Raw genomic sequence first — 144,179 nt, 5'->3', positions numbered from 1 at the left:
CTATGATGACCTTATTTCTTTGAAAAAGAAGAAAACTCACAACCTGAGGTACTGGGACCCAGGATTTCATGTCTTTGTTGGGGGATGGAGGGGCAGAGAAGGGAGACAATGCAACCCATAACCAAGTCTATTTTTGATCTTGCCTATTTGAAAATTCCAGATCCCAAAAGATAGCTGATTTTTTTAAAAGCCTTTCATTGCATTTGTTAAAATATTGCTTTGTTTTTTCTGTTTTGGTTTTTTGGCCACGAGGCATTTGTGATCTTAGCTTCTCCACAGGGATTGAACCTCCACATTGGAAGAAGTCTTACCCACTGGATTGCCAGAAGAGTTCTTGATTTTTAATTTATTGATTAAAGGATAGTTTTTTGAGTTTTTTTATGTAACAGAACTAAAATCTCAGTCCTTGTTCTCAATGAGCTGTTAGTCTAATGACAAGGCAAACATATTAACAAGTAAATACTGTGAAGCTGCTGAGCTAATGGAAGCATGTGCCTCATTATGGTGAAGCATAAAATTTGAGAGATGAAAATAATTATAACAGACTGTGTTACTATTTTATTGAAAATTAAAGATAAAAAAATTCCACACATTGCCCTGAATTCTAAAATGCTCTAAGCTCTCATTAAGAACTTTTATTTCTCCTGAAGAGAAAGCAAAGCTTTTTAATGTCTTATCTCAGAGAAAGTAAGACTAATAGCAGAGTAAGATGATTCAGCAATTTTGAAAGTAATTTTGGAAGCAAAAAAAAAAAAAAAGCTAACATCCATTTTTTTTTTTCCAGCTCCCACATATCTTGTGTTCTAGGAAGCAATCAGTATTGTCAGCCTCACAGAAGAACATATGAGAATAGCATTCTCATTTTCACTAACAGATCAAATCATATCCCAAGCCCATCACCAAGAAAGCATTTTCCTTTGAAATATAATTTCTAATACATTTAATGCTTGTGTAACTCTTTTTTCCTATGCACTTAACATCAAAAAGGGCAGCACATACATTTCCTATAAAGAAAAACAAGAAACAAGAGCAATAATAAATAATAATATAATAATTATATTATATTTATAAATATATTGTATTATATATAATAAATAATAATAAATAATAAAATTTAATATTGCTCCTAAGAGCACAGATGAGCAAGGTCCAGAAAGGTTCTCAGAAAAGCTCTAAAATTCAGGCTGGGCCCTTGGGTTTGCAATGTACAGAGCCCTTCACAGACAGAATCTTTCCAAGTCACTCACTTGCCCTCAATTAGTGAACTTCCCAGTTTTCATCTTTTAGGGAATCTAGACTCTCTCCCATACCCTCCGTGCTAATCTCTGAGACTCTTAGATCATTTATCTCTGCTTCCCATTGCCCCCTCCCCCACCTAAAGTTCCCTTCTGCTCAGCTTCCAACAGGGATTGGACGTCAGGGGCCCCATTGCTTCTTTCCAGCAATCTTAACTTCACTATGCTGAAGACTTCAAAACCATGCACCTAGAAGCATTTATTTTGTGCATTAAGCTAAAAATACCCATCTCTTTCTTTGTCTTACATTGCATTGAGGTGGGAAAGCAATGTGCAGGGGGAAATCCTCTCATTCTGTAACCTGGGGAGTATCTGGTTCCAAAATTGAAATTGGCCAAGGGTGTGCTCCAGCTACAGGGGAAATTAAAAGATGCTTGCTCCTTGGAAGGAAAGTTATGATAAACCTAGACAGCGTATTCAAAAGTAGAGATATCACTTTGCTGACAAGGTCTGTACAGTCAAAGCTATGGTTTTTCCAGTAGTCATGTACGGATGTGAAAGTTTGACCATGAAGAAGGCTGAGCGCCAAAGAATTGATGCTTTCAAATTGTAGTGCTAGAGAAGACTCTTGAGAGTCCCCTGGACTGCAAGGAGTTTAAGCCAATCAATCCTAAAGAATATCAATCCTGAATATTCATTGAAAGGGCTAACCTTTGAAGCTGTTCCAATACCACCTGATGTGAAGAGCCACCTCATTGGAAAAGATCCTGATGTTGGGAAAGATTGAGGTCGGGAGTAGAAGCAAGTGGCAGAGGAGGCCATGGTAAGCTAACATCACCAACTCAATGGACATGAGTTTGAGCAAACTCCCAGAGATAGTGGAGGACAGGGAAGCCTGGCACACTGCAGTCCATGGGGTCAGAGAGTCGGCCGTGACTCAGTGACCGAACGACAAGGACAGGCTCCAGCTACAGGGAGAGAGGGAGGAAAAAAATTCAGATATTTCATCTTGAGGAAAAATTTAATCTTAAATAAAACTTGGGCCAGAAGACATGAAGTTCTAACCAAGTCCTTTTATGATATAATCATCTCTTATATGTGTCACAGGAAGAATTACTGTGAAAGAAGGAAAGGAAGTAAACAAGAGAGGAGAAAAGAGAGTGAGAAAGAAAGAAAGAGAAAGAAAGGCAGGAGGGAGAGAGAAGAAAGTACAGAAAACAAGAGCTATTCTCTCAGAATGTAACAAAAGAGTGTTCCTTATATGTGTTGACATTTTGAAGGCTGAAATGAAGGACAGAAATTTCTACCATGACATTAAGAGTTGTAACTAACACAGATAATTTTTCTTCTCTGAGTCATTCATGGAAAAGTTTATATGTTTCACTTTCAACACTAATATAGGATATATTAGAATTATTTTTAGGTAAGAAAAAACCCTTAAATTAACAATTTTTTCAATCCCATAAAATCTTCTAATACCCTAAATGGCTTCATAATATCATAAATTGTTGTCACTAAGTAGTTCCAACTCTTTGTGACCCCATGAACTGCAACACGCCAGGCTTCCCTGTGCTTCACTATCTCATAAATAGTTTCTAATTATAAGAAATGCTTTTTAAAAATAGATATTGTCTAAATTCTCTCTTACCCTGTTATCTTAAATATATTTTTTCTAATTCACTATAATTCAGTATAGAAGTAAATGATCTCTACAACAGGAATATTTTATGTAGAAATTTGTAAATAACATGATATAATTATCACATATGATTACAAAACAAATTCTCCAAGCTGGTTAATATGAATACTAACTGATAAAGAGATGCCCTCTGCAGATGGTGCTTACATTAAAGAATTTATCTCCTAGCAGGAGCCTTGCATAGTAATTTTTGACATTCCCACTGACCAAAATTTGCAACCTATAGATGCAAAATGAATCTGGTTGATCAACTTTATTGAATTGTATCACTCTATTAATAAGATGCTCTATGGCAATACATAGAGTTTACAGCCATTTTCCAAGACATGTTCTAAAAAGTATTTTTTATTTCAATATGAATGTGGCAGGTAAGACAATGATCTCCTGATCCTCACAACCTGTGAACATGGTACTTTACATGGTAAAAGGGATTTTGCAGGTGAGATAAAATTAATGGTCTCGAGATGGAGAGATTTACTAGATTATCCAGGAGAGTCCACTGTACCCTTGGGATCCTTATAAGATGGAGGCAGGAGGGTTAGAGAAGGAGAAAGGACACGAAAGCAAGAAGCCTCTAGAAGCTGGAAAAGCCAAGAACTGAGCTCTCTCCTCCAGCCCCGAGCAGGAACTCAGCCTTTGATTTTAATCCTGTAGACCCATTTCAGACTTAGGACTTTCAGACTATAAAATAATGAGTTTGTATTGCTTTAACCTACTAAATTTGCAACAGCTTGCTGTTGTAGCAATAGGAGACTAATACAATGTGTTATATTATTTGATGTAAGAGAGTAAATCAAATATAATACTGAGAGCTCAGGCTCTGAATTCAGACAGATGGAGTTAGAATTTGTTTCTCTGCCTTTTGTCATGTAAAGAATCTTTCAACAATGCAGGAGACCAGGTTCCTTCTCTGGGTTGGGAAGATCCCCTGGAGAAGGGAATGGCTACCCACTACAGTGTTCTTGGGCTTCCCAACTGGCTCAGCAATAAAGAATCCACTGAGGAGGATTGCAAGAGCCACAGGAGACATGAGTTCAATCCCTGGACTGGGAAGATCCCCTGGAGAAGGGCGTGGCAACCCACTCCAGTATTTTGGCAGGGAGAATCCCATGGACAGAGGAGCCTGGAGGGCTACAGTCCATAAAGTCACAAAGAGCTGGACACAACTGAAGCAACTTAGCACACACACTCACACACCCTGGGCTAGGCAATTAACATCGTCCAGCCTAAATGTTCCTTGTTTATAAAATGGATATTAAAGCAGGGCTTTTGTAAAGATTACAGGAGGTATTTATAAAGCACTTAAAATAGTGTCTAAGTCTTTAGCAAGGCCTTGCTTCTAGCATTAGCCACTGTGATCATGTATTATAAATATATTAGCACAAAATTTTTACCAGGCATTCAAGAGAGGTTTTGGTTTTTTTGTTTTTTGTTTTTTTTTTACTATTTTCAAGTGAGTATTGGAACCACCTTGTCCGGGTAACTACTATTATCCCTTCATTGCTGTGAAGGAAATGAGACTTCAGAAGTTGAATTGAACCAAGTTATACTGAGTCGTTCTCACAATTTTATGGTTAAATATGAAACAGAAGATAGAAGAGCTGATTCTGAGAAATATGATCCATCTATAACATCGCAAAATGGAGGGAAGAACAGATTAAATTGTGACTTGGATCACATTTTTTTAAAATATTCCTTTCCAGAAACAAAAGCATAATCAGGCAATTTGTAGTCAGCTTTCTATTATAGATACCAAATCATAGTCTTGGAAAGCTTGAAGGTAATTGACTTTTTATTCATTTTTAAATACCTGAAGTCATAACTTTAACCTACCTTATAAAACAAATGTGGCTTTTTATTTTCACATCAGGATATTTTTAAAAGGTTAGTGTGAAGTGCCTATAAATATGCAAAGATTTCAACAGCTAAGACAAACATCTCAGTAAATAACTTAATTGAGCTGTGAATATTTAGTGATTGAAATCCGATTACTTTGTGGCTTAATTTGTGTACTGCTTGACTGCTCTGCAGTTTCAGGCAATTTAACAATGTAGACAGTATATGAAGATGGAATGTTAAATAGTGAGTGAAACATTCAAGGCAAAAATGTCTGAGTGAGTTGTGTTCATTTTTTAAAGCATCTCGCTGAGTGAGATGCAGGCTCGATTTAAAGGATCCAAGTAGGCAGAATATATAAAAGTCATGGAAGGCACAGTTTCTTTTCCCCCACATCTCTGGATAATTACTTTTACCTCTTGTTGAATTTTGGTAGCTATTAGGCTCATAAAGATTAATAACATAGTTCACAAAATCACCTTCCCTCCTGTAAACTGCATTTCTCTCTATGACTGCAAATAAGAAGAATCAGTGAGGCTTTGTGATGATCTAATGCTATCAGAAGACACATAGAGTACAGGCCCTTCTGAGAGATCCTTTGTTATCCCAAAACCCAACTAAATGGGATTCTGATATTTTATAGAGCTCTATTTCCAGAGACACGGAATTTTAAGAGATTGATAAGTTAGGTTAATAAAGAGAACAAATTTAGACATTGTGTGCCAAACACTGGAGTTTCTCTTCCATATGTCTTTTTACAAGCACATTCCAGAATACTGCTTCTGTTATCTGTTTACTTAATTCTACCTTCAAAATAAGGCCATCAGTCTGTCCCTCTCCACCCTCTGCACTCAGACCTAAACCACTTGGATTAATACAAGAATCCCAATATTTCTACATCAATCTCATTCCCCCACCCCAATTCCATTCTTCACACAGAAGTCAAATGAGCTCTTCAAAAGCTAGTTGTGTTACTGTCATCTCAAAACCTGTTGATGTCTTCTTGGGCAGTTACTGCTCACATCTTTATTTACATCAACATATCCACACATAATGATTTCAATATGTAGCCAATATGACCATAAGCTATTTCATACATCTTTGGTCATATTAAATTATCAAAACCTGAATCAGCACTTCTCCATTCACATCGGTCACATGTCTAGCCATCAACAACACATGTAATGCTTATGCGGAAGTCATAATTCTAGAAAATTAATCCATTAATATCGATGAAAGTATCAAATGATGAGAAACATAGGTCACTAAATAAATAGTTTCCTTCACAAACTAGAAAATATTTTTCTAGAATCAGAAAAAAAAATCAAGTAAAATCTTTCCTCCAAATTGTTACATATTCATTTCTAAGTTAAATATTTTATGTTAATATAAATTATTCTTAGCATATTAATAAATTCTAGTATCTTAGATTTAATAGCTGTTCCTTTGATGAGTATTGTCTTTTTGCTTTATAATGATTACATAATAATGTAACAAATTATGAAGTTTCAATACAAGTATCACATACTGAATGTGTCTTTACCAAGAAATATTTCATGAAAACCATTTTTGGCATTTATAATCAAATTAATGCAACAGTAAACACAGCAGCAAGTTCATAATTACTGTGATAAATGTGGAATAATTGTAGGCGCTAACAACATCTATTCTTTAAATAGTATAACTTAGCTATTAAAGGGATTTTAAATGGATTTAAACATTTTCTAATTTTTATTGTCAATAATTTAAAAAGACAGAAAGCTACAAAAATTGATTGCAATGTGAGCAAAACTACACACAATTAATTCTGCCCTAAATTATCTTGTTGTTTGGTTGATTATACCTTTTAGGCTTTTATATTACTGAGAACCAGGCCATTGTTCAGTCATGGAAGACCATTTAAATTCAATGCTTTTAAATAGTCATTTGGACTTACTAAATAAAATCCTGAATGCCAAGGTCTAAATTGCCATAATCATGTAGCAACTGACTGATGGGTTATCTATTCTCATAGCAGAAACATCTCTTCAAATTAATCAGTGGTCACAGGCACAGCCAGAAAGAGGACTTTAAGTATAACTCCACTTACACTATATCTCAAATGCAGAATTAACACAAATCATTGTTTTCTGAAATAAGGAGCTGTTGTTGGCAAGTTACTAAAAAAAAAAGCCAGGTTTTAAAAGTTTGGTAAACCTTGCTTTCTCATCGCTTAACATGTTTTAGCTCCAGCCTGGTTCAGCTGTGTCTTGAGTTCTCGATTAAACAAGGTTATCTTTGTCTGTAATTCAGATGTAACTTCACATTTCAAGTAGAGACTGTTTTCCTAAAAGCCACCTGACACTCCAGGCTGCTAGTGCTCTTTCCCTTCATTATAAATACACAATCTGATGAAGTTATCTTTCCCTTGTGGTCTTGTCCTAGATACAGTTTCATTGTCACTCTTCTAGGTATTTCTGGTTTGATTCTAATATCTTGTCAAGCTTTTGTTCACCCTTTTAGATCTTCAAATTATATTTCTAGATCCTTCTCCATTTCTGTCTCCTATCTTAATTCCTACTTCCTTCAATCCTAAATTTCTGCCTATGATCATTCTTTCTCCTTTCAATAGGTTTTTGTGACATTATAAAATAACATTCCCAAGATCAATATGTTCATCCAGATACACATGAATACACTTGTTAACTTGTTAAAACAGGTATCTTGGTTTTCTTCACATTGTGAGGAAGAAATAAAAATTCCAGTGTCTACAAAGCAGTACTTCTCAACCCCATTTGCACAGAAGAATCACATGGAGGGACTCGGGTCAGACCTCAGAGATTCTGATTTAAATGGTCTCAGAGGAGACCCAAGCATCTGTATTTCTAAAAGTAATTCTAATGTACATTCAAGCATAAAAATCCACCCTCAAGTGTCCGAGAAGACTTGCGTAAGGAAATTACTACCAGCTCAGGCACCATGGATAGGAAGTGCTGAGAAGAGATGTTGTGAAGTGGTCTTGCCCAGGAGGAAGGACCTGAGAATTGTCAGGCAGGCTGGGAACCAGAGAATGGGGAAGGCTGTCTATGTTAGAGCTCAAAGGCCCTTTGCTAGCAATTTATACTAAGGATTTAAAAGAGAATTAGAAACATAAAGACACAAAGTGGGTATTTAGTGACAAGCCAGCAGTGGGACTTCCCTGGTGGTGCAGTGGATAAGAATCTGCCTGCCAATGCAGGGGATGAGGTTTCCATCCCTGGTCCAGGAAGATTCCACGTACCGAAGAGCGACCCGTGTGCCACAACTACTGAACCCGTACTCCGGAGCCCATGAGCCACAACGACTGAAGCCTGTGGGCCTAGAGCGCGTGCTCTGCAACAAGAAAAGCCACTGCAATGAGAAACCTGAGCAAACAAAGAGCAGCCCCCCGCTCACCGCAGCTAGGGAACGGCCTCACGCAGTAACAGAGGCCCAGCACGGCCAAAATAAATAAGGCCCAGCACGGCCAAAATAAATTTTTTTTTTTTAAGAAACTAGCAGCAAAGTATAAATCAAAATACTGGATCAGGCCAAAATCAGTCAAAATGCACTTTTTATACATTAAACAGAGGTAATAAACCAACTCTTAAAAAGACACATGGTCAGAATTAACATGCAAACAAGTTAATGTTTTAAAAGCTCTTCTCTGAACTCAAAGAAGAAGGGATATATGTATATGTATGGCTAACTCACTGTGCTATGCAGCAGAAACTAGAACGGTATTGTAGAGCAACTGTACTCTAATAAAAATTAATAAAATAAATAACCCCTTCTCTGGACCCTGTAACTACATCTATCTGAATAGGTAGGTGTAGTCTCTTCCGCTCACTGGCACTCTGAAGCCACCTTCAACCCAATCAATAGTGACTCTTTATTGGTAAATCCCATGGGCTGCCTTCAGTCATCTTGTAGGGACTCAAGCAGGTTTTGACAGAGTTAACCATTCTCTGAATATTCACTGGAAGGACTGATGCTGAAGCTGAAGCTCCAATACTCTGACCACCTAATGCAAAGAGGCGACTCACTGGAAGAGGCCATGAGGGTGGGAAAGACTGAAGGCAAGAGGAGAAGGGGACTACAGAGGATGAGATGGTTGGATGGCATCACTGACTTGATGGACATGAATTTGAGCAAGCTCCAGGACATGGTGAAGGACAGGGAAACCTGGCATGCTGCAGTCCATGGGGTCGCAAAGAGTCAGACACGACTGAGCAACTGAACAACAACGACAAACCATTCTCTCAAAGTCCTCTTTCCTTGGTTTTTGTGACACTGTTTTACATGGACTAGCCTCCCATATCTTAGAACATCTTACTATTATTTTCCTTTAGTGGTTAACCTGTCCCTCACCATCCCATTCTTACAGCACTCAGACTCCATCTTTGGCTACAACCACAAATCACACTTTACCCAGGTATTTCTGTCAACTTATGGTTTCAGCTACTCTCAAGAGGCTAATGATGTAAACATCTTTGTCTCCTGCCCAGATAGCTAGTTCAAGCTCTAAAACCTGCGTGTTCTTTCATAGTTTTCCCAGGTACATTATATGCAATATGCTCAAAACTGAATTCATGATCTTTATCTCAACTTTCAAACTTCTATTACCAGATTCCTTTAGATACTGTAGTCAGAAATAAGAACCCATCCTTCACTTTTTTCCTCTTGTGCCCATAAAACACACCATTTTATTCCACAAAATATGGTCTGCAGACATCTGAGAGCTTGTTAGAGGTGCAGAATTTCAGTCCTCACCCTAGACCTACCAAAACAGAATCTGAAGTTTTTGCCAGATCCTCTGTTTATTCTTATGTAAAGTTTTAGTAGCACTGCTCTGCAATTCACACCTTAAAAACTCTAACCCAGCTCCTGCTCTTCACCTCTACCCCCACAGTCATACTCCAGGACCTAAATAAAAGTAGCTGCATATCACAACACTTTGGAAATTTGTTTTTAAATACCCATACCAATTTCTACTCCTGGAGATTCTGATATAATTCACTAGAGTGAAATCCAGGAATCAGTAATTTTGAAAAACTCCCCAAGTTGTTTTACTAAATGGTCAATACTGACAGCTACTTATTTAAACTATCATCTCCCTTCAAACAGACTTTTTAAAGCGAAAGCATTAGTGTGTTAGTCACTCAGTTTTGTCTGACTCTTTGGGACCCCATGGGCTATAACCCACCAGGCTCCTCTGTCCATGGAATTCTCCAGGCCAGAATACTGGAGTGGATTGCCACTCCCTTCTCCAGGGGCTCTTCCCAACCCAGAGATCAAACCCAGGTCTCCTGCACTGCAAGCAGATTCTTTACCTTCTGGGTGACCAGGGAAGCCCTTTAAACAGATTATTAGAACATGATAATCTCCTGATTCGTCTCTCAGTCTTCTGTTTTTCCAATTCTCCTTATTCACAATAAAGTCATCTTTCTTAGAAGCTGTGTTTCAATGGTTAATGTTGACTCCAGCGCTAAGCCCATACCCTGAAGCATGACAGATACACCCTGCAGGATCTGTTCCCAACTCATTCAGCCAAAGTCAGTCTCACTAGGGCCTCCCTGGTGGCTAAGCTGGTAAAGAATCCACCTATAATGCGGGAGACCTGGGTTTGATCCCTGGATTGGGAAGATCCTCTGGAGAAGGGAAAGGCTACCCAACTCCAGTATTCTGGCCTGGAGAATTTCATGGGCTATATAGTCCCTGGGGTTACAAAGAGTTGGACACAACTGAGTGACTTTCACTTCCACCTTTCATGTCTCACTATAACCTCTCTTCCCCTTGGGCTCTTCTGCCTCACAGTCAGGCTGAATTGTCTGCAGTTCACCAAACGAACCATGGTGTTTGTAATTGTTTCTGCTCTTTTAATAGCTATATTGAGATATAGTTGATATACAAAGGACTGTAAGTATTTAATCTGCACAATTTGATGATTTTGGACATATCAAACACTCATGACAGGCTTCCCAGGTGGTGCAGAGGAAAAGAATCTGCCCGCTGGTGCAAGAGACACGAGAGATGTGGGTTCGATCCCTGAGTCGGGAAGATCCCCTGGAGAAAGAAATGGCAACCCATTCCAGTATTCTTGCCTGGAAAATCTCATAATTATAATGTTAATAATTCTTCACAATCAAAGGTTTGATCTTCTTGCTTTCTCACGATCCAACAAATGTTGGCAATTTGATCTCCGGTTCCTCTGACTTTTCTAGACCTAACTTGTACATCTGGAAGTTCTCAGTTCGTGTACTGCTGAAGCTTAGCTTGAAGGATTTTGAACATAACCTTACTTGCATGTGAAATGAGTGTAACTGAATGGTAGTATGAACATTCTTTGGCATCGCCCTTCTTTAGGACTGGAATGAAAACCGACCTTTTCCAGCCTGTGGCCACAGGCTGTTTTTCAAATTTCCTGACATATTGAATACAGCACTTTAACAGCATCCTGTTTTAGGATTTTCAATAGCTCAGCAGGAATTCCATTACCTCCACAAGCTTTGCTCACTGTAATATTTCCTAAGGCCCACTTGATTTCACACTCCAGGATGTCTGGCTGTAGGTGAATGATCACACCATCAGGGTTATCTGGGTCATTAAGACTTTTTCTGCATAGTTCTGTGTATTCTTGCCACCTCTTCTTAATCTCTGCTGCCTCTGTTAGGTCCTTACTATTTCTGTCCTTTATCATGCCCATCCTTGCATGAAATGTTCCCTTGATATCTCCAATTTTCTTCAAGAGATCTCTAGTCTTTCCCATTCTATTGTTTTACTCTATTTCTTTGCATTGTTTACTGAAAAAGGTCTTCTTGTCTGTCCGTGCTATTCTCTGAAACTCTGAATTCAGTTGAATATATGTTTCCCTTTCTCCCTTGCTTTTTGCTTCTCTTTTTTCCTCAGCTATTTGTAAAATCTCTTCAGACAAGAACTTTGCCTTCTTGCATTTCTTTTTCTTCAGGCCAGTTTTGGTCACTACGTCCTATACAATATTACAAACCTCTGTCCATAGTTCTGCAGGCACTCTGTCTACTGGATTTAATCCCATGAATCTCTTCATCACCTCCACCATATAATCATAAAGGATTTGATTTAGGTCATACCTGAATGGCCTAGGGATTTTCTCTACTTTCTTCAATTTCAGCCTGAATTTTGCAGTAAGGAGTTGAGGATCTGAGTTGTAGTCAGCTCCAGGTCTTGTTTTTGTGACTGTATAGAGCTTCTCTATTTTCAGCTGCAAAGAATATAATCAATCTAATTTTGATATTGACCATTTGGTGATGTCCACGTGTAGAGTCATCTCTTGTGTTGGAAAAGAGTGTTTGCTATGACCAGTGCATTTCCTTGGCAAAATTCTGTGAGCTAGCCTATCCTCAAGGAAATCAACCCTGAATGTTCATTGGAAGGACTGATGCTAAAGCTGAAGCTCTAATACTTTAGCCACCTGATTCGAAGAGCCAACTCATTGGGAAAGCCCCTAATGCTGGGAAAGACTGAAGGCAAAAGGAGAAAAGGGCAGCAGAGAATGAGATGGTTAGATAGCATCACTGACTCAATGGACATGAACTTGAGCAAACTTCAGGAGATAGAGGAGGACAGGGAAGCCTGGCATGTTGAAGTTTGTGGGATCACAAAGAGTCAGACATGACTTAGAGACTAAACAACAACAACAACAATAGAGGGATACTGGCCAAACGGCATCTGATTGATGCTCTCCACCAGTGGCATTGATAATCTTCCATCTTGCAGACAAGCAAGAAAGCTAATTATTGTAAGATTAAAAATTCACTCAGTCTTTTGATGCTGAAAATTTAGGTACTTGGACACATCTGGTTAATTCACAGAACTTTTTCTTTTCATCCAGATGGCTTGTCATTATGAATGTTACAACATAAACACAGCAAAACTTGAACGACTCGAGCTTGTCTAAATGGACCTCGAAGCACTCATCACTCTTTCAGAAGTGTAACGGTGACTTTGATACACTACCATCTTTTGTGTGATGTCCTATAATTAAATGAAAATGGTCTCATTACAAAGATATGAAATGAGGAAATAGAAAGTTGAGATGAGATGTCTAAAGTTTATTGCTTTCTGAAGAATCTAGAAAATGGAGAAATACTACTGGTGTTGCAGTTCCCACTGGGGACTGAGGAACTGATGGACAATACAAGCACCTGAATGTTTTAATGTTTTAATGCTTTAGTGTCTTAGTGTTTCTATTCAGATATTCCCCCAATTATACAAGGGTTTAGGGTCCAGCTCTCTCCCAGCAGTGAGACCATAGGTTACGATGTCATTATCAGATAGTAGCCAATAATTTTTTTTGTTTTCATATGCTGCTGCTGCTGCTAAGTCGCTTCAGTCGTGTCCGACTCTGTGCGACCCCATAGACAACAGCCCACCAGGCTCCGCCATCCCTGGGATTCTCCAGGCAAGAACACTGGAGTGGGCTTGTTTTCATATAAACAGCATGAAATGTAAACGAGATGAACTTTATTGCTCTTCAGACACATTTAGTATTTATGGGCCACATCTCACATGAAAATGGAATAATAATACCTGCCCATGTCGACACCCTTAAAGAGCTACCATCAGCAGAAAAAAATCTATTCTCTTACTTCTTTGGAGTAGGAACTTTCATTTTAGCTAATAAGCATTCATTTTATACTGATTAAGATTTTAGTCACATGCATCATCATTGTGCTGCGCTTACTCACTCAGTCGGGTCTGACTTTTTGTGACCCCATGGACTGTAGCCCGCCAGGCCCCTCTGTCCGTGGGATTCTCCAGGCAAGAATACTGGAGCGGGTCGCCATACCCTCCTCCAGGGGATCTTCCCAACCCAGGATCAAACCGGCATCTCTTACATCTCCTGCATAGGCAGCCAGGTTCTTTATCACTAATGCACCTGGGAAACCCTCATCAATAGGATGAGATAATAGAGTTCTTTGTGAAGCACCAATAGGTCCTTTAGAAAATCAAACAGATTGTAATTAGGAATTGTTGAGATATTTGGCAGAACCATGGAACCTTCTGGGTCACCTTCTGCTTGTTCTTTGGAATGAGCCTTTCACATGAAGCAGCTGGAACTTCAAAAGGATATTTGACTGGTAAATTGACTTGATTGATTCAAATTTGATTACATACTGGAAACACATTTAGTTCAAGTTAAGCACATTAATATATATCAGTGAGAATAAAGACCCAATTGCTCCTTTGTTATTCATTAATGAAACTTAATGACTTCAACAAAACATTAATGAAGAAAATATATTGGCTTGCATAATTCACTTGGAAAAATTAATTAATTGTTGTATTAAGGGCAGCCTGTTCCAAAAAGTAATTACTGAGGCTTTGATGGAGAATTGTTTTATGTTATTTATTTAGCAAGCTGTTGTTTACCTTTTTCATTTTACATTGATTTGTTATGCACATAGTTTTTTTCTCCTACAGAAGGAAATTAATTTGAATGGATGACTGTAAGTATGTACTTATAATTGATAAGGTAGCTACATTTTAATATGATGTTTACTAAATTCAACATGCAATACAAAGATAAAAGGATTATTTGGTGGTAATATCCTACACAATTAGATTTTTAGCACAATATGTGACAGATAATGTTCTTATTTAGTAGGTAACTAGAAGGCAGAAATGGGATAAAATAAACTTCAGCAAGTTAGCATCTTGGCTTTCTTTTTCACTAGGCAAAGTCATGATTTCTAACTGTTTTAACACAGAGGTGCCAGATATAAATATTTAATAAGAAAATTTAATATTTTCTAAAATGCAGTATCAATGGCTATATGAATGAATAATTCAACATAAACCTGAATCAATAGTTTAGAATTCTCATTTTCTTTCAACTTCTGTTTTCTCCTGTGACTTTGATCTACATACTAAACCTCATCATATCTATTTATGTAAAACAGAAACATTAACAGAAAAATTCTTGATTAGGGTTTACTGGCTAATGACTTTAATTGGTTTGACAATTAATACAGTGGTAAGATGATTATTAAGATGATCCTTAATAGAATGTTCATTAAATTATCTTTTCATTAGCTGCAACTCTGAAAGAGCAAGTAATTTGTTTTAAATTTATAAACAAGTGATCAAAAGCTACCCTTCTTTTAGAAGATAACTCATTATCCGCTGTGAATAAATGAAAGTGTTTCTACATTGAATTGCTTCAGACAGACTTTCATTCCATTACAGGGTAGATTATTTTGCAGGTAATGGCCAGGCCACTTGCATAATAGCACCATGTTTCATTAAGATAAAAAAAGATAAAACCTGCAGGATTCACGTTCCAAAATAAATCAGCCCAGCTCTCAGCTGATGGGCTTCAGCTTTTTCATTACCATATGGATATGATGGATATTTTTCAAAACCTAGTTTAGACAAACTGCTCAAAAAGAAATGAGTTCTCCTGATCAAACCAAAATTAAGGTGAAAATTGATGTCCCTTTTCCCTCCCCCTCCCCTTGGAAATATTTAAGAAGAAGAGACAATTATTTCTCAGAACTGTTAAGTCCTCTCAGGATTTGTCTCCTTCATACATTATGCAGTGACTATTTTAAACTCAGCCTATCTCTGAGGGGTGAAAGATAGAGAAAATAAATGAAGGAATGCCACCAATATCATTCTTCCTGGAGACAGAAAGCACATGCGTGCTTGCAGCTCTTATTTCTCTTATTTCACAGAAGCAGATAACTCAAATCATTTATTTAAACATTAGATTTCTCCACTTTATTCATTTCTCAAGTAACCACCGGATGGCAGCATAGGACGATAAATCAAAACTGATTCCTAATTCAGAAGCACCCACCAGAGGTTATTAATCAGGCGTGACTTCTTTCGTGCCTAACACATGGAACTGGTAACAAATTTATTCGAGGTGAAAATGTGTGTGATATTTAGTCCCACCGTGTGTGGTTGCAGTCACACTTTACCAAGTAATTTCTCAATTTAGTCCAGCAGAAACCATAGCTGAATCTGTCTTTCATACCGTAGTCTCGTAGGGTGTTACCAACTGGAACATGAATTTGTAGTGAGAAATAGGAGAGATTCGCAGTAAAATGTGAAAAGTCTATAACGGCCTGAGAATTTGCCTTTTAAAAACCCATTCCAGGTTTCCTGTTTGCAGCTCCATGTCTCTCGCTCATGAAGAGGGAAGTAAAAAGTTCAAAAATCCTTTTGAAGTATATCAAGTGATTTGGGCTCGTTAACACAGGCTTTTTAATAGTCCCATTATCTTCTGCAGAACTGGATATAATTTATCTTCAGACCGGATGAACCAGCCAGTGAGTTTTAGGGACTGGTTTTTTTTCCCCCTAAGTCTCAGGATGCCTCAGAGGGTGAGTTCCTCATTCCTCGCTAATTCTATTTCTCTTCTGTTTGGGAGCCATTTTCCTCATTATCTAGGCTCTTCTCCCTCCATTTGGATGCCTTTGTTTATCAAAGATGCTTTGGGTCAGCTCTCCCAGGGTCCTACCTCTGAGTGCGCGCCGCTCCACCCCCACCCCCAGGAGTTGGACCACTTGAGACGGTCTTGACTGGCCATATTTTTCTTGCTGCCAAGCTGTTCTTTGTGAGTTTACACCTTATTTTTTTTTTAATGGAGATATAACTGACATATAGCATTATAACAGCTTCAGATAGACAACAAAATGATTCAAAATTTGTGTATATAGCAAAATGCTCTCCACAGAAAGTCAACATCCATCAACACACAGAGTTTCTTTTTTTTTTTTTTTTTTTTTTTCTGGTGATGAGAACTTTTAAGGTACTCTTAGGTAATTCTTTAAAGCTTAAAAATTGCAATATTTTAAAAAATTAAATTTAGAATCCCCACATTCTATATTTCCTTGCTTTACAAGTTATTTCCTATTTTCTCACATGCCTACATAAGAGCATTTTCATTGGAATATTGTGGAGTACTACTTCCTAAGGAAATGTTTCTCAAAAGGAAGTCTATTTGAGGCATAATGTATAAGATTTCTTTTGAAAAGAAAGAATACATTTTAACACATGAAGTATCTGAAAAGCCACGCAAAAAATAATTATTTCACCATTTATAAATCCAGCTTTTTAAACCCTGCTATTAACCTGCATTAAGAAAAGCTGACTTAGAGCATATGAACAAAAACATTAAGATTACATTTCAAGATCCATAATATCTTTTAGATGCAAAACTGGCATTTGACCCCACAAATACTGAGATTCCAATTCAATTAGTTATCAATACAGAATATTTGTTAACATTGAAAATACCATCAAATTCCTGAAACAACAGTTTTGGCTTATTTTATAAGTTTCTCGTGTATCTTAAATGATGTAAATCACTCAGTTAGCTTAAAATAAACTTTCTGTATGAAAATTGTGCCCTGTGGAACTCTGACGTGACCTGTGAAAATCATCTAATTTAGCGATATATATTGCCATCTAGTGGCCATGTGTTAAATCACAGTTTGAACTCAGAAAGAAGTGGCCATTTGGCTGGAAGCTGTCATACACAGTAATTATATTCAGAAATAGATTATCACTAAACTTCCCTGGTGACTCAGACTGTGAAGAATCCGCCTGCAGTGAGGGAGACCTGGGTTCGATCCCTGGGTTTGGAAGATCCCCTGGAGGAGGGCATGGCAACCCACTCCAGTATTCTTGCCTGGAGAATCCCCTCGGACAGAGGAGCCTGGAAAAAGGCTACATTCCATGGGGTTGCAAAGAGTCCAACACGACTCCAAATAGAAGAAAAAAGTATATTTAAAAGCCTCAGTGCAGAAAGGAACTTAACCTCTTAAGAATCACTAATATCTGTATGTCATCATTCCTTCACAGTCTTTTATAACTTCTTGGACCCAAATGTTTTTAGGGTATGTATTTCTTCCAGTGAATGCTGTTAACATGTTATATCTCTTTATGTTAATGAAACTCAGGCTTGGTTATATTCCAGTGATATCTGCGCCTCATTTTCCCCAGACTGAGCACACTAAACTAGCCAGTTCAACCCCAAACGTACAGAAATGTAAGTCCACTCCCAGCCACATGCCCACTACAATATGCGTGCAGGAGTCGGCTTGGAGACTCAGGTGTTGGGGAATTATGGAACAGAGATTTTCATGAGACAATGATTGTGGTATGGCCTTAAGACATGGATTGGTTGTTGATCCCACTCTCATTTGAATGTGGAATGCAAGTTGTTTGGGGCATTTTCATGGGGACAAAATAGTTTTCAGTTTGAGTAAGCGAGTGTTAGTCACTCACTCATGTCTGTCTCTTTGCAACCCCATGGACTGTAGCCCACCAGGCTCCTCTGTCCATGGGATTTTCCCAGGCAAGAATATTGGAGTGGGTTGCCATTTCCTTCTCCAGGGGGTCTTCCCAACCCAGAGGTCGAACCCCGGATCTCCCTCATTGCAGGCAGATTCTTTACCTTCTGAGCTACCAGGAAAGCCCTGTATTTTATTTTTTCAGTTGAGGGCTCTGGATATAATTGTGTGATCTTCTGCTCAAACTACTCACAACTAGCCCCTGGGAGCCTCCCCACACAAATAGCAAAGGGCTGAGGTCCGCTCTTGAGTGACAGTGGTAACACTCCAAATGATGCCGACCAAGTACAGATAACTTTATTTACTGTATCCAAGGGTATTACCCTCCCCTCAAAGACAGACTGAAGATCTTCCTTCATTGCAGCCAGAGTAGTAGGCAGTGGAGAGAGAAAGAGATTTCTGTAGAGTTTTACCGCTGGTTCACTTGGAAAGAAGTTCAGAAGTACCTTGGGAAATAGACGCATCGAACATCAAATGAGAGGGAGGAAAATTGCGTGTGGGCTAAGTCCCTTCAGTCGGGTCCAGCTATTTGTGACCCTGTGGACTGCAGCCTGCCAGGCTCCTCTGTCCACGGGATTCTCCATGCAAGATCGCTGGAGTGGGTTGCCGTCTCCTTCTCCCGGGGATCTTCCTGACCCAGGGATTGAACCCACATCTCTTGTGTCTCCTGAACTGCAGGCACATTCTTTACCTGCCGAGCTGTTGGGGAAGCCCGAATATTCCTACTAAAAGCCTTCAATTCTGATATATAGGGGCTGATAATTTGAGTGAGCAGACCTGGAAATTAGAAATGAAAAGCCACTGTGAGTAGAAGTTCTTGGGGTTCACCTTGAGACCTCAGCTTTGATAGAAAGATCAAACGCAGCTTTTATCTTTTGGGACACGAAGCTGAGTGGATGATGAAATTTTGTTATCATAAGAACAGGAGCAACATCTAACTGTGATAGTTCAGAATGATATAATTTGGGGATGATATGTATTTTGTTATTTGTACTTTCGTGTCAATGTTTATATTCTTGAATAATGAGTTTGCATCATTTTTATTATTCAATACTTATTTTTTTAAGAAGCCATAAATATAAAATGTATAATGGAATAATCAAAAATATTCACAAAACACAAGCACTAGAAGATTTATCATGATATTAGCAGTTATCATCTCATGTGGTTGTTACTATTTTGGCAAGATTTTTTCATTTTTATTTTATATTGGAGTATAGTTGATTAACAATGGTGTGTTAGTCACAGGTATATAGCAGAGGGCTACTGTTATCACCATACTAGTATCCATTCTTTTCCAAATTATTTTCTTATTTAGGTTATTGCAGAATATTAAGCCAAGTTCCCTGTGCTATACTGTATGTCCTTGTTGATTATCTATTTTAAATATAGCTATTGGCATGTTCTTATAGGTTGTCAGAAACTTAAAGCACCTTATCTCTTGAATGTTTACTCTTTCTTCCTTAAAAGTGCTTGGCTGGTCATTCTCTCAAAATGACCTCTTTATTCTCAAAGGTCTTATTTGAACAAATTTTCAGCCGTGAAGCACTTCTTAGTTAATTGAAAAGGTAATTGAAGGTAAAAACCAACTTTGAAACCTACTTGGGAGGATATCTCATAATTACAATGTTAATTGGGTTGATTAAATCAACACGGTTTTGAAAATTACCTTCACAAAGACAATTCCTGTGCCCACATATTACGTTTTATCAGAAGAGGAAGATCATTCTTTGATGATGAAAACCATAAGAAATTTCCAAAAAAGGATTTTAAACATGAAAGCAATGATACTAGATATTTTAAATTGTACTTTAAAAAGCAGAAACCACTATTCCTTGTTTTAAATTGATAGCAAACAATTTTATGACTTGAAATCAAATGTGATACTTGAAGTATATAAAAATATAAAGATATTTACCCACTGTACAGGAAAATCAAACATAGCACCATAAGATATTCTATATAAGCATTACCCAAGTCAGAAAAATTTTATAAATATTTTTATGTGCAAGCTCTCTCACTGAGCCTGAACTATTAGGATTGAGTATGTTACTTATAACACAATGGGGAATAAAGCTCAACTTTCACACAATAAACAATGCATCGTTTAATTTTTTCTCATTCCTTAGCCTGTCTGGCAAATGAAATGCCAGAAAGTGGGGAGAAACATGGGGAAAATTGGCATCATTTGGGTAGTTACAAACTCTATAGAATCTAACATCAGAGACAGACTAAGAAGATCCCAACTCTCCTTCCTACCTAAAAACATCGAGAAAACAACCAGAAGCTATCTGCACCAGCTTTGTAAGTTCTGGAAACATAGGTTTGTGATATGGCAAACACCCAACCATGAAAACGCCATCTCCAAAGTGGCAGGAAAGTTTCTGGGGTTTTTTTGCGGGGGTGGGGGGGAGTGGGCAGGGGCTGGTCATTTAAAATTTTCCATTTTATTTCAAGTGTATTTATAATTATTCAAATAATATACACAGATGGTGTTCTAGTAAAAAAAAAAAGTCAAACCTTCTAAATAAAGTGAAAGTTCTGTTGAATCCTCATATAGTCATATTCTTCTTCTCAGAAATAACCACTAATACAGCCTACTTTCTGCATGTCTTGACTTTAGCATATTAATTTACAAGCATACACATATCCCCCTTTTTTTTTAGAGTAGCTTTATAGTAACTATGGAAATCAAGCTGTGTACATCCTCCGAACTTGTTTTCCTTTTTCAAAGTTGCTTGAACTATTCAATTTTCTTTTCACTTCCACACGAATTTTAAAATCAGATATAATTTTTCAAGTGTCCATTGGGATGTGGATTATGATTACATTTAGTTTATAGATCCGTTTGGGGATAATTGACATCTAAACAATATTTAGCCTTCTGACCCATTAACACAATAGATCTGTCCTTTCATTTTTCTTTAAAATTTTTGTGCAGTGTTTTTCAGTTATCCGTGTACAGGACATTCATGTACTTAGTCAACTTTATCCTTAATTTTTTTTTTTTTTTTTTTTTAGTGCTATTGTCAATGACTTTGGATTTCTACCACTAACAATTGTGGTAGCAAAGATCTATTGGTAGCAAATTCTTTCAGCTTTTGTATATCTGGGAAAGTTTTTATTTTGCCTTGAACTTCAAAATGTATTTTTACTGAGCATAGGATGAGAATTGACCTATTTTTTTTTTTCTTCATCACGGTAATCTTCTCTGTATCATTCCAATGTTTTAGTACACGTGCTGCTGAAGCGAGCAGTGTGGTGTTTTCCATCTACCCTCACCTCCTGCCTGGCTCAGGGGCAGACTTGGTCTTAAGCAGCAGCAGTCCGGTTCCCACATCTTTGGACTGGAGGGAGCAAAACAGACTTTATTTGTAAGTTACTATGTAAATGCTGCTCAGTCGCTCAAGTCGTGTCTGACTCTTTGCAACCCCATGGACTGCAGCCAGCCAGGCTTCTCTGTCCATGGGATTTTCCTGGTGAGAATACTGGAGTGAACTATCACTTCTTCCTCCATGGCATCTTCCTGGCCCAGGGATCAAACCGTGTCTCCTGCAGCCCCTGCATTGGTAGATGGATTCTTTACTGCTGGGAAGTCCCAAGTTATTGTATATGTCTGTTCTGAGCTGGTCAGAGGATATTTGAACGGCAGAATCACTAGCCTCTGTCTCACAGAACTTGGAATTCAGGCAGGGTCAAGTACCAGACTCCTCAAAAGAGCTACAAGGGGGCTTTAGCAGCTGAGATACCAGGGAAGCCCCACAAGGCGCTGCAAGCTTGCAGACACCTGGAGTTCAGAGGTTACAGACAGACATGCAATAGACCCTCGAAGGCCTAGAGGAGAATCTGGAGTGAGGCTCTGGGAAGTCAGGACGCTCAGAAGCAGCTGCTTATAGGGGAGATTCCAGCACATCATGTACATGCCAGATGGCAAGGAGCAGGCTCAGAAGAGCCATGAGGAGAGCTTATGCTTTCACTTTGTGCTGATCCATGAAGGACTATCTCAACAAAAAAGCTAGTCTGAAAAAAAGGAGAGATAGTTGTTGGGTTTTCTTCATTTTTTCTTTTTGGTGTATTTTTGTTTGTCATTGAGATATGACTACATCTGCTGAAATGGCTACAGTCAAAAAGCATAAGATAATAAGTATTGGCAAAGATGTGATGAAAGCAGAACCTTCATACACCATTTGTGGTCATGTAAAATGGTACAGCTGCTTTGAAAAACACTTTAACCATTCCTCAAACACTTAGACATAGAATTACCACGTGATCTGGCAATTTCACTCCTAGCTATATAACCAAACAAAATGAAAGCATATGTCCACTCGAAAATGTGTACATGAATGTTCATAGAAGCATTGTTCATAATAGCTAAAAAGTGAAAGCAACGCAAATGTTCATCAGTGATAAAATGTGTATAGCCATACAATGGAGTATTTTTCAGCTGTAAAATGAATGAAATAATACACATGCTACAATATTGCTAAACCTTGAAAATATGATCTTAGGTGAAAGAAACCAGTTTCACAAAAGACCACATATTATATGGTTCTATTGAAATAAAACATCCAGAACACACAAATCTGTAGAAACATAAAGTAGTGGTTACATATGGTTGAGGGTACAAGGGGATTGTAACTAATGAGTATAGGATTTCCTCTGGGGAGTGATGAAAATGTACTTAAATTGATTGTGGTGGTGGTTGCACAACTTTGACTATAATGAAAACCATTCAATTAATTATACATTTAAAGTAGATGAATTGTATGGTATGGGAATTACATCTCAATAAAACTGTTAAAATAAGTAAGCTAATTGATTAGCAGATCAATAAATAAGTAAATGCAGAAAACTGGTTCAGTTCAGTTCAGTCACTCAGTCATGTCCAACTCTTTGCGACCCCATGGACTGCAGCACGCCAGGCCTCCCTGTCCATCACCAACTCCTAGAGCTTGCCCAAACTCATGTCCATTGAGTCGGTGATGCCATCCAACCATCTCATCCTCTGTCGTCTCCTTCTCCTCCCGCCTTCAATCTTTCCCAGCATCAGGGTCTTTTCCAATGAGTCAGTTCTTCGCATCAGCCGGCCAAAGTATTGGAATTTCAGCTTCATCATTAGTCCTTCCAATGAATATTCAGGACTGATTTCCTTTAGAATGGACTGGTTTGTTCTCCTTGCAGTCCAAAGGACTCTCAAGAGTCTTCTCCAAAATCACAGTTCAAAAGCATCAATTCTTCCGTGCTCAGCTTTCTTTACAGTAGATCTCTCACATTCATAGTAGAGATATAATTAATTTTTTTTAACTGAATTGATGCAAATATAGCACAAAAGAGGAATAAAGTAACAAAAACCAGATGATACCAAAAGAAAACCAGGCTCCTCTGTCTATGGGATTCTCCAGGTAAGAACAGTAGAGTGGGTTGCCATTTCCTTCTCCAGGGAATTTCCCCACCCAGGGACTGAACCAAGGTCTTCTTCATTGCAGGCAGATCCTTCACCATCTGAACCACCAGGGAAGCCCATGATATACTCTTGGCAAACTATCTAGCAAAAGAAAGCTTGTATAGCTGTATCACTATTAAACAAATCAGAATTTAAGGCTAAAAATATTGTAAGTGATACAAAGAAACACTTCATAATGATAAATCAATTAAACAGAAAGATATGAAAATTCCAAATATATATAAAATTGTCAAAAAATTTAAAAGGCAAATAATCATAGTTGAAAGTTTTAACATACCTCTCTCAGTAAAGATGTGTGATAGCATGAGCAAACCAAATTTATAGTAAAAATAATAATAATAATAATAATAATATTTGAAGAGCCTAATCAACCAAATTGACCTAGTTCAGTTCAGTCACTCAGTCATGTCTGACTCTTTGCGACCCCATGGACTGCAGTATGCCAGGCTTTCCTGTGCATCACCAACTCCCAGAGCCTGCTCAAACTCATGTCCATCAAATCGGTGATGCCATCCAACTATCTCATTCTCTGTCAACTCCTTCTCTTCCTGCCTTCAGTCTTTCCCAGAATCAGGATCTTTTCCAATTTTTTCCCCCATTGGAAAAATGGAAAATGATTGACCTAACCAACATATATAAAACATTACCTGCAGCAACTTCAAAAAACATATTCTTTTACATTTTGAAAAGCAGTGAAGTAGAATACCCCATTTTTTAGACCAATTTCAAGTAACAAAATGTATTGTGCGTTGACTTAAGAAGTTTTCTATGTGATTTTAAGCTTTATAACTACTTAGGAACAAAAAAATAGTAGAAACTGAATAAGCATTCTAAAGGAAACAAATTGATATATGAATTTAAGCTTCTCCATCTCTTTGCTCCCTCATATCTCTACAGCTCTGTGCCAGTTCCTGAATTTCTGACCTTGGGCTACTGAATCTACAAAATAAAAATAATAACATGTCAGAAGAGAATTCTAAACCATCCAACATGTATTCAATAATGTTGGTTTTCTTTCTTCCTTTCTTCTTCCCAATCATCTAAAACAATACAGATTCCAGTTATAATCTTTAATTTCATCTAGGTAGTTACAGCAGGAAATGTGATGTGTTTCCCATACAGATGTAAGATGTTACATATGAAAAAGTACATATAGATGAAAAAAGAAAGAGATGTTGTTGTTTAGTCGCTGAGTCACGTCTGACTCTTTTGCAACCCTTATGGACTATAGCCCACAAGCCTCCTCTGTCCGTGGGATTCTCCAGGCAAGAAAACTGGAGTGAGTTGCCATCTTCTTCTTCAGGGGATCTTCCTGACCCAGGGATCGAACCTACGTCTCCTGCATTGGCAGGTGGATTCTTTACCATTGAGCCATTAGGGAAGCCCTGAAAGAAATGGATCCCTCAGTAAATCATGATGTAATGAAGTCTGCCAACAACACAAAAGAGCGTGGAGGTGATGCTTCCCGATCAAGCTTCCAGAAGAGAGCACAGCCCAGCTGACATCCTGAAGCGCAAACTTGTGAGACCCCAAGCAGATAACCTCTCTAAGCTGTGCACACACTCCTGCCCCATGCAACTGAGATGACAGAGGTGGGTTGTTTTAAGCCTCTAAGTTTGTAGTAACTTGTTATACAGTGATAGAAAGTGAATCCACAGATCTAATTCTCAGGCAACAAAATACATGCCACAGTTACTAAAGAGCAGCAGAAGTCAAGCAGAAACATCCCAAGGAAGAAAGAAGCAGCGAATTGAAAGTGTCAGTAAGGGAAAATCTAAGAATATACCAGCAACAGCACATTCCTTGAAAGTTCATCCTAAAGTACAAAAGCTTTAGAACTTGTTTAAAAATTTGTATAGGCTCTGGGGTCAACAGTTACCTTCAAGGAACCAGGTTAGTTCACAGATGCAAGGAAGACAGGATTATCTAAGGCCCAGCATGGCTGCACTGTAGGAAGAAGCTGAAGGGCATCTTCAGTTGTGAAGGTGATTGTTTTCTCCCTCCCATCCTCAGGGACCTCCGCATCTAGCTGACTTAATACATTCCCTTTTGTTTAATGCTAATGGAATGTATTCTTCTCAAAGAACAGAAACATCATTAGCTGCATGGAAAGAGTCAGGGATATTTTAGCCTAATAAAAGAAAACTAATCATCTGTCACTTTAGGGCATAAACTATACATGACATTCCTTAAAACAGAGCATCTTCACCCAGGTGCTGTGCCACTCAAGTGATTAATCATGAAATAGTTTTTTTGTTTGTTTAGATCCTGGGACAGCTAGGGATAAGATGCCAAATTGTCAGGTAAAGATTCTTCCTGACAATGCAGGAGATACAAGAGACATGGGTTCAACCCCTGGATCAGGAAGATCCCCTGGAGTAGGAAAAGGCAAACTTCTCCACTGTTCTTGCCTGAAAAATTCCATGGTCCAAAGAACCTGGCAGGCTACAATCTATGGGATTGCAAAAGAGCCAGATACAACCAAGCCACTGAGCACACACACACAGTGATAAAAGTTAGGGATCCAAAGGGAACGTGCTAATCGATGCCCCTTGATGTACTGGTCAGAGTCCGGATACTAAGGTCACTCAATTCACTGTCAGGGCCTCTCCAGTATCATAAGTTGAGGGATTCTAGAAAGTGATGAAGCTGGGAATTCAAACAGAAATCTCACTCCAGATGTGGTCATATTAAATAATCAGACAAATACTGACATTCACTGAACACTCTCTCGGTTCAAGCTCAGAGCAGTCCAGTGAGGTAGGCATGTCTCAAATGTCTCCCCTGATTAAAAGCCACCAATGGGTTCTCACTTCCTTCAGAGTAAAATCTCGCACAAGAAATTTACAAGAACTTCGGAAAGAACACTTTGCAAAATTCATCTGAAAAATTTCCAGATCAAGAAATTATACCAACTTGCCATGTAATGTTATTGTTAAGGAATAGAAAAGAAAGCTTCCCATTAAAATTGCCTCAAAAAATGTAACATATTTGGTATCACTAATAACTGTCCATTATTTCTGCCTCAAATGTCATTGTGAAATACACCACTTTACTTGGAAAAAAATTCCCACTGTCCAAAATGCAGGGATGCTGAAACTGCCTAAATTTGAAGGGGAAGGGAAAAAGTCACCTCATCAACAGAGGTATGAAATGAATGTGGTCAATATCTACATGTTTAGCTAATCTTATTTTAGAAAGAAGGGCTTCCCCAGTGACTCAGCAGTAGAGAGTCCACCTGCAAGACAGGAGCCGCAGAAAGATGTGGATTTGATCCTTGGGTCGTGAAGATCCCCTGGAGGAGGGCATGGCAGCTCACTCCAGCATTCTTGCCTGGAGAATCCCACAGAGGAGCCTGGCAGGCTACAGTCCAGAGGGTCACAAAGAGTCAGACACGACTGAAGCGACTTAGCACTCATGCATGCAAAGTTTAAGTAGAAAATAAAGGAACAGGGCAAAGCACCGCTTATGTTGGTCTCTATTCTGAAATCTTAACCTTGTTAATTTTAAAATAGAATTTTATAAATATAGACCAGAGCCCAGAACTGGTATTTTCACCTAATGTTGACAAGGTATGAAAAATAAATTAATTTTCTCATAGAAATCATCTCCAGTACATTTATTTGATTCATGTTTGTTATAAGCAGCAGCAGCAGTAGGAAGAAGGCACTTATAAATAGCTATCTACCACACATGAACTGCTCTGAGTTTTTATGGTGTGTGAAATAAAGCATTTGGTTTTAAACAGAGAAGAGGAAAGGGAGGGAAAAAAGAAAACAGTAAGTTAACTGCGAGTTCAGGTAGAGCTGACGTAATTAAGAATAAAGTGGATTAATAATCACTCTATTATACACTAGTCATGTTGGATGCCTTTCTAAAATTATCTAAACACTATTTGGGCACATAATAAATTCAAAGATAAAATTAGCTCTGTAGTAAAGCAACTGGATGAATGCCTGATCTCTTTTTATAGTGAGTATCAGTAAACACAATTAAGGTGATTTTTAATTTGTAATAAAAGTTAGATAAATTGCCAAATCTAATCTCTTTGAGATCCTGGCTTTAACCTGCTGAATCATCAAGAAGATGGTTCTGTATGTTTGTTTATCTGATAGGCTCCTTGGATCATACAGATATACATCCTTTACCTTTCTTACTAGCGTGGAAACTTGTAGGACTGTTGATGTATAGATAAATAGAAAACCTACTGTGGAATATGGAGAGCCCAAATCATGACATCAGATTAGGAAGGACACATGGGCTCTGTTTAAGAGGAATATTTTTCAAGCATTGTAGCAAAAATGGATCCACTTGGGGAGGAGACAAAACATTCAAAGGTGAAGTAAACAGGCTGGAGGGCAAACATCAAACTTGAAATCAAACCAGGCTCATGGCTGTAAAGACATGTTAGAAGACAAGATTTAGATTTCCATTGTTAGAAGAGAAGCAAGATGCCAAATGCTGACACTGGCAACTTCAGCTCCCCAAACCACTTGCCAGGTCACGCCTTTTTGTATATTCCTTGTGATATTCCAAAGTCACTCACGTGGGTGCCTCCATGGTGACATGTGAAGGAGGGTGTCTGGCAAAGCTAGGAGGCCACTCAAGTCTAACTTGGGAAGACTTTAAAGACAAGAAGGAGAAAGAGGAGCTGGCAGGAGAGGAGGGGGCAGGGAGGAGAGGAAGAAATGAGAAAGAGGGAAGAGCTGAGAAGAGAACTTTAAAAAAGAGAAGGAAGAGGAAGAGGAGAAGGAAGAAAAGAGGAAGAAGAAAACCCTTTCTATGAGTTCATCTCACCGGCGGAGTAGGAACTGTTGTTCTAATTCACATCTCCCCTCTTCTGGGAGCCCCACAATGGACTCTTCCCTTCTTCAAAGGAAGACCCCAAACCATCCTCAGAGCCCAAAGTGACACCCGCTCTTCAACCTTCCCACCCTTCCTCTCTTGCACTCAATCTCAGCAGCACCAGCTGTATGGAGCACATCATCAAGCAAAATCCTGCCTCAGAGCATCTGTGCTAGCTGTCTCCTTTCTCCAAAACATTCTCTGCCCTCCCCTGCCCTCTCAACAGGGCTTTCCTCATTCACTTCCTCCAGGTTGTTGCTCTAATATCACCTAACCATAAAGGCCATATCTTACCACTGTTTAATGAAATAAAAATCTCCCATATTTCTGTATGCCTTTTTCCCGCTTTTCTTTTTTCTTTACATCATTTATTGCTGTGTGGCATATATTTCTACACATATTCTTTATCTATCTCCACTCTCTTCTTGGGATTTGTCATAAGAGCACAGACTGGCCATGTTATTCACTGCTGTATCTTTTAGTGCCTAGAATTGTGCTTGGCATGCAGTAGTTGATCAGGAAATCATTGTGAGTGATTTAGTGATTGACAAGGAAGGAAGGGAGGGAGGGAAGTGGGGAAAGAAGGAAGGGACTTACTTTAGACAATAAACTGAAGCACAGTGAAATTAAATAGTTTATTTGGGTTACATGGCAAGTTAAATAATTTTCCTATAATGAGCCAATAAATCTTTGTAGAAATTTAGAACATACATTGCATCAAATTTAAAGTTGATGTTTTCCTTGTGTATACACGTGTGTTCCTGTTTTATTTTCTTGTGCTTCCCTTTGGCTTATCTATCAAGACAGTAATCTTATTCCATCACTACATCTTTGGTGTTAGTGTTGGTATGTAGATGGGAGATAGAAAATTAGTCTAATCAAAGGCCTGAAATAATTTGCTTTATTAAATTACCTATAAATCTGGGCTTCCCAGGTGGCTCAGACTAATAAAGTGTAGGCCTGCAATGTGGGAGACCCTGGTTCAATCCATGGGTCGGAAAGATCCCCTGGAGAAAGGAAAGGCAACACACTCCAGTATTCTTGCCTGCAGAATCCCATGGACAGAGGAGCCTGCACTCCATGGGACTGCAAAGAATTGGGCACGACTGAACAAGTAACACTTTCATTTTTTCACTTTCACAAATCTGGTCAGAAAACAGGCTAGAGGCACTTACAACTTTTTCCAGGATGAGCGAAATAGCTTGTAAAAATTAGGGTGTATCCTAGGTCTGATGATCTCAGGAAGAGAAACCCTTCCTTCTGATCCTTAACTGCTGGAAACAGCATAAACTCTCTGAAACTCGAACACAATCCATGAACAGATAAGTGAAAGAGAATCCTCACTTTAGTCTGAAAAAAAAGTACATTTTAATTTTAATAGAGTCAACCAGCTAACTAAACTATGTGGAAAGTGTCAAGATAAAGACAAATTATTAATTAGTTATGAAAGAAGTTGACATTCTCTACATCTGGATTTGTGATCATGCATATTAGTTGTATCCTAGGTTTATACATATACAACATTGAATTCCTTCAAAATCATGTAGGATTTTTCTGAATCAAGGGGGTGAGGGGAATAACGCTTTCTTTTGAAGAGTACAGTGTTTTGAGAATTGGATGAGGAAAGTATTCATGTTTAATTCTGAAGACTATTCCCATAGCGATAAAGATACTTCCAGTATCATCAAGTTAAAAGTACAGACCAACAAATGTGACTAAACCAATGTGCTTCTTTTTTTTTTTTTTTTTTTTAAATATTATTTTATTAGTTGGAGGCCAATCACTTTACAACATTTCAGTGGGTTTTGTCATACATTGACATGAATCAGCCATATAGTTACACGTATTCCCCATCCCGATCTCCCCTCCCACCTCCCTCCCCACCCGACTCCTCAGGGTCCTCCCAGTGCACCAGGCCCGAGCACCTGACTCATGTATCCCACCTGGGCTGGTGGTCCGTTTCACCATAGATAGTATACATGCTGTTCTTTCAAAACATCCCACCCTCACGTTCTCCCCCAGAGTTCAAAAGTCTGTTCTGTACTTCTGTGTCTCTTTTTCTGTTTTGCATATAGGGTTATCGCCACCATCTATCTAAATTCCGTATATATGTGTTAGTATACTGTACTGTTCTTTATCTTTCTGGCTTACTTCACTCTGTATAATGGGCTCCAGTTTCATCCATCTCATTAGAACTGGTTCAAATGAATTCTTTTTAACGGCTGAGTAATATTCCATGGTGTATATGTACCACAGCTTCCTTATCCATTCATCTGTTGATGGGCATCTGGGTTGCTTCCATGTCCTGGCTATTATAAACAGTGCTGCGATGAACATTGGGGTGCACGTGTCTCTTTCAGATCTGGATTCCTCAGTGTGTATGCCCAGAAGTGGTATTGCTGGGTCATATGGCAGTTCTATTTCCAGGTTTTTAAGAAATCTCCACACTGTTTTCCATAGTGGCTGTACTAGTTTGCATTCCCACCAACAGTGTAAGAGGGTTCCCTTTTCTCCACACCCTCTCCAGCATTTATTGCTTGTAGACTTTTGGATAGCAGCCATCCTGACTGGCGTGTAATGGTACCTCATTGTGGTTTTGATTTGCATTTCTCTGATGATGAGTGATGTTAAGCATCTTTTGATGTGTTTGTTAGCCATCTGTATGTCTTCTTTGGAGAAATGTCTGTTTAGTTCTTTGGCCCATTTTTTGATTGGGTCATTTATTTTTCTGGAATTGAGCTTCAGGAGTTGCTTGTATATTTTTGAGATTAATCCTTTGTCTGTTTCCTCATTTGTTATTATTTTCTCCCAATCTGAGGGCTGTCTTTTCACCTTACTTATAGTTTCCTTTGTTGTGCAAAAGCTTTTAATTTTCATTAGGTCCCATTTGTTTATTTTTGCTTTTATTTCCAATATTCTGGGAGGTGGGTCATAGAAGATCTTGCTGTGATTTATGTCGGAGAGTGTTTTGCCTATGTTCTCCTCTAGGAGTTTTATAGTTTCTGGTCTTACATTTAGATCTTTAATCCATTTTGAGTTTATTTTTGTGTATGGTGTTAGAAAGTGTTCTAGTTTCATTCTTTTACAAGTGGTTGACCAGTTTTCCCAGCACCACTTGTTAAAGAGATTGTCTTTTTTCCATTGTATATCCTTGCCTCCTTTGTCAAAGATGAGGTGTCCATAGGTTCGTGGATTTATCTCTGGGCTTTCTAGTCTGTTCCATTGATCTATATTTCTGTCTTTGTGCCAGTACCATACTGTCTTGATGACTGTGGCTTTGTAGTAGAGTCTGAAGTCAGGCAGGTTGATTCCTCCAGTTCCATTCTTCTTTCTCAAGATTACTTTGGCTATTCGAGGTTTTTTGTATTTCCATACAAATTGTGAAATTATTTGTTCTAGTTCTGTGAAAATTACCGTTGGTAGCTTGATAGGGATTGCATTGAATCTATAGATTGCTTTGGGTAGAATAGCCATTTTGACAATATTGATTCTTCCAATCCATGAACACGGTATGTTTCTCCATCTGTTTGTGTCCTCTTTGATTTCTTTCATCAGTGTTTTATAGTTTTCTATGTATAGGTCTTTTGTTTCTTTAGGTAGATATACTCCTAAGTATTTTATTCTTTTTGTTGCAATGGTGAATGGTATTGTTTCCTTAATTTCTCTTTCTGTTTTTTCATTGTTAGTGTATAGGAATGCAAGGGATTTCTGTGTGTTAATTTTATATCCTGCAACTTTACTATATTCATTGATTAGCTCTAGTAATTTTCTGGAAGAGTCTTTAGGGTTTTCTATGTAGAGGATCATGTCATCTGCAAACAGCGAGAGTTTCACTTCTTCTTTTCCTATCTGGATTCCTTTTATGTCTTTTTCTGCTCTGATTGCTGTGGCCAAAACTTCCAACACTATGTTGAATAGTAGTGGTGAGAGTGGGCATCCTTGTCTTGTTCCTGATTTCAGAGGAAATGCTTTCAATTTTTCACCATTGAGGGTGATGCTTGCTGTGGGTTTGTCATATATAGCTTTTATTATGTTGAGGTATGTTCCTTCTATTCCTGCTTTCTGGTATGTATAGAAATAAATGAAAATGAAAACACAACAACCCAAAACCTATGGGACACTGTAAAAGCAGTGCTAAGGGGAAGGTTCATAGCATTACAGGCACACATCAAGAAACAAGAAAAAAGCCAAATAAATAACCTAACTCTACACCTAAAGCAATTAGAGAAGGAAGAAATGAAGAACCCCAGGGTTAGCAGAAGGAAAGAAATCTTAAAAATTAGGGCAGAAATAAATGCAAAAGAAACTAAAGAGACCATAGCAAAAATCAACAAAGCTAAAAGCTGGTTTTTTGAAAAAATAAACAAAATTGACAAACCATTAGCAAGACTCATTAAGAAACAAAGAGAGAAGAACCAAATTAACAAAATAAGAAATGAAAAGGGTGAGATCACAACAGACAACATTGAAATACAAAGGATCATAAGAGACTACTACCAGCAGCTCTATGCCAATAAAATGGACAACTTGGATGAAATGGACAAATTCTTAGAAAAGTATAACTTTCCAAAACTGAACCAGGAAGAAATAGAAGATCTTAACAGAGTCATCACAAGCAAGGAAATCGAAACTGTAATCAGAAATCTTCCAGCAAACAAAAGCCCAGGACCGGATGGCTTCACAGCTGAATTCTACCAAAAATTTAGAGAAGAGCTAACACCTATCTTACTCAAACTCTTCCAGAAAATTGCAGAAGAAGGTAAACTTCCAAACTCATTCTATGAGGCCACCATCACCCTAATTCCAAAACCAGACAAAGATGCCACAAAAAAAGAAAACTACAGGCCAATATCACTGATGAACATAGATGCAAAAATCCTTAACAAAATTCTAGCAAACAGAATCCAACAACATATTAAAAAAATTATACACCATGACCAAGTGGGCTTTATCCCAGGAATGCAAGGATTCTTTAATATCCGCAAATCAATCAACGTAATACACCACATTAACAAATTGAAAGATAAAAACCATATGATTATCTCAATAGATGCAGAGAAAGCCTTTGACAAAAAACCAATGTGCTTCTAATAAAATTCAGATCACCTTTTTTTTCCTATCTGTTTTGTTTTTTTCTGTCTATGCCTAATATATTTAAGCAGTTTTCTTGCATTTCCCCCAAATAAGCTACTATTATTCTCTATCCACTTTAATTTACTATGATGATTAAGAAAAAAAATTTCAATGTATCAGGAATCTTTGTGAAATTGCACTTTTGCTTGAAACCTGTCACATCACATCAGAGAAAGTCGCATAGTGTATAAGCCAGAATGCTGGGCTGCAACCGGTTATACAATTCACCATCACAGGCAATTTATCTCTATACAGGAAGTGAATCTAGTAAGGTAACATGAAAATCTGTCTTTTATTAATAATTTTAAAAATGTGTGGACACTACTTGTGGTAGACATATTCTAGATAGCTTTTTCAGATGAGGTTTTTTAAAAAGCAATCTTGAAAAGGAATGCATTAACTAAATGGGCCAAAAGGTTCTTTTTCTTTGATGAGAGCTAAGCCCTTCCTAAAAAAGTTTGTTATGCTCTAATAAATTAAATGTAGAATATTCTCATCACTCTTGCTGCTAATCAAGACATTAGCCATATAATACAGAATTATGCAGTTCCTTCATAACTAAAACTTTTATACTACACTTTTTAACAGCATTTATTTTGAGGAAACAAAAGGGACATTTGTCTGAATATGGATTCAAAATTGTGTATATTTCCTGTCATTCTACAAAGTGACTTTGTGAAGCAAAATTTTGCTAAATGTTAAACTTGAAAGTTTAGTATACCAGATTTAAATACTGTCCACTAGCTAGTTCATAGATTTTAAAAATAAAATATGTACAACTATTAAAACAACATGAAGAAAATTTCATTTTTGTCTAATTGCAGTTAAAAGAAAATGTTAAAATATTAAAATGAAAATAAAACTAATACTTTCCAACCCCAAAAAAATTTGTGTAGACACATGTCACACAGCTTGTATTTACTTTATGTGTTTTAAAAAGATAACAATAAAATCAATTTTAAAATATGTGGGAACTTAGTAACAAATATTCAGGTTTCTTCTCAAATATTACATCTATTATCTTTCCGTTACATAAAATACTAGCTTATAATATTGCACATGTATATGTTTCCCTCCTATTATGGTTCTGTTGTGCACAGGAGAGAGACGATTATATAAGACATAGGTTGCAGGTATTTCTGCCAATGTTTATCTTGTTTCTAATGGGCTCCAAAGAGCCTTCTGCTTTTGAAGTTACATGTTAGAACAACAGTGCGTTTCTCTGGCACAGCACATGTGTTTGTGCAGCCCCAGGTGTCTTCAGGTTTTGCTCAAACACAGCAGATGTCTGAGTAACTGAAGGGTGTGCCCTCCATTTTATAGACACTTGAAAGAGGCCCTGGATTCTGGGAAGCAAAGGCAAGGGCAGAACATCAAGCCTCTCCTACCTTGAAGACTCATGGAAATTATACCTGAAACCAGTTTTTCTTGAAGAGAAGTATGCGGGGTGTTTTTTCCAATGTGGTGGGAAACAGATGACTTGAGATGTACCGTCTACCTGTGTTTGGGTGTGCAGTGTGGTATGGTTAAGTGTGAGCAGTGTTGTTCAGCAGACCTCTAGAACATTCTTCCTCCATGATGGAAACTCTACATCCATCGAACAGCAAGGGCCCCTTTCCCCCTCTGCCCCAGCCCCCAGCAAATACCATTCTACTTCCTGCTTTCATAATTGTGGCTACTTTTCATACATTGACTTCCCTGTGACTCAGACACTAAAAGCATCTGCCTACAATGCGGGAGACCTGGGTTCAATCCCTGGGTGGGGAAGATCCCCTGGAGAAGGAAAAGGCAACCCACTCCAGTGTTCTTGCCTGGAAAATCCCATGGACAGAGGAGCCTGGTGGGCTACAGTCGGTGGGGTCACAAAGAGTCGGACGTGACTGAGTGACTTCAGTTTCACTTTCATACATTACATACGTATGATTGTGCAGTACTTGTCCTGCTGTGTCTGGCTTATTTCACTTAGCGTGATGTTTTCAAGGTTCATCCATGTTGTAGCACATGGCACGGTTTCCTTCTTTTTTAAGGCTGAATGGTGTAGCTGCTGTGAGAAACATATGGTGGTTCCTCAGAAATTAAAAACAGAACTACTATATGAGCCCAAAAAATACCTAAAATCATGATCTTGAAGAGATACCTCAATTGTCATGTTCACTGCAGCACTATTCACAAGAGCCAAGAGGTGGAAGCACCTGAAGTCCATGGATGGAATGGATAAAGAGAATATGGTGTATACTTAACTTCCCTGTCTTTCAACAATGACCAGCTCCTTGTTCAAATAGTACCCCAAAACCTCACAATGTCTCCAGAAGTTCCAGAAAAACATCTGCTACTTTTCTATTTTCAATTTCTTTTTCGAGTCATTATTGAGTCAAGGTGGCAGAAAATAAGCCTCAGTCATTTGGGACTTTACCTTCAGCTCTCTTTTCTGGGGTTAAGTCTCATCACTCCTGTAGAGTATTAAGTGGCGCTGAGAAGGAAGAGTGTCTGGTGGTTGGTCATCAACTCACTCCAGTGGTCACTAAGATAACGCCTACTCTGATCATGGTCACCTGGGTGCCTTAGACTGGAATCTTTAGGTGTTAGTGTTCTGATAACGTTCTGTTAATGTTAGATAATGAGTATCTAATAAACACAGAAGGACTTAGTTCCTTACATGGGACGGTGGTTGGGGAATAAAAAATACTATCAGAAACAAAAGCATTCTGTAGAATTGTTTGTGTATTATGAGCACAAATTACAGAGCGGAAATAAGTGTCTTTTCCCCCATTCTCCTTTTCTCCTATATAACCATGAACTTTTGTATTGTATTAAATTCAACTGCATAATTTTACTTCCTGTATACCTAACATTCACAAATTTTTTACTAGGTACAGTGTTCTGGAGAAGGGCATGGAAACCCATCACGTAGTATTCTTGCCTGGAGAATCCCATGGACAGAAGAGCCTGGTGGGCGATATAGTCCGTGCGGTCACAAAGAGTCGGACACGACTGAACTGATGTAGCATACACATTGTTCTACATGCTTTAAATATATTAACTCATTTAATCATCCCCATGACTCCATAAAGTTGGTATTGCTTTTATTCTATTTTAGAGATAAGAAAAGTAAGGCTTCGAGAGGAGATAAGTAGCTTTCCTAAAGTCACACAGCTAGCAAGTGGCAGAGCCAGGATTCAGATTCAAACAATCTACCTTCTGACTCTAGATTCCATGCTTCTCAGCCACTGTGACCCAAAATCTAACCAAACCAAGTCTGCCGAACACTTGGAATTTATCCAATATTTTGCTATCACAAATAAAATTCAAGGAACCTTGTTAAAGTTAAATATTTACGCACAAAAATAATGATCACAATAAAAGTTCTTAAAATTGAAATCACTCAAATTAGATTAAAATTGAAAGATTTTGCTACAATCCACACATTTTTTAAATGGGCAGTCTTATATTTGTGGGGAAGCATAAGTGTGTGCGCATGCATACACACACACACACACACACACACACACACACACACACTCACCAGGGGAAAGATTTGCCATGAAGTGCACATAACCACATAATCCAGTTGTGGTTAAAGCTGGGAGGGTATGCACCCTATAAGTGACAGACCAAAAAAGAAATATCACGTTTTTTTAACTCATTTTTCCTTGAATACACTGCTCCTCCAAGTAAGAATACTGTATCACTGTATTAACTCTGGAACATTCTGCAATCACAACCTTATAATACTTTACTCAGTCAAAATCAGATGATAGATAGATACATAGACAGTGAGCAGACAGCTAGATATTTGGAAAGCTGTTCCCTAAATAGCAATCTCCTCCCAAATAGTATAACAATGCTGACAAGTTGGTAATGATCCCTTCTCTAAAGTATTTCCCTGTAACTAAAATGAAGCTATTACTGAGGATCTATTTCCATGCTGGTCTAAAGTACAATTTTGCAACATGACCACCTTGGAATAATTTAATCTCTAAAAACAGCAAAGACAAGAAATCAAGTTAACATTACTTTATTACACACCTCATTTCTGTAAATATTGCTTTATACATTAAATGTTTGCTTATTTTAACCTGCTATGCTTCTCTAAAAGCAAAGTAACTCTTTTAAGAACAAAATTAAAGCTCTGTTAAAAAAGGTTGCAAAACCTCACTGCATTTTCAGACAGATAGTTAGCTGCTTCCTTACAAAAATAAGAAAAAATGATCTGTACATTGCCATAAAAACTCAAGAACTTTCACTGGAAGAAAAGTAAAAGCTTCAAAAAGATATTTCCTTTCACACTAAAGTAGCCTAATTTTCACCTTACATATAAAAGGAAAGAAGAATACTCTTTGTTAAAAATGTTTACATTAAAAATAAAGCTTTAAAAGGAAATTTTCTCTTTAGCAAGTCTAAGTCTAAGAAGCTAGATTTCAGGAGCAAATTAGAAAACAGAAAAGGGAGCATCAAATTCACAGACACCCGTTTAATGGAAGACCTGCTACCTTAGAGAGAACTGCCCAGGGAGCCGTAAGAAATCCCGCAGCCCCCATGAAGGCTGCGTTTGCCCTGCACAACCAGTTCGGCCATCTTGAAAATGCCTTCAGACTCAGCGGGCAGTCAGCTCTCTCTTGTTTCCACACTCTATATAAGGTGAGGCTCAGAGAAAGGGTTGATGACACTTCAGTGACACTTCACCAAAACCAAATGGCAGCTGCCACTGGCCTGAGGAAAAAAGGGGGAAACGGGGCCTGGCCTAGGACAATTTAAGAAGCAAACAATGTTGCTTTTACTCCCACTCACATCCTTTTCTTGGCCTCTCTCCTTGCCCTTGAAGGCCTGGGTTTTCATGTTCCTCTATGTGCAAATACCCACTCAGGCATGCTCTCTCCTGGACTTCCCTGCGTTCCTAAATGACCATGTGATCTTTTTCTTTCATGAATTCAAAATTCTTAATTCTATTATTTTAAATTTTTTAATAAGAAAGCAAACTCATAAAAAAAATGTAATTCATACTAAAGGGTGATTGACAGCCTGAAATATTTGCTAGGTAAGTGTTACTGACAAGGTTGGGAGAGAGATGAAAGAAAGTGGGCCTGGTGGCTGATTTCCTTGAATCACATCTATGTCTCTTTAAAACATGGCAGTGAGGGACTTCCCTGGCGATTCAGTGGTTAAGACTTTACCTTCCAACGCAGCGGGGTGCAGGTTCAAAGCCTGGTAGGGGAACTAGGATCTCATATGCCTTGTGGCCAAACAAATTAAAACATAAAACTGAAGTGATATTGTAACAAATTCAATAAAGACTTTAAAAGTGATCCACATCAAAAAAAATTCTTTAAAAAAGTTTTAAAAATAAATAAAACAACGTAGTGATTGGGAAAATGACATAGTTTCCAGATTAGAACCCACTGCAAAAGTGACAGATTTGGTATCTTAGGACAGTCACGACTCACTTATGTAAAATTTTCATGCCCTACTCCCAACCCCTAGCTCCCTTTATCTGTTAAAATCTGACTGAGAGAACATGGTTATTTGGCTCTATATTTTTCAAAGCATTGATCGGTGGAAGAGAGAAAGAAAATGGTGGTAGAAGATTTATTTTTACCAGAATTAGGTTAAAAGAAGTTTTTAACATTAGCACCACAAAAAAACATTTCATCTCTGGAAACCTGCCACCGCAAGTCAGAGAGCCTTAGCTGGATAGCCAGTCACATGTTTGTTCCCAATTCGTGGATAAGAAAAGAGACCAAAAAGCAAATCTATAGTTCTACCTAATCCCCTCTTTCCACTGAAACCAAAAAAGTTTAATTAGCTGTATACGATTTTAAACATTACATAAATGTACATGAACTATCTCCTGATATGCTTAGTTATCATGCAGCACCTAAGAACCAAACATAAGTTCTATTTTTTAAACCCTGTATTCCTATCAGAGGACACACCACACCCCAGCCACACTTAAAAGTAATATCTCCTCCTTTGCTTTTTCACTTTGTTTTAAATGTTGCATTGATTAATGGTTATACAACTATTAATCAATAAATGATATATACGTGCAGAACAGTGCCACCATAGAACATTGCTTCCTCTTGGGAAAACTCAACAAATTCTGCCTCCAAAGTCAAATAAAGAATTTTTTCTTTTTTTTGGCAAGAGTCAAGGGTGGGGAGTAGGTCCTAGTTCTTCATAGTTGCAAAATTTTTAAAGTAATTTAACCTTAAGTATTTTCTTTCAAAATTTTTTCAACTAGTGATACCTATTATTTGTTGCTTATTTTTTTTTTATCATTTGAAGTATACAATAATGTGATAATAAGTTTATCATAAGAGTAGATGCTAATTATTTTAAGTTTAAACATCCTTGCCTTGGGAAATTTTAAAAGGCTTTCCAGAGGTTCTAGCACATGAACCAACTTGAAAAACACTAAATTTAACCAACATCTTGGAAGATGTTAAATTGCACCTAAGATTTAAGTTTCCTTCCCTCTATTTGTTTGATTCTTTCTAGCACGGTGTAGAAAGGTATTAAAGGAGAGGTATTAAAGCAGGTATTTGCCTGCTTTAATAAGAAACAATGTATTTTATTTGAAAATGGTAGTGAATAGAAATGCATGTTAATACTCATCGCTACCATAACTATGAAGGGAGTCTGTTTCTTCAGAATGACTCTATGGCATAATCACAGTCCGTCTAAAAATAAGATGTTCTAATTGCAAATGACTACAGTCAGTAGAAAAATAAAGAAGAGCCACACGTGCTAAACATGCAAATGAAAATAGGAAAGTACAATTGTTGAGAGGAGAAAAGCAACTTTTCCGCAGTAATTTTCATTACTGACAAGTTACCAAGAGTAGTCCTGAATCTCAGGGAAAGGTCTTATAATTACAATCTCAATAGAAGATCTTTAATTTTTTTTCATTAAAATACTGGCAATAACTCTCTGTGTGGTGAGTATAGTTTTGCTCAAAAGGAAACAGATACATTCCTCATAACAATCCTTTCGTCAACCATGAAACACATAGGGCTTCCCTGGTGGTTCAGCGGTAAAGAATCCACCTGTCAAGCAGGAAACCGGTTCAATCCCTGGATCGGAAGATCCCCTGGAGAAAATCATGGCAACCCACTCCAGTATTCTTGCCTGCAGAATCCCATGGACAGAGGATCCTGGCTGCCTATAGTCCATGGGGTTGCAAAGAGTTGGACACGACTTAACCACTAAACATAAAAGTATAAAAACAACACTTTTCTTTCTTTCTTTCTTTCTTTTTTTTTGCAATTTCCTAGTGTAGTTTTCACATTGTGACTCTGTATTTTTGAGACCTCATTGGGGCAACCGGGTGGCTAGAACTGCTCTTCATGACCTAAATGCTACCTAAAAGGAAAACAAAATTCTAGTTGCCTTCAGGGCAAATGATCAGGTGCTACAGATTTTTTTAGAGCTAAAAAAAATCCAACGCAAGTTACTATACTGCTTAATATTCCACTTTTAACTAACTGTGGAGTAAGAATGGAATTTCTAGTCCAGAAAGCTGTTCTACTATATTCAACCAAGTACAAGTTTCTAATATTTAGCCAATGCATTTACTGAAAACATATTTGTAAATGAGAGATGGTCATAAGGTCCTTTATAGACCTTAAATCCAACGCTATAGCATGAGATTTCCTGGTTGACTATTTACTCAGTAATAAAAGAGAAAATCTGTTCTAACATTTTTAACTTCCTAAAAAAATAAGTAGCAAATTGCTTGAAAGTACAAATTGGTAGATAGCATAATTTTAAAAATTTAGAAAAATTCATACATATTCATAATATCTATATATTGCCAGATATATAGAAATAAATTGAATTGTACAATATCTCTTTTAGAAAGATGAGTCTGACAAAGACATGTCTAATTGTAGCACTGTAACATTATCTCTTTGCGCATGTTTCTGCTAAGGCAGTAAATTTGGCTTCCAAATTATTTAAAAAGTCAAGGCCATCTTCTTCCTGCTTTTCACTGCAGCAACCCACAGAACCGGCTGGAGACCCTCTTCCTTCATAGTTGTACATAAGGACGTAATCTTGTGATGGCATATGCTCTTCATCCTGATTACACAGATGCAATTTCTGTAAAACAAACAGAAACAGGGGTAGTATTATTGTTTTAAACACACTGAAACCGATAAACATAAAATTTATTTTTATTTACCTTTTATGTTTAATTTTTAACCAGTGTGTCCTCTAATGGATTCCTACATACAAAAAATGCACATGGTTGGTCTATATCACAGCCATACCACAAAGTCAGTACATTTTAAACTTCCAGTAACCCATACAAATAAAAAAAATACACATTATATTTAAGTACATTTAAATTATTAAATGTAATATTTTAAATATTAATATTTCATTCAATTAGTAAGTACAATTAAATTATTATTAAATTAAGGTTTAATTTGACAAATTTTAAATCTTAAAAGTATAAGATTAAATTCTTATCCCTAAATTTTCTATCACCACAAAATGGTGATAATGTGCACAGTTATTTGGAATTTGAGCTTGGATAGTTAAACAGTCTTGATCTGGAGTCATAACTTAGTTTGTCAACTAGCTATATGAATTTGAGCAAGTTACTGAACATCTTTAAGTCTCAGTTTCCTGATTTCCAAAATAAAAATCAGACAATGACTATCTCACTGGATCATAATTAAATGACAAAATAATAATGCATGAAAAGCACTCTTATTAAACAGCCAGCACACAGTAAATGTTCAATCAACATCAACTAAAATTACTATTATATGCAGAAATAATGTGGGTAAGGATTACCACATTGTCTTCAGAATCAAGTTTCCAAGAGAGCCAAAACACAGCAAGATAGAAAGATGCACAAACTTTCAGTGAAATTTAAAGATAATCTAGATAACCTACAGTGAAAAAACTAGGCCAGAATAGAGGCCGAGTGATCAGCCACATTCACCCTGGCTGGCTGTCACTGGCCTGTCTGTGAATTTGTCAGACTCCTGAGCTCCCTCCCTTTCTAGCCTATCCCTTCTCAAACCCATCGCATACTTCCTTGGCTTATGTTAGCAAGTGTCTCTCTTCATGACCATTTTAGCACCACACCCCATTACTAGACATATACATTGGAGAACACCCCAAGAGTGCTTCTTAAGCTTTGCTCCTCCTCAATTCATCTGATCTCATAGACAGCTACTGGCTGTCTAGAAGCAGAAACGAGATTAACTTAGTACCAGAAAGAATATATAATCCAGAGGCGAGCTCAGGTTGCACATTTGAATCATAGAGGAGATTAAAAAAAAGAAAAGGAAAGCCAAACCAATTAAATCAGAATCAGTCAAGGTGAAGCACAGCATTAGCAGTTTAAAAGCTCCCAGTGAATTCTGAGGTGCTGCCATGACTGAAAATCCCTTACTGAACACCTCACATCTTTTACATCCTTGCTTTCCTCTGATTAGCAGCCACTATACTTTTGTATGGTGCATAGCTCATTATGGCTTCCCTGGTGGCTCAGATGGTAAAGAATCTGCCTGCAATGTAGGAGACCAGGGTTTGATCCCTGGGCCGGGAAGATACTCTGGAGAAGGGAATGGCAACCCACTCCAATATTCTTGCCTAGGGAATCCCATGGACAGAGGATCCTGGCTAATTTGCATGGTGCTTTTACATGAAAAAAAAACAGTTCATACAGATCATATTATCTCATGTTCATTCTATAATTCTGTACAGATGCTTCATTTTCACAGAGAGATGCAGATTTGACTTGGGGATTTTTGTAATTGTGAAGAATGAGATTTTCCCCTCTATTTTTCTATATTAAAAGAGTTTATGAGATAAACACACACCTAAAAGTGAAATGTAACTTTAGTGAGGAAGAGTAGACTCCTCCAATTTTCATGAGATTTTAGAAATTAAGAGAAATGTGACAGATGAAATAAAATCTTTTAACTTAAGTAATGGAACAAAATCAAAGAGCAGGGGCAAAAATAGCCAGAGAGTGAGAGAAAGGATACATTGGAGAATATGAAAAAGAAGTTTCTGAAAATAGATGTTAATCTCAATTTCCTAAAGTTCTCCACTGGGACATTTAAATTGTAGACACAGAATGCTCAGGGAAACTCACTTCACCAAGACGGGGTTGAGTGAAATTTTGCCACTCGGAGTAAGTGTATCTGGAGTTCTCCATCTCAACAGCACCTCCTCTGCAGGAGCCCAGGGTGTGATGATGCCCGGCCCCACGGCAGGACTCCAAGGTCTGGTGTCCTCCTTTTACCATTTCAATGGTTTCCTGCCCTCCATTTTTGACTCCAGATCCCATAGTACCACAAAAGCCCTGGTTAGCGTTGTTGACTGTCTGGGTCATAAACCCATTGGCAGAACACTGAAATGAAATAAAAGAAGACAATTCATGTCAGTTGGAAATGGAATCAAAGTAAAGTCACAAGAAGGCAAAGGAGAGAACTCGTTTACTCCTAAATTTTTTATTCATTCATTCATTCAACAGACATTCATCATTTTCAATTGTGTGCCCAGTCTAGGGCACACAATGCAAAAATAGACAAGGTCACTCAGGGGCCCCAATGAGCTCTTACTCCAATGACTCAGAAAAACAGACAATTACTCTAGGAATATGATTACCATGATGTATAGGTGAACACACCAGAGGGTTTCCCTAGTGGCTCGGTTGGTAAAGAATCTGAGTGCAATCAAGAGGCCACCTACAATGCAGGAGACCCAGGTTCCAACCCTCGGCTGAGGATATTCCTTGGAGAAGGAAATGGCAACCCACAACAGTATTCCTGCCTGGGAAATCTCATGGACAGAGGAGCCTGGTGGGCTACAGTCCATGGGGTCACAAGAGTCGGACACGATTTAGTGACTACACCACCACATAGGTGAACACAGAATGCTAGAGGGACACAGGGGAAGAGTATGAAAATTCAAACTCAGAGAAACTAAGTGGGACATACTGGGGAAACTCCAGGCTGAGGGACTCCTACTTGAAATGGGAGAAAAATACATTATCTACAAAGAGATCTAGATGCAAAGGCAAACAGAGTTCCTTCAGGGTTCTCAATTATAGCCTGTTGAGAATGGCTACCACTGATGATTCAGAGAGAGAGAGAAGCTGGACAGGTCATAAAAGGCTACGCTAAAATTTTTCAGAAAATCTTGAAGACTATCAGTTCAGTTCAATTCAGTTCAATCACTCAGTCATGTCTGACTCTTTGTGACCCAATGGACTGCAGCATACCAGACCTCCCTGTCCATCACCAACTCCCAGAGTTTACTCGAACTCATATCCATTGAGTCCATGATGTCATCCAACCATCTCATCCTCTGTCATCCCCTTCTTCTGCCCTCAGTCTTTCCCAGCATCAGGGTCTTTTCAAATGAGTCAGTTCTTCTCATCAGGTGGCCAAAGTATTGGAGTTTCAGCTTCAACATCAATCCTTATAATGAATATTCAGGAGTGATTTCTTTTAGGATGGACTGGTTGGATCTCCTTGCAGTCCAAGGGACTCTCAAGAGTCTTCTCCAACACCACAGTTCAAAAGTATCCATTCTTCCGTACTCAAATTTCCTTATAGTTCAACTCTCACATCCATACATGACTACTGGAAAAACCATAGCTTTGACTAGACAGACCTTTGTTGGCAAAGTAATGTCTCTGCTTTTTCATAAACTTTCTAGGTTGGACATAACTTTTCTGCAAAGGAGCAAGCATCTTTTAATTGCATGACTGCAGTCACCATCTGCAGTGATTTTGGAGCCCAAAAAAATAGTCTGTCACTGTTTCCAATGTTTCCCCATCTATTTGCAATGAAGCGATGGATCCAGATGCCATGATCTTAGTTTTCTGAATGTTCAATTTTAAGTCAATTTTTTCACTCTCCTCTTTCACTTTCATCAAGTGGCTTTTTAGTTCTTCACTTTCTGCCATAAGGGTGGTATCATCTGCATATCTGAGGTTATTGATATTTCTCCTGGCAATCTTGATTCCAGATTGGGCTTGATCCAGTCCAGCATTTCTCATGATGTACTCTGCATAGAAGTTAAATAAGCAGGGTGACAATATGCAGCCTTGACGTACTCCTTTTCCTATTTGGAATCAGTCTGTTGTTTCATGTCCAGTTCTAACAATTGCTTCCTGACCTGCATACAGATTTCTCAGGAGGCAGGTCAGGTGGTATGTTATTCCCATCTCTTTAAGAATTTTCCACAGTTTGTTGTGATCCACACAGTCAAAGGCTTTGGCATAGTCAATAAAGGAGAGGTAGATGTTTTTCTGGAACTCTCTTGCTTTTTTGAAGATCCAGTGGATATTGGCAATTTGATCTGTGGTTCCTCTGCCTTTTCTAAATCCAGTTTGAACATCTGGAGGTTCATGGTTCACATATTATTGAAGCCTGGCTTGGAGAATTTTGAGCATTACTTTGCTAGAGATGAGTGCAATTGTGCAGTAGTTTGAGCATTCTTTGGCATTGCCTTTCTCTGGAATTGGAATGAAAACGGACCTTTTCCAGTCCTGTGGCCACTGCTGAGTTTTCCAAATTTGCTGACATATCGAGTGCAGCACTTTCACAGTATCATGTTTTAGGATTTGAAATAGCTCAATTGGAATTCCATCACCTCCACTTGTTTTGTTTACAGTGATGCTTCCTAAGGCCCACTTGACTTTGCATTCCAGAATGTCTGACTCTAGGTGAGTGATCACACCATCGTGATTATTTGGGTCGTGAAGATCTTTCTTGTACAGTTCTTCTGTGTATTCTTGCCACCTCTTCTTAATATCTTCTGCTTCTGTTAGGACCATACCCATTTCTGTTCTTTATTGTGCCCATCTTTGCATAAAATGTTCCCTTGGTATCTTTAATTTTCTTGAAGTGATCTCTAATCTTTCCTATTCTATTGTTTTCCTCTATTTCTTTGCATTGATCACTGAGGAAGACTTTCTTATCTCTCCTTGCTATTCCTTGGAACTCTGCATTCAAATGGGTATCTTTCCTTTTCTCCTTAGCCTTTTGAGTCTCTTCTTTTCACAGCTGTTTGTAAAGCCTCCTCAGACAACCATTTTGCCTTTTTGCAGTTCTTTTTCTTGGGGATGGTCTTGATCACTGCCTCTTGTACAATGTCATGAACCTCCATTCATAGTTCTTCAGGCAGTCTGTCTATCAGATCTAATCCCTTGAATTTATTTGTCACTCCCACTGTATAGTTGTAAGGGATTTGATTTAGGTCATACCTGTATGGTCTAGTGGTTTTCCCTACTTTCTTCAATTTAAGTCTGAATTTGGCAATAAAGAGTTCATGATCTGAACCATAGTCAGCTCCCGGTCTTGTTTTTGCTGACTGTATAGAGCTTCTCCATCTTTGGCTGCAAAGAATATAATCAGTCTGATTTTGGTATTGACCATCTGGTGATGTCCATGTGTAGAGTCTTCTCTTGTGTTGTTGGAAGAGGGTGTTTGCTATGACCAGTGCATTCTCTTGGCAAGAATCTATTAGCCTTTGCCCTGCTTCATTCTGGACTTCAAAGCCAAATTTGCCCATTACTCCAAGTGTTTCGGAGAAGGCAATGGCAACCCACTCCAGTATTCTTGCCTGGAGAATCCCATGGATGGAGGAGCCTGGTGGGCTGCCGTCTATGGGGACGCACAGAGTCAGACACGACTGAAGCGACTTAGCAGCAGCAGCAGCCAGGTGTTTCTTGACTTCCTACTTTTGCATTCCAGACCCCTATGATGAAAAGGACATCTTTTGGGGGTGTTAGTTCTGGAAGGTCTTGTAAATCTTCATAGAACCATTCAACTTCAGCTTCTTCAGCATTACTGGTCAGGGCATAGACTTGCATTACTGTGATATTGAATGATTTGCCTTAAAAACGAAGAGAGATAGTTCTGTCGTTTTTGAGATTGCATCCAAGTACTGCATTTCATATTCTTTTGTTGACTATGATGGCTACTCCATTTCTTCAAAGGGATTCCTGCCCACAGTAGTAGATATAATGGTCATCTGAGTTAAATTCACCCATTCCAGTCCATTTTAGTTCACTGATTCCTAAAATGTCGATGTTCACTCTTGCCATCTCCTGTTTGACCACTTCCAATTTGCCTTGATTCATGGACCTAATATTCCAGGTTCCTATGCAATACTGCTCTTTACAGCATCAGACTTTACGTTCATCACCAGTCATATCCACAACTGGGTGTTGCTTTTGCTTTGGCCCTGTTTCTTCATTCTTTCTGGAGTTAGCTCTCCACTGATCTCCAGTAGCATATTGGGTACCTACCAACATGGGGAGTTCATCTTTCAGTGTCCTGTATTTTTGCCTTTTCATACTGTTCATGGGGTTCTCAAGGCAAGAATACTCAAGTGGCTTGCCATTCCCTTCCCAGTGGACCACGTTTTGTCAGAACTTGAAGACTATGGGAACTCAAAATAGGGTTTTAATAACAGGCAGGGGCCTTTTTTGTTTTTGTTTTGCAGCACTAGGTCTTAGTTGTGGCAAGAGGAATCTTTGTTTTGGCATGCAGGAACTTTAGTTGCAGCATGTGAACTCCCTGCAGCATGCAGGATCTAGCTACCTAACCAGGGATCTAACCTGGACTCCCTGCATTGGGAGTGTGGAGTCGTAGCCACTAAACCACTTGGAAGTCCCAAGTGACATATTTTTTCTAAATAATATTAGACAACAATGTGAAAGACAAAACAAAGGAGACAAGTTTAGTGTCATGGATATCAGAGAAGTCACGAATAATTCTAGGTGAAAAATAACAAGGATATAAATCAAAGTAGAAACAGTGATGATTAAAAGAAGAGGATGGACACCACAGAGAGCTTACTGGTGGTTGGATGGATGAGGCAGCACAGGGAAGGGTCAGGAGTTACTCTTATGTGTCCTGCTTGTGCAACTAGATAGATGGCATAATTCACAGAAATGAAGGATGCACTTGTGGGTGAGAGGAGGGTGAGCAAGTCAGTTTTGGACATGGTAAACTTGAGAAACCTGTGGCTATCCAAGATGAGTATATGAGAATGTGGTCTGGAGCTCAGGTGAGAGACCTGAGCTGAAGTGTAATTCTGGGAGTCACTTCCATGTAGTGGGGAGCTGAAACCATGGGAGTAAATGATCTCATCCAGAGAAAACTGAAGACTGAAAGAAAACAAGCTAAGAATAGAACAGGAAAAATCATGTTTTAGGGGGTGGATAAAGGAATTAGAGCTGTAACAGAATTGATCTGGAATAGCCACTGAGATAATACAGAACCAAAAAGGCGTGACTCTGAAGCTAAGAGAGGATTAGGGTAAGGTCAGTGGTGCAGAAAAAATCCATGTAGGGTAAGAACTGGCTCAAATAAAGTAAGCACCCATGAGAGTCAAGTAAAAAGGTGGTCAGTGGTGATCCTTGGCAGGAAAATTTCCGCAGAGTGCTGAGTGAACAGGGCTACAGCCAGAGAAAGTAAGTAAAAATCTTTCTTTCAAAAAAATCAGTTTCAAAGAAAAAGAAATACGGAGAGATCTAGGGGAGGACAGAGTCAAGAGAATGTTTAAAAATGGAAAAGATTTAATTAAACATTAACTTAATGGTGAAACTGCACATCAACCCTCCAGGCCATAGAGGAGAACCTGAGTTACAGCAAATTACAAACTTGGTGTATCCATTCAAATTGTAAACCTTCACTTTCATGACAACACCCCCAGTATAAATGGGCACCGTTATGTCATCTTCTTACCAATTTATTTTTTATATTGAATAGGCAGGGTCTCTATCAAAGCAAAAATTTTCAAGTTCAGATGATTTACTGAATCTGAAACATATCAATAAAAGTCATATATACTATTTCACTGCCTTGGGAAAAAAAATGCAAGTAAAGAGAACTGAAAAGTAGCCATTTGGTGGCACTGCTACCCTACATTTTTCGTTTAGGTTGTTGCTACAGTAAAATTCTATTACCAAAAAAAAAAAAATTCTTATTATCAAATCCTCTTGATGGCATGAGTTAGTCATTATAAGTACATGCTCAGAGATCCTATTTTGAAGCTAATGAAAGGGGAATTGGAAATAAACTAAAATCAAACCTGAACCCACACTGCCATTTCACATGCTCTCTAATCTCGGCTCCTTCCTACCCACCTCCAAGGACCTCCCTCAAGTTTATTCTCGTGGGGTATCAACAACTCCTTCTCCACATCAAGGATTTTCAGATTTACCTTTCCAGTTTTGATATTTTACCCAGCTTGTAACCCCATGTGAATGCGTTTGACTTAAACTCAGATCTAAAGTTACCACCTTTACTCATTGCATTAAAATAAGTTTACAGATAAACTGTGAAATATTGTTGCATTTTGTAAAAATATGCCTAAAATTATATACTGGTATAAAATTAATAATTTCAAGTCCTTTTGAGAAGTGCTGGTAACAGAGATCAGGTAAATAAGTGTGAGCATGTTACAGCGAAGCGGCTGATCAAAGTCACTGATTCCAGCATCAAATGGCAAAGAAAAAACAGTGAGTACAACTCAGTCATTCCATTCCTAGACATAAAATAAGAAGTTACTATGAGTAAAATAGGGATAAGAAATATTTTAAATATATAAATAAGATTGTTTACCACCAACCATGGGGCAGTGGTAAAAGAATCCATAGGCCAACGCAGGAGATGCAGGAGATGTGGGTTTGATCCCTGGGTCGGGAAGATACCTAGAGAAGGAAATGGCAACCCACTCCAGTATTCTTGGACAGAATATCATGGCAGGAAAATCCCATGGACAGAATAGCATGGCAGGCTAGAGTTGACAGGGTCACAAGGAGTCGGACATGACTGAGCACTCAAGATGGTTTACTTTTAAATAACCAAATAAAAAGTAGAGTCAGTGTGACAGAAGCTATAAGCCAGGGACAATGACTTTATATCAGGCCTTTTCTACATCTCAGGGTGAATATAGATATTTCTTATCAACTGTGTTTCTTTCACTTCCTTCCCACTATCAGACAAAATCATAACTCATCTGTTTGACTGGCCTGCATGAGGAACCCTGTAATTATTTCTCCATTCATAAAATAGATTTAGTCCCTAGTCCTCGACTCATACTCTCTGGGCTTCCCTGGTAGCTCAGCTGGTAAAGAATCTGCCTGCAATGCAGGAGACCCCAGTTCAATTTGATCCCTGGGTTTGATCCCTGGGTTGGGAAGATCCCCTGGAGAAGAGATAGGCTACCCACTCCAGTATTCTTGGGCTTCCTTGGTGGCTCAGTTGGTAAAGAATCTGCCTGCAATGGGGGAGACCTGGGTTCGATCCCTGGGTTGGAAAGATTCCCTGGAGAAGGGAAAGGCTACCCATTCCAATATCCTGACCTGGAGAATTTCAAGGACTGTAAAGTCGATGGGGTCACAAGAGTCAGACACAACTAATTAATTGCAACCCCATCGACTCTAGCCTGCCAGGCTCCTCTGTCCATGAGATTTTCCAGGAAAGAATACTGGTATGGATTGCCATTTTCCTCCTCTAGGAATCATCCTGACCCAGGGATCAAACCCGCGTCTCCTGCATCTCCTGCTTTGGCAGGTGGATTTTTTTACCACTGCACCATGGTTGGTGGTCAACAATCTTATTCATACATTTAAAATATTTCTTATTCATCCATATTTTAATTTTCCCATAATCATTATTCTAGAAGAGTTATCTAGCTCATGCTGAAACTACCAAAAGATCCCAATTATTTATCCTCCCCAGTCCTATGTCTTCCCGATCTTGTTGGTCAGCATACCAGTTCAGCATCACACTGCTTACATTATGCCACTTTCATGCAGAAAAGTCGTGACTAGCTCTCCCTTATCAAGAGAATAAGTCCAAAACCCTTAGTGTTGGGCATATAAAAGTCTCATATCCCACTGCTTTTTTATTACATCTTCTTCCTCCAGAACCTAATTCAAGTGTCAAATCTCTATTCCAGAACATCACTTCTTCCATTTTAAAGCAATTTATGTCCTATTTGTTGAACAATCCCTAAACTTTGCCATTTCCTTTTTTCATTCATTAGGCTGTTGTTCATATCTTCACTTTCAAGCCCTTGCTATTCTTTAAGTTACAGACTAATCTGTGAATCTTCCACCAGACCTTTCTGTTTGATCCAGACATCATGAATATACTTACGCAGCATCCGTATCTTTGAACTCCACCTGTACCCTAACAAATTGGTGCTGTTTATTGTCCTGTTCCTACTTATTTTTCCCACACGAGTAGATTCAATTTTTCATAAAGTGCAATCTTTTTGAGGGGAGAATATGCCTTATAAGAACTCTTTCATATATTTCCCCCAAGAGAGAAGCGTAGCGCCAAGCACCGCAGAGATATGTAAGAAAAAATAGTGGCAGTTATCTTCTGATCTAAACCCATCCCCACACACATATATTTATTAAAACACATGTATCTTTTTTGTATTTTCTTAGTTTATCTTGAGTTCTCAGCAAGCTTTTCCTATTATAAATGGTCGAAGAGTGAGATAAACAGATAATATCTGAAAATATACATTGTAGAGAGCAGTCCAAAAGATTGCTCTTATAGCAAATTTACAACATCAAAGAAGTCGTAGTAAATCATAACACGAGAGGGTGGAAAAAAGATAACTAAAACAATATATCTGGTGTAAGATGTTTAATAAATGCCACTACATAAGTATTAGAATATTGGCAGATAAAATATTTATGCCTAACAAATCCGACCAAATTAAGAATATAAATTAACTCCTAAATTTTGTAATAACTTCACAAGGATGAGTTAAAGAAATTATGCAAAATACTCAGATATAAATATTCATTTTTTAAAAAAATTACTTACCACCTTATCATCTCCAGGTGCTTCTGTGTTTGATATAATTAGATTTTGCTGGGCCAAATCTTCAGGAAAACCTTTTTTATTTCTGGCACTAACAACTCCACATACTAAAGTTAGCAATATAGCTGAGTTAAAAACAAAAACAAAAACAAAAGTTTAGCATGCGTAGAATAAAATGCTCATCTTTTATTTCTTATTAGCTAAGATACACAAGAAAATAAGACACTGAACATGGTGTCCCACAGATGACCTTGGCCTTTCTAAAGAAATAGGCCATGATTTAGCTTACTTTTAAAATTTAAAGTAATTATATTTATATTTTGATTACAGCCCTCTTTAAGAGTTTGAATTCCACCCACCATTTAAGTATTTCAAATCATGAATTTTTTAAAAATTAATGACTTTTATTTAGACAAAGACCTTTAGAAAGATTTACTAACTCACAAAAGAATGGTTTGCCAATGTGAAAATATAACAAAACAGACTTCTCCTCCCACCACCACCTGCCCCAAAATAGAGTTATCTCCCCAGGTAACTTAATTAAACTTACTTTGTAATTTGCCTATTCAGAATTCTCATTCTACCTCATAATTGTACGAAGCTGGAATATGTGATAATAAAACTAATAGCAACAGCAACAACAATTCTTTACAAGATTCAATAAGCCCAAGGACTGCCAACCTACAGCTCTGAATCCAGTCCACCATGTTGTGTATCACTCATGAGCTGTGGTTTTTATATATTTAAATGACTGAAAAAATTCAAAAGAATAATAGTTTACTACATGTAAACACTATATGAAATTCAAATTTTAATGTCCATAAATCAAGTTCTAATGGAACACAGTTATGCCAGTGGTTTAAATATTTTCTATGGCTGCTCTCTTGCTACAAGAGCAGATGTGATTGGTTACACCTGAAACCATACGATCTGGCCCTTTACAGGGGCTTCCCCTGGTGGCTTAGATGGTAAAGAATCCACCTGAAATGCAGGAGACCCAGGTTCAATCCCTGGGTCTGGAAGATCCTCTGGAGAAGGAAACGGGAAATGGACCAACTCCAGTTACCTGTGGCCCCTTGTTACTTTTCCGGCTCCATTTCTTACTCCTCTTCCCTCATCCCCTACTCTCAAGCCACTTCAAGCTCCTTGCTTTCCTTGATTTCTCCAAGCATTCCCTCACCTTAGGGCCTCTGAACTGACTTTACCCTCTGACCCAAAGCTCTTGGCTGATTCTTTCACCTCTTTCAAAAATCATCAAGAATAACCTTCTCACTTAGGCTGGGCCAACCATCTACTGAAAATGACCATCACTAACATCCAACCCCACCCTCACCCATACACACTCTACCGCACTATAGGCCCTAATTATTTGGCTCTATTTTTCCCTCCAGGGTGTTTAATTTATTTATCACCTTACTGTCACAAGGAAGACTTTGTTTTGGTCTGTTAGTTTTCATCTGCTTTGTTCACTGATGAAACCCAAGCACCTAGACACTTCCAATATATAATAGGTGCTCAACATATATTGGGCTTCCCTGATAGCTCAGTTGGTAAAGAATCCACCTGCAATGCAGGAGACCCCGGTTTGATTCCTGGGTCAGGAAGATCCTCTGGAGAAGGGATAGGCTACACACTCCAGTATTCTTGGGCTTCCCTGGTGGCTCAGTTGGTAAGAAGGGAAAGGCTACCCACTCCAGCATTCTGGCCTGGAGAATTCCATGGACTGTATAATCCATGGAATCACAAAGAGTTGGACACAGCTGAGTGACTTTCATTTTCTCTTTTTCAACATATTAATATATGTTGGACATATTAATATTTGTTCATATTAATACATGTTCAACATGTTAATATTTATTTTGTTGAGTTGATGAAAAACAATGAACACGTTAAAAATGTACCATGCATTGCTTTAAGCTCTTCATGTGCATTAACTCAGTGAATCTTCAGTGTTACCCCATAAAATAGCTATGATAGGGCTTTCCTGGTGGCTCAGTGGTAAAGAATCCACCTGCCAATGCAGGAGACATGGGTTCAAACCCTGGTTCAGGAAGATCCCACATGCTGTGGGACAACTAAGCCCATGAGCCACAATTACTGAACCCATGTTCTACAGCCCGTGAGTGGCAACTACTGAGCCCACATGCCACAATTACTGAAGCCCATGCCCTAGAGCCCATGCTCCACAACAAGAGAATACACGCAATGAGAAACCTGGGCAGTGAACCCCCACTCACTGCAACTAGAGAAAACCCCCAGGCATGCAGCAACGAACACCCAGCACAGCCATAAATAAAGAGATAAATAAAATTTTTAAAAAATGAATAAGAAAATAAGCTACTACAATCATCCCCTTTACAGAGAAGGAAACTGAAGCACAGTAAAAAGGAACTTGCCTCACATAACATGGCTTAAAAATAATACAGCCGGGGTCCAAAACCAGACAGTCTGGTTCCAGACTCTTACTCTTAACCACTAGTCCTATTACAGAATAAAGGAACAACAGCTAAAATAGACTAAAGGACTGAATGGAAATGAAGAGACAAGAAAAAACATCGCACCATTGGGAACTACACAACTGGTGAGAAGGATGTTAACAGAATTTAATAAATCTGGCAGGGTACACCTAAGAAGAAATACTGCTGTGCTTTGAACATCTCCCACAGATCTGCAACTGAAATGAAATGATGTAAAATGCAAGTGGCTTTTGGTGGACTTGCATGTGGCAGAAGTTTTCAGACTGTTTGATTTGACCTTAAAAGGGGTAGTACAAGGACCAAGAAATAAAAGCTACACAATGACGGGTATGGCACGATCTAAGGAATTTTCAACGGTTCTGTCCCAATAGTAAGTCTCTGATCTCAAACAGGATCTTGCTACCTCTCACAGAAAAGAGGCGATCAGAACTCAGAAAATAACACAAAAAGAATTTGTAAAGGGGACTCATGTCTGATGAATGGTTGGACAAGATTTCTTTTTAAAGACCTTTTCTTGCACTCATATTTATCTTTTATGTTAACACTGGGTAAATAAAGGGACTTACAGAAAAGGAGTGCTATGCCCAGAAGTATGGCAAGGATCGCCCATTTGCCAAGTATCACGTCCGCACTCCGCGCAGCAGCCCGGCATTGAACTGGGTTAGTACAATCACAGAGGTTCACTCTCAAGGTTTTTGTTGCAGATAGCCCTGCTCTGTCTTTTACGGCAACAGGAATGAAATATTCTTGAAATTGGGCATTTTTCTGATATGCAAGACGGGCAGCTGTATCTGAAAGAAAATAAAGGAATTAGGAATTATATTTTTAATGAACATGGGTTCCTCCTTTAAAATCTGTTCTACCACCTCTATTTTTTAAAGATATCATTCTCGGGGAACCACCTGCCACGTGAAAATGGATTAAAAAAAGATGACGATCTTCAACCTTTTCAAGCACTAATATCACCCTATATATGTCACCCACTGTAACTTTTTAGAAGAGAGGCTTAAAGAAATAACTTGGCACTGCAGTGACCCAGTAGCATTTCAGCAATATTTAATATCCCCTTATCTCTTCCCTAATCAATAAGCTAATGACACTAGATTGGCTCTTGACATACACTCTAAGCATTTCTCTAAAGTAGCAGGTTACGGTACTCATAAAAATTTTACACCAATAGGTACACATAACAGATGCCCTACGTTCATATTCTCTTATTCATTTACCTCCTGGTACCTGTCCACTGTCTTTGCGTATAACACAATTTTTTCAAAACACAACAGACCCTTCATTAAGATCGCCTTCCCTCTGGAAGTAATCTCAATACCAGAAAGCTAATGAACATCCCCCAGACTAGGTATAAGGCTCACATCAGCATGGATATAGTCATATCCTAACAACATAAATTTCTATCAACTGTGATATTTCCCCCATGATCTTGTTACCTTATTTCAATGATCCATATTATCAACTGACCAAAAGCTCCACACACTTTCAATGGCAATGACAATCTTTTGGCGTTTGTAATAAATGAAATGACAAAATACTGCAATGTACCTCTTGGAAGTGATCTGTAATGTTTAAGCGTTTCTTAAATGCACTGTTAGAGCTATTAAGAACTTCAAAGATTTCTGGCTGTACCTCAGACCCAAAGCTCCCCAGAGGAATGTGAATTACCACTGAGGGTTATTTGGAACTTTTTGCAGGATTATATTGTGCCGTAAGTAAAACCTTTCAAATCCCTCTTGTCCCTCAAGACCACAAGCTGAGCCATATCCATGTCTCATTCATTCATATTAGTGCAGTAGCCTCTGACTTTCCTTGCCATCCAACTCTGTCCTCTTCAGATTACCCTCCTAATTGTTATCCCTGTCACTTCTTTAAAGACATAAATCCAATACAGCACTGCCTTGCACGCATACTCTCAATGCATACCTGCTGTCACCAGCCATACAAAAGTCAGTCTGGCTGGTACAGAGGCCCTTCACCACCAGATTCCATCCTTCTTCCTGCCAAGCTCTCAGCATTCCTACTAAAACCTTCTAAACTCTGACAATGCAATGCTTACTTATTGTCCTGGTATTTCCTTCTTTTATGCATATTTATCGATTATTGATTAAACAAATATTTAGTAAGCAGTTAGTATCTACTAAGCACAGGATTAGGTGCTGGAAATACACAGATGGGTTATGAATGTTCTGAGGAAGTCATGTATTAGAGCAGAAAGGTAAACAGATAATAATACAACATGAAGATTATATGTAGACAGAATAGGTGAATAGTAGGTTCTTCATAAATATTATGAATTAATACCAAGCTAAGAAGTGGGAGGGCTTCCCTGATGGCTCAGTGGTAAAGAATCCACCTGCCAAAGCAGCAGATGCAGATTCAAACCTTCCTTCTCAGGGATCCTTCACAGATCCCCTGGAGAAGGAAATGGCAACCACACCAGTATTCTTGCTTGGGAAATTCCATGGACAGAGGATCCTGGCGAGCTGCAGTCCATGGGGTCACAAAAGAATCAGACATGACTCGGTGACTAATCAACAACAACAACAAAGAAGTGGGAAGGAGGTATTCTAGGCAGAAGGAACAGCATATGCAACAGTCAAATTGCATGAAAGAGCATAGCATAGTAACAAAACAGTAGCGACCTATGGCTGTAACATAGAAAACCGCACCCTCTAGAAACTACCATTGTACGAGGTTGCACTACAGGCTTCAATGGCTGACCTCTGTCCATAGCCTACTGTGTTTCCTTCCAGAACATCACAGAGTGCTTATCCCACATGCCCAGATAGCTCATTTCCAGAGTTTGCTTACACTAAAGTTTAAGGTGCCCATCTTCTGTTTTTTTCTTCATCTTACTGCAGTTACTTCAAAAACACAGCAAAAGCAATTTGTTTTATTTTTTTTTTAAGCAATTTGTTTTAATAATAAGTTGCCCCAAAGTTTAACAAGGATTTTTATCTTTGCTGTAAATGCAAATTTTGCCTTCATAAAAATTATGAGTTTTTTTCATTTTATGTATTAATACAATATATAACACAGGCCCCATAAAATATTTGCAAAAATTAAAGTTAGCCTTCTAAAATCTGCTCATGAGAACCCATTTTACATTATGCTTCATGTGAATAAAACAGTAAATCCATCCTCAGTTATTTCAGAGCACACAAATCATTATTTTTCATAAAATACCATTAACTCTGGTGATCGTCCATAGTCTGTTGATTTCTGGAGAAGTGTTTGCCAAGCTGAAGTAAAATGGAGCACCGTTGCTGGAATCGTCATGATCAATGGCCGAAATGTCAACATACTCCATGTTTGTTTTGCAAATGACTAGATAATCTTGAAGTATTTCTGGTGGATTATCATTCACATCTTCAATGCTCACTGCGAGGGTTCCAGTACATGATCTACCGTCTAGGAAGAAAGAAAGTTGAGTGTAGTTCACAGTTTTTTAAGAAAAAAAAATAATAAGCTAGATTCTAAATATGTGTGGGTTTTTTAATTTTTTTAATTTTATTTATTTATTTACGGCCTTGCTGGGTCTTCACTGCTTGCACATGGGCTTTCTCTAGTTGTGACAAGCCAAGGCCACTCTCTAATTACAGTGCTTCTCATTGCAGTGGATTCTCTGGCTGCAGAGCATGGACTCTGGGGTACATGGGCTCATTAGTTGTGGCACACAGACTTAGTTGTCCCACAACATGTGGGATCTTCCCAGACCAGTCCCCTGCATTGGCAGGCAGATTGTTTTTTTGACTACTGAGCCACCAGGGAAGCCTCTGGGTTTTTTTTAATAAATAAACTGATAATTAGAGAAAATGGCAAGTAGGAAGGTAAATGGATAAATGAAACCTGTAGAGCATCTAAAATGACTACTGTGCTGTTGATAGTATCAGATGTAACTGCCCATAAACTTTGGGATACAAAGATAAAGAAGGCATCGTTTCATGTCACCAAGCAGTTTCACCTTGTTTTATGGTTAAGATAAATAGAAACAATCTTTAAAGTAATTTCTAAGAACTCTATATACTTGGTGGCTCCGATGGTAAAGAATCTGCTTGCAATGCAAGAGACCTGGGTTTGATACCTGGGTTGAGAGAACCCCTGGAGAAAGAAATGGCTACCCCCTCCAGTATTCTTGCCTGGAGAATCCCATGAATAGAGGAGCCTAGCAGGCTACAGTCCATGGGGTCACAAAGAGTAGGACATGACTGAGCGACTAAGACTTCACTTTCAGCACAAGAATATGGGCTTCTCAGGTGGTGCAGAGGTAAAGAATCCACTTGCCAGTGCAGGAGACACAAGAGACTCGGGTTTGATCCCTGGGTCAGGAAGATCCCCTGCAGAAGGAAATGGCAACCCACTCCAGTATTCTTGCCTGGAAAATCCCATGGACAGAGGAGCCTGGTGAGCTACCGTCCATGGGGTTCCAAGAGTAGGATAAAACAGCACACACACACACATAGAGCACAAAAGTGATTCTGCTCAAAAATAACTGCAGTTTATTCTCTAACTCTTCTATAATATCCCAGATGTTATAAACTCATGTTTTACCTTGATCTAGTGCCATGATTGTAATATTATACAACTCATTTCTGGGAGTTATAACCTCCCTGTCCAAGATTTTGGAAGTCTCCACTGAGCCTGAACGTTCATTAATGGTGATCCACTCTTTAGGATCATGCAATATTTTGTACCTGTTAATAAAAAATAAAAATGATTTTAGCACTACAAAATGTATTGATATATTAGTGCCCAATTATTACAAATACATTGTAAGTATGTGGTTATAGATTTCTTTGTACCTTAAACCACTGGCACTTTTAGTTTCAGGGTCATATGCCTTATAGCCATTGATCTTTGAACCCACTGCGGAGTTTTCTTTAATCCGTATATACTGGACTTCAGGGCTGCATTCAGGCCCTTCATCCTGATCCTTCACATGAACTGTGACCATGGCTCTGTTCATGGTTGTCATCCTGAGTGCAACATCTCTAGTAAATGGAGCTTCATTGGTCACTCCAATTTCCAGGACCATTTGATGGTTTTCTTCATAATTCAGTGGCTTTCAAAAAAAAAAGGAAAAGTATATCAACATCAGTGGAAAATACATTTGGTATTTCAAATAACAAGTGAACTTTTGTCACCATAAACAGTGCTGCATAAATTCTGTGCTCCTATTTAGCCAATATTGACTTTCATCCTTCACTAAAGAGAGAGGTGATTTTTCACTACACTTTTAGCAAAAGAGGCCTGAAAAGTGTGGAATCCAATTCCTAAAATATTTCTATAGCTCATTCTTACTAAGGGAAAATACAAAACCAGGACAGAATTCTGGCCTTGTTTAGAAGATGAACTTAAGGGTCATCTGACTCGTGGACAATGTTCAACTTACTATTAATATTTTCCACTGACAAGGGCTCTTATAAAATTAGACGTTGACTTGCAACTGAGATGGTGCAGTGATTTTATCTCTAATATAAACCATATTTCAAATGCATGTTTGAATTGTCCTATAAGGTATGTAACTGAGCAATATTTATTTCAGCTTTTTCTTGTGACAAAATCCACACAGGTTCTCATTTCTTCTTAGAAATCTGCTTTGGCTTTTTGCCAATTCCCTCTTTGTTGAGTAAGATTTTTACCCCTGTTCATCATCTATTTGCATGAAAATTTTATTTTTGACAATTTGAGAATTATACTTTGGTATCACCTGTAGTTTATCCAAAGAAATTATCACAGTGAAAATGCGCAGGAGGTGGTGCTAGCAGTAAAGAACTAAACTAAAAGTTTGATCCCTGTGTTGGAAAGATCCCCTGGAAGAAGGCATGGCAACCCACTTTAGTATTCTTGCGTGGAGAATCACAAGGACAGAGGAGTCTGGCGGGCTATGTTCCAAAGAGTGGCAAACAGTCAGATGCAACTGAAGCAACTTAGTACGCACACACCCAAGAAAAATATATGTGCTAACTGGTACTATTATTATCATCATCCCCATTTTACAAAGCAGGAAAATGGAGAAGAGGAGATAAATTGGTTTTCCCACGGCCAAAAGAAACTCATTTGCACTAGAGTTTGAAGTCATGTAGTCTGGTTTGAGTCCATATTCCTAACCACCCCACTATAATTCTGTTTTTTTGTTTTTTTTTTAATATCTATGTCTTTATTTATTTTTTTTTTTTTGCATTTTTTTTTCATTTATTTTTATTAGTTGGAGGCTAATTACTTTACAATATTGTAGTGGTTTTTGTCATACATTGACATGAATCAGCCACGGATTTACATGTATTCCCCATCCCGATCCCCCCTCCCACCTCCCTCTCCACCCGATCCCTCTGGGTCTTCCCAGTGCACCAGGTCTGAGCACTTGTCTCATGCATCCAACCTGGGCTGGTGATCTGTTTCACCCTAGATAATATACATGTTTCGATGCTGTTCTCTCGAAACATCCCACCCTTGCCTTCTCCCACAGAATCCAAAATTCTGTTCTGTATAATTCTGTTTAATTGATTCGCCAGCCTGTGAAATCTTTTGAGCCAATTCTTTCATTACAACTGATTTATATACAGAAAATCAAGCTAAATCTAGAAAACACTATTTTACTGTACTGTAAAAATAAAGCATTTCTTTTTTTTTAAATTGAAGTATAGCTGATTTATAGTGTTGTATTAATTTCTGCTATACAGCAAAGTGATTCAGTTATATATACACATGGTTTTTTATATTCTTTTCCATAGTAGTTTATCTCAGAATGTTGACTATTATTCCCTGTTTTATACAGTAAGACCTTGTTGTTTATCCATTCTCTATGTAATAGTTTGCATCTACTAAACTCAAACTCCGAGTCCATCCTTCCTCCTCTCCTCCTCCCCCTTGCAATTGCGTTTGTTTGTTCTCTATGTTAGAACAATTTTTCTTTGATTCTTTTTCTGCTTATTAAATAATCACTGGCTAAACATTAAACAAAATCAAAACTGAAGAGCAAAATTTTTGGTTTAAACCTTTCTCCACATCTCCACACTTGAATATTATCAAGTTGAGATACTAATGTGCTGTGCTTCAGTCATGTCCAACTTTTTGCGACCCTATGGACCATAGTCCACCAGGCTTCTCTGTCTTTTACATCTCCTGGATTGGCAGGCAGGTTCTTTACCCCTAGCACCAGCTGGGAAGCATACTAATACTATTCCAATAAGAAGTCAAAAAAATTTCTGAATCTTAGAATCTGCAAAATGCATGTGAAACTCTTTTGACTCTCTTATTAAAAGCCCAGAAAATGTATCACCAAGAGAGAAAAAGGACTGATATCTGTTTATTTGTTGCTAGTGAACGCTATCTCACAAATTGCATGCATTGCTATGGTCATGCTGAGAGTTAGAGCATCTGCTGGCAATGAGAAATGGATAGAAATTTAGAAAACAGCTGCTGCCCTGGAGGAGGTGCAGTTGTTTGATCTAGAGTTACTTGCTATAAGCCCTAGAGTTTCTTTACGTAATTTTTTTTTCTTTATGTAATTTTTAAGGCCCAAGCTAGATATTGCCTAAGTAGCTTAAAGTCTCTAAAATTAGAAATCTGGTGAGATGAAACAATGATTAATGAAGAATTATGAGTTCTCCTCAACCACAGGGTATCTTCTTGTTTCATCAACTGAAAAAATTTGTCCAAAAATATTCCATAATATCCCTTACCTGCACTAAGATGCTAACAACTCCCTAGAAAATATAATGTTGTGAAGATGGAACTAAAGATGTTCTGTGCTAAAATGACCAAGGGAAAAAAAGTCACAAAGTTGAAAAAATAACAGTGAATATTAGTATTAAATATATTATTAAAACAACTATAATTCAGCTAGGAAAAATATGACCAAGCAGTAGAAGGGGGTGACAGAGGATGAGATGGTTGGATGGCATCACTGACTCAATGGGCATGAGTTTGAGTCAACTCCAGGAGACAGTGAAACATAGGGAAGCCTGGAATGCAGTTCATGGTGTCACAAAGAGTCAGACATGACTTCGCCAATGAACAACAACAAGTTGGAGTCAAAGAAACATAGACTCAGATTCTGTCTCTACAACACCCAAGCAGTGTCACTTTGTGTAGGTGTCTTAATGTATCTGAGACTAAGTTTTTTCTTCTGTACAGTTCTCAGAATGACATTTAACATTAGTGCACACAGTAAGTGCTTTGCACTACAAGACAATTTTCTTTCTTGTTCTGGGTTACGAACACAAAACAAAAGGTCTTTCCCGAAAGACCCTTTTCTGCCCTAATAACATGGATCCTAGAATGTAGTAGTGCAACCAACAGTACAATATATAGAACAAAGAATATGTTTATTCAGTGCTGTTTGAGGTAACACTATATCTCATCCTCAATATCACCTTTTAAAAAGGCCAACTACACCCAGGCTTATATTCAAAAAAGAAAGAGTGAGAACAGTATGAGCTGCTAGATTATATCATTTAACTGTTGGTAACGGAATTGGAAATATTTATCCCAGACAAGGTAAGTGTCAAAGGACATAAAAGCCTTTTCAAAACGTTATACCTGTTCTGTAAAGCATTAGATATAAAACCTGGTCCAAGACATGTGTTACAGAGAGAATAATTTAGACAGTATAAATAAGACCTTCTGAGGATCAGAGCTCTCCAGACACGAAGTAAGCTGTCAATGGAGATATGGAGATCCTTAATAATTGAGAATGTTCAAGCATAAGTAGGTGACTAATAACTGGCAACAAAATTATAGAAGAAAGACAGCATTAAAGCAGAACTGCTGGACTAAATAGATTAAATTATCTTACAACTTGTAAAGTGTATAATCTGAAACCATTTAATTGATTAAACCATTAATTGATTAAAATTTAACTTGCCTCTTCAATATTCACAAATCAATCAATGTGATATATCACATTAACAAATTGAAAGATAAAAACCATATGATTACCTCAATAGATGCAGAGAAAACCTTTGACAAAATTCAACATCCATTTATGATTTTTAAAAAAACCCTCAGAAAGCAGGCATAGAAGGAACATACCTCAACATAATAAAAGCCATATATGATAAACCCATAGCAAACATTATCCTCAATGGTGAAAAATTGAAAGCATTTCCCCTAAAGTCAGGAACAAGACAAGGATGCCCACTCTCACCACTACTATTCAACAGCTTTAGAAGTTTTAGACACAGCAATCAAGAAGAAAAAGAAATAAAAGGAATCCAGACTGAAAAAGAAGAAGTAAAGCTCTCACTGTTTGCAGATGACATGATCCTCTACATAGAAAACTCTAGGTCAAGACTCCACCAGAAAATTACTAGAGCTAATCAATGAATATAGTAAAGTTGCAGGATATAAAATTAACACACAGAAATCCCTTGCATTCCTATACACTAGCAATGGGAAAATAGAAAGAGAAATTAAAGAAACAATTCCATTCACCATTGCAATGAAAAGAATAAAATGCTTAGGAATAAAGCTACCTAAAGAAACAGAAGACCTATATATAGAAAACTATAAAACACTGATGAAAAAAATCAAAGATAACACAAATAGATGGAGAAATATACTATGTTCATGGATCAGAAGAATCAATATAATGAAAATGAGCATACTATTCAAAGCAATCTATAGATTCAATGCAATCCCTATCAAGCTACCAATGGTATTTTTCACAGAACTAGAACAAATAATTTCACAATTTGTATGCAAATACAAAAAACTTCGAATAGCCAAAGCAATCTTGAGAAAGAAGAATGGAACTGGAGGAATCAACCTGCCTGACTTCAGGTTATACTACAAAGCTACAGTCATCAAGACTGTATGGTACTGGCACAAAGACAGAAATATAGATCAGTGGAACAAAACTGAAAGCCCAGAGATAAAACCACATACATATGGACACCTTATCTTTGACAAAGGAGGCAAAAATATACAGTGGAGAAAAGACAATCTCTTTAACAAGTGGTGCTGGAAAAACTGGTCAACCACTTGTAAAAGAATGAAACTAGAACACTTTCTAGCACCATACACAAAAATAAACTCAAAATGGATCAAAGATCTAAATGTAAGACCAGAAACTATAAAACTGCTAGAGGAAAACATAGGCAATACACTCTCTGACGTAAATCATAGCAGGATCCTCTATGACCCACCTCCCAGAGTAATGGAATTAAAAGCAAAAATAAACAAATGGGCCCTAACTAAACTTAAAAGTTTTTGCACAACAAAGGAAACTATAAACAAGGTGAAAAGACAGCCTTCAGAATGGGAGAAAATAATAGCAAATGAAGCAACTGAGAAAGAATTAATCTCAAAAATACACAAGCAACTCCTGCAGCTCAATTCCAGAAAAATAAGCAACCCAATCCAAAAAATGGGCCAAAGGACTAAACAGACACTTCTCCAAAGAAGACATACAGATGACTAACAACACATGAAAAGATGCACAACATCACTCATTATCAGAGAAATGCAAATCAAAACCACAATGAGGTACCATCTCATGCCACTCAGAATGGCTGCTATCAAAAAGTCTACAAACAATAAATGCTGGAGAGGGTGTGGAGAAAAAGGAACCCTCTTATACTGTTGGTGGGAATGCAAACTAGTACAGCCACTATGGAGAAGAGTGTGGAGATTCCTTAAAAAACTGGAAATAGAACTACTATACAACCCAGCAATCCCACTGCTGGGCATACACACTAAGGAAACCAGAATTGAAAGAGACATGTGTACCCCAATGTTCATCACAGCACTGTTTACAATAGCCAAGACATGGAAGCAACCTAAATGTCCATCAGCAGACGAATGGATAAGAAAGCTGTGGTACATATACAAAGCGGAACATTACTCAGCCATTAAAAAGAATGCATTTGAATCAGCTATAATGAGATGGATGAAACTGGAGCTTATTATATAGAGCGAAGTAAGTCAGAAAGAAAAATACCAATGCAGTATATTAATGTATATATATGGAATTTAGAAAGATGGTAACAATGACCCTATATTCGAGACAGCAAAAGAGACACAGATGTAAAGAACAGACTTTTGGACTCTGTGGGAGAAGGCGAGGGTGGGATGATTTGAGAGAATAGCATTGAAACATGTATATTATCATATGTGAAATAAATTGCCAGTCCAGGTTTGATGCATGAGACTGGTGCTCAGGGCTGGTGCACTGGGATGACCCTGAGGGATGGGATGGGGAGGGAGGTGAGAGGGGGGTTCAGGATGGGGAACACATGTGCACCCATGGCTGATTCATGTGAATGTATGGCAAAAACCACCACAATATTGTAAGGTAATTAACCTCCAATTAAAATAAATTTTAAAAAATAAAATAAAAGAAAAAAAAAAAAAAAAACTTAACTCGCCAAACTATCAATCACTCATTATTTACTGTACCTTTATGACAGACAAAACACCTTCATTAGTTGCTTTGTCTGTACTGATTTTGAAATGTCCATTTTCATTGCCCTTTAAAATAGTAAAATTGGCTCTCCAATTGGCACTGTTAATCAAATCCTTATCTTCTATAGGTATTCTTAGGATTTCCACATTGACTCTGTTTTCCTCGACTGATGCTTCATACTGAAACAGAGAGAACTCATTAAAACCTTATTTTATAAGGGAAACTTCTACAAAGAAAGTAAAATATGTCTCTCACTCCAAAAGTACTTGTTCTTAAAGCTTTTGCCTAGATTATTTCAAAACATGAATCACAAAAGCATTGTTTTATTAAGGGTTATCTTTTAAATGAACAAAGAACTTTGATAGAAATGAAGACTAATACTATAGCCTTTAACAAAAGAAAGATAATCTAAATACCAATACGAATACATAAAAGAGATTTATATGCCATATGTTTCATTTTATTGATAAAATAAGCATAGATACTTCAAAGTATGATAAATACTTTGTTAATTCAGATTAAATTAAAAACAGCAATAGAGATCAATTTTTATATTATCTACTTACAGCATTTTGTTTGAAAGTGGGCAAATTGTCATTTGAATCTTTTACTGTTATGATGCAAGTTGCGGTACTCATCAATCCAAAAAATTGGCCATCCATATCTTGCACTTTCATTATCAATAAGTATTTGTCTACAACCTGAAAACAAAGGAAATATGTAATTAGTTTTGAAAACCACAGTGGCACACACTTCTATTAATGTATATCCATGCTTTTATTTGATTTCCCTATTTGAATATACCCAAAAGTATGGTAGACAGGAAGAAAGCTGAAAGTAGGCAAAGCTTCAATGACAAAGATCCATAGTAAGAAAGTAGACTTATGTTTTAAGTTGCAGGTAACAGAAGAAGGTTTTATGGGAGTCATATGGGGAGTACAAAATAGGAACATTTGAGTTTTAGAAAGAATGTTTTTAAAGAAGGTTGAGCATAATTGGGAGTGAACTGAGCTGGGATTCAAAGGAACCTGTTGAAGCCTCCTGCAAAGCTGGGGCATTAGCAATGAGGACAAAAAGCAAGGGTGATAGGAAAGTTATTTATAAGTCAAAATGCAGTTTGACTTGAGAATAGATTGTATGAATAGTTACAAAAGAAAGAGGGGTTGAGGATGCTGCTCGGGGGTCCTATTTAGATAGATGGGCAGACAGAGAGTTATCACCAACCAATACAGGAAGACAGTGGTTCCTTGAGGAGGAAAGTACTGGCAAGGCTTGCAAGGAGGAGTGAAAAAAAATGAGTTTTCCCTGGTGTATACTGAATTCTATATTCCTGTGGTAAATCTAGTGGAAGCAGAGTGGCTTCCCTGATGACTCAGTGGTAAAAAATACAGGCGTATTGCCTGTAATGCAAGAGACTCGGAAGATGCAGTTTTGATCCCTGGGTCTGGAAGATCCCCTAGAGGAAATGGCAACCCACTCCAGTATTCTTGCCTGGAGAATCCCATAGACAGAGGAGTCTGGTGTGCAACAGTCCAAAGGATCACAAAGAGTCTGACATGACTGAGCACACACACACACACACACACGGGAAATCTAAGGAGAAAGGTTCAGAAGACAGCTGAATAGACAGACCTATACTTAAGGGCAGCTCAAGGACCGAAATACCAATCTAGGGGTCAGCAGTAGCTGGACAGTGGTTGAAATTATGGCAAGAATCAAATTTCCAGGGAGAAAGTGAGTGAAAATCGCTCGGTTGTGTCAGACTCATTGCAACCCCATGGGCTGTACAGTCTGTGGAATTCTCCAGGCCAGAATACTGGAGTGGGTAGCCTTTCCCTTCTCCAGGGGATCTTCCCAACCCAGGGGTCAAACCCAGGTCTCCCACATTGCAGGTGGATTCTTTACCAGCTGAGCCACAAGGGAAGCCCAAGAATACTGAAGTGGGTAACCTTTCTCTTCTCCAGAGGATCTTCCCGCCCTAGGAATTGAACCAGGGTCTCCTACATTGCAGGCAGATTCTTTACCAACTGAGTTATCAGGGGAGAGAATAAAGGATGAGAAAAGCAGAGGATGTAAGGAACACTAGAATTTCATGCTTAGAAGTAAGAAGACTAAGCAAAGGACAGATGCTCAAAACAAAAGATTAGGGAAGCAGGAGGAGAACCAGAAATCCAAGAGAAGAGAGAGTTTTCATAATTGCCAGCAATAGAGCTTTAATAATTAACCACTGGATTAGGCAGTTAGGTGATCGTAGTTGACCTTTGAGAGTGGAGTTTTCAGATAGTATGCTGATGCTGAAATGGACTCACTGGTTTGTGGCATAATCACCTCTGTTGCCTTCTCTTCATTTTACTCTTCTTTAGCCACTCCTTTTATCCTTTTATTTTTCATCACTTTCTATTTCCCTCTATGCCTTCCTTGGTCTTCATTTTATTCATCCTTCTTTTACAGTGGAAACTAACATTCCCATCCCAAAATATTCCTCCCAAAGGCTCTGGCACTCTCTGAGATCCTCCTCTAAATGAAGTCTCTTCATCTCCCTTTTTCATTTCTTTACTTCCTGCATTGTCCCCTACAACACATTTCATGGTTGTTACCCACAAAATTCCATTCGACTTTTTTTATCAACTGAGCAAATCTGGGGTTTGATCCCAAATCTGTATCTTACAAGCTGTGTAACCCTAATTTATTTAATTTCTCTAAGTCTCATTTGTCAATATTGAAAAATTAGGAAAAATCCTTGTTTTCACTTGATTACCACATCACACAGATACAGAAATATATTTATATAATTCCCTTCAAACTTTCCCATTTGTTATGACCACTGTGTGTTTTATCACATAGAATGCCACGATCCCACAAAAATAAAGTAATAATAAATAAAACCTTTGTATTTTGTTTATTCTTTTTGATAGGTTCTCACCATCCCTCCCTTTTGCTCTGGGGTCAAATACCATTGATTTCTTCTTTAATATCTCTCCCAGTCATATCGATCCTTCCATTTATGTTATTCTAGTTTTAGTAGGCACCACTGAAGTGTTCTAATAAAGCTACTTTTTACATGTGAAACTGATTGATCTGCTTCAGTCAATAATGTAAGACTCTGGATTAAATATGGGCTGATGAAATCTATAAGAGCTACAATGAAAGATCAGAAAATACAGTGCAGTAATTTGACCAGGGCAAGTCAATCAATCCTTCTGACTGTCACCTTTCTCCTCCATAGTGTGGATTTAATCCCTATCTAATCCAACAAGGAAATTATCAAGATGAATTAAAATTATGCATAAAGAATTTGAGCATCAAATGCTATACACATAACAGTATGCTAATATCATCCAAATAGTGCTGCAAATTTTTAACAATCCACCTACTTTATCTTAACTAATCCTTTCCTGATTAAAAGTTGTTTTTTTTCTGTTGTTGTTTAGTCATTAAGTCGTGTCTGACTCTTTGCAACCCCACGGACTATAGCTTGCCAGGCTACTCTGTTCAGGAAGAACAATGGAGTGGGTTGCCATTTCCTTCTCCAAGTATATATCTATAATAACAGGATAGGGATCAGGGTATAATCTATACTCATGGAATAAGCAAAACCAATTGTCCTACATGAGAACTGAGCTGGAACACTGAGCTAGAACCAACTAGTCATACACAAGAACTAAAATAATATTCAATAATATCAACTTTCACAAGTAATATCTTTTTTCTCACCCTTTCTGAATACCAATTGATTTTTACTTCTATCTCTCATGGTTTCTCTTATATAAGGAAATAGAAATCATATTATAACAAGTCTTAATAACATAGCCAAAAATTCTTATTGTCATATGCCTAAGTAAAATAAAATGAGAAACTCTTAATCCACCAGCTTCTCAGGTGGCTCAGTGGTAAAGAATCCACCTGCCAATACAGGAGACACAGGGAATGTAGGTTTGATCCCTGGGTTGGGAAGACCCCCTGGAGTAGGAAATGGCAACCCACTCCAGTATTCTTGCCTAGAAAATCCCACGGACTGAGGAGCCTGGTGGGCTACAGTCCATGGGGTCACAAAGAGTCAGACACAACTGAGCATGCACACATGACTAATCCATAGGATAGCAAATTATAGTAAATTGGAGGTGGTGGGTTCAACCCTCAGTAAAATAATAAATCTGTAGATTGTGGAAGTTACCTCTCTGTCCAAATAATGAGAGACTGTGGTGATCACACCTGTGCTGGGATGCACAGAAAACAGCCCAGGTGATCTTGGTGTCTGCTCCAAAATGCTGTACTTCAGGCGTGTGTGCATCGTGTCTGGTTCATCTCTGTCCGTGGCACAAACCACTCCCACTGTAGTACCTACATGTTTGGGTTTTTTTTTTAAAAAAAAAAAGGAGTCTTTACTTTCCAGAACTGCAAAATATGTTTAGGCATATCTACACTTCTCAAAATTTAACATTAATGGTGGAAAACTCATTTAAGTTGTATTTCTTTTCAGCAATATTCCATCTTCACATATTACTGGTGAAGATGACTTCAAATTTATAAAATGAAATACTTTAATGCTGAGAATCAAGATTTACTTTGTCTATAAACTATTTGAAAGTAAATTTACTAAAAATACATATAAATAGCATCCAAGAATAATAATTTCAACACATATTCCCACATATTGAAATATGGAGAGATAAACCATATCTCTAAAGTATATCAGGTTTTTCAAAATCAAAGTTTTGATTAATAATTATTCAAGGCTGACCTGGAATATAATTGGATAGATGATCATGCTGACATTTCACATCTCAGTCTCTCCTTTCTATGATTTTTTTTTTTGCTAATTCTTGACTTTGACTCATTCTTTCACCAGATTAGTATCCAAATCCCACTGCTGCCAGCCCTACTTAATCTTATTTCATGTTATTTACCATTCAGGGAGAATTTAAGTCAACTGTTGCTTCAGTTGGAGCTACCTGTATTTTTCATCAGTATGGAATGTAAGAATATTGCTCTGGTAAAGGATTTCAGGTATCAAAGAGGACATACATGTGGCATTTTAAAATGTAAGAAGAGTGTTTCCATGAAATTATAATGCATAGATCCACTCTGCCTATAGCCCTGTATGTGAGGCTGGCCTGAGGAAAAATATATAGACACATACAATCATATACACATATACATATATTCATTGAAACTTTATATTTGAGGAAATAAAAGCCAAGTAAAAGTATTAGTGCAAGGAAGTATTAATTTTAAATAATTTTTTCATTATATTTTTAAACCTTATATATGTGTATGTATGTGTGCTTAAATATACATATGTGTATACATTTATATGTAGCCTGCCAGGCTCCTCTGTTCATGGAATTCTCCAGGCAAGAATACTGAAGTGGGTTGACATTTCCTTCTCCAGTATGTATATACATATAGATATAAATTTGTAGAGAAGGTTCAAATACATACTTATAACTAACAAAAAGATTTTTGCAGTGGATCAATATGAAGACATGAAGTAATAATCTTATTATAAGAAAATAAATTATCTCCTCATAGAAAACTATTTATAAGCTTTATAAAACATACATTTTCTTTCTGCAATTTCACTGACAGGAAGACATAAACACTATTTTAATTCTCTGGATATAGAACACTTTTACTTATTATATAAAATCATCCTAAAATCTTGACTTGGAAATTCTTTTCCACAAGTGCTATACTTCACTATTATGGAGCATCCTTTGCCCAAAGCAACTGTATGTGAGCTAAATTCAAGGAACACCTTCAGACTATCACAGTTTTAACAAGTCTGAACCTACTGGTGTGAGATACTTAAAGCATCCTGGGTTAATCTGGGCATCAAAGTGTTTGTCCTTGATTTTTCTCTGTTACTATCAAAGAGAGAGAATGTCCAAGGAAGAATCTAAAACCAATCATCCCTCTTTGAAAATAGAAAAATGTAACAAAATCATAGACTTACGAGGTTAAAAACATTTTAAGTCATCTAACATAATTAAACTCACTTTATAGATCAGAAAACTCAAAGGAACTTCAATGAGTTCTCACAGTGAAACAATAACTGACCCTGATTCAAAAACTAGGCTTCCTAAACTCCAAACCAACTATTTTTATTTTTTTAATTGTACCATGTGAGTACTAAGGAGGTTAACATCTATAACACCAAATTATCAAAGCAAAATATAAAAAGAAAGAGCAGCTATAAGAAGCCAGTGAAGATGTAAATAACTATAGTAGAAACTTTAATAAGCAAGTTAGCAAAGTCATCCTTTATGGTTCAGCTCACTTCCTTTCAACTTTATTGCAAGAGGTAATTCTCTGCTGGCTCAGCAAAAAGGAATCTGCCTGCAATGCAGGAGACACAGGAGATGTGGGTTCAATCCCTGAGTCGGGAAGATCCCCAGGAGGAGGAAATGGCAACCCATTCCAGTATTTTTGCCTGAGGAACCCCATGAACAGAGGAACCTTGCAGGCTACAGTCCAAAGAATTGCAGAATCAAACACAACCAAGCAACAACAAATACACAAACAACAATTTTCCATATTTCAAGTCTAGAAGACATCAAGAATGCCACATTTAAGGGCCAACTAAAGTGAAACACTATGGTTTTTCCTCAAGTGAGAGCAAGTGTTTAGGATGGAGAACATGTAATGCAAGTTTCTTTAAAGTTATTTCAGTATTCACTCTAAATTGGGAGTAGTAAAATGGTACTTTAAAGAGAAGAGATAAATAAGAGGTTAAAAAATTGTATACTCAGTGGATGTCATTCAACACCTTCCTACATAAAACCTAATAAAAATATCTATACTGATTTTAGTTTTATTATAGTCTACACTGCATATCTTCCTTTGGAGCTGGGGATAATTATAAACCCACATAATAATAAAATGAAATAAAGTATAAAAGCAAAATATGGTACAAAGCTTGAATAACTGTTATCTGCCTTTATAATTCATTGGTATACCAGCAACCCCACAAACTCCTATGTTGTTGTTGTTGTTTAGTCCCTAAGTCATTTCCGACTCTTTTGCAATCCCATGGCTCTCTGTCAATGAGAATTTCCTGGCAAGAATCTTGGAATGGGGTGCCATTTCCTTCTCTAGGGCATCTTCCTGACCCAGGGATCGAATTCATATCTTCTGCTTGGCAGGTGAATTCGTTACCACTGAGCCACCTAGGAAGCCTATAATGTCAAACTCCTATAATACCTTGTAAATTACACATTGATTGAATCTGATGGGATTTTATGTACCCAACTAAGTAGATATGAGCCCAATGATCTGGCATTGAGTAAAAACTCAATCTCTCAAATGATGTATATAAACATTTAATAGAGCATATTGTGCTCTTCAATGTCATCTTACCAATTCTACTGCTTTCTGGAACTTCAAAATTATAAATTGCTTCTGTGAAAATAGGATGATTGTCATTTTCATCCTCCACCCTGATGGGCAGTGGAAGAGGAAAGTCTGCTGAATATCCGTCTGCAGTTGATGCATAAGCAATCAGCTATAAAACAGTGGAAAACAAACTCAACAGTCCATTTGGAAAGATTCCAGCAAGAATACTATGCTTTATCCACTACCTTCTCTGGAAATCTTTTCAGTAATAAATCATTCCAAAAATTTCTATTCAATACTTCTTTAGTTATCAAAGCATTGAAGGTAGAAAGACTTTAACTATTAATAATATAGTTCAAAGTATTCCGTGTTTGGTAGAAGTGGCTACACTTCAAATAAAACCTAGGTCAGAATACAGCGTGTCAGAGAATACTCAGGCCATTAGACTAAGGAATTAAATGTGAATGTAGCAGGGTGGATTATAGTCCTTATTCTCTCCATAATCATAAAATCATATACGGAGAAACAAGCCACTTCACTGCAGTGGGAAAAATCCCAACTACATAATCTAAATAAAGCAAAGATTACCAAATTTTGTCACTACTAAGCCCCTTTATTATTTTACCTCATAGATCACATATTTCTAAGAGATTTTCTCACAAAACCTCTAATTTACTTCTGCGTTCCTGGTTAACCAAAAGCAGTGTAAAGTCAAATAGAATATATTTCTCTTCAGCGTGTGATTACAACACTGAATTGAAAAATTTCCAACCAAAAGCAAAGTGTCCCGTGGGGACCATCAGTTGTGTTTTACTTACCCAGCATCTCTTCCTTTTTCTTTTAGGAAGAGAAGCCCTCTTTTCTATGGAGAATCAGCTCCCCTGAACCACAGGAATAATTACATAACCCCAGAGCATTTATCATATCATGCTGAAAATTGTCTGAATTATTACACTGAAAATTAAGTGACTTATTCCCCATTGATATAAGCGCATCCTTATCAGTATACTGACTTATTGTGCCTTATTTGGGCGTGGTCTCCCACTTTTGCTACATTATGTATTTCTCAGATATCATCAGATAATCATACATGCTGAAGAAAGACCAAGAAAGGAAAAAAAAAAAAAAGGAGCAAAAGAGGGACATTGGAAGAAGACTCTTCCAATCAACTGTGGCCATGTCCTAGAGAGAGGAGAAAGGACCATGACCAGAGAGATAAGGAAAACCTCAGAAGCAAAACTAACTTCTGGAAATTTGCTGGAAATTACATCCAAATGCAATTAAATTTCTTGGCTTCATTTTAGGCTTACCTAACAGAAGTTGAGATAAAGAGCAGACCAAGCATTCCAAAATATTATACAATCTATTTCCTTTGTCTTTAAGATGCCCTCTAAAAAGAGAGTGCAGAAGACAGGAAAGAGTAGATGGAGTAACAGAAGAAACATAGTTTAATCACTTAAAAGTCATGTGTATCAGTAAAGCTCCTACATCAAAAACATCATATTCTTCACGATCCACAGGCCGGGTACAATACAGATTTCCAGTGTCTCTTTCTATGAAAAACAAATTTAAAGGCTCTTTGTCAACTCCACGCCCACTTATGGAGTAGAAGATGGTATAGTTCTGTGCAGCATCAGATTGAACCTAAAAGGAAAAAGCGTATGTAAAAAAATTTTCATTAAAATGCTGTTTTTCTAAATACAACTTATATGTTTACATTTTTTATTTTAAAAAGATTATTTTAAGAAAAATCACCTTTGTCACTTCATCAACATGCAAAGTGGTAACAAACTATGATAATTTGACAAAAGATTTTTTAAAAGCTCCCAAATTTAATGACGACAATGTTCAACATAAATAGTAACCAAAGAAAACCTAATTGAAAACAAAAAGGCATAGTTTCCTATCTAGTGATTTGGCAAAAGTAGAAAAAAAACAATACTACCCATTGTAGGCAGGGATGAGGCAAACAGGGATTCTCATATCCTGATGAAAGGAATGTCAATTGGAATGTTTCTTAGGCAGATGAATTAACAAAACTGAAAAGAATGACAATAAACAGAGAAGACTCTTCCTGGCAGAGGAAACAGGAAATGCAAAGTGATCAGGCCAGGGTTATGTCTGGAGTGTTCAAGGAGGGCATTGTGATTGAAGTAAAGAGGATTAAGGGAAAAGAAAGTCATAGATGAAGATGAATGCGGTAACAGGGCCATGGCATTTAAGAGAGTCCAAGGATGTTGGCTTTTTCTTGGAGTCAGACTGAGAGCCATTGGAGAATTTAGATAAAAGTAATATTCAATTTATGGAGTTCTGGTGGCTCAGTGGTAAAGAAACCCCCTGCCAATGCAGGAGATGCAAGTTCCACCCCTGGGTCAGGAAGATTCCCTGGAGAAGAAAACAGGAACCCACTCCAGTATTCTTGCCTGGGAAATCTCATGGACAGAGGAGCCTGGAGGGTGATAGTCCACAGCATCTCACAGAGTCAGTTGGACACGACTGAGCGACTGAACAATATCCAATTTATATTTTAGAAAGCTAATTCTTGCTCTTCTGTTAAGATTAGACTTGGGTGAGAAGAAAGAGAAGAAAGAGGAAGGCCATTTAAAAGTTACTTCTAAAACAAAAAGTTACTCTAAGAATTCAGGAGAGAGAATTGCTAGCATGGCAGCAGCAGCAGTTGTGAAAAGCAGCTAGATTCTGGATAGAATTTGAAGATACAGCCGGTAGGTTTTGGAAATGGATTGGCTGTGTGATGTGAAGACTGGAGTCTTCACATTATTATCCTATAATAATAAAGGAATTAAATAATAAATGAATAATAATTAAGTAATAAATTTAATAGTTAGATTTTTAATTGCGAAGAATGGTTGGATATGGTAAATTGGGGCTCAAAATCTATTTCATTTGGAGAAGGAAATGGCAACCCACTCCAGTATTCTTGCCTGGAGAATCCCATGGACAGAGGATCCTGACAGGCTATAGTCCATTAGGTCACACAGAGTCGGACACAACTGAAGCGACTTGGCATGAATGCAGTAAATTCCTATGTATTAGTTCCTTAAAGAGAAGTATGCTCTCCACAATAAAACCGTACCAAACAGACTCTACTGTGGTAACAACTGAAAGGATGGAGCTGCCATTAATTGAGATGGGAGGACATTTTTTATAAGAAAATCCAAATGTTTGATTTTTATATGTGAAGTTTGACATGTCTACTTAACATCCAGGTGGAAATCTTAATTAGGCATTTTGGGCTGGAGATACGACGTTTTAAGTTTCCAGTGTATAAAAAGTACTTAAAGCAATGAAGCTAGAGCAATGAGAAGCTTAAAGCAATGAGATCACTGAGAACATGAATATAAATAAACATGAGACAAGGTTCATAGGTGAGATCTCCAAAGTTTAAGACTGAGGGATTGGGCTGGTGTGGGATAGGGGGAAGTGGGAGTGAGGATGAACCAGCAAGATATACTAAGAGGAAGTGGCCAGCAAAGTAAATGGAAAACTGGGTGAATGTTGTCCTGAATGAGGAAAGGGAGAGGTCAGCTAAGTCAAATGGACAAACACATCAAGGAAATGAGGGCTGAGAGGTGGTGACTGGTTTAACAGTACTGAAGCCATGATTACCTCTGATCAGTATAACTTTGGTAATCAGAAATCAATTTCTTAATAGGCCTCATCAGTGCTTAAAGTACAATTACCTAAAAGAAGAAACAAAGGGATAGCAGTGGACAGAGTTTTCTACAAGCAGGAAAGACACCGGAAGCATAGTTAAAAACGTAAATAAGTAGGACACAGGTGGCACCATTAGCATTCAACATTGACCAGAGTAGTAGAAATTTAAAGGAAAAAGGTAAGCTCCATGCCATAGCTCTGCCTCAGTCATTATTTTCATTGCATATTTATTATTTATTTTCATGTATGTAAAGTAAATCTGAACCTGCTTTAAAAAGACTTGTTTTTAGGGAAAAGTTAAACTACCCAGCAGAGCACACATGGCCCATTCCGGTTGGACCCTACCTGCCTTTCTGCCCCATCTCCCTGGTCCACTCCCATCATACACAGGAAGACTAAGGTCTTGAGAGCTCATATGAGGAACCATGCTTGCTTTCACCTCTGTCCCTCTTTCTTCTGCAAGAATTTACCTGCATGACACTCTCCCATCTTTCAGCACTGAGCTTAGTTGCTTCCCTTCTAAGTCTTTTTTTGTTTTTTACCACATGTCATCTCAGGACATGGTGCGCACCTCATGAATTCTCAGATCACCCCAATCCATTCCCATCTCAGCACTCATCACTCAATGTTACAATCATCTGCCCACTTCTATCTTCCCCACTAGACTAATATACTACATGAGAGCAAGTGTTAGTCACTTGGTCATATACAACTCTTTGCAACCCCATGAACTGTAGCCCTCCAAGTTCCTCTGTCCATGGGATTCTCCAGGCAAGGATACTGGAGTAGGTAGCCATTCCATTCTCCAATTCATCTCCCTGACCCATGGATCAAACCCACGTCTCCTACATTGCAGACAGATTCTTTACTGCCTGAGCCACCAGGAAAGGTCATGAGAGCAAAGGCCATGCCATGCTAGGTCACTTCAGTCATGTCCAACTCTGTGCGACCCTATGGACTATAGCCCACCAGGCTCCTCTGTCCATGGGACTCTCCAGGCAAGAATACTGGAATGGGTTGCCATGCCCTTCTCCAGGAGATCTTCCCAACCCAAGGATCAAACCCACATCTCTTAACTCTCCTGCACTGGCAGGCAGTTTCTTTACCACTAGCAATACCTAAGAAGCCCAAATGACTAAACGTATTTCTAGCTTCAGTACTTAGAGCAGTGTCTTCCACAGGACAGAGTACGTGCTCAATAGCCAGCTACTAAATGAAAGAATAAACTAATAAAGATCATTTAATGGCTATAGGGTCTTTATCATATTATAATTATCAATTTTTAGTGATTTTCTAGTTTTTCTTATTATTAGCTTTTTAGTGATTTTACTCTTCATGAATATCTTCAAATCTGTTGATTTTTAAGCATTTCAAGAGTTATTAAAACCTGAACAAAACAGACTCTTGGAGCCAAAGCAATCCCAGTCAGAAGGAATGGAAAACCTACCTGTTGAAGGAACAAGGGGAAAGGTCCCAGGGAATTCTCCTGCATTGAGCAGGGAATAGGCGCCCATCTCCTTTTGGAACGCCTGAGAACAATTTCTTTAGTGTGTCTTTTCCTCAATACCTGAATCGAGAGAAAGACAATTAACAATTTTAAACAAAAAGCATCACAGCCTACTTCATTGTAAAACAGTAGATGGACCAGTCTCCAAAATGTCCATGCTGAACCTAAAGATTAGATAATACAGTCTTCTCTGAATTAGGTTAAAAAAATGTAACGTAACCAGACTTGAAAGTTTTCATGAACCAAAGAATTTCACTTTGCATACATTTCTATATTAATCCTGACCAAACTTTCAAATTAGGAAAATCATCACTGTACTTTCAGTTCTTTCTGTTCTGTCCCAAAATGAAACAGAGAATGCATCCTCTTTCTAACAATCTATAGACAGCTCTTACTTGTTCTTTCTGCTAAAACCTCATACTCTCAGGTGAACCAGAGTGAGATCATACATTTTCTTCACTGCCTGAACACTAACTGCACTGTCCAATATGGAAGCTACAAGCCACGTGTGACCATTTTAAGTTAATTAGAATTGAGTAAAATATATATTCCATCCTTCAGTTGCACTAGTCACATGATAATTGTCAGTAGTCATTAATTAATTAATGCTGGGTGACCATATCACACAGTGCAGATTACAGAACATTTCCATCATTGTTGAAAGTTCTATTGGAGTTTTTAGTGATTTCCATTTCATTTCATGGTATAGTAAGGATGATGCGGTATTTCCTGAGAATTAATTAATAATACATTAGGCAATTATTAAAGTGCTAAGCAGGCATTTAATAACTTAAATGACTTTTTTATTAATATAATACACTTCACACTGATTAGTTGTAATTCACTATGGCCTTCCTCTTGATGTAGAATCCAGAACTATAGTGACTAATCACTGGGTGATGGCTGATACCATTCAGACACATACATACTACAGGATTTCTATCCTATTTTAACATCAGAATGACGATGGCACTTGAAATCAACTCCTTGTTCACTGGGAACTACTGCACTTACTCTTAATTTAACATGCACCTATTGACTCGGTCAGGGGTAACTGAGCAGTAACAGAGGTAACAAAAGGAATTGACTCATGCCCTTAAGTAACCTTGGATAGGTTGTTTGCACTAATAAAAAATTACCAATGCAACAATAGAGGATTACCAAACTGACACAGGCAGGTAAAAGCAAGTAGACTTTGGAGGTGAAAGAAGCCTTCACAGAGAGGTGCCATTAGATTTAATACAGCCAGATCCAAAGTCAATGTCTAACCAATGTCTTTAAATTTTTTTTCCCATTTATTTTTATTAGTTGGAGGCTAATTACTTTACAATATTGTAGTGGTTTTTGCCATACATTGACATGAATCAGCCATGGATTTACATGTGTTCCCCATCCCGATCCCCCCTCCCACCTCCCTCTCCATCCCATCCCTCTGGGTCTTCCCAGTGCACCAGCCCTGAGCACTCTAACCAATGTCAAGAAGAGAAGAAGAGAGAGAAAAGGCAAGCAGGAGGAAAGAAAAGCAAACAGGGGAAGAAAAGAAGAGGAAAATAAATCTTATTTATCCTTTGTCTTCTTTGCAATTTTTAATGAGAGCATTTAAATGAGAAGAAAAACACGCCTGAAAATATCAATGGACTTTGAGTACCTTCTTCTGATATTCCAGGAGCACAAGAATCTCTTTCTGTGTCTGTTTCTTTGTGTCAGAGAGCTGTATGGTGAAAGATCTCTTCTCATCTGACAATACAACGGCGTGGGCTGTGTATACTGACCCATCTTCTAGAATTCTGAAATCAGTATCACTGGACTGGATGTGGTCTACAGACCTGAGGCACTCTTTCAAATTAACTGCAAGTTAAGAATTTTCAAATTGTAAAGTATGAAACACATGCAGAAAAGGGGGGAAAATGTTCTACTAATGTATACAATCTTCTCAAAACCCGGAAGTGGAATGAAATGAACCAATCAGTCTGCATTTAGCAAATATCTTAACCAGCCTCTTTACACGTATTTTTTTTTAAGTCATCATTCTTTTTCTATTAAAAATTATAATTCTTGATTGCATATTTGTTTAAATAAGATACTTAAAACTTTTATATTCTTCTAAAAGGCTTATGAAAATGATCTTCCTATTGAAGACACATGCATGTTGCAAACATGACAAAGCTGAACTACACACTCCCACACACACCTGGATAAACAAACAGAAGAGTTTTTCTTAACAATATAGTAAGTCTTCTAAGATACACCTCTCTCCAGCCAGAAATTATACACATGAACCCAAAGAATGACACAGTATATGAGTTTGGCAAATAGTCAAATAAGAAAAATCTTTAAATTCTTCCTGCCCCACCCCAACCTCACCAACTCCCCTGGGGACCACGGTTCTCTTCGTGTTGTTGTTCTTTGCTTTCTGGGGCTTCCTACTGAAACTCTGAAATTCTTCTCTCATGGGAATTTTCCCAAGTGCAAAGTTATAAAATACAAGTCTCGTACCAGTGTTTCAATAGTATATCTAAAAGTATCAAACGCATCCCATTCTTCCACTATCTGCCTTAACAGAAACCACACTGATGGGCTAATACCCACTTAAGTAACATCCTCTCAAAGAATTCATATGTTACCCATGTGCAGTGTTTTCACTTTAATTCAAATTTGTCACAGATGGAAACGTTACGTCAAAAAAAAAGAAAACTAAATATCTTTAGACGTGATGACATATTTCCCTTCTGTTCGCATTTTTACCAGAGTGATAACCTCTGGTCCATTTCCCTAGAGGAACACCCCTGACATTTTTTTACATTTTTTCTTTACTTCCTTCCCAGGAATGGGACACTTTTTGAAAAAGTAAATTTGGTATCTCTGGGACAAGTTTTATCTCTCAACAAAATCATGATATTTTCCTCCAATATTCCCGGTACCATGGAGAAATTCCACCTGAACAGAGCTGCCTGGCTGTTGGGAAAGTTTGAGGTTCCCCAACTTCTCAGTGGACAAATGACTGATCAAACCCAATTTTGAAAGGAACAGCTCACCATGTAATATTTCCCACTGCAGTCATAGCATTGATACAAATTCTGCTCCTACTCTCTGAGCTCCTTACATATGTCTCTCAAATGCTTGGGATCCTGGAGTAATGAAAGGGCTACATTCTACATATAATTATTTACATAATTTTTACTGTTAAAACATAAATGACTACAAAAGCGTGGATTAGAACATTTGCCTTAGAATCTATGACAGAATTCTATAGAGTTATAAAGAACAGAACATATATTTTAACATATCTTGAATTATATCTAATTACATACACATTCAGGCTAATTCCAAAGGCAAAGATTGGATAATATGCCCTTTCCAGCATAAGCAAATTGCATTTCTCTTTTTAAAACATTGTTTGGAAAGTGCTCACCTCTGCCAATCAATTTGTCTGCCTCTAGTTTGGAAGGTATATTAAATATCTCCTTTTTGCAGGCTTCACAAGCAAAACTGAAAACCTAAGGGAAAAAATGGTCACATTAATACAGTATAGAATAAAGAACAAAGTTTTAGATATGCAAAATAAGTCCTAGAGATCTACTGTATAGCATAGTGCCTACAGTTAATAATACTGTATTGCATACTAAAATTTTTGCTAAGAGGATAAAATGTAAGTGTTCTTACCAAAATAAAATAATAACAATAAGTGAAGAAGGCAAGAGAAAACTTGGAGGTAATGGATATGCTTATGGCATAGAGCGTGATGATCTTGCAACTACATACTTATCTCCAAGCTCATCAAGTGGTGTGCTTTGAATATGCACAGCTTTTTGTGTGTCCATTTCACCTCAGTAAAGAATTTTTTTTTAAAGAATTAAGAACAAAGCCATATGATCATCTCTATAGGTGCAAGCAATTGACAAAATCCAACACTGATTTACAATTAAAAATTTTCAACAAACTAGGAATAGAAAAGAAGTGGCTCGACATGATAAAGAGCATCTAAGAAAAGCATCATGATTAACAGAAAAAGACTGAATGCTTTCCTCTGACTTAAGGAACAAGACAATGATGCCTGCTCTCACCACTTCTATTCAACATTGTACTGAAGCTTCTAGCTTCTTGCCAGGGCAGTTACGCACACCACACACACACACACACACACACACACACACACACACACACACACACACACACACACACACACACACTAAAAAGCATCCAGATTGGGAAAGAAGAAGCAAAACATTTTCTATTTTCAAATAATATGATCTTGTATTACACATAGAAAATCCTAAGGAATCCACTAAAAGACTATCAGAAATAATGGTTTCAGCAAGGTTGCAGAATACAAGGTTAACATACAAAAACTGATTGCATTCCTGCCCACTAGCAATGAAAAGAATCTGAAACAAAAGTAAGCAAACAATTTCATTTACAATAGAAAATCCATCTTCATAGATCAAAACACATATTCCTAAAATTCATCTGGCAGATTCAAGGCACTCTCTGTCAAAATCCCAGATAGTTTTTTTGCAGAAATTGAAAATCAATCCTTGAGAAAATGCAGGGCACTGAAATACCCAAGTTTACTTGAAAAAGAACAAAGTCGAAAATTTTCCCAATTTCAAAACTTATTACAAAAATACAATAATCAAGGCCAAGTGGTACTAGCATAAGGATAAACATACAGATGAATGGAATAGAACTGAAATTCCATAAACAGGTCTTTATGTTTTTAAAAATACATTACTGGTCTGGTTTGCTGCCATTTATTTTAATATTTAAAATACATGACCATAAGAGAAATCAGGCTTCTACTTTTTCTTCATACTAGCTTCCTAAAATGAGTTAGGGAGAGTTCAAGTTTTTTTTTTCCTATTCTTTGAAACAATTTATAAAAGGTAGAGATTATCTGTTCCATATATTTATGGAAGAATTCACCTATCACACAGGTCTAGGCTTGATGGATATGAGGGTGTCTGTAAGTGGAGACATTTGGCTTCTAATTCAGTGTCTTTATAAGTCTATTTGGAATTTATACACTTTCTCAAGTCAAAGTTGGCAATTTGTACCTTGTAGAAAATTGCCTATTTTGTCTCTTTTCAGATTAACTGGAATAATATATAAATATTATTATCTATTTTTAAAAACATCTGTCCTTTCCATAAATATGTCTGTTTTTATTCCTAATATTGTTTTATCTATACCTTTTCTATTTTTCACTTGTGCAATTGTAGCAGGTTGGTCTGTACTTTCAAATAATAGTGTTTGGTTTTCTTAATCCTCTATATTGTTTCATTTTTTAAAAAACTGTTCCTCTTAAGACATATTCTAACTACACATATATTTTAATAAAAAATAAAAGGAACACTGGGGCACTTGCCTTAAAGTTATAGTTTGCCTTAAAGTAATAAAGTTTTAGAAATAAAATATTACTATTATTTTCAAAGTTCCTATTTAACTCTCCTCAATTGCATTTTCTTCCCTGATGGAGGGACCTCTCCAAATTCAAGTAAACTCCAATGGATGACTTTTTTCTTGGTAAATCATTTACTTCCCCATTTCTACTTAATTGTATCCCACGTGTATGTACCCCTAAAGAAGACTGGTTGATTTTATCAGTTTTAAGCTTTACATATATATAGTCATAGATAATTGTAAGCAACTTGATTTCTTTGCATGAATTATGTTGTGTAATTTATCCATGCTGAATATATAGTAGCAGGTCATTCATCTTTGTCTCTGTGTAATAAACACCACTGGAAATGATGTACAATTAATTCAAAGGGAAAAGTATGCTATAAAGGAAAATGCTATTTTAATTCCTTTTGATGAGTCCTTTTAGCAAATTATAGATTAACCATGTCCAAGTACATACCATTTATAATACAGAATAGATAAAGTAGGTGGGCAGACAGAGATATCACCAACCAATACCACCGAGAGCAGTTCCTTAAGGAGCAGAATACTGACTGGCAAGGTTGGCAAGAGAGGTGAAAAAATGAGTTTTGCCTGGCATATATTGAATTTTATAATCCTGTGGGAAATCTAGTGGAAGCAGAGTGGCTTCCCTGATGGTTCAGTGGTAAAGAATTCACCTGTAATGCTGGAGACTGAGGAGATGCAGGTTCAATCCTTGGGTCAGGAAGATTCCCCCTAGAAGAAATGGCAACCCACTCAAGTATTCTCGCCTGGAGAATCCCACGGACACAGGAGTATGGTGGGCTACAGCCCAAAGGATCACAAAGAGTCTGGTATGACTTAAGCGCACACACGCATACAGGAAATCTAAGGGGAAAGGTCCAGAAGACAGCTGGATAGATAAACTTATACTTAAGGGCAACTCAAGGCCAGAAATACAAATCTGGGAGTCAGCAGTAGCTGGACAGTGGTTGAAATTATGGTACAAATCGGACTTACAGGGAGAGAGTGAGTGAAAGTGGCTCAGCCGTGTCTGACTCTGTGACCCCCCTTGGAATCCTCCAGGCCAGAATACTGGAGTGGGCAGCCTTTCCCTTCTCCAGGGGATCTTCCGACCCAGGAATCCAACCAGGGTTTCCTGTATTGCAGGCAGATTCTTTTTACCATCTGACCAATCAGGGATGCCCTAATATAAGGGAGGGATGTTGCACAGGATGATATTCACATATAAATTTCAGTTATGCCATTTTTCCTGAAATATAAAGAAATGTAATGCTATGTTAGTGAGACTTGGATATATTACTGAAAATAAAGTTGAAAAAAAAAATAAAACCACCATTAGATGACAAAATTTTAGAGGTATTTTAGGAATAACTGATGACTGCCCAATGAAAAATACAAGATACAAATTTTTTTTTAATATTAATGAATTCTGGATTGACTGAGTTATAAAAGAATTTCTCTCAATGAGGAACCCTCTAGAACAACTTTAAATATCTGACTGATAGAACCTAGAGTTGTAAGCAACTTTTAATTAAAATGTAACAAATTATGTTTTTTTAAAAAAATGATAATATAAAGTATTGTCTGTGCTAGTTTGGGAAAAATAAATTGCTTTGTTTCATTTCACAGTACTGTCCAAATTTAATTAATCATATCATAGAAAGCTTATCATACAAATCATCAGGTCTTCACGGAACTGTCTAATGCCAAGAGAGAATGAAAACTAAAGGTATACCTGCCAGTGTTTCACTTCTGTACTATTGCTCAATTTTAGCGTGAATGCACAAGGCAGGTTTTCTAAAATGACATCTTTCTCAACAGAGGAAAAAGAAGCCAAAGAACAGGAGTTTACAGAATATCTGAAAATAAAGGATATCTTCTTGAGCATAAAGACCACAGAATTTTCAATTCATCATTTCTCCTGTGGACACTGGCTGTCTCCAAAAGAGAAATCTTAACTTTCAAACTCTTATCACCTTGAATTGTAAGATTTACCTTTCTATATTCTCAATGGTTTGATGAGTCTACTAAATTTCTTTCTATCCAAACTCCGTAAGATGGGATCCTAGTTAAATGGGAAGTATAATTAGCCACAGGTCACCAGAGATACCATATATGGCATGGTAACTGTCACAAGGATTACAACAGGACCAAAAAATGTGCACGGTTTACACATATTTAGTGACTCAGAAAGTGCAGTAGAATATAGCTGTATCTCAGTATGAACACCAATAACAATAACCTTCTTTGATAAGGTAAATAAAGATGCACTGATGTAAATAAATACAACTCTGACTTCCTAAGCACACAGTTTAGAAATAAGCTAGTTCTCCTCCTTTTTTTGTCCTAAGCTTTTTTTTCTCACCAATGCAAAAGATAATAGAAAGGATTATACTCACTTTTATCTTAAAAAGGTGAATATGTCAAATGTTATCAAGAACAACAATAACCAAAAACTCTGGGAAAGGAGTCATATTATTCTCATAATTTAATGCTATGAATTCTGGGAAAAGACACAACACACATAGGTTGTCAACATCAGTTGCAGGTAGAATTCCACACACTTCAAGGGGAAAAGTATGTTATAAAGGAAAATGCTATTTTTAATTCCTTCTGAAGAGCCCTTTTAGCAAATGATAGATTAACCATGTCCAAGTACATACCGTTTATAATGTAGAATATATAAAGTAATTCCCAAAGTGGATTTGATATGGCAAACAACATTAAATACACACTTAAAAGGATCTCATTATTTATAATAGAGGAGAAGACATGTGAGCAACTGAGCTAATATGAATTAGTTTTCACCATTCCTAACAATTTGTGTTACATTAAAAGGAGAAACATTTTAAGAGACACTCAGTGCTTTCAGTAGTAATAAGAAGATCTGACATTGTTCTTTTCTAGATTCTCCCTCTCCTTTCTTCCCTTCCCCACTCCCGCACACCCCATCCGTCCCTTTCTTTGTATATGTGTAAGGAAACATGATTAGAATTTGCAGTTAATTGTAGCAGTTTAGGGGCTTCCCTGGTGGCTCAGAAGGTAAAGAATCTGTCTGCAATGCAGGGGACCTGGGTTCCATCCCTGGGTTGGGAAGATCCCCTGGAGAAGGGCAAAGCAACCTACTCCAGTATTCTTGCCTGGAGAATCCCCATGGACAGAGAAGCCTGGTGGGTGGCAGAGACGGACACGACTGAGCGACTGAGCACATTAAATAGCACTTTGGAGTACACACAAACTATACTGAGGCTAGAAGGGTGGGACAGCGATGCAGATTCAGAAGCAGAAAAGTGAAAAAGGGTAGATCCCACAAACTATGGGGTGGTTGCCTGGGAAAGTGAGCACGTCAAAAGTTTCAGTTCTGTATTAAAGACCTGCTTTGAAGGGTTCTCACTTCAAACAAGGGATTGTCTTTGAAAGCTCCATTAAGGGTTCCATAAAATGAAAATTGCGTTTCCAAAATGCTATGCCCTTAATATTAAACTGGAAAGTGGAGAGGTCCTAGGAGTCAAAAGGAAATACAGACATAAGATGGTCAACAAGAAGTCTTGGGACTTCCCTGGGGATCCAGTGGTTAAGACTCCTCTTCCACTACAGCCAGTGTGGGCTTCATCCCTGGTCAGGGGAGCCAAGATACCATTTAATCTAATCTTTAGAAAATTCTTTTAAAAAATAATCCTAAACAAGAAAATCGTTTGCTAAAGCTGGTGTTATCTCTATTTTAGATATACAGGCACCTTCTTGTCTTGCCACACCCGACACCCCCTGCCACCCAGACAGTTTCTCCAATTCCACGCCCTCCTCTCCAGCGAATACACGGGAAATCTTGGGAACCCAGCACCTCCACAATTTCTTCTCTCCGTTCCGGAACTCCTTTCTCAGAGAAAGAACAGAAGACTAAATTCACGCTTTTAAGCCGATTAGCTGGAAACGCTTTGAAATATATCAGAACACACTCTGAGAGCAGTTCTCATGTGTAAAGAGTCCTGTCATCAGCTAATTTTTTTTTTTTCCAATAGCTGCCAGGCAGATCGACGTGCCCATTTATACAATGCTTTGTCCATAAATACATCTTAGATCATAGCTACTAATTCTTTATTCACAACTCGATGATTCAAACAGAGGACAAAGCTTGCACCCACTCGCCCTGCTTGGGGGCAGATGAGCACCAAGAATCCACCTAGCCAGAGTCGACCTGCTCCCGAGCCAGGTTGGTCCCTCTGGCCACCCGACCGCCAGCGCGGGGAAGTCGAGGGTCCGAGGCTCCTTTCCAGAGCATGTCTAGAACGCAGCTCAGCGGGATGGCAACATCAGAGTTCCCCACTTTTTGCTTTGTGTCTCCCGAGTTCGAGAATCGTCCCAAACTTCCTCTCCGGGTGAATCTCATCTCGGGTCTCAGGTATCCCGGGCACAAAAGACCCCAGGCTGGGATCTAGGCTTGTGCAGTCATCCCTGGACCCGGACCAGGTACGACCCAACCCCACACTCCTAGCCCGACACTCCTCTCAGCCTGATTCTATCCGCTCAGCCTCACCCTACCCCACTCCCCCATCACAGCACCGAACCCCAACATCCAACCCTAATTCAGTCGTCCACCCCATGGCGCCCCAGGTACACTCTGCCCCCGGCCTGGTGGCTCGCGGAGATAGACCGCTCCCGGGAGTTGCTGAATAGCCATTAAACGAGGCAAAACCTGGAAGCCGCTTTTCAAGGGTAACTCATCCCGGGGAACCAGGGACACCGCTCCAACCCCTCCACCCACCAATGTCCCCATCCCGGGGATCCCGGAGTGAGGGGCAACCCCTGTAACTCACTCCGTGTCCTATTCTTTGCAACAAACACCACGGACTGTAGCGCACAAGGCTCCTCTGTCCATGGAATTCTCCAGGCAAGAATCCTGGAGTGGGTTGCCATTGCCTTCTCCAGGGGATTTTCCCGACCCCGGGACTGATTCCGGGTCTCCTGCATTGCTGGAGAAGGAAGTGGCAACCCACTCCAGTACTCTTGCCTTGAAAATCCCATGGACCGACGGGGTCGCAAGGAGTCGGACACGACTGAGCGACTTCACTTCACTTCCCGCATTGTAGGCAGATTCTTTACCCGTCTGAGCCACCAGTAACGCCCTGTAACTCGTCAGGTATCCTCAGAAACCTAACCAAACACTCTTCTTCCCTCTCTACCCAAACCCACCCCCACCACCATCACTAGGAGTCCAGAAAGGAGCGCGAACCCCAACCCCGGACCACTCGCGGCGGCGCAAAAGGGAGCTCAGCGAAGCCAGAGCCCAACCCGTGTTGAAACAATAGAACAAGTCCCAAACAAAAACCTCGGTCCGGGTGCGTCCCGCTAGGACGCGTTTCCTCCACTCATCCCTCCGAGCCCCAATTTGGCTCACATTGCCCTGCAAGATTGAGCAGAGACGCGGACGTCCCCCTTCGGTCGGCTTCGCCTGCATCGGTCCCCCCGCAGGACCACGGCCCATCCACCACCACCCCCTGCTCCATCCCGACTCTGGGTAGGTCCCACCCCACCCAGGCTCCACTCACCACAAGGAGCAGGAGCAGCTGCCTGCAGAGGGCTCCGCGCAGGGAGCCCCGGGGCCCGGGCGCAGCCATCGGGGCGCGGGGCCGGGGACGGGAGGATGCGGATACCCGGCGCGATGCAGGAGGCCAGAGGCCGCCGAGATGCAGGGGCGCCGCGGGTGCGCTGCTCTCGGCTGCTCGTTAAGTCGCCCGGGCCTCTTTCAGGCTTGTCTTGCCCGAGAGTGTGTTCGCTCCTGAGACGGGATTGGACTCTGGAGGCGTCGAGCCGCCCCTCCTTGTTATTTCTCCAGTTTTATCACCGCGAGAGCCGCCGGGGGAGCTGCCCGAGCCTGCCCTTCGGCTTCTCAGCGGCCCGGCTGGGTGCTCGCTCTCTGGAAAGCGGTCCAGGCCACCCCCTCTCGGCCTGCTCTCCCACGCCCCGCACCCCGCGGCTGCCCCGCCTTCCGCCCCGACTCCTGGGGCGTCCTCCTCGCAGACGCCGCTCGGCGCACTCCCACTGCAGAACCCCAAACCGCCTTCAGGGATCCCTGCCCCAACACGGGCGCTCCTGGGTGCCAGGAACACCGATGTCACTGGAACGGCGAATCCTCCCTCCAGCTTCTCATCAAACGCTGAGCAAAGGCTTCTAGTTAATGCAAAATATATGTATTCTTCCCAAACTTGACTCCCTCGATAAGATAAAGGACGGAGGAGAAATTATCTCCAGTGGCAAGAATAAGCTGACACTGGGTCTATCAGAAAATGAAAGCAAATAAAAGAAATGCTGACATCTCACCATTTTCACGCACCCCAAATGTGAGGGATTAAGCTCAGCGCGTTCATGTCCGGCCTATGGTGTGGCCTTATTTGAACCTTGTAAGAAAAAATTTGTTCTTCTTATATGAAACTGTTGATTTGAGGACTTACCTGGTAATTGTACTAAGATGCAGTTTTTCAGTTCGTGGTCAAAGAAAAATTCACCACACAGAAGCTTCTAGTCTAAAATGAGGCTTCCAGATTCAGTATCATTTAAGAAACGTTCATCAGGGCCAAGAGTTGCACAGGCACCGGAGGAAAGGAAATAACCCAGATCCTGCCCAAAGCAATGCAAAGTCTAAAAGGGATTAAAGGTAATGATCATTGCTAAACCTTTAAATAAAGAGGTAGCTTATAACATTAGGGTGTGCCTGCCAAGTCGCTTCAGTCGTATCCAATTCTTTTCAACCCTATGGACTGTGGTCTGCCAGACTTCTCAATCCATGGAATTCTCCAGGCAAGAATACTGGAGTAGGGAGCCATTCCCTTCTCCCTTCTTGGGGATCTTCCCAACCCAGGGATTGTACTGAGTCTCTTCTGTCTCCTGCATTGGCAATCAGGTTCTTTACCACTAATGCCACCTGAGAAGCCCCCTAACATTAGGGCATGTTCCTTTATTTCTCTCTAGACTGAGTATTGTGTTCTCTAAGCCTCCATCTACTAGACTCAGTATGAATTCCCTCTTGGACATGTGTTATTGCTTCTCAAAGTCTGTGCACAAAGTCCAAGGTCAGGATTCTCAGGCAGTGCAGATTAATGAGAGAAGGCATTTTGACCTTCATTCATCCCATGCTGGGCACCCCCAATAGGCTACTTGTGTAAGTTGTGGGTTTTCCTAAAGTCTCGGGTTTTCCTGAACTACTAGGCCTAAGCTCTCAGGATGCAGACAGTAAGCACAGTTTCCTAGTCCTGTCTCTGAGGCATTCAAGGCTCCCATGCACTCAACAGAGACTTTATCTCACCTCTGGAGGCCTCTGTATGGAGGAGCTCTTCCAGTCTCAGAGAAAATTCTCCACACTTCACTCCAACAATTTTCATCCCCATCCTCCGGACCTTCACCCTGACCATGACCTCAAGAGCGAGGCTCTCAAAGTGCTTTCTGGCCTCAGGTAAACTTTAAAACATAAGCCAGGACCATAGCTCTCATCACAAAGGAAATCTACTAGCCCCTTGATTTTTAACCCTCAGCCTCCAGGGCTGAATAATGCTTGAGATAAGAACCAATAGAGAAAAGGGGGAGGGTAGGAGCATGTTTGGGGTTAAGGCTGTAGAAATAACCCTAGCGGAACTCTGGAGAACCTTATGAGGGCTTCCCACATCAAGGAAACAGAAAGAAGTCTCTTCAGAACCATGATGGAAGAACTCCTGAGCTGGGAATTAGGTTAAAAGATAGTCTCCTAACAAACCAAGCTGAGGAGTTGAATTTCATCCTGTAAGAGGAGAGCCAGCCACTCAGTCTGTAAAATGATCACTTTGGGTGAGTTAAATGAGCTCACTAACTTCATTAATGAACCTCTTTCTGCCATTATATGGGTTTTCCTTGTTGTTGTAGTTGTTCGGTTGCTAAGTCATGTCCAGGTCTTTGTGACTCCATGGACTGCAGTGCCCCAGGCTTCCCTGTCCTTCACCATCTCCTGGAGCTTGCTCAAACTCATGTCCATTGAGTCAGTGATGCCATCCAACCATCTCATCCTCTGTCACCCACTTCTCCTTCTGCCCTCCATCTTTCCCAGCATCAGGGTCTTTCAGTGCTTTCAGGTTTGTCCACTAGAGTCTGACCTGATTCCCCCTTTCTTCTATGTGACTAAAACCATAAGATAACTAACATATACTGTATAATTAAGCCGATTGTTAAACCTACTGATTATATGACAGCTACTCTGAGCTTCCATGCCTAGCTTCTACAAAATAAAAGTTATAGAGATTTATTCTAGAGATGCTGAAAGAAAGCATATGGGTGATATTTTCTATTTGTATTATAAAATTCTAGGTGCAATATGCAATATGATTACTGAATAATTTCTATATGGAATATTAGTAACTATCTTGGAATTTTCTGTTTTGCTAAGGCATATATTTGTCCATCATGTGTATATTAGCCTAGTCCCAATAAAAAGCAATGCATTTTTATAATTTAGAAGTGAATCTTCATGGGCAGTTATGATTATAACATAACTATGACTTGAAGATAAATTGAAACTGCTTTTATTGTTCCTATGAAAAATAATTGTAAATGAGATTATTGAAAATGTATTTCAAATATGAGCTTTGGTTTGAGTATCATTAGAACCAGTAACTTAAAATCATCACGAGACATTGTAAACCATAAAGAGTTATTCTGAGACATCTTTATTTCAATATCCTACCCCAAATTGCAAAGTCAGTTGGAAGTCACTACTAAAAGAATAATGTGCAAAAAAATGGAAAAGAAGTATTAGTTTTCCTTGTTATCTTCTTAGTTTGAAGAGGGAGAGCAATAATTAAATAAATCAAAAATGGAAGGTGAGCTTATACTAATGTGTAAAACGTCAGAGATCCAGGTGAACTGTCAAATTTTCAGTAGAAAGCAAATTTAAGATCATTAGGAAGAGTTCTCCATAGCTAAGGGAACTCTCTGGCCACAGAAAGGATAATGACCCTAGAAGCTGGGAGCTGACACCTGGCCCACTGAGAAGGCTGCCTTGCACAACCCCATGCCCACACGTGCTGGTTTCACACACCCACTCATCTCAGGGGTTTAAACAGGCAGTGACACCCCAAATGTGGGTCTCCTCACATATCCCTGTAAAACACAACCAGAACAGCTGTACGATGATTGGCACAAATTTGCTGGTAAGGGAAGAAACATTCATGAAAAGCAGACATTAAAACTGAGCGAAAGTTTCACATTGCATAGTCCTGCTAGTGACACAAATGAGCTCTGCCCTGAAACATTAGTTCTGAGGCATTTGTAGAATATTGTTTAGGATAAATAGTCACCATGATAAACAATATCCAAACAAATTGCTTATTGGAGCAACAGTGAAGAATACTGTACAAATATGTATTCAAATGCCAGGAGCCTTTCCAGACTTTATTTTTAGAAATCAGCTCCCCAGGATTATCTCCCATTAATGTGGCCTTCCCAAGTGGTTCAGTGGTAAAGAACCCATCTGCCAATATAGGACACATAGGAGACGTGGGTTCGATCCCTGTGTCAGACAGATCCTCTGGAGGAGGGCATGGCAACCCACTCTAGTATTCTTGCCTGGAGAATCCCATGGATGGAGGAGCCTGGCAGGCTATGGTCCATGGGGTTGCAAAGAGTCAGACATGACTGAGCACGCAGGAATGCATCCCTTAATGTGTACACTTGATGTTTTGGAGAAGGCTTCTCCCTGGTGCTTGGGAGCTGGACAGTCGGATTCTCTCATCCCTGCTACCCCTTTCCTCCAAGAGTAATAAACTCTGCCACTGCCATGCCAGCCTCCAGGAGAGGACTCTGCTTTCCTGTTACCACATTTCCCAAAGTGTGAAGTTCCTCCACTAAATTCCCAGAACATCACTAAGAAGAGCTTGATTCTGGCGGTCTTTTAAAAAGACTACTGGAGACAGTTGAGGTCAAGAGTAAGCTATAATATTTCACTGCTGCTCAGGACAAGAGCCATCCCAGGGTCTCCATCTGCCTCCTTCCCCTTTCTGTCTTCCCCATGTCCAGCCACCCCTCCAAGCTCTCCTTTCACCCCTACGGAAATGCTCCAGGAAGCAAAGAGAACCTCCAAACAAGACCACAATGAGCCCTGGCCTTCCAGGGAATAGCAGTTTACCCTTTCTCATCTTTCATGCTTGGTTCTTAATCCTGAGGATTAATCTTTACAGAGAGTGATTGACAGGACTATCCATTTCTTCTCAGAGAAAACACTCCCCTCCACAAAGGTGTGACCTTTTGCTCAAACTTTGCATCATACACACACAGTTTGAACATTGGTTACATCTTTCAAATTCAGAAATATTCCATTTAAGTAACAACCTTGTCAATAGTTCCATCCAGATAGGGCGTGCCAGGTTCAGAAATGCTCCCTTTCAGTCTCTCCTTACTTAAGATATGATTCAAGCCACTGTGACAATGGTTTTACTCTTCCTCCACGGAACTCTTCAGAGGCCTTGACCAACAGCCTGTCTTCTACAAACAGGCCTTTCAAGGAGAGAGGAGGACTGGTCTCCTGATGACTTCACACCAGGCTGGAAGGAATAGGAATTTCCACACAGACAGCAACTCCATTGTGTGAGTGATGACTTCTTACAGTAGCTGGAGGAACCCAGTGTAACAAAGCCGTTACAGGGTGAACTTAGATCCTCTCAGCTTAGAGCCTTCCCATGATCCTTTGCTTCACTCAGCGTGAAGGTCTCCTCCCGCTGGGTGAGGCTGTTTCTCCCGTATGTTCTCAAGATGCCGGGAGCTCCCTGTGTGCTTCCGTTGTTCAGAGGGCGTTACTTGAGCTCCAAGGCTACAGGTGTGAGCAGGCCACTTTCCAGATCCCATGTGTCATTCATCTGATTCATTGCCCCGTCAGCCTTCTTTCTTCCCAGAAGTTTAGGAGGACCATCCCTCAAAATCAGCTGGGGGAAGGGGCGGACCCGCAGCTTCGGAAGCTCACTCAGGAAGGGAGAAGCAGCTTTTCCCACCAATTCTCTATGGGCAGTCAATGATTTACTTCAGCAATTATTATTTATTGCTATTAGTCATTTATTTTATTGATTATTCATTATCTGCTCTTTAATGTCATTTACCCAACATTTATTCTTTTTGATTTTTTCTTTCTCTTTTCAGGCTGCTCAGTTTCCCAAGCCCTTTTGTATCTTGATGAGCAGTAGCTTTCCACCTATTAGCTACTTAGTGTTCACTGAACAGGCCAAAGCCAAGGTTCTTTTCTTGCATTGCTTTCAAGGATCATACTTGAATTTGCCTTTCAGTGTTATAATAAGCTATATATTTTCCTAATTGACAAGTTCTAGTTTTAACTTTCATGGCTTCCCAGATGGCTTAGCAGGAGACAAGGTTTGATCCTTGGGCCAGGAAGATCCCCTGGAGAAGAAAATGGTTACCCACTCTACTATTCTTGCCTGAGAAATATCATGGACAGAGGAGCCTGGCAGGCTACAGTTCGTGGGGTCACAAAAGAGCTGAACAAGACTTATTGAATAAACAACAATATTCCCAAGATATCTGACACTAATGTCATCCGATATCAACTTTTCCTTTTCATTTGGCACACTGGGAATAAGGTTTTCTGTCTCCAGGGAGATATTGGAAAGTGATAAGTACACACATGTTCTTATGACATAATGTAAGATAAAGACATCTTATTTTCAGCCACATTCCTTTATCATAATATACAAAGTGTTCCCTGGGAACAGATGGTTTGAGCCTTGCTCTACTAGACTCTCTCAGAAAGAATTTTCCAAACTTTTCTATTCAAAGAAGTAGGAGATACTGTGTAATGGCAATTGGCCAGGAATATGCCAGGTTTTTTTTTTTTCTCTTCCCTAAGTTTGTCCATGGTCCTCTAGCTTATTCTTCCCCCTGATCCTTTCTTTTGGAGAAGAAAATGGCAACCCACTCCAGTATTCTTGCCTGGAGAATCCCAGGGACAGAGGAGCCTGGCAGGCTGCCATCTGTGGGGACACCAGTGAAGCAACTTAGCAGCAGCAGCAGCAATCCTTTCTTTTAATTTTGAACAAGTGGGATCAATGTTCTTTAGTTCATAGTGAACCTTTGTGCTTGGCCATTGTTGAGGCAAAATCAAAGAGATCTTTTTAGCAACAGCATAGTATTAGTAAAATGAAGAAATTCCCTCCAAAAATAACAGGGATTCAAGTCAGCCTGATCTGGGTACTCTAACCCCATCTGTTTAGAGATTTAAAGTTTTAAATTGCTTGTTAATTTGTTTGACATAATTGCCCTGGGGTAGATAGTTCTTAAGGCTCTGATCTCTGCATCTTGTAAACGTGTAAATTTTTAGAAAAGACTTTTCCTTTTACATCTGAGTTACATAGGATAAAATTCATAGACCTTAAGCATTCACTTCAGTAAGTTTTGACAAATGTAAGTGTACAAGTTTTGACCGGGTATGCTGTGCCTAGTCACTCAGTCATGTTGACTCTGTGACCCCATGGACTGTAGCCTGCCAGGCTTCTCTGTCCATGGGGGTTCTCCAAGGCAAGAAACTGGAGTGGGTTGCCATGCCCGCCTCTAGAAGATCTTCCCAAACCAGGGATAGAAACTTGACCATGTATATATGTGTGTAAATGTATTATTAATACTATCATTTATGAATAAAGCTGCTGTGGACATGTGCAAGTCTTTTTGTAGGCATAGAGTTTCATTTCTTTCCCTTATGTCCCCAGTAGTAGATTACCTAGGACAAAAGGCATCATGATGTTACCAAATTTGTACATGCCAAAAGTCATGTACATGAACTTAAATCCAGCGGAGCCTCAAGTAGACTACCTACAAATTTAGGAACGTCATCACCAGGATCAGTAGTTCTTGGCGTGGCTTCTCCTGTTTCTGAGCACAGGCTCACGAGTACAAGGACTTCAGCAGTGGCAGCAAGTGGGCTCAGTAGTTGTGGCATGTGGGATCTTCCCCGACCAGGGATCAAACCCTTGTCCCCTGCAACGGCAGGCAGATTCTTTACCACTGGACCACTGGGGAAGTCGGGAATGTAGAAGCTTTTGACTCACTCTGAAATATGATGACAGATACAAAACCTAGGAAATGATGAGACTGATGTTGCAAGAATTCAGGTCTTTGGTTTTCCTAAGATACAAATTCCTAACCTCTTTTCATCTACAAGTAAATCATTTCCCAATTTTTTAGCCCTCTTTTTTAGGACTTATATATTCTATTTAATCAGTACTTTACAAGAAAGACTTAGGTCTGCTTTTGTATATTTCATCAAGTTTTTTCATGGTGAGCATGGTGAAATATATTGTGGTTTCTGGTTCATTTATTACCTAGACTATTGTTATCTATATTTTTTAATTCTTATTTCAAAGCCTCTCCCTGGATTGCAGTCACTTATGGAAGAAATCTATATCAAGGACTATTGTTACCTATATTTTTTAATTCTTATTTTCAAAGTCTCTCCCTGGATTGCAGTCACTTATGGAAGAAATCTATATCAAGGAAGTATTTCCTACACAGACTCATTTAAGTCTAGATTTTCCTATCTGATGAAATATTCATGGCTAGAAAGGTTCTAATGTCTCCATTTTCCTATTTCAAGGCAAGAATATTTATTCTAACTCTTGGGGCTTGGTGTTTTAAATGATTTCCAGTTTATTCAGTTTATTAAGACTTTGCTTGCAATTGACACACTTCTCACCATTTACTTTGATGCCCACAGCAACTGGGGAAAAGAACAAAACAGATCAGGTATTGTTTTGATATTCATTCCACTTAGACAACCAAAGCTATCATGTAAGACTTTTTAACACTGTAACACAGTAAACACAGGACAAAGATCAGTGTTTCCATTGCCTTCCCACTAAGTACTGCAAGGCAGTATCAGGATATAACTTTCAAACCTGTGGTTTGAAAAAAATCACAGGTCCCTTTGACATATGTCTGCTCATTTCTACCTGGATGTTGGGGTTTTGGTTTTTTGTTTGTTTGTTTTAATATTTATGTGTTTACCTATTTATATTTGGCTTTATCTAGTCTCAGTGGTGACCAGCAGGCTCAGCAGTTGTGGTGTGTAGACTTAGTTGCCCTGTGGCATGTGGGATCTTAACCCCTGACCAGGGATCAAACTGGCATCCCATGCATTGGAAGACTGATTCATAACCACTGAACCACCAGGAAAGTCCTTTTGGTTGTTTTTTCTTTTTTTAACATTTTGGGATTATTTTTCTTTTTTATTAATTATGTTTATTTTTAATTGATTGATAATTTTTTATGATATTGGTTTGATTTCTGTCATACATCAGCATGAATTAGCCATAGGTGTATATAGCCATAGATGTACAAAACCCTCCTCTTGAGTTTTGTATTTTAAAAAATCTCTCACTTTGGCTCATGGCTTGCCTACCTTTTTGCTTTTCCATTCCACAGTTTCAAGTGGGACAATAAAAATAAAATGTTCTCAAGGCACAGGTAACTGACAGCAGTGAAGGCATGCTTCCTGAAACCATAAGCTTTCTGCCACTCCTCTTTTAGCAAGACCAAACAGCCCTGATACCCAAGCTAGTTTAAATATCCTGGGAAATGGGTATTTTATACAGTATGGCCATTTAGAGAGATTTACCGAGATGTGAGCTTGGAGATCTGAATGATAGAGGGGACCAGTAATCTGGAAGAAAATCATCCTAGTCTGAGAGAATAGCGAGTGCAAAAGCTCTGGATATCAAGAACAAGCTTGTCTGTTCCGAGAACACAGAGACGCCTACAGGTGCTGGGGTGGAATGAAGGCTGCTAGCACATAACGTGGTAAAAAAGAAGCAACAAAGGGGGAAGAAAAAAACCTCATAGGCCCTGTTAAAGAGTTTAGGCTTTATTTTAAATCTCATCTGCTCATAAAAATGTACAGAAACCTCTTGGGGAAAAAAAAGGTATAGAAAGATTTTTGGGTAGTGGTGAGGGAGGGAGGCATGATCTGATTTATATATTTTATAAATCAATTATGGCTGCTGTAAGAAACTGGTGATGAAATTTAGATTTGTGATGTAACTTGAAATTAGAACTCATAGGAGTCATCTATAGATTGGAGATGGGATGTGAGAGAAAGAGAAGATTCAAGAGTGTCAGACAAGGGCTTTGACTAAGCAGCAGTATGAACACAATGAATAAACAAGTGAAGGAAATGGGACAGAATTTGGCTTAAGATACGGAGGGTTTTATTTGGATGTATAAAGTTTGAGGCAAGTATGTGGAGCTGTCAGCCTAAGCAATTTGAAACTGGGTTCTAAAATGTTCTATGGGACTCAAAGTCTTCTCCAACAACATCATTCAGGTCTCTGTTATGTAGGTTTTTCAATGGAGGGGGACAGAAAAAATGAGACAATAGCTGAAGAGCAACTTGAGGTAAATAAGTTGTATTCACAAAGATGCAAATTGCAGAGTGGTTAAAAACGTAGATTCTGGAGTCAGATTGCTATCACATGGAGTCAGGTTCTATCACATCCTAGTACCACTATCCTGAGTAGTCATTTAACATTTCTGTCTCACTTTTCTCATCCATAAAATGGGGATAATAATAGTTCCTAATTAGAATGGGCATAAAAATAATTAACATATGTAAAGCCTTTACAGTATAGCACATAAAAACTACTATATCCATGCTAACTGTTACTTCCATTAAGCATTTTTATTTATGATCCAGGAAAGAAAATGATCCAGGAAATGATCCAGGCCAGAACAGATTATAGATAATGTAGGAGAGGTTTGGGCTTCCCCAGTGACTCAACAGGTCAATCCTCTTGCAATGCAGGAGACACAGGAGACTCGGGTTCTATCCTTGGGTCAGGAAGATCCCCTGGAGGAGGAAATAGCAAGCCACTCCAGTATTCTTGCTGGGAAATCCCATGGACAGAGGAGCCTGGCAGGCTACAGTCTGTGGGGTCCCGAAGAGTCGGAAATGACTTAGCGACTAAGCGCACACACACAGTGGAGAGGTTTAATTTCTTGAACAAAGATCTTGAGGAAGCAAAAGGCCATAGGAACCAGTGTGTTATTGAAAAGGTTGCCTTAAAGGGAAGGAGAGAAATTCAACTATTATAAAGGATGGAGGTCAAATTACATGGTATAGTTGGAGTCTGGTACAGTTGGTGGTAGAAAGATAAGGGAGTTCTCTTCTGTTTTTGCCATTACAAGCAGATATAAAGTTATCTGCCAAGTGAAGAAGGTCAATTGAGACTTATGCAGAGTAGGTGTAAAATAGCAAGTTGACCAGACCAGTCTTTTGAATTATTGACTCTACTAGACAAGAAGTATTTTTGATGTTGTGAAACTGGTACACATTCCATACATGTAATTTGGAATCTAAATTTCATAAATAATACCTAATATCCCCATGTGTAACACAGTGACCATTTCTGTTCATAGCCTTCTAATTCATTAATAATGCAGGTGATCATTTCTCAAGTTAACTGGCTGTGTTTCAGCCAGTTGTCTGTGTCTCACTGTTTGAAAAACCCTGAACTTGGGTAACAGGGCAGAATTGTGAGAGTCAGCATGGTTAACTTTTTTTTTTTCTTCTTGAGCCGTGTTCAAGTAAAATTCATTAAATAGTTGGCAAATGGGGTTTATCCAGTGATGGGGTTTTACTGAGTAATTACAAAGACCGAAAAGGAAAGTTGAGGTTATAATGGAATATAGTAACGAATAAGTAAACTGAAGTAGAGAAAGGAAGGAAATGGTGAGAACAAAATAAGAATGAAAAAGTAGAAGAGTTTTGCAAGAGACTGAAAATTGCCAAAATGTTATTGGAAGAATTCCTAAAGGAATTCAGGCCCAAAAAAAGACAAAAGAGAACTTTTTAAGTAATTGAGTTTTAGGCACATATCCAGACAACTATATAAATCTAAGCATCAGTAGAGTTTTTGTATAGACTTGTGCATTTTGTCTGTTAAAAACATTTTATCAGGGACACTTACCAGCTTCATGTTATCCTGGAACCAACACCAGACTAATCCAACTACCCTTCCCAGTCCTTGACGTACATTCCCCACACCACAGATACTGCAGTGCAACCTCTTTGACTTGGAGAACGTTTGGAAATCAGTGATAAACCAAGACTGAATTACCACTTCACTCATATTTAATTAACAGGATAATAGAAAATTATAACAAAGCGACTAGAATTTAATCTGGTCTAGCATGTTAAGTCGGGGAAGGCAATGGCAACCCACTCCAGTACCCTTGCCTGGAAAATCCCATGGGCAGAGGAGCCTGGTGGGCTGCAGTCCATGGGGTCGCTAAGAGTCAGACACGACTGAGCGACTTCACTTTCACTTTTCACTTTCATGCATTGGAGAAGGAAATGGCAACCCACTCCAGTGTTCTTGCCTAGAGAATCCCAGGGACAAGGGAACCTGGTGGGCTGCCATCTATGGGGTCGCAGTCGGACACGACTGAAGCGACTTAGCAGCAGCAGCAACAGTGTGTTAAGTCACTCAGTCATGTTCGACTCTTTGCAACCCCATGGACTGTAGCCTGCCAGTCTCCTTTGTCCATGGGATTTCCCAGGCAAGAATATTGGAGTGGGTAAGCCATTCCCTTCTCCAGAGGATCTTCCTGACCTAGGGATAGAACCTGGGTCTCCTGCATTGCAGGCAGATTCTTAACCATCTGAGCTACCAAGAAGTTAATCTAGTCTAACTTCTAATTTTACTGAAGAAACATACACCCAAAGAAGAAATTCTGTGATTTAGCTAAAGATGCAGATGAGTTCCAAAAGGGTGGAGATAAAAATTCAGAATTTGAACCCATATTCCTTTTTCTTAAAAATAAAATTTATGGAGATAATCTGTTAAAAACAAAAATGGTTGAAGCTCATTGTGTTGCTTTTTTTCTTTTCCGCTTAAATGTAAAGATGCACTGGCAGGTTTTAAATTATTATTATTCTTGTTAGAAACAGCACCCAATTATAACCATTAAAAAATTAAACTGTATCTGCAAGTTAAGTCCTGTTCTAGGAAACTATCCAAATTCTTTTATTGTGAACAGTCAATGAACCATATGAAGAGTTTTGGAAATAATTTTATTAATTAGAAGTTTTAAAATGATATTTATACTCTAAAACATTTCTATATGCGTCATGCAGAAAGAAGGAATTTAAATTACTGAAGCTTATATGGAAATGTTGTGTAAAGGAGATATTAAAATAATTAGAAAATGACTTTTTCAGCAGTCTTCAGAAAGTCTTTTTTTTTTTTTTTAAAGTCTTAACTTTGTGTCTGTGGTAGGAAGAAGTGGTAAAGCTTGGCTTACTACAAATGAACAATTTACTTGGTTCACAATTGCACTCATGCAAATATTTGAAATAGTTCATTTGTCATGTCTAGAAAATTGACTACTTTTTCTTGGTCTAGCCAGCATGTGAAAATTTAATGATAATAAAATTTGCGTGTTAAAGGACTTCACATGTGGCACAGTGGTAAAGAATCAGCCTGCAATGCAAGAGTCTCGGGAGACAAGAGTTGGATCCTCTGGAGGAAATGGCAACACATGCCAGTATTCTTGCCTGAATAAATTCATGGACAGAGGAGCCTGGTGGGCTACAGTTCATGGGGTTGCAAGTAATTGGACTTAACTGAGTACACACACACACAAAATAAAAATTTTAGACCAAAAACATGAGTGCACTCAATTATTATGAAATGATAAAATTTTTTTTGCTTCAACTCAATTATTTACTATGAATGTAGTATGTTCACTGTAGCCTTGGTGTTGTAAGGCTAAAATTTAAAGTTATTTTTTTCTTTTTCTCAAAGGTCTATAAATCTCCAAAAGCCTAAAGTCCATGAACTTTTGTTATTTATTAATTTCCCCCGATTTTACAATAAAGACTCACTGTAAAATGGAAACACAGAAACATATGGAAGAAATATTTCATCTGAGATTACCACTCAATATTTTAGTATATTACATAGTTTTACATTTATGAATTTGGAATTACACTAATCTAGAGAATAGTTCTACTTTTTCATGAAAACTATATTTTATACCTTTTCTTATTTAAATAACCTTCAAAATAAAATTTTGCTGTTGCTGTTTAGCTGCCAAGTCATGTCCAACTCTTTGGCGACTCCATGAACTATAGTCTTCTATTCCATTATTGTCATCACAACTATAATAGCTACATTTATTAATACATTAATGAGTCAAGCACTAAGAAAGAATCTTCACATGTATTACTTCATTTCTTCCTATTTTGTCCCCATGTTATACATAAGAATTCTGAGGCTCCCATTACTTACCAAGATTCCTCAGTTAGTGAAAACAAAGTTGGTATCTGGATTCATGTCTTTCAGACTACACAGTTAGGATGCATGGTCACCACATTCATTATCCTCAATTATAGTACCTTGTATCACAATAATGTATTACAAATCATTTATTTTCCCATTGTGGGACATTGAGCTTACTTCCAATTATCCACATATCTCACGCCAGTGAGCTAAACATCCTTGCGTGTGTGTAGAGTCTTTGCACCATTATCTCACCTTGTCAGGATAAATTCTTTTTACCTGATTTGACTGGTAATTTTGCACCAAAGTTCTGTAGGTTGACCCCATCACTCTCCTTTCAACTCCACCTTTCACAACATCTCATTCCCCATAGCTTCACCTCATGTCCTTGGTTCTCAGCAATTTTCCAGCTGGCCCACTTCCCACGGGAAACATTCTTTAAGCCAAAGTCTTAACTCTTCCCCAAGTTCCTATCCTATTTCATAAGGCCCTCTGAAGCTCCTAGCCATCATGGTTATCCAGTGATCAGTGCCTGTCACCCTACCTGTCATAGCATCCACGTGACAGTCAAGTATCTGCCACTTCATAGACAGAGTCACCTGTGGCACCTGATGCTGACCTCCTTATCCCATTTGTCTCTGGAGATCTCAAAACCCTGGTTTGTTCTGGTAATATATACAACATAATTTGGCATGTATTTTATTGGCTAGCAGCATTTATGCAGCAAAATTAGCTCATTGTTATTGAGTGTTTTTACTTAGTACCTTCATCCCACGATCCTACCATAAGACTTTGCCTCTAGTTCCCCTCCATGTGGTTGGCAGGAATCACAGAGCAGAAAATTCATTCAGAAATGGCTAGTTAGCCAAAATTATGGGATTTTACAAACTCACGTGTGTGAACTTTGATACATTTTCCAGCATTTTGCACAAAGCAGCTGATCTGAAGATGCAAACTTAAAATACTTGTTTCATAAGCTTCCAAATAATTACTTAAATCCAGTTACCAATCCCTCTTCATGGTTCTCAGACTTTAGAGGTTGTAAAAGTGACCTAGGAAATTTATGAAAAAGCGCAGCCTTCCATGCTTCTTCTCAATAGCCTGTCAACCCTGTGACTGATTCAATGCAAGATCTTTAACAAACACCATGGGTGATTCTAAAGCAAATGATCTATGAACCCACATTCTAAAAGACAGTGCCAGCAAATATTTCAGCAATTTGCTGAAATTTGCTACTCTTTGTCAAGTGTGACAGAATCAGCATTTTGCTCCATCCTCATTCCTGCATTCTAACATAACTAAGAGTAGGCAGGCAACCAGCAGAAACTCGAAAGCTCTAACCTCTTAGCTTTGCACAGATTTTCCGCAGGAGCACAAGGGACCATGCCTTGTCCCATACCGATGTGGACACCGAGCATAGCCGATTCAGCTTGCTCCTTCTGACATGTGAGCACAGTCTGTACCAGGAAGGCCTTCCATGGCGGTACTGGGAAGACATTAAATAACTGTATGCAAAAAAATGAACAAATGAAACTGTGATTAAAATTCTCAGAAAGTTTGGCAGTTTGGGGCAACAAAAGGATGTGCCATGCAGGCATAAAAGAGAAACTGAGAATTCTCGAGTTTCATGTAATTTACAAGGAGACAACACAGGAAACTCAGGAAGGCCTGACTGGATGTGGTAACATACAGTTTGTCTTTACTCATAATGAGTTAAAAGTTACCAGAGTAACATGGGTCTCACAGAAGAACGGGAATGAGAGGTGTAGACCTTCACAGATATCATGTAACCTCTTAGAGCTTCGTTATACATGGAGGTAGAAAAAATGATGGTTCTAAGTCCATAGAAGGAAGTGTTTTGTCCTCAGGACATTACTGCCTAAGGGGATGACCAGGGCAAAATCTGGGCTTGAGATTTCCATCAGGAGCCCAGGAAAAGACTGGAGATGGAGATTAAAGGAAAGCTTGTTGTCAAAGTCAGAATTTCCACTAAAAAAAAAAGAAAATGGGAACCAAGATAAAGCCAGTATCAAAATGGGGGATCCCTAAAAGCAGAAAATTATTACACGGAGACCCCCAAATGCAGACTGCACTGAACTAATGGCAATTTCCTGTATGTTTCTCCTGTTGAACCAGTATTTTATAAGGAAATCTCTAAAATTTTGCTTCCTTTTTTGCTTCCCACACCAGTGTATAGCTTATGAGGAATTTTATCTGCTTTTCATTTAAATCTGAAAATTGATCACACAGATTTGTGGGCTATGGATATGATTTAGCTTCTTGACTACCAAGAATGAGACCTGGACACTATTACTAGCCATGAAGTTCTCAAAGACTATCACAGGTAGAACACTGATCAAGCTTCTGGGGAAAACAAATGGGAACATCATGGCAAGATGTCAGTTAAAGAGAAAGTGGAGCCTGGATCTATGATTATTCCCAACTATAGCACCTTCCTTTCCTATGATAACAGCAGCAGGTAACATACATGTCTGCTTAGTCGCTCAGTCATGTCCAACTCTTTGCGATCCCATGGACTGTAGCCTGCCAGGCTCCTCTGTCTATGGGGATTCTCCAGGCAAGAATACTGGAATGGGTTGCCATTTCCTCCTCTACGGGATCTTCCCAACCCAGGGATCAAAACCCAGGCCTCCAGCACTGCAGGTGGATTCTTAACCATCTGAGCCACCAGGGAAGCCCAATACATATATTGAGGGCTAACTCGGTGACAAGTCTTTTCATGAATTAACTCTTGTATTTCTGACAACTATGAAGCAGACTCTTCCAGTCCCTGGAGGAGGGGAGGGCCTGGCAACCCACTTCAGTATTCTTGCCTGGACAATCCCACAGACAGAGGAGCCTGGCAGGCTACAGTCCATGGCGTCGCAAAGAGTCAGACACAACTGAAGCAACTTAGCATGCATGCAGACTCTTCCAACATCCTCAGTATAGGTCATACAAGTGAGGAAATTAGACTCAAAGTCTGAGTGACTTCTCCAATCCCACAGCCAATAAGGGCGGGGCTCGGCCTTTGCATCAAGGTGGTCTTTCTCAAGTGTTTGCATTTAAGTTATACCACAGTGAATGCCAAACAGTCTTAAACTCCCAGGCAAGCAATTGCTTGCCTCTGAGGAAAACCTTCCTTAGCAGAAGAAGCTAAAAGAACAGCTAAGAATAAGTTTGAAGGAGTCGTGTTAAGCACATGTAATTTTCATAGGGGTCCAGAATTAGTGTCCATTTTAAGAAGTGGATGTTCTTCTTTCCATCCAATTTGAACAAAGTAGTTTCATATTACTTGCAACAAAGCAATCCTTTGCAGATACTCAGCAATCTTTGCAATGTATGTTCTGAAACACTGGAAATAGAAGACTCTGTCACTGGATGATCATTGCAAAGAAACATACGTTCAACTGACAGATATTCAAAAGTCAAAAACAAAACAACAACAAAGACAATCCTTCCATTATCTTATTGATTTTTGTTAACATGAAATGGGTTGTTCATGCAACTTATTTAAAATTGTTTAGTTTTATTAGGAGTGCCTTTTGGGTGGACCACTCTGCATGAATTTCATGCTTAAAAACCATTTTTTATTCAAATGTCTTACAGCCAACCCAAGAGAACCCTAGAAAAGGAGTTCTATTATTATCCCCCATTTTAGATGAAGAAAATCAGACATGGAAAAATTATACAATTTAACCAACATTCCATAGCATCACAGTCTTTAGAACAGTAAAATTAGATAAATGTGATGGTAACAACCAAAGACCTCTCCAAATCAAACTCTAAAAGTCTAAAATGTGCAGAACAGGATTCTAAAAGAACCTCACTTCTTTAAGTAAGAAAAGCACCATCCCATAAGCTCATATCAGACACATGATTAACAAACACACTGATTTTTAAAACTACCTGATTTACTTTATCATAATTAGTCATGTACAAGAATTTTATAAATAACATTGAGAAACTGTATTTTTGACTGAGCAGCAATAAAACTACTGAAAAGATAAACAGAGTATTCAATAAACTACCCAATGTTAATTCTTAAAAATAATTCTTAAAAAAAATAAGCCAATCTTGTGAATCTAAAAGCAGGTATATCATTAACAATTCTAAATATCAGAAATATTTTTTAAATGTCCAATGGTTAGTATAGATAGAAAATTCATTGACTGAAATCAGCTGTGAAACCTAGCCTGGAATTTGGTTGGTTATCAAGTTTAATTTTGTCTTATTAATTCAAAATTTAAATAGTCTGGACCACTTCTACATTCATTAGAAACTTTAATCTTATAATATTAAAAAAAAAAAAAAAACTTTACAAACACATAGATGTAACTAGCCATCTCATCTAAAAAGCTATGTTATTCCTAGACTGCTTTCAAGATCCCTGCATTTCAAAGCTTATTTCAAAAACCATCACTATTTCGCATTTATAAACTGGATTTTTGCAATAATGAACTATAAATATACTACTGGGCTTCCCAGGTGGTGCAGTGGTAAAGAATCCGCCTGCCAATGCAAGAGATGCAGGAGACATGAGATCGATCTCTGGGTGGGGAAGATCCCCTGCAGAAGGGAATGGCTACCCACTCCAGTAACCTTGCCTGGGAAATCCCAGGGACAGAGGAGCCTGGCATCTACAGTCCAGGCAGTCACAAAGAGTCAGACACCACTGAGCAACTGAGAACCCAACAAATATACTCTTATATACTAAATGTCCACATCCCAATTTTAATTACAGTATTCCTTTTGTTAACATAAAATGCTGCATCTAATAAAAGCATGATATGTTTCTACAATTCAGTGGCAAAATTAAAGGGTCTTTGTAGGGAAGATAATGAAGCAAGCACAAAAATAGTTCAAACCATAAAATCAACATTACATTGATTTTTAAGAAAAGCCAAGGATACAGGTGCTTATATAAAAAACAGAAACACAGAACTTTATAAGAGAGGAAAGAGAGATGGCTTTTAACTATATTTAGATTCTCCAACCCAAATACAAACTTTAAGAACACAAACAAGATAGAGACAGAGAGAGAGAGGGAGAAGGAAATGAAGGGGACGAAGGGAGGAGAGAGAAGGTGGGAGACAGAGACGGAGGGGGTGGTGGAGAGCGGGGGCGAGGAGACCAAAGACCAAAACCTCACAGAAATAAAAATACACTCTTACAACATTTTTTAAAATGTAAATGTTTGGAGAAGGTGAGTAACAGAGCAAGTGTAATTCAGTGCCAGATTTCACAAAGAATACAAGGTAGAAACTAAACTCCACCAAAATGGAATTATAATAACAGTCAACACTTGCTGTATGAAGACAGGTCATGTTATAAGACTAAAACAACATCAAGAATGCAGTATAAACACTTCAGAATGTTTAGGAGAACAGCAGTCTTTAAGTACCATACAAATGATCAATGAATTAGGTAACTGAAGATTAAATTAGAGCAAGGTCTATAATTTTCCATTTGGTTCTACTTCAAGTAATCTATGATATACACGTGAATTCATTACATTGTATTGCACTATACATTGGCTGCTGTCATTATACCCAAATGTAAACAATAACGCAGACTTTCTTGTCTATCTGCAGGTGTCCTTAGGTGGAAGATAAGTAACTAAACACTATGAAAAAGCTAGGAAATTTGTGTAGTTATTTACAGCATCCCTCAGTGAATGCGCATTTGGCTAAAGAGATCCCAACAAAATAAAGGGGAAAAGCCCCAAATATAGCATCTTCTATGTTTTAAAAAAATCTTAGCTTATAAAAAAAAAAAAAAAAAAAACGATAAACCATTGACTTTTGTAGACCATTTAGAAGGCACTCATCTCTTCATGCATGTTTCCGCAAGTGTCCTAAATTTGGGTCCCAGATGATCCAAAAACTCAAGCCCATCTTCTTCTTGTCGTTCGCTGCAACAGCCCACAGATCCAGCTGCTGATCCTCTTCCTTCGTAGTTATAGGTCAGGACATAGTCTTGAGCTTGCATATGGGTGTTATCCTGATCACACTGCCGCACCTTCTGCCAAGAGGAAAAACACAACATACTTTATTATTATTATTTTAAACACCAAGACTTACTAGCATAAAAATAATTGCTTTGATTTACCTTTCATTGTTTAATTTTTAACCAGAGTGTGTCCTCTAATGGATTCCTATATATAAAAAATGCACATGATTGGTCTGTATCATAAATCACACCATCAATTAATTCACTACATAACAGGTTTCTAAAAGTCACACATGTGGCAGCAAGTACGCAAGCGTTTGTTTTAAGTTATCATTGCTTTCCCTTTCCAGATTATGGCCAATGTGAAATGCATTCATACAACTGAACCCGAATGCATGTGGCTCAAAGCTTTCCAGACAGGCAGAGTGACTGCAGGTTGGAATTCCCTCAGATTCCACTGTTGGTCTCTAAGATCTGATTTGTCTGATGGAAAATGGCAACACAAGGCCATGAGAAAAAGAATTTAAGTATCATCTCATTCTTTCAGAAAGAATGAACAGCCAAACAAAACAGGAAGAAAAGGCAATACCCATTTAACCTCTGATTGCAATTCAATCAAAATGGAGGAAAATCAAATTTCTAATGAGTAGATTAATCATTAGGTGAAAAATCAAAATCATAATCATTTCATAATCATTTAGAAAGTTGAAAAGAAAGCAAAACAGATTTATGGGAAACTCACTTCACCGAGACGGGGCTGGGTGTAAGAGTACCACTCGGAGTATGTGTATTTGCAGTTGTCGGTTGCTATTGGTCCTCCTCTACAGGAATCCAGAGTGTGCTGTCCACCTTCCTTATACCGTTCCAGGGTGTGATGATGCCCGGTTTCCTGGCAGGATTCCATGGTCTGGTGCCCTCCTTTTACCATCTCGATGGTCTCTTGCCCTCCATTTTTCACTCTTGATCCCAGGGTGCCACAAATTCCCTGAGCAGAGCCACCCACAGCATGGGTTGTGAAACCATTTGTGGAATACTGAAACAAAACAGTTGGCAATGGGGAAATATAGAGAAAAACCAAAAATGAGAAAAAGAGCAAACCATGCAGATAATGCCATGAATTTTCATGCTAGGAAGTAAGCATTCCAAGGGCTGGAATTCAGTCTGTCTTGGCAACTCTGAGTACCTAACTACCTTAATTCTACTACTTCACTAGGTAGCTTCCAATACAGGAAGCCAACTGCAAGATGTCAAGTGGTCTGAGCCTTGAGTTAAGTCAGAAAACTTGATGTGTACTCCTTCTTTAATAACTTCTTAGACTACTGTACAACTTCATTTGTGAAATCCTTCCAGCATCTCACATCTCAGGATTCCACACCATTGTCTCACACAGATTGATGCTGCTTAAATTCAGTCCCTTCACCTGACTAGAACAGAAACAGAAATAATAATCGGTATTTTTATTCAGTGACTAACTGAGTTCCCTTCAACTGAAACAAAATTAATAGAAGTAACAAGTTGCAGTAAAAAGCAGCAATATTAAATACTTGTCATATAATTAAATAAAAACAAATCAGCAGAGAAAGTAAGGACACCAAAGCTCTGGACACTAACTTTCCAAGTTACGTTTTTATAGGAAACTCTAAGTTTCATTTTTTCTAACACCTTCCTAGATGCCAACATCCTTTTGTTTTCTAGATCCTTTCTTCTCTAATCATCAATTACATTTTGGTAGGGAATTTATTTGTTCCTCATCCACATACTAGGGTTTCCCTCATAGCTCAGTTGGTAAAGAATCCGCCTGCAATACAGGAGACTCTGGTCCCATTCCTCAGTCAGAAAAATCCGCTAGAGAAGGGACAGGCTACCCACTCCAGCATTCTGGCCTGGAGAATTCCAGGGATTGAATAGTCCATGGGGTTGCAAAGAGTCAGACACGCCTGAGCGACTTTCACTTCACTTCTTTCCTTCATCCACATACTAGGCTAGAACTCAATGCTGAAGCAGTGCAATCACCTGTTAGCATGATTGCTTCATATATTTGACCGCAGGCTCCTTTCTAACCCATAGTAGAGCCTGAAAGCCTCCATTAAAGTTCTTCCCACGATGATCAAAGCCTGTAACCATTTTATGGCTGCTGCCAGAAAAAAAATTAAAACCATTATGCTGATGATCGGTGAATAACTAAATGAAACCCTTTTATAGCACAACCAGCAGCTTCAATATATAAAAAAGACAGGATTTAAAGTTGAAGCCGTGACACATTTTAAATAGGAAAAAAAAAATAACGATATGCCAAAGGATTTTTACTATTAAGTAACATTACATGGCCAAATTGAAATGCCACATATCACCATGGGATCAATGTCATTTGATTTGTCCCCTACAACTGATGACATGTTATATATTGTAAGCTATCTGATTTCAACAGAACTTTTCCCAGAAGAGATCACTACAGTTGTTTAGGCAAATTTATTGTTTGAATGTATACTAATATTTGGCTGAGCCACGTGGCAGGAGGGATCTTAACTCCCTGACCAAGGACTGAACCGGCGCCCCCTACAGTGGAAGTGCAGAGTCTTAACCACTGACCACCAGGGAAATTCCTATCGTCTGTACCTATTTTGAAAAGACAAACAATTTACCACTTTGTCATCGCCGGGAGCTTCAGTGTTTGACACGATGAGGTTCTGCTGAGCTAAATCATCAGGAAATACTTTTGGCTTTTTGGCTGTCCCGGTAGTAGCCCCACAGACCAAGGTGAATAGGACACCTGCAGGATGAGAGGGATGACTTTGGTTTATCATAAAAGACTGTTATGAATTTATGATGACAAATACAAAAACAACTTTCTGGAAAACATAAATACTATTGCTTGAGTCAAAGCAGCATCCATTAGAAAAGCCTGCCTTAAATGGATAATGCCACAAACAAGGACACACTCAGTGCTGTATTTGTGTTGAATTTTATGTCTGCAGCAATTACGACAGCGCTGATATGATACCAACATGCAGTTTCAATATAAGAATTAAATATGTGTGTATTAAATAGAAATGTAGCTATATACAAATGAGCAGCCATAGATAACAGTGTTGATTCTAAGAATGTATCCTGAAAGTTACTTTAAAGGTTATCGTTTAAATTCATGAAAGGACTTACAAAATAGCAGTGCTATGCCCAACAATATTGCAAGGATGGCCCACTTTCCAAGTATCACTTCTCCGGTGCCACTACTCAGACCTGAGCGAGTGCTGCAGTCATTTGGGGTAACACAGTCACATAATATCACGTCTAAGGGAGTGACAAGTGACAGGCCAAGTCTATCTGTAACTCTGACAGGGACTGTATATTTTCCAAACTGGAGGTCATTCACATAGGAGAGACGTGCTGATATATCTGAAAGGAAATAAAACCATGACTTATAGAATGTCATTCATTTCTCCTGGGCATAAATAACAAGTGACAGGATATTCACTATTATTTCCATACAATGGATATTCCAAATGGGAACGGCACAAGTGCTACATGATTGCAAGTGTGCATGGACGAAATCTTTCTGATCATATACAAGGTTGTCTACGCTGCCTCTTTGTATAAAGGTCTTCTGGCTTTTGTAGTAATATATTTTATCTGTTCATACACAAATCCTTCCTATCACAAATAACAGATTTGTTAAGAGATTGACTTTTATCATATCGTTAAAAGTTTTAATATGACCAAAATTTTAATTTTCATGTATCTTCTTTTATGCATGATTCATCAGAGAATTTCATAGTCTGAATTTCAGATGTTTCTCCTTACTTTATTTTCATATATTATGCCAAACCATGAACTTACTATCAAGGCATCAGTCATGATGCTGGAACTTCTTCTCATGATCCTATAAAACACTGGGACCAACCTTCTATTTTTTCCTTTTGATGTTTTTTTTCTTTAAGTCAAGAGTGGAAAATATCCAGATCAAAATCCAACAGTCTTGGGGACAGAGCCAAAAATATACTACTTTACACATAGATTACACATGTCCATGCCCAAGAATAGTCCTCCCCAGTTAGCCGACCCGGTGTGACATTTTTATTATTTCATATTTGACGCTCTAAATGTAAACTTCAATACTTGGGTAAAAAAATAAATCATTGAATTGAATCAACTTTAAAAGAAAGCATGATTAACCCAGTGTCCATGAATGTGTAAGAAATAATAATAAGACTAACAAAACCAAAATATATGATTCAAAACATACCATGGTCTATTGCATTGTCTGTCTTATTTACTCCATAAACCTCTATAAACCCATTTTACACATGAATAAATGAATACCCAAGAAGAATAAGCAGTACAATGAGACCTAAAGCCTCTTTAAGACACAGTCTTCTTAACTTAGTGTCTCCCAGGCTTCTGGACTATTTCACAGTCCAGCAAAACTTTAAACTAATACAGTTTTGACCAACATAATCCTGTTAGTATTTCACTGTACTGAGTAGGGATTTTTTTTTTAATTACCGCCTCTTTTAACATATAAAAAGATGTGATATTATGACATCAAAGAAGTAGCAAGGTCATCTAAGGTTGCTTCTCACACACACACTCATTGGTAGGCTAAGTCACTTCAGTTGTGTCCGACTTTTGCGACTCCATGGACTATAGCCCTCCAAGTTCCTCTGTCTGTGGGATTCTCCAGGCAAGAATACTGGAGTGGGTTGCCATTCCCTTCTTCAGGGGATCTTCCCCCAGGGATCAAACCCGTAGTTCTTATGTCTCCTGCATTGGCAGGCACACTCTTTACCACTAGCTCCACCTGGGACTCATTGGAATGCTATTAAAAACACTGAAAGTTATGTCAGTTCACAAAGCAACTTATAATAGGGAATCAAGAAATATTCACTGAAAGCACGGGGATGAAAACCATTCAAGGGCATTTTAAAGCCAACTCCCATTCAGTTTACAGTAGATGAAGGTTAGCGTTAGGGTCGGGAAAGCTGGACTGACAGGACATGATATCCAGATTGTGCATTCAGGAGACACAGAATGTGCTGGAAAGTTATGAGCTGATGTAGGGAGTGAGGCAACCGGGGCATGGAGAGAAGTTCCTTTTGCTTTTGCCATTCTTGTCACCAGAGATTTTAGCAAAGGTAAAGTCGGAAATACACACTGGGACCAAGTGGGGGAAGAATCCCACATGAAAAACATTAGATAAGAAACGGTCAGAAGTCAGTGCAGCGCAGAGAAGGGATCATACAGTGGACACCGTGATGCACTCCCAGATCCCCCGCAATCAGGGAGGTGTTGTCCCAGCTGCTTGGGAGGCTATCAGCACCGCCAGGGACTGGGCCTTCCGGCCAAAGGAAGGGGCCTGTCATGCCCCCTCGGGCAGCCCAACCCCTGACGGAGTCACGGAAGAGCACAGAATGGAATGGCCACTCGGGAAAGGGGATGACTCATGCGTTAGTCAAGGCTGTCCTTCGGCCTGAGCTGCAGCTTGAGTTTCCTTTCCATTCACGTCTACTGATGCCAAGGAAACACCTTGATAAACATTCAGCATGTATATTATCTATGGTGAAACAGATCACCAGCCCAGGTGGGATGCGTGAGTCAAGTGCTCGGGCCTGGTGCACTGGGAAGACCCAGAGAGATTGGGTGGAGAGGGAGGTGGGAGGGGGGATCGGGATGGGGAATACATGTAACTCTATGGCTGATTCATGTCAATGTATGACAAAACCCACTGCAATGTTGTGAAGTAATTAGCCTCCAACTAATAAAAATAAATGAAAAAAATAATAATAAAGATTTAAGTACAAACAAAAGAAAGCTTTTCTGAATAGTGAGTAAATTTGAACTTGTTATAAAATATAAGAGGTATAATAAAATTTGTAAAGAAAAAAAAACAAAAACAAAAACAAACAAAAAAAAAAACATTCAGCCTAGAAACACGGTCTCTGCGCCCGCTTCCCTGGGAACACACCTGCAAAGGATGGGGATTCCCTTCTGACCAAGGAAACCACCGTCGTGTGAAAAATCTGTGTGGGTGGGAGGCACACAAGCCTGGCAGTGGTTCTAGCAGACCTAGTCTGGTGGGGTCGGGGCAGGAGGGATAGCACGTAGCATGGGAATGATAATTCACACAAACCGTAGGGAATCTTGGCACAAGGCTGACCAGAAACAGGCTCTTCCCACCGCACCAACGCTGCAAAACTCGAGTTCATTTGTTGGTGGTGGTTACCACACAGTGAATTATTCTTCTATATTTTACATATTGATGCTGAAAACGACAGACTAACATTTAGAAATACATACCGTTAACCTTCGTCAGTCTCCACATTCTCAGTACCTCTGAATCAGAAGCACCTTCCAAACTGAAGTCAAAGGGTGGGCCGTGTATGGGTTCATCCGGATCTGTAGCAACAATCTCGGCCGACGACATGACAGGTTTACAGATTATCACCGTCCGCTGAGGTATGACTGGGCCGTTATCATTCACGTCCTCAAGAATAATCCCCAGTACTCCATTACATGTTCTCCCATCTAGAAAATTAGATATGAAAATATAATTTCTTGATTTTTGAGTTTCTATTAGGCAATTACACATTGAAAATTACACATTATTAGGTACTTGTACCATAGAAATGACAGGAACAGGCACAGTCCTAGGTTATATCATTAAGGTACGTTAAAAGAAAGACATAATCCATTTCAAATATGTTGTACAGAAAATAACTGCTCTTTAGATTTGTTGTCCATTCACTAAAAAGCTGCCATAGACATGGAATTTTTGTAGAGGTGAGTTTTGACAGATTTTTAAAAAGAGGAAGGAATAGAGGACCAAAAAGGGCATTTCTGGTATAGTCAAAACACAAGGAGATTTAATGAGGTGGGAAAACACATACACAGACCTATGTTCCAGACATAATGAAAGGGAAGGCATGTGGAAAGCACTTAAGGTTTGGGGGCAGGAAAAGTAAAAGGTAAAAGACATAAGGTTTGCATTTGGAAGGTTAGAACAAAATTAGTACACAGAAATGTTTAACACACAAAAGACCCCAGAAGTGGAAAATCACTTGCAAACCTGAATAATCACTCTGAGGTAGCCTAAGGAATTCATCTATCAATACAGTCAATAAACTTACTGAGTAATTACTTTGTACACAGTACTGCAGTGGAAAATCTGGGAGATCTGAAGATGAAGTGGGCAGGTCCTGGCTACAAATGAGTAACACAGTTGTGAAGCCTAAAAGTAAACATAAATCCAGGACTTGTGTGTCTAAACTATCTTTTCTTTCTGCTTATTAATAAGGAGGCCATGGTTATGAGAGGAGGAAAAAAGGACGAAAAAAACTTGTGCCATCTGCGACCCAGGGCTATGTCTTGTACGAAGCTGCTCTCCTAAGAAGAGCTAGGAGACCAGGCAGCCACTACCTCAACCCAACAACAGGATCAGTTGTATTTCAAGGGTCATCATGGGCCAGGAGCCACAGCTCACCAAGTTAAGAAACCGGTTCTGAACTGGGGGCCACAGAAAAGGACATGGTGGAAGCAACTACAAAATTGCTCAGGGGTAAAGTGGAAGAGAGGAAAAGTCTGAAGTTGAAGGCAAATTAATACCTCCTATTTAATATCCTGCAAATTAAAATTCCAGAATGAGCAAGGTTACTGCTTAAAGGAAAGCCAACAAAATCACGCATCAGAAGATTAACTCACTCTATGCAAGATAGCTTCAAATCATGTATATTTACTATCTTCAAAAACATAAAGTTAACTGTTTAAATAAGAATGCAAATGACAGCTGAAATTCCAGTAGAAATAATCTAATAATCATCTAATAGGGACTCTAGAAGAAAAGGATAAATAGAATGGTAGGGAAGCAATACTTAAAGAAATACTGGCTGAGAATATCCCAGAATTAAAGAAAAACATGGATTCTTTTTTTTTTTTTTTAAATGTTCTGATCTGACTGCAGTGCTGGGTGAATAAAGCTAAACTCTCAGCATAAACACTGAATTAAAACTATATATTGAATACAACCTAGGGAACTACAAAAGTTATCTGGATGTATTACCTACAAAAAGGTAATAAATAGCAAAATAAGCAAGAAATGCCAAAGGACGATGGAGTACCACTTGCGGGTACTAAGGGAAGGAAAGAGTTAACTCAAAATTTTAAACTAAGTCAAATGACAAAATCAAACATAAGGATAATATTGAAATATTTTTCAGAACAATAAAACTGACAGGGTTTATCACCCACATTGCACCACTGAAAAGAACGAGTAAAGGATGTAGCTCAGCAAGAAGAAAAGATAACTAGAAGAGAAGAAATGAGATACAAGAAACAAGGGAACTATCTCTCACTTTGGACAACTTAAAAAAAAAAAGACAGAAAGGTAGCAGGAACATATGCAGACATGTATTTTATCTGCCTGACAAACTTTTCTATTCGGACAGAATATTCTCTTCCCTCAGATATTTCTGGTTCTCAAGCTACGTAGTGTTTTCTTGCTCTCTCTGAAAACAAGGATTGCAGGATGTCTTGACGATCTCTTTCGATTTGGGTCCACAGAGTTGAAAGCACATGTCTTACTGACTGAATCTGATTAATTGTAATGTCTTTAAAAATTGACCTCTACAGTGCTTGCTGTTCTACCACTGTAATAAATGCTTGAGTCTCCCTTTCATGGAATGTGTAGAGCTGTTCAATAAACTTTTTTTTTGCACATTGTGATCAGTATTGGTATAGAATGTTTCAACCAAAGATTTTAGACATAACTCGGTATTTCACAGCTCTGTTCTTCATGTGTTAGTATATAAATAATATTCTTTTATTTACTGGATTATATGCATGCAGTGCTCACCTTCTAATATTAATATAATTTTATATGCATGTGTGCATGCTAAGTCACTTAAGTTGTGTCCAACGCTTTGAAATCCTACGGACTATAGCTCCTCCGTCCGTGCGATTCTCCAGGCAAGAATACTGGAGTGGATTGCCATGCCCTTCTCCAGGGGATTTTCCCGACCCAGGGATCAAACCCGCATCTCTTATGTCTCCTGCATTGGCAGGCAGGTTCTTTACCACTAGCGCCACTTGGGAAGTCCTAGTTCCCAATTCTATACGGGTAAATACCAATTTCAAAAAAGTCCTGGAAAGTGGTCCACAATTTATATGCATGACACTCTTCTGCTAAATGTTTTTACAAATCTGAAAGCACACTCCTCCTCCCGAAAGTTTGAACCTTACAAGAGAAGAAGCGTAAAACTCAACTACACAGAGGAGACACCTGGGTGAAACTGCCAACTGAGGTTAGATCAAGAAGGGAAATTGAACTCAATGCTTAAAAAAGACCTATGTTTAGGAGAGGGGAAGGCAGTAAAACCAGAAAGTACAGAGATATGAGAGGAATGTGTGGTAAAGCTGAGACACTGAAGACTTGAGGGAGAATTTTTAAAAGAGGAAGCAAGTGCTGTATGTAGGGAAGCCGGAGAGAGGAATTTAGCATAAGCCCAGAGGTCAATGCTCACAGAAGACAGAATTTCTCATATGGAAGCAGGTAGGGTGGGGAAGGTCCAAAGGGAATGAGTTGATATAGATCTTTTAAAAAGGTAAAGAACAAAAACAAATAAAAAACACACTTTAGTACAATCTCAGTTCATATAAAAAAAAAATATGTCGAGTTACTTATCCCCGACCAGCTTCAAAAGAAATGAATGGAAAAGGCCCCATTATACATTTATTTTCGACCACAAAGATGATACAGTGCCTCTCATTTAATGCCATGAAACATTTGCTCTCTCACTTATTTTTATCTTCTCTGCAACAGAGGAAAATGTGGAATAAAAATCATATCCAAAATCTCTCATCCAGACTAATTTTTATCTCGTCAATGAACAAACCATTTGCCAACTGCAATATAAAATGTACAAATAATGGACTTGATATTCATATTATTTCTCTTTTCACTTGCCTTTGACCAAAAAACATGTCTTGACAAAGGGACAAAGGAAGCTGAGATCTTTAAGGATAGTCTTTAATTGGATGAAGTTAAATTAACAATGATTTCAACTTTACCAAATCAATCAAAGGCTATGAGCCATTTCTCATTAATTTAGAAAAAGCTGAAGTACCTAAAACATCCTCCAAAGTCACTTCTGAAATCTTATTTTGCAAGCTACAGTATAATAATTTATGTTTACTGTAATTAACATTTATTTTACAGAGACACAAAGTTCAAATGTATGTTACGGTAAAAATTATATTTTATGTACTAAGAGGATCCCATTCCTGATCATTGTGCTCACATTCCAACTTTACAGGGCTCATAGAAAATGATTTTACATTTTACATGATTTTGTGGATTCACAGTATTTGTTTTTCTAATTTTTTAGTATCAGAATACTAACCCCCAAGTATATTGTTAGTTTCCTGTAGAAAGATACAACATTTTTAGAATTGTGTATGTTAAGTTGCTTCAGTTATGTCTGACTCTTTGCACACCATGGACTATAGCCTGCCAGGCCCCTCTGTCCATGGGATTCTCCAGGCAAGATACTGGAGAGGGTTACCATGTCCTCCTCAAGGGGATCTTCCCGACCCGAGGACTGAACCAGAATCTCTTATGTCTCTGGCATTGGCAGGCGGGTTCTCTAATACTAGCGCCACCGGGGAAGCCCTCTTAGGACTGTCTATGAGGAAATTAAGTATATTATCTCTCTAATGAATTTTCCTACTGAAGTATTTTTTAAGAGATATAAATAAATAAATTGAAGCTGATTTTACTAATTTTCTCAACTAAAATGAATGATTATTTAATTTTAATAAATTACAGTCATATATTTTCCATGACTAAATTATTTTATACTTACATACAAAATTGAGGGTGCTACTGGAAAGCAAACTTGAGTTAATAAATAATAACAAACTCCTCAATACTTGTCATCTGGGGAGGAAAAAACTCTGAATATACATTGTTAATTTAAAAATGGAGGATGTACATGATTGAGAGTCTACATAGCTGGCTTAATCACAAAGTCGTTACCTTTGTCTGAGGCAATGATTGAAATATTATATACACCACTTCTGGCTTCTCTATCGAGTCTTTTCAAAATGGTGATTACTCCTGAGTTTTCATCCACATCGACCCACCCTTCTGGATCACTTGACTTCATATACCTGTGAAAAATGATGAATTAAAATAACAAAACAGATCATAAGTCAAATAACAATCCTAGTATCAAAATAAATTACACATTTTAAAAAGTAAAAGTCGCTCAGGCGTGTCTGACTCTTTGCGACCCCATGGACTATACAGCTCATGGAATTCTCCAGGCCAGAATACTGGAGTGGGTAGCCTTTCCCTGCTCCAGGGGATCTTCCAACCCAGGGATCAAATCCAGGTCTTCCACATTGCAGGCGGATTCTTTACCAGCTGAGCCACCTGGGAAGCCCAGTGTACACAGAAACTTTTTTTTCCTTTTCTAAGGAAAAAAAAACCATGGTCAACTTGACGTTCACTAAAATAGAATTACAAGTACCTTATGCCGCTGCTACTTCTTGTTTCCGGGTCATACGCTTTATAGCCAATGTTCTTTGTTCCCACTGCTACATTTTCTTTCATTCGAACAGTTTGTACCCGAGGGTCACACTCAGGGCCCTCATCTTGATTCAGCACATTAACGGTGATTGTTGCTGTGTTCATGGTTGATCTTGAGCTACCAGTATATGGCGCTTCATTAACTACACCGATTTGCAGGATCACCTGCTGTTTTTCTTCATAATTCAGTGGCTACAAAAGCAAGCATGTTGAAAATCAGATCAAGATGCAGTATTTGGCCATGTGAACTAGTGTGTAACTAGTCAGCTTCAGAAATACGTACTAAGTGCCAACTCAGGAAGAGTCATGAAAATACTAAACATATACCCACAAATGTGCTGGTTCAGTATTTGGGTAGAACCAGCAAAAAAAAAAAAACCCTCAATTGCAAATTTAACACATCACAGGTTCTAACAGCAATTTCAGATAGTATTTAATGAACTATTATTATTTGAAATATTACTTTTGGGACTTCATGCTCTAATCAACAGTAACTTACTATTCCATCAATTTGGGCATCAGTTTATCCTATCCTCCTGAGATAAATACAAATATTTGTACCTCGTTTAGGGTAGAAAAGATGGGTCAAATTTTATAAGATGTTCTTAAGATAAGAGACAAGAAAATAGAAAGATTATGGACTTTGTACTTTCCTTTTCTACCTTTTTTATCCCAATTACTCTTTAAAAAGTGGGTAGTACCAAGTTTAATGGAAGGTGTTAATTTTATGTTCCCTGATTCGTAGCTGTATTGAAAATGGGTGAAACCATTTCCCAGAAGACAGAATTTTTTTTCCTTTATCTTTTAATTGGAGGAAAATTGCTTTACAATGTTGTGTTGGTTTCTGCACTACAACTCTAATCAGTCATAACTATACATACATCCCCTCTCTCGAGCCTCCCTTCCCTCCCTCCATCCCACCCCTCAAGGTCATCACAGTATACCAGGCTGGGCTCCTTGTGCTGTCAAAGATCTCACAGAGATAAATTTCCTTTCTATAATGCCAAGGATTAGGGCAGGGTTGGAGGAAGAAAGAAACAAGATTTAAGGGACAATCCCTTTGCTGTTTGAAGCAAATATTAACCCACACACTGCAGCTAATTTTCATCACAGTAAGAAAAACCAATCATCATTTTTAATCGATTTTCCTTGTGAATGTAGAAAAGGGAAACCACAGAGACCCAGGATAGAAATATGTTCTAGCAAAAGAGGCAGCAGAACCATAGCCTTCTATGGTTTTGTCCAAAGCCAGAGCTCAGGTGACTTTATGGGTTCACTCTGCCACCTGAATTAGCAGTGATGTCTCCTGAGACAATTAGAGATTACTAGAAAGAGGTTTTGGAAGTATTTACATCTTTAAATGGTTGAGGACTCCCGTTCCGAACCAGGAAGTTAAGAACGTAATGTACACTGTATCCAAAAGAACAGATCTATAAACAGCTTCCCTATGAGTCTGACCAAGAATAACTCATTATTTGGGAAATTCAGTAATGAAGGAGAAGCTCCTTGACACAGCAATAGAAAGAATGGACTAGGAAAGCCTGCAGTGTCCCACTGGTGCCAAAATTGTGCTAGTTTTTTAATTGTTAAGAGATACTGGTTAAAACAAAAAAAGGAAAAAAAAAACCCAGAGATATTCATTACAAAGTGGGTACTACATCATATTAATTGAACATACATATATATAATAATTCTAAACTATCATACCTTTACAAAATGTTCTCCAAAATGAGTACAGTCATCCCACTATATACATGAAGAACACAGTATTTACATTTACTTAACTGTCTATTTTATATCTACATTTACTAGAATTCCTTTATTTTCATTAAGCTCTAGTATACTAATCTATCATATTATAAGCTGCAAATAACTAATTGGCTGATTTATTCTTACCTTAACCACACACAGAACTCCTTCATTGGTTTCGGAATCTGTTACAATTTTAAAATTTCCATCTTCATTACCCTTTAAAATGGTATAATTAGCCCTCCAATTAGCAGTATTAATTAAATCCTTATCCTGAACGGCAACACGTAAGATTTCCACATCAATTCTATTCTCTTCCACAGATGCCACATACTAAAATAACAAAAAAAGACAAAAGAAGTTTAATTAGTAATTCTCACAAAAGCAGAACATCATGTAAAGTAAGCCTGGTTCTTCTAATTTCCAAAAATTATGTTTAAAAAGTAAAAGTGGAAGTTGCTCAGTCGTGTCCGACTCTTTGCGACCCCATGGACTATATATACAGTCCTGGCCTGGAATTCTCCAGACCAGAATACTTGGAGTGGGTAGCCTTATCCCTTCTCCAGGGGATCTTCCCAAAGCACGGATCGAACCCAGGCCTCCCACATTATAAGCGGATTCTTTACCAGCTGAGCCACAAGGAAAGTCCAAGAATACTGGAGTGGGAATCCCTTCTCCAGGGGATCTTCCTGACCCAGTAATCAAACCATTGTCTCCTGCATTGCAGGTGGATTGTTTACCAACTGAGCTATCAGGGAAGCCCAAAACTATGTTTACATGATTTTAAACCCCAAGTCCAAACTACTGACATATGGCTGGGAATACTTCATTTGAAATCATGGGGCATGAAGGGAGATGTGCATATTTAGCAGTTAACTCTGCCTTTTACATTTTCTTATATTAAAATCACACACTTACAGAAGAACGGGTGAATGTTGGCAAGTTGTCGTTCACATCTTCAATATTAATGATGCAAGCTGCAGTTGTCTGCAAACCAAAATACTGACCATCCATGTCTTGTACTTTAATTTTCAGCTGGTATTTATCAATTAGCTGAAAAGAATGTAAGAATTTAATTACTGAGTGAAAGCAACTTTATAAATGAAATCATAACTTATTCTATAATCTTCCTTGCATTGAAAATTTAAGAAGTATACTATTAGACTTTATATTATCACATACTGGCAGAGGAATAATTTCTTCATACTAATTTTCAATTAATTTATGAAAATATTGTAGTTTCTCAAATTTAAAGTGCTACTCATAGAATCAACTTGGTTTTTGTTATTTAACAGAAAGAAAAAATATTGTCATAACATACTTAAAATTGCTTGTAATTAATCAAAATCTTTATCTCCTATTCAAAGTACATTCTTACATTCAAAAATACATTAACAGTGACTCTATACCAGTCTTAAAATAAAGCAATAACATATGCTCTTGTAAAAGTGGTGGATTTTAAACATTTACTTGACATTAAAAGATTAAATTAGCATGAGAAGAAAGTTCTGGAGCTTTGTAAACTTTTTTTTCTCTTCATGGAAAATAGTGTCTGTTTTTAAAGGATTTTCTATTCTTCAGAGACTGCAGACTCACCACTAGTTTAAGAAAGTGTGTTTCCCCTCATAACGGTCTCATCTGTCACAAGTATTGAGATATGGAAGGATTAACAGCAACTCTAATAATAATGCCACCTAGAATGGACATTAGGAAGCTTGGGTTCTATTCCCAACTTCAAAAATAGCAAATGTAATCTTGGGCAGTTGGAAAAGTCTTTTTCCTTAGTTTTCCTCTTCTATAAATGATGATAATAACACCTCTGCTAAGTAATTGACCTTTTATCATAAGACAAAAAAATACATAAAATACTTCCTAGCCTTCCACCTAGAATAGTTGCCCTTCTCTTAAAAAAAAACAAATTGAACTGGGCTCTCCTGCATTGCAGGCAGATTCTTTACCAACTGAGCTATCAGGGAAGTCCTTTCCTCCCTTTAGACTTCTTAAACTTTCTAGTCCTCATGCACTGGACTCAATATTACCTAAAATAAAACTATTAATAGTATTTCTCTCAATGGCTATACTTTTTACACTCCTGATTTCTCCTAATTTACTCCTCTCTCATAATCAATCACATATGTAGAGCTGAAACAATTAACAGTCTTATTTTATTCAAAATTTTTAAAAGCTCAGACTAGTATACTTCTAGGAGGAAATATGCATTGTATTTGTAGCAAACTGTGATTTATTGGGAATGACCAACTGGCAGATAACACAAAGACAGAAATAAAGGTTGGGACTTAAATATCAACCTATGATTATCTTCAGATGGAAGAAAAATTCTGATGCTTAAAGAGATTAAAGCGTGGAAGGCCAACAGAAAAAAAATCAGAAACCTGGGATCAGGAAGTGAGTCCAGAGCTTTCTTGGGTAAAAGAACTCCAAGACTCCTTCATTAGTCACATGTTCTCAAGTGTTTTATCAGAAGAATCTATTTAAGACTCGACAATAAAAGAAAACTTGGTTTATAACTTGCTCTTCCTGAGCATACAAATTCCATGAAGAATCTCTATAATAAGTGAGCCAGTATTTCCCATATGACTAATGCATGATGTTACAAAACCACACATGGTAAATAAACTAGTCACTTATAGTACAAGACAATGGATTTTGATGTGACAAAGTACGAAAGTTCACAGACAAGGCTTCTTAAGAGTGCACACTGCAAAACGCATTTATCAAACTACCACCTGTCAAGCTTTGGCGTAGTATATCAAAGAAAACTATCCACAATGATCTGGAATTACTATTAAAATACACCTCTCTATTCTAACTTCAGGTCATCTTGGATTTTCTTTATATACCTTGACTAAAACTATATAACAGACTGAGTGCAGGAGATATAAAATCTAATCACTCTTACATTAAGTCAGGTATTAAACAGATTTGGAAAATGTATAATAATGCTACTCCTCATTAAACTGTTTTGGAACTGTGGTTATTTTTATAAAAATATTGTTTATATTAACATGTAATATCTTAAATGGGTAAGTAAATATATATATTTTTAACTTCTATCAGTTTGAAACATTTTTGGATTAAACAGTGATAAATATAACCCACATAAACAAAAGCCTGGAATTGTCAATAAAATTTAAGACTATAAAGGGCTCCTGAGACCAGAAAACTTGCAGACCACTTCCCTAATCCATGGGAGAGAAAATGAATTAATACGAGTTTTAGGAATCAAAGAGAAAATCTGACAAACACATATTACTATATTTTAAAATTAAGGACTATAAAAGTATTAAGTAGGCCAGATAAGCTACTATAAGAATTCAGATAAATAAATGCTAACAGTTGAGTAACAGTTGAATAACAAGATGAATAATTACTAAACTAGGATAGCTTTAGGGACAATGGATAGATATGAATGTAAGATCATTGTGGAGTTAATATCAACTTGCTTTGGAAAGTAATTTGACTTGCAAGAGGAGACATCAAATACAATTTTGAGAACATAAAGTGAAGAGAAAGTGAAGTCGTGTCCGACTCTTTGCAATCCCATGGACTGTAGCCTACACCCTCCTCCGTTCATGGTATTTTCCAGGCAAGAGTACTGGAGTCAGTTGCCATTTCCTTCTCCAGTTGAGAACATAAAGCTAAGGTGAAAATAGAAAAATCGTTAAAGGAAAAGAATACTCTAATGTCATTTTAACTAAAAGCATGGGAAAAAGAACATGTTCAGAAGGGAAGAAGAATTCTAGAGGTACTGCATCTGTACACAGCTGATGTACTGCAGCTGTGAAATGTTCAAATAAGGATTCTTATCAGTCAGCTGAAAATGTTGAAATCAGAGATCAGCAAGAGATAAACTTTCATTTAATCTATGTAAGGGGAAAATGTAGATAAGATTGCTAAAGAAGCTACACAGATAGAAAGAGAAGAAGCACTGTCATATGTAGATAAGAAAATTCCACAAATTCCAAATTTTACTTTACAATTACAACATTTCTTGTTTTCTGCCAACTATAAATATGTTTATATTAAGAAATTTGATTTTATAAATCATATAATCCAGGAGAGAAAGAATTAGCAGTTCAAAGTCAGGATGCTGCAACGTTAATGACCTCCATCAACCTACCTAAAATAATTTTTGTTAGATTCACAATATGCTTTTCAAAAGCTTATCTGCAGATGATATACAGAGAAACACAGGTACTACCAAAAGAGCCAACTCATTAGAAAAGACCCTGATGCTGAGAAAGATTGAGGGCAGGACGAGAAGGGGTCGACAGAGGATGAGACGGTTGGATGGCATCACTGACTCAATGGACATGAGTCTGAGCAAGCTCCAGGAGGTGGTGAAGGACAGGGAAGCCTGGCGTTGGCGTGCTGCAGTCCATGGGAACGCAGAGTCAGACACGACTAAGTGATTGAACACCAAATCAGGTTTAATTTGTATTTGTTACCTCTCTGTCTAGCTGAGATGATGATGTGGTGATCACGCCTGTAGTTGGATGCATAGAAAAGAGGGTGGGCGACGCTGGAAACTGCTCAATGATGGAGTACCTTAGACGCGTGTGCAGGGTGTCAGGCTCATCTTTGTCTGTTGCACAAACCTGTCCCACGGTAGTACCTACATACACAAAAATCCTCTTTAATTTCCAAAACCTTTACAGTTCCAACTTTCCCTTTGACTCCTCTCTATCTACCACAAAAAAGTTTTGCATGACAAATAACAGGAATAGCATTTGTACATTTTCAGGATTCCATATAAAGTATCACTTCCTTTCAAATATCCCAATATTCCAACATTTTGAAATTTGGTGGCCATATCCATATTTACTACGTTTATTGTATAATTTTATAAATGTTGATAATATCTCCCCATGGCCTTTGTATTTCTTAACTAAAGAATTTCAATTATTCTTTAAGCTTTTTCTATTTATAAGCCTGCACTTAAATTGATCATATGGGTCAGTTTGCTCTGAAAATTCTTAGCTTACTTAGATCTTTCTAGAGGATGACTAAAAATCTAATTCTAACTCCTAGTTGAAATGGTCCATTTTTCAAGAGATTGAGAAAATATATTATTCTCCAAGACCTTTATAACAATGCCCAGAATGCATGTGTGTGTGCGTGCTAAGTCACATCAGTCATGTACAACTCTTTGCGACCCTATGGGCTGTAGCCCACCAGCCTCCTCTGTCCATGGGATTCTCTAGGCAAGAATACTGGAGTGGGTTAACATGCCCTTCTCTCCAGGGGATCTTCCCGATTCAGGGATTGAACCCACATATCTTATATCTCCTGCCTTGGTAGGCAGGTTCTTTACCACTAGGGTCACCTGAGAAGCCCAGCGATATCCAGAATACAGTCTATCATTTAATCACTACAGAACATCAGCAGATCTCTTCAAGGCTAAGACTTCCACTGCTCAAGAACTTCTTTTCCAAAAAGAATATTCTAAACATATTCTTAGAATATTTAGAAAACATGGTCTCTTTAAAGTATTTCTTTTATCTCACACAGAAAGGCAAAATAACTTGAGTAACTCCTATTTTTCAGGCACTATGCTTGGCATTCAAGGCATACTGCGCTTCATTTAACCTTGTATGTTAGCATCTCATGTTACAGATGGAGAAACCAAAGAGTGCCAAGATTAGGAAACTTGCCCAAGGTCATGACACACAGCTAGCAAAAGGCAGAGTGAAATGCCTCCCGCAGCCAGCTGTCTGGCAAGTCCCTTGCTCTCGGCAGCAGGCTGGGCTACCTCCCAGTGGCCAGGATGAAAGTCAACTAATGAACTGCAACACTACGCTGCCGTACATTGCCCAGGTGGCGACTCACCAATTTTGCTGTTCTCAAAAACTTTAAAAACGTAACTTGTTTCTGTAAAAATTGGGTAGTTATCATTTTCATCCTCAATTCTGATGACCAGGGTCAATGGATATTCTGGAGTATATCCATCCGGAGTTGTTGCAAAGGCAACTAGCTGTGAAGAGAGTAACATTGGAAAAAAAAAGCGAAAATAAAATATGGTTCAAACTTGCCTATGTTTTGCCTTTCAACTGGAGACTGTTGAGCATCACAGTGTGGGTTTTACCATATGCTACTACTTTTGTATGTGAGCATAATCTTAATGCCACAAGAGATGGCTAATTTCATGGTGTACTATGGCATTTTATATTATATCTAATATAATAACATAGACAAATTTGGTTTCCTCATCATTGCTGTATTGTTGTTCATGAGTGTAACGGTTTTTATTATTATTTTCTTGAAAGGGCCCTGAGAACTATTTTGTTTTGCTTGCAAGTTTCAAGTGCAAGTGTTTTAAATACAATTTTCTGGATCTTTTATAACTGAATTCTTAGGATTCCAAACTCCCCAGGTGCAGTCAACTGAGATATTATTTTATTTTCTAATTAGAATTTTAGTCATATTGATGGCTATATTTAGATAACTGTCTTCATAAGAATTTTTTAATTTAAAAAGAGGAGTCAGAAATGGACCAAGTGAATGGCCATAAATTGTGTCTAGAATGCAATTTATTCTTTTGATTATACAATATGAATTTAAATTCCATTTTATCGCCTCCTTACTTGCTCACAAATTAATTTCTCTCATTGCAAAGACTCCGAGGCTTAACTTCTGAACTTGACTTATCTCTTACGGCATCACTCTCAGTACAATAAAGAGGTTCACAGATCTTTTCTACCAAATAAATAATTACCTTAAAAGTGGTACTCTTTTTCTTTTGAAAATAGAAATAGTAAAACTGTAATTCCCAGAACAATCTAATAAAATTGAAGGCTATTTATTTTATAAAATTCTTTTTGCTTCCGGGCAACTATCAGATCTGTACAACACTATCAGAGCACAGATGAAAAACTCAGGAAACAGAAAAGAGTAATTGAATTGAGGAAGAGAAGCGAAATAGCCAAGCTTAATTTTACTAATACAATATGCAAACGTTAGACTTTACCTCAAACAACGGATATGTTTCACGATCTATAGAACGAGTACAAAACAGGTTTCCAGTATCTCTCTCTACATAAAATAAATTGCGAGGTTCTTTGTCAACTCCAGGCCCACTTATGGAATAGTAAATAGTGTAGTTTTGGGCTGTATCAGATTGAATCTAGAAAGTAGACAGTATATACATAAAAGGCAAATTTGTATTTCAGCAAAACTCTCATCTACACATTTTGCAATCACATTGACATTTTTATTACAATAAGTAATTACCCTCTTTAACTTATTATTATGTATGAATAAAAGACAGCAATAGAATAAGGAAGCCTAATAATTGAGAAATTCAAGAGTAAGGCATGAGGAAAATAACGAAGTTAGTTTTCCAGGAAAAGTAACGAATACTTTCAAAGGCTACATGTACTTACATGGATCAAGCATTTTGGACTTTTCTTGTCTTAGAAAACAAAGCATTCTGAGTATGAAAAGTTATCCTTTTGTCAATTTTTTTTGACACCTGAAGTTTTATTATATATAACAATACTTGAGACACTGAATTTAAAGTATACTGTCTGCAGGACAAACATTTGGAAAGTGGTTTCTTTAATTAGTTTTTATTTCTTATTTTCTTTATCATAGGGGTTCAACAGGAGGATGAAAAAGAGTGAAAATGGAAATGACAGAATATCCTGGTGAATGTGCTACTTTGATATTTGATTCAAAAGGAAAATTTTCTCTGGGATTTCCCCAGCAGTCCAAAGGTTAAGACTCTGCCTTCCAATGCAAGGGGCACGTGTTTGATCCCTGGTCAGGGAACTAAGATCCTACATCAAAAAGAATTTTTTCCCAAGTGTTTCCATCCTCTTAGTAGGTTCTTGACTACCTGTCAATTATTTTCAAAAAATTTTTTTCTCAACTTTAAAATGCTCTTCTCTCAGTTGCACTGAATTTATTGGTGGGCTGTAAACAATGTTTATCTCTCACCAATTCAAGAATTGGTGGAAAAGAAACCTAAGAGATAGACTGAATGGTAGTGACCACTGATAGTGGAGAAAGGCACAAAATTTGCTGAGGTTTCCACTGAAAGTTAAAAAAGAAAGAGAATTTATGGACCCAGTGCAATTTAAATAGTGAACTTGGAAAGAAACCATGGAAAGGTATACCATCTTTCCCTTTCATGGCATTTGATTTTTTATCAACAATTTCATCTCTTATCATGGAAGATGTTTGGGGGTTTTCCAGACTATGTCTAGGCTCTGAGATACACTTGATAATATGGAAATCCATTGAACAAGCATGTGTTTGAGAATGCTAGATGGGCTTTACAGTTTTATAAATGGCTTTTACATGACTACAACTGCAAAAAAGTATATGCAGGTATAGAGAGATGTATTTATACCATATATTAAGCATATGATAGACACACTCATTCACTCATATATTCATACATACACATTTTTAAAAATAAGTGCATACTCATTGTCCACATTTTTTAAAAAGATGGAAACCATAGACTCTCACAGTGAAAAGAAAGTAAATTGTACCTGTTGAAGAAAAAGTGGGAATGGACCCAAGGAATTCTCAGGCACAGAGCAAGGAATAGGAGCCCATCTTCTCTTGGCACGTCTCAAAACTTTTTCCTGAGAATGCCTTTTCTTTAGTACCTCAATTTAGAAAACAACAACAAAAAAAAACAATAAAGTCAATTGCTACTTTATTTTTAAACTTGAAAACTGATACATCTTTCTTCTTTTGTTCTCATGAGGATTAGCTGGGGAGGCGTAGGACCATGGTAGTGCTTGAAAACCAAACGAAATGTCAATACCATTAAAAAAAAATGAAGAAAACCCTGCCCTAACTGTTATCTCAGCAGTCCTCTTGAGAAAATAACTTGGTGGGAACATGGAAGAGAGAGAGAGATGGAATCGGCAGCCTAGAAGCAGAACTGGAAAAAAAAAAAAATTACTGTTGCCACATTGCCATGCAAAAACACAGGAGGAGAGATATGCAAAGAACGTTAAGTGGATAGGTGCCCTTCTAAATTCAGCATAAGCATCTTGCACTCACCAGCAACTAGGAAGAGCCAGAGGACCAACAGAGAGATCTGTGTCAGAAGGAGGAGAGAAACATGGTGACAACTCTCAAACGCCTGTCATGAGTAATGGCCAGGGGTTGAACAGAAGTCATTTTGATCTTGAGGGTCACAAAGTCAAATGCGTGCATAAGATCCAAATTGTACCCTAAAATAGTCCTCCATTTTCTAAGAGTAAAAATTATGCTAAGATACATGAAACACTAGTACCGCTGCCTGAATAGGACAACACAGTAAGTCATTAACATGTCATACGAGTTCCTGAATCTTAAAAACTACATACTCCAAATTACATACGAAAATCTTAAGCAATAATGCTTATTGTTTTGGAAACCTACTCCACAGTAAAGATCAAGAAAAGTTGCTCCATGTCTAATCTCAAGTTCTCATTCTGTCCCATATGCCAACTTCTTTTATGTCCCAAATAAACGGAATTTATAACCTGGGATAACCTAGGTTGAACCACTCTTTTCCATTTCAACACTGTTAACTTGAGTCATGGTTTTCCTTCTTCAAGCTAAACTAACCTCTATCTTTTCTGATTCACATCTTCTCTGGTCATGTGAGTTACACCTGAAGAAAACAATTCATTATACTTCATTTTTTCACTTGGGCATACCTCTGTTTGATGCTCTAAAAGGACAGGTATCTCCTTCTCTTCTTGGGTCTCTGTGTTGGAAAGCAATATGGTAAAAGAGCGCTTCTCTGAGGACGAAAGAATGGCGTGTGTTGTATAGACTGAACCATCTTCTAAGACTTGGAAATCAGGGTCACTTGAGTGAATGAGAGTTGCAGATTTAAAGCACTCCTTCAAGTTAACTGTAGAAAATGCACAGAGCAGTCATTTGTAAGGTAAAACAAAGCAATATATAGTTTTAACCGTAAGCTATGCATTTGAGGTGGTAGAATCAAAAACTTTAATTACACTGTAATTAAGTTTTGCATTTTTTAAAAGGACATATGAAACTACATGGTTAATTAAGTTGTTCTTAATTAAACATATCTACCACAGCTTTTACCTACTTCACATTCTTTTAAAAAAAGAGACATTTGTTATGAAATAAAGACATGTAAACTCAACAGTCTGAATATAAAACTCACACCAAAAGACGTTTTTATTAACTGAAACCAGCCACAGAGCAACACATGAAAACACATAAAGTAAGTTAAATAGAACCTAAAAATTAGAACTGGAAGTTATTGAATTATTACTGAACTCTTTGCATCTGTTGTTAAACAGTCATCATATTCTGTCTCTACATTGATCTGATCTTTTGTTATACATTTGAGTTATATGAAAAAAGTTAATTGATAAAAAACAATGAAAGTGTTAGTCGTTCAGTCGTGACTAACTTTGCGACCCCATGGACTGTAGCCCACCGGCTCCTCTGTCCATGGAATTCTCCAGGCAAGTATACTGGAGTGGGTTGCCATTTCCTCCTCCAAGGGATCATTCCCACCCAAAATCAAACCCCAGATCTCCTGCATTGCATGTGGATTCTTTACCATCTGATTTTTACCATTCTTTGCCATGTGATTCTTCATCATCTTTACCATTCTTTCCCACCAGAGAAGTCCATTAAAAAAAAAAAATGTGGAAATAAACCTCAGGAAGATGCCAAAATAGTTTAGGATAAAAATCTAAAAACAACACCCTTAAACTCAAGAAATAGTTTCAATACTATTTCTCAATTTCAAAGACATGTTTTGACACATACCATAGCCTACATCTAATGTAAATATTAGTAATTACTTCATTAATCAAACTAAAACAATTTTATGTTATATAATCATGTCTTTCAATAAAGAACAATATTTGGTTCACTGGATTGACACCATATGTATTAAAAAATATTGTATTACAGTGTATTCTGTTAGTTTTAACTATTAGTTCCAATACAGTCACCCTTCTAAAGATTACACTAATTTTACAAGATCACAGCAAATTAGGATTTATTACATATTTTGGCAGTTTCTTACCTCTACCAATTAATTTTTCAGCATCTAGTTTAGAGGGAACATATAGTGTCACTGTTTTGCAGGCATCACAGGAAAACGTTAAGATCTAAAAATAAATCAATATTATGCATGAAAAAGAGCCTTTTCATGTGTACACAGTTTGCACACATCTGTATAGTTATAAATCTGTTTATAAAATTATCAAAATAATACCAAGCATATAATGGGATTAAGAATTCAGGGAAAAAAATTGCATAGAAGAGAAGAACAAATCCAATAGAGAGCCATGGTTCCCTCCCTCACAAGGCATGTAAACCAAGAAAATTCCTTATCCTCTTGGACTTTGTTTCCTAGTCTGAAAATGGAGTTAATAATAACTTCACTAACTTAGTGGGTATATTGAGAAGCCAATGACACCCTTTTGTGGGAAAATACTGGAAACTATTAGGAAGGCAGCAGAGATATGTAAAAAGAACAAAATAAAAACAAATTTAATGAGTCAGCAAATCATTTCAATTATCTGTCAACTGCTATGAGTCGGGGTATCAAATCAAAAATATCCCAATCAAGAAAAGCCCGACACTTTTAAAGACAATCCCTGACTCACTGCCATGGAGTGACTTAAAAATTATTTACATGTGACCCCACGCATACAAGCACATGATTTTGAAATATGAACTTATTTTGAACTTCTCATTAATGAGAATTAAGGTCAGTGTTAAAAATATTTCACTTAAAAAATGTAAATGATTTAGTGATTTATGGTGAACCAGTTACAATACAATATATATCTGAGCACATTGAAAATAAATTCTGTATAACAGATGCTTCCGAAAGATTGCTCGTTGTTTTTATCTTTTCTATATTTTTGCAAAGGTTTTTGGCCGAAAGCAAAAGAGCTTACCAGTATTTACATTGTTATTTAAAAATCTATAAACATAAATTAAAATCGTCAAAATTGGGATGAAAATTTTTGTCTCCAAAACACATTAAAGACCCTTTTAATTATCCAATTTAAATTGTGTATGAAGAACTAAGCATGACAGAGATCACATTTCATTTGGAACTGAGCAAGGACACAACCAAGAGACTACACTCGAACTGGAAATAAAAAGATGAGAAGAATTCTCACTGGTTGCCTAGTCTAGAGCAAATAGGGGCAGGACATGTGAAGAGCCCAGCTCAAGGGGACAGAAAGTACACTCCCACTGATTCATTCAACCCACGTTTCTTGGTTGCTGCCTGGGTGCCGTGCAGTGTTCAAAGGCTACCACAGTGAACAAAGAGAATTTCTTGACTTCACTGAGATTATCTTATAATAAGAGACAAAAAGTCAACACACAAATCCACAAAGATCACATAACACCATGAGTAAGTGTTATAAGAAAAGTAAAACAGGGAGAGAGGGGGGAAAAGGAAAAGAACAGAATGAAACAAGGAAGCAAACCAATTCACTAACTAGGGGAGAGCCTTCCAAGTGAAACAAAAGCCACACCAAAGGCCCTGAGAGGCGACTTCACCCGGTGTGTCAGAGGAACACAGAGGAGCCCGCAGCGGTAAACACAGGCTTCCCAGGTGGCTCGGTGGTGAAGAATCTGCCTGCCAAGCAGGAAACATGGGTTTGATCCGTGGGTCAGGAAGATCCCCTGGAGAAGGGAGCGGCTACCCACTCCAGTATTTTTGCCTTACAAATCCCACGGGCAGAGAAGCTTGGCAGGCGACAGTCCATGGGGTCACAGAGTTGGACACAGCTGAGCAACTAAATCAACAAACACAACAGCAGTAAACAGAGAGGGAAGAGTGACAGGACATGACGTTGAAAAGACAGTCGTGGGCATATTAGATAGGGTCTAAAAGACCACAGGAACGCGTACAGTTTTATTCTGAGGGCAAAGAGAAGCAACCGTGTGGTTAGACTATGGCATCACGTTGTAAGCATTTACACAGACTCATTCCGGTGGCCACAGGAAAACAGACTGAAAAGCGAAAGTGTTAATCACTCAGTCATGTCCGACTCTTTGCGACCCCATGGACTGCAGCCTGCCAGGCTTCTCTGTCCATGGAATTCTCCAGGCAAGAATACTGGAGTGGGTTGCCATTTCCTCCTCCAGGGGATCGTCCCACCCAAGAATAAAAGCTGGATCTCCTGCGTTGCAGGCGGATTCTTTCCCATCTGATTTTTAGCATTCTTTGCCATCTGATTCTTCACCAGTAGCCAGGCTCCTCTGTCATGGAATTCTCCAGGCAAGAATCCTAGAGTGAGAAGCCATTTCCTTCTCCAGGGGACCTTCCCAACCCAGGGATCGAACCCGGGTCTCCTGCCTTGAAGGCAGATTCTTTATTTTCTGAGCCACCAGAGAACATACTATAGGGGACCAGAGTGGAAGCAAGGAGATCCACTGGGAGGAATCTAAGAGAGGAGGGGTGGTGACTTGGACTAAAGTAAAAATGATGGAAAACGTGAGGATGGCCAAATTAAGACAGCATCTCAGATAACAGTGTCCTGGACATCCACTCATTCATTCATTCAACAAATATTTATTAAATGTCTACTATGTACCAGACATGAGCAACAAACAGGGTTCTCATGAAACATTCAAGTCAAAGGTAAGATATTTGCAATTTCAATAAAGGAGGATAAAAGCTATGACAGGGAAGTTCAGGGTGCTTTGGGGGTGCACCAGGAGCCAGCCCCTTCTAAGGCACAAGTGAAGAGAGGAGACATGTGAGTCATGTCCGGGGAGGCAGAGCTTGTATGTTCCCAACACAGGAACTGCATGCGCACAGGCCCCGAGGGGCCACAGACCTTAAACGCCATCTGCCATGGTTGATATATATAGCACAAGATGGAGAGGAACTGAAAATGGATTCAGAGAAGCAGGTGTGGGAGAGAATCTGAACAGCCTTAACACAGTAGACACATAGATCTTTTTTCTTAAAGATAATAAGAAACCAAAGATTTGTTTTAAGCAGATAAATGACATAAGCAAGCTTTCCAGGTAGCTCAGCTGTAAAGAATTTGCCTGCAAAGCAGGACCATGGGAGATGTGGGTTCAAGCCCTGGGTCGGGAAGATCCCCTGGAGGAGGGCAAGGCAACCCACTCCAGTATTCTTGCCTGGAGAATCCCATGGACAGAGGAGTCTGGTGGGCTACAGTCCATAGGGTTGCATAGAGTTGGAGCAGACTGAAGTAACTTAGCACGCACGCACACACACACACATACACATACACATACACACACACACACACACACACACACACACACACACACACACACACAAATGACATAAGCAACTTTCTATTGGAATAAGGTCACTCTAACCAGTGTGACAAATGAACTCGGGGAACAATTTTCTTTGACAAAAAGGGACCCAGCGCGTTCAGTCAAATCCCCAGGCCAAAACTAAAAATGACAAATACGTGTTTTTAAACCATCCTAAAACATCTTGCAAGGAAGTGCTAGGCAAAAACTGAGGATAAAGATGGAACACCAGAGTAACCAGAAACAACTTCTAATCTGAAAAGATTAGATTCTGGTTTTTTGGCCTCAAATTGAAGGGAGTAAAATCAAAGCATGGACCTGCCTAAGACCTAAGAGAAGAGCCACTCTTGTTAACCTGGATTCCCAAATGTAAAACCTTCATGGTGGGTATGAGCTAGAAGTGAACTAGCCTCACATGGACTTGTGAGCCACACTCATGTTATTCGGAAACTCAAGCCACTAAGTAAGTTGACCTAGCATGTGATCCGCACCATGGCTGCTGAAAACCATTTGGCCAAATTCAACAATCATTCTTAAACTTTTCTTTTAAAAAAGAGCCCCCAATAGGATTTGATAAGTGCTATTTCAATATGAGTTTTATTTTATATTACAATCACATCAGCAATAGAAAAGCACTAGGATAGCCTCACTAAACTTAGAAACAAGATGGACTTCCCAAGAGTCATCACCTATAGTTAATATTACATTAAAGTATATTAGATATATGAATGAAAAGGAGATAAAAATAACTATTTGCATTTGATACGACTATTTATCTGGAAAACCCAAGCAAATTAACCATAAAACAGTAAGAGAATTTCACTAAGGGTGCACAAATAACTGCTAAAATACACAAATCATTAGTCTTCATCCACATAAAGCCAGTTAAGCAATATATTGGAAAAAAAGAAATCATTTTCAAAAGTGGTAAAAGAAAAAAAGTTAGAATACCAAAAAGTAAACTTAAGCTTATCTGAGAAAAATCTGAAAATATTTCTGAAGGATACAAAAGAAGACTTGCACAAAAATAAATATGTATCATTATTTTGAATAGAAAAAAAATCAACAATGTAAGTATATCAATTTACACAAAGTTAAATTATGAAGTTTATGACCCTAATAAATCCCAACAGTACTCTTTTTCCAGAACTAGACAAGCTAACTTAAAAGAGCATAAGGAAATCCAGAGATTGTCATAATGAGCAAACGAACTTAAGTCAGACAGGAGAAAGAATGTATGACATCCCTTATACATAGAATCTAAAAAGAAATGATACAAATGAACTTACTCAGAAAACAGAAATAGACTCACAGACTTAAGAGAACAAACTTATGGTTGCATAAACCGGGTGGGAAGGATAGTTAGGGAGTCTGGGATGGACATGTTACACAGTGCTATATCTAAAATGGATAACCAGACTTCCCTGGTGGTACAGTAGATAAGAATCTGCTGCCAATGCGGGGGGATGCTGGTTCGATCCCTGATCAGGAAAATTCCACATGCCATGCTGCAATGACCGAAACCCCGGCCCAGCAACAAGAGAAGCCACTGCAATGAGAAGGCCACTCACGACAACGAAGAGCTGCCCCTGCTCGCCACAACTAGACAAAAAGCCCGCCACGCACAGCAGGAAGACCCAGTGCAGCCAAAAATAAATAAACTAAAAAAACAAAAAAGAATTCAGGCTTAAAAAATAATAATAAGATGGATAACCAAGGACCTACTAAATTGCACAGGGAACTCTGTTCAATATTATGTGGTAGCCTGGCTGGGAGGGGAGTTTGGGGAAGAATGGATACAGGTATATGTATCACTAAGTCCTTTTACTGTTCTCCTGAAACTATCACAACACTGTCAGTTAGTTATACCCCAATACAAAATAAAAAGGTTTTTTTAAAAATGAAGGGATAACTGATATATTTTTAAAGAGGTCATTAGAAAAAAACAATTAAAAACAGAAAAATTATGAAAAAGAAAAGCCATGAAAGGATATTAGCTTTAGCTGACAGTGAAAGGTCTTAGGAAGTCTCAGTAATGAAAACAATGTAGCATTTGGTATATCAACAGAAGGAAGTGCATACAAATTGGAAAGGAAGAAGTAAAAAAGTTTGTATTTGCATTTGTTACAACCCATATAGATCATAAAGGTTGTAATCTTTTGCTACACTCACCAACCATCTAAGAGCTTCTATTTCTCCACATTCTTGCCTATAGAGCCTGCTCTCAGACTTTTGGACGTTTGCCAAATGAGAAATGACATTTCAATGTAGTTTTAAAATCACCTTTCCCTATTATGAGTGAGGCTGAAATATTTTAAGAGACATTTTTATTACTTCATGGTTTTTCATGTTAACACTGGACTTGATTTATAAGAATTCTTTATGAATTGGTAGATTAGCTTTTTCATAAAGGCTCCAATCACAAGATGAAATTGCCTAAGGAATGATTTGAATTTAACAAAGGAGATCCCTGACGACCTTAGAAGCTGTATTAGGTGTTTAGGCAGGAAGTCAGTCATGCCTGATTCTTTGAGACGCCCTGGACTGTAGCCCACCAGGCTCCTCTATTCGTGAGGATTCTCCAGGCAAGAATACTGGAGTAGGTTGCCATGCCCTCCTTTAGGAAAACTTCTCCACCCAGAGATCAACCCTGGGTCGCCTGCATTGCAGGCAGATTCTTTACATCTGAGCCATAGTGGAAGTACATTGAGGCGGAGGCAGAGTGCAACTGTGTGAGGTGAGGCAGGACGAGGAAGTTGGGAACTGGTTCATGGAATGGTGAAGGATTACTTGGGTGCATGGGGAGGAGGTGATTATGTCCCACGAGCCATTTTTATTCACTAATGCTTCTCTTCTCTAAACGTCTATCATACATGAGGCTCACAACCACAACAACCATCTGAGGCTGGCAGGGCTCTGCAGACGTGCACGGGAGCCTCAGAAGAGCTTAAGACACACCAACCCGACCAGCAAAAATGCAACAGGATGAGGGGTGCCGCCGGAGTCACCCCACTTCTGGCCAATGCAGCTTTGACGCTAAGGAAGGTCAAGGAAAGAGGATTATTCAACTTCAGTTTATTCCCTATATCTGCTTTTTCTAAAAGGGCCTGAGAAGACACACAGAAACTTCTGTTAGTATATCAGTGTTAGCTGCTCAGTCGTGTCCTACTCTTTGCGACCAGGTTGACTACATGTGGCCTGCCAGTCTCCTCTGTCCATGGAATTCTTCCGGCATGAATACTGGAGTGGGTTGCCATTCCCTTCTCCAGGGGATCTTCCCGACCCAGGGATCAAACCTGGGACTCCTGCATTGGAGGCAGATTCTTTACCATCTGAGCCGCCTGGGAATATTTATGGCCTGTGCATTTCATTACCCGAGCCTAATCATGCTTTTTTCCTTCAAGGGCAATGGTTCAGAAAGAAGAGTCCAAAAAAAGGGGGGGGGGGTGTCAACTTTACTGAGAATCCAATCAAAATCAAGAGACATTTTATAACCGTTATTTACATATTCCATTTTCCATTACCCCGACAGTGAACTGTTAATTGCCGTGCACCTGGCCCTTTGTATGTTATTAACTTGCCCCAGGAAATGAGTTAAGGTTTGAAGTCCATAAGGAAAGCCATTCTCAAGACAGCAACGACTACAACTTCATTCATTAAAAATTTCAGGAATTCCGTGAAACAGGAGCGCCGTAGAGTAAGGGAAATTGACTGGATATTTCACGTCGCCAGTTCCACCAGTCCCAGAAGGAATTCCCCAACTGTCGGTTCTCCAGGTTCGTCCCCGTGTCCTTCAGGTTTGCCCGGAGCCCTAACGCCTGCGGCTCAGCTTGAAAAGGACACTATGGGCTTGGCCCCCTCGCTCTCCGTCTCCGTACCCCGGGAGCTCTGTCTGGGGAGCCCCTGGTCCCACACTCAGGCACTGCTCCGCCGCTCTAGATTCCGTGCCTGCAGCCCCCTCCCCTAAAGAGATCCCGGGCTTTTCGGCCCGGGGGTGGCGGGGTGAGGGTGGTGGCGTTGTCCTTTCCAAATAAGGCCACCCCCACTTTCTCTCAGAGCTTTGGGGAGGTGGGCTGGTAGCTATTGTGTTTCGTAAAGTGGAAAAAGAAACTGGAGCTGGAGGGCGGGGAGGGGCGGGCGGTGGGAGGAAGAATCCAGATGCCTCCGAGGCGACCATTTCCCCCAGAGTTTAAAGGGAATGAAACCTCACGTGTGGACCAACAATGGAAACCTTAACGGAGGACCATCTGGGAGCCCTCTACCATTTTCACGTGCAGAGGGTCCAGACGGCCCGGTCCCCGCGCTTCCCTCCCCTTCACCCACAGCCTGAGATCAATTCCCCAAAAGGCGCCTAGACCTCTCTTTCACCCCAGGATCGGCGCGTTTGGTCGCGCCCGCCCAGCGGCTAGCCTGGTCCGCGGCCGGAACCCGGCCCTGAGCCGGCCTGGACTGTCCTCCCCCGCGAGGTGCGCAGGCGGGCGGCGCTCGGCGGCTCGTACCCAGGGGCCACGGATTTCCATGGGCGTTTGCCGCCGCTACCGGAGACACCCTCCTCGTCCCCTTGCGGGATCGCAGCGCCCAGGTGGCCGTCCTCTGTCCGCCCTCCCCCACCCCAAGCGACTGCACTTTTGCAGCCAGCCCCAGGCGCCAGGAGCCCCCGCCTGGCTCGCCACCCACCGATCTCTGCTCCCAAAGGTGCCCCTCTCTCCCGCATCTGTCCGTGCGCCCTCCCGGGCCCGGTGTCCAGGCGGCCACTCACCGCGAGGGTCAGCAGGAGTTGCCGGCAGAGGGCCCCGCTCGGGGAGCCTGGGGCTCGGGCTGGCGCCATGGGAGGACTCCGGGGCTGGTCGCCGGCCGAGGCACCCGGAGGCCGGGGAGGGAGGGCGCGGCGGGGCGAAGGGCCGCGACCGGGGCGCAGGAGTGCGAGGCCGAGGACCTGGCGCGCGGAGGAGCTGCTTTTCTTCTCGGTTTTTCTGAAGCTCCTGCCTCTCAGCCCAAGGGCTTTTCCTCTGATCGAGGGTGGGGTTTCCAGGCGCGTCCGAAAGACACCGATCGGCCCCTCCTAGGTATTTTCTTAAGTCTTCATTTCTGGAAGAACGCAACAGGTGGGAACTCCCTCTCGCCGCCACCCTTTTACCTGCTAGGTGTTTCTCACCAGCGGACGCCACCTATATGCCCCATCTCCCCCCCACGCCCCGGTGTCCGCCTGGAGGATTAACAGCTGGCCCTGCCCAGCAGAAGCCCTGACTATACAAAGACTCACTCCCCGAGCGCGCCCGGCCGCGGGAGGGGGCGAGGACCCGCGCGCGCTCCCGGCCCGACTCCGCCCCGCGCGCTGTGGTCAGTTGCAGACCCGCAGAGGCCGGCCGGGAGGGAGGTGGAGAGGTCGCACTTTGGTGTCACGCTGCCTAAGGCCCACCTAATAGAGGGTTAGCCGCAGGGAGACTGGGCTTCCCTGTTGGCTCAGACGGTAAAGAATCCGCCTGCAATGCGGGAGACTTGGGTTCGACCCCTGGGTTGGGGAGATTCCCCTGGAGGAGGGCATGGCAACCCACCCCAGTATTCTGGCCTGGAGAATCCTCATGGACAGAGGAGCCTGGGGCGCTGCAACCGCTGGGGTCACAAAGAGTCGGACACGCCTGAGCGATCAAGCACCCAGGGATACTGTTTTCCACACTCTCCTGGAGTTAATTTCCTGCGGACGACCACCAGTATGCACACCTTTCTTGGGATCTTGTTTGATCGTTGGTTTCCGGGGGGGCGGAGGGTGTCTTTTTTTTTTTTTTTTTGTAAATAAATGTCATGGCCAGAATAACAAGGATACAAGGAAATTTAATTAGTTAATTAAAATAAGGGAATCCAGGCATCAAGGGTGAGTTAACTGCGAAATCTCTCTGAGATCCTAGACGTTGGCTAAATGTGGCCTCCTGATTTTCTCCAAGACCCTCCTTGGTCACAGTTAAAGCCAACCACTGACCTTCTTATCACTTATCTCCTAAGTTGGACTCCTGGACGTCTCACTGAGATTTCTTCCTTTCCCACCACCCAAACCAGAGTTCGTGGTAAGAAAAGAAAAATAATAGGATAAAATGTATGTTTAGATTTGAAGTATACTTAAACCAGGTGAATTATAGGAGTACTTAACCTGGAAGATTAAAATATAAAAGCGGTATTCTTGCAGTTCTTCAGAAAGCAATGACGGAGCATTCTGACTCATTATGCTGTACCTCTTTTCAATTACTGGCTTAAAGAGAGAAGTCTGACCACAAAGGAGAAACCTGTCCCATTTCATTTGGTTTGTCTGCACAGGGGTGTGTGGAGAAACCTATTTGAAAAGCCAGCCATAACACTTAGATTTCAGCTCTTGAAAATATGTGTGGTCCCAATACCATTATACACAGAGCCAAAATTATTATAATATTGAGCATATACCTAAATTCAAGAGTACTGTCAAACAGTACCTGTCTTACATTCTAAGTATTAGTCCCATGCTCTACTTTATTATTGAATGACACATAGTGACCTGTTCTGTTGTCTCCATGTTTATAAAATTATCCCTGAAACTTTGCTTGTAAAAGGAGCCTGGGTCATCGGCATGAGACTCTGGTTGACATCCTTCTGTTTCCACATTTTTTAACCCTCATGTTTTCCCAGCAGTGATTTCATTAACACTCCTCATCCTGTTGATGATGATATCATGCCAGTTTCATGTTCGACAAATGTACTCAGGCTGTATGGTCTTGGATAATAGAACATTTTCAAACTTGCTTACCCTTTAACCTGAAACATCTAAGGGTGACTCATGTTTCTCCACATTCCAGAAGAGGAAAGAGGGCAATTTGAAAAGAACTTGCCTTAGATTCTTATTTTCATCTTTCACAATAGGTAACTGACTGAAGCTTTTAAGATGGTAATTTGTTTGTTTGTTTCTTCGTGAATTTCTTTTGTGTGTGTGTGTGCGTGTGTGAATTTCTTAAAGAAATGAAATATAAACTCTAAACAAGGGACCAGATTTATTTAATAGTTTTAGATTAGACTATATGGCTTCTGAAATAGTTTCTTGTATAATACAATCTTGAAATAGCAGATATAATTTAAAGAGACAATGAAATGTG

General features: G+C 38.7%; 2 protein-coding genes across 4 annotated transcripts; both read right to left on the bottom strand.

The window, feature by feature from the left end:
* Positions 1 to 41,446: 41,446 nt before the first annotated feature.
* On the bottom strand, positions 41,447 to 89,844 carry LOC136167634 (desmocollin-3). 2 transcript variants are annotated; one of them, XM_065935138.1, is made up of 17 exons: positions 89,751 to 89,844; positions 82,211 to 82,295; positions 80,447 to 80,646; positions 78,739 to 78,858; positions 75,105 to 75,260; positions 73,641 to 73,785; positions 70,456 to 70,622; positions 66,848 to 66,982; positions 66,275 to 66,460; positions 59,674 to 59,933; positions 59,423 to 59,565; positions 58,058 to 58,282; positions 55,426 to 55,650; positions 52,386 to 52,507; positions 43,667 to 43,924; positions 41,732 to 41,774; positions 41,582 to 41,649 (listed from the first exon to the last, which is right to left on the bottom strand). In XM_065935138.1, exons 1-16 carry the CDS (start codon positions 89,817 to 89,819, stop codon positions 41,748 to 41,750), a joined length of 2,523 nt encoding a protein of 840 aa, XP_065791210.1. In that variant the 5' UTR covers positions 89,820 to 89,844; the 3' UTR covers positions 41,582 to 41,649; positions 41,732 to 41,747. The 2 variants fall into 2 exon arrangements, with proteins under 2 accessions (XP_065791209.1, XP_065791210.1); XM_065935137.1 differs by lacking the exon at positions 41,732 to 41,774 and having other exon boundaries at positions 41,447 to 41,649.
* Positions 89,845 to 107,003: 17,159 nt separating this feature from the next.
* On the bottom strand, positions 107,004 to 143,303 carry LOC136166292 (desmocollin-2). 2 transcript variants are annotated; one of them, XM_065932404.1, is made up of 16 exons: positions 141,824 to 143,303; positions 133,823 to 133,907; positions 132,462 to 132,661; positions 131,295 to 131,405; positions 129,764 to 129,919; positions 128,626 to 128,770; positions 127,245 to 127,411; positions 123,694 to 123,828; positions 122,923 to 123,108; positions 120,968 to 121,218; positions 120,472 to 120,605; positions 115,740 to 115,967; positions 112,605 to 112,841; positions 112,091 to 112,218; positions 110,191 to 110,481; positions 107,004 to 109,520 (listed from the first exon to the last, which is right to left on the bottom strand). In XM_065932404.1, the coding sequence occupies exons 1-16, from the start codon at positions 141,890 to 141,892 to the stop codon at positions 109,323 to 109,325; spliced, it is 2,721 nt and encodes a 906-aa protein (XP_065788476.1). In that variant the 5' UTR covers positions 141,893 to 143,303; the 3' UTR covers positions 107,004 to 109,322. The 2 variants fall into 2 exon arrangements, with proteins under 2 accessions (XP_065788476.1, XP_065788475.1); XM_065932403.1 differs by having other exon boundaries at positions 131,295 to 131,414; positions 141,824 to 143,302.
* Between the last annotated feature and the right edge of the window lie 876 nt (positions 143,304 to 144,179).

The sequence above is a fragment of the Muntiacus reevesi genome, chromosome 4, assembly GCF_963930625.1.
Source record: "Muntiacus reevesi chromosome 4, mMunRee1.1, whole genome shotgun sequence".
Classification (NCBI taxonomy): domain Eukaryota; kingdom Metazoa; phylum Chordata; class Mammalia; order Artiodactyla; family Cervidae; genus Muntiacus; species Muntiacus reevesi.
This window is presented reverse-complemented; position numbering and strand designations above follow the sequence as displayed.

Coding starts and splice junctions, on each gene's coding strand:
- LOC136166292 (XM_065932403.1), bottom strand. CDS start 141,892: ATGGCGCCAGCCCGAGCCCCAGGCTCCCCGAGCGGGGCCCTCTGCCGG. Junction 123,829..127,244: donor CATCTCAGCTAGACAGAGAG/GTAACAAATACA, acceptor CATTCTTTTCAG/CTAATTGATAAATACCAGCT. Junction 115,968..120,471: donor AATCATTGCCTCAGACAAAG/GTAACGACTTTG, acceptor CTAATTTTCTAG/ATGGGAGAACATGTAATGGA.
- LOC136167634 (XM_065935137.1), bottom strand. CDS start 89,819: ATGGCTGCGCCCGGGCCCCGGGGCTCCCTGCGCGGAGCCCTCTGCAGG. Junction 59,566..59,673: donor AAAAGTGCCAGTGGTTTAAG/GTACAAAGAAAT, acceptor TTTTATTAACAG/GTACAAAATATTGCATGATC. Junction 58,283..59,422: donor AATCATGGCACTAGATCAAG/GTAAAACATGAG, acceptor CTTTCTTCCTAG/ACGGTAGATCATGTACTGGA.